The 114,419-nt window shown below is 57.9% G+C and overlaps 3 protein-coding genes across 5 annotated transcripts in view; 2 read left to right on the forward strand and 1 right to left on the reverse strand.

Annotated features, from left to right (window-relative positions):
• Positions 1–13,875, forward strand: part of DCP1B (decapping mRNA 1B) — a 56,253-nt gene extending 42,378 nt beyond the window's left edge. Inside the window, exons 5-10 of one of the 3 annotated variants that reach the window (XM_036865112.1) lie at positions 1,495–1,630; positions 7,034–7,162; positions 8,654–9,346; positions 9,698–9,808; positions 11,340–11,588; positions 13,658–13,875. In XM_036865112.1, coding sequence (XP_036721007.1) covers positions 1,495–1,630; positions 7,034–7,162; positions 8,654–9,346; positions 9,698–9,808; positions 11,340–11,588; positions 13,658–13,738 — 1,399 coding nt within the window. In that variant the 3' untranslated portion in view covers positions 13,739–13,875. The remainder of the gene's footprint in view (positions 1–1,494; positions 1,631–7,033; positions 7,163–8,653; positions 9,347–9,697; positions 9,809–11,339; positions 11,589–13,657) is intronic. The other 2 variants (XM_036865113.1, XM_036865114.1) reach the window with 2 other exon arrangements.
• Positions 13,876–28,776: 14,901 nt separating this feature from the next.
• On the forward strand, positions 28,777–113,960 carry CACNA2D4 (calcium voltage-gated channel auxiliary subunit alpha2delta 4). Its single transcript, XM_036865812.1, has 41 exons — positions 28,777–28,958; positions 29,045–29,098; positions 29,206–29,232; positions 29,458–29,613; positions 33,550–33,631; positions 34,921–35,037; positions 37,959–38,018; positions 38,611–38,773; positions 38,986–39,117; positions 43,021–43,081; positions 43,696–43,846; positions 44,625–44,699; positions 44,963–45,052; positions 45,128–45,241; positions 45,568–45,646; positions 47,019–47,152; positions 48,263–48,325; positions 49,090–49,170; positions 49,862–49,936; positions 53,271–53,357; positions 53,851–53,922; positions 63,451–63,512; positions 64,579–64,646; positions 66,498–66,543; positions 66,617–66,714; positions 68,185–68,278; positions 76,567–76,662; positions 78,596–78,723; positions 81,955–82,035; positions 103,468–103,529; positions 103,902–103,946; positions 104,137–104,199; positions 107,801–107,871; positions 108,261–108,336; positions 108,759–108,811; positions 109,078–109,133; positions 109,470–109,490; positions 110,307–110,424; positions 111,704–111,816; positions 112,128–112,210; positions 112,921–113,960. The coding sequence occupies exons 1-41, from the start codon at positions 28,777–28,779 to the stop codon at positions 113,023–113,025; spliced, it is 3,594 nt and encodes a 1,197-aa protein (XP_036721707.1). The 3' UTR covers positions 113,026–113,960.
• Positions 84,788–98,610, reverse strand: LRTM2 (leucine rich repeats and transmembrane domains 2). The gene is made up of 5 exons (XM_036867211.1): positions 98,229–98,610; positions 92,633–92,839; positions 92,035–92,168; positions 89,251–89,841; positions 84,788–86,874 (listed from the first exon to the last, which is right to left on the reverse strand). The coding sequence occupies exons 2-5, from the start codon at positions 92,812–92,814 to the stop codon at positions 86,420–86,422; spliced, it is 1,362 nt and encodes a 453-aa protein (XP_036723106.1). The 5' UTR covers positions 92,815–92,839; positions 98,229–98,610; the 3' UTR covers positions 84,788–86,419.
• Positions 113,961–114,419: the final 459 nt, after the last annotated feature.

The following is a 114,419-nucleotide window of genomic DNA, read 5'->3' on the forward strand; positions in this document are numbered from 1 at the left end:
CTGTGATTCACCCCAGTCTGCACCGGGGGAAACTGAAATGACTGTCTGCCTGCCCCGCTCTTGCCCCCCTGAGGACCCTGAGAGGAGGCCCGGGTCAGTGTGCTCTCTCCTCTGGGATCCATCAACCCGTCTCACCGGTTCTTGAGCCCCAGGCCTGCTCACTGGGAGGCAGTTATTTCCCTGCGCTTATGCAGATGGTTTAGAGCCTCAGAGGGAAATGAGTTTCCTGCACGTGCTGGATCTGACCCAGGACTGGCCTCGGCCGAACACAGGGTCTGGCCGCCATCAGCGCAGATTCGACAGAGCAGCTCCCTCTGCAAAAGAACCATTTTTCAATTTTAAATCCCGGGTCAAGGAAATGGCTAAAAAGTGACCCCAAAATATGGAATGTGGGGAGTACTTTTTTATAAGTAAGATTGATTTCTGAAAAGCCTAGCTTGTGAGAGCCAATTTCAGGTAACCGGCTCAAGCTGCAGGTGGTGATTAAGTGTGTTCAAACTGGTATTTACCACCATAACAGCGAGTTCCTAGAACACCCATGTTATTGTAAACTGTGCAATGGATGATAATAGCAGGATTTCATGCAGATTAAAAAACACCCTGTTGCCCAGCCAAGAGGCCGCGTAAAGACTGTCAGATTCCCCGGTGATTCCTTCACCGCTGGGGCTGGGACCTGATCGCTGGTGAGCAACAAGCCGCCGATGTGTGTGGGTTCCCTGCCTGTCCTCACTTAGAACTGAACGTCTCACTGAGTCCTCAGGTCTCCTTCCCCGTAAACTTCGCGGCAATTATGAAGGCGCGTGAGCTGCGGTCAGAGCCCACGCGGGGAGCAGTATTCCTCTCAGCCTCGCTGTAGCACGGAGGAGCGATCTGGCCTCCCTTCTGTGTTGTTTTCAGGAAAACAGAAGGCGCTGCTCACTGCTCTGTTTTCGTACCCCTCTCCTGGGGTGGAATCTTCGCTCTGTTTCTAAACCACAGGATTCGAGGGGCTGGAATCAGTCGCGCTTTGACTTCAAGGCCCTTTGGAACCAGGGGCAGACGCCCGATTTGCCATGCGGTTTGCCCAGGGTTTGAGAACCCTAAATTGGGTTTCCTCAGCGACACATGAGTCCTTTCTACTGCTCTCAGTGAGGAGTTGGCACACTTTTTCTGAGAAAGACCAGTGGTGGATACTTTCGGCCTTGCAAGGCTAACCGGTCTCCATCCCAGCTGCTCAGCCCTGCCCTGGCTGTGTGACAGCTGCCACAGGCCATGCATCATTAACTTTCTGTACAAAACAGCCCCGGGCGGGGGTGGCCCGCCCCACTCTAGAGGTGTACGTGTGGTCAGTGTACTCAGGACCTCAACTCCCATTTTTCTTCTTTCGGTTCCAGCAGTCTTATGTCTAACATGATTATAACAAGATAAAAACAACTGGGTGAGAACTGGATAGTTTCAAAAACCGGTTGTGTTGAATTGGCTTTTCTGGTGTGGATTTCCCTTCTGATTTTCTAGCCTCGCTCAGTACGAGCAGTTGAAAGCCCGCCGTGGAGCGGTAGTGGGAGCGTCCCCCGTGAGCCTCAGCTCGGGAGAGGGCAAGGAGGCAGACATCTTGCGCATGCTCTCCAAGGCCAAGGACGAATACACAAAGGTGAGTCCTGTCTCCCTGTGATGCACGCTTGCTTAAGTTCCACGGTGGGGACCTGCGCACTGAGACGGACTTGGTGCCGTTCCTTCCGTCAGACAGAAGTGCAGGAGAAATGCGATCTTTATTGGCTTTTAGTAGGCTGAAGACTGTTTGCTTTTAAGTGGATTCAAAGGCAGCCCGAGAAATCAGTAACCTTCGTATATACAAATAGTCTCCAATAAGAAGACCCCATTGACAGTAGCAACAAATTAATATAAAATTCTTTGGGATAAAATTAACAAGAAATGAGCACAACCTGTGTGGAATAATCATGGCTATCCTTGGTGGTACTAGGGCACTAGCAGTAGGAAGGACGTCCAACCCCCTTCCTCTGAAAATTGGCGGTCGGTGGAAAGAATTTAGCATTTATCCTGCCTGGCCAGGGGCACCGGATAATCCAGGTTGATGCGGGAAAGGCCTTCTCCACCACAGAGCTCCAGCTGTTAAATGTGGACGGAATGACAGAGCCTAAAGCCCTGGTGGAGTAACTGAGTCAGGCACAGATCATCAGTAATATTAGTGCTGTGAGAAAGGCGGACGGAAACCTGACCACGGGCGGGTCGGGCGGCCGCGCACAGTGGCTGAACGTCAAGTACGCGGCACGCCTGGAAGTGTTCCTGCCAGAAGAGCTGATCCTGAACCTAAGTCTTGAGCACTAACAGCAAATGACAGGGGAGGGGAACAGGGCAGGTAGAAAACAAGGTAAGTGACGCCAGGAAGCAGTCAGAAGGGCCGTGTGCGGCGTGGGTTCCTCGGGGACAGCCTGCCAGGCTTCTGCACGTGCCTTGGAGGCGGGGCCAGAGGCTGCACTACTGGAGACAGACACCCCCGCGGGCGTCTCTGTGCGAGTCCCGCAGGTGGTCAGCGCTGCCCGCCCAAGGGCTTGTTGAACGAATGTGAACAAAGCGCGGTTTCACCCGCCCGCCCTGTCACGGCCCCGACCCAGTTGCTTTCTCCCCAGCTTCGGCCAGTAACAGCGAGCTCTGGATCCGCTTTTTATTTTATTTGATTCTTCAACAGCCGTGAAAAAATGTCCCAGTGACTTAATTATACTTTACTAATTGTACTATGTCAGGCACAGTGAACATTCACCTTAAAGGCGCCATTTTTGCCCTCGAGGAACTTAGGTTCTGTGACGACGGCATAACAGTGGCCAGTATAGATAAGAAATGCAAACGCTGAAGAAAAATTATTTTCTTTCTTCTCCCTCCCTCCTCCCAACACACAGACACATACGCAAACACACATACTGTATTGTTTCTATTTTATGATGTTTTGACTTGTTAAAAGTCTGGCTGGGGAGAGACTGTCCCTCCCCAACCAGCCAATTCTTGGAGATACCAGAGGCCTAGCCAGGAGGGTGCCTGTGACCGGGAGACCCAGCCCTGTCTGCTCGCCTACCCCGGGGCGAGAGTCCTCCGCCCCCGTCGTATCAGGGCCACTCCTGTCATCTGGAGCCCCTGAAATGATTCAAACACGCCAGTCCTAAAGTGCAGAGGCCCCGGCAAAGGCTGCAGCCTCAGCTCTGCCCTCACTCCTGCTTCCTGCCCGCCCGTCACAAGGCACCCCCTGCAGCAGGGGGCCCTGCGGGGCTGCGGAGCCTCTGTCTCCAGGCCCGGGGGTGGGAGCGGGAGATGCAGTGCTCCCTGAGCCTCTGAACGCAGAGCTCACGCGCACTCAGAAGCTCCGGTGCCCGGTCCTGGGGACTGGCCACGCAGAGCTCACGCACACTCAGCAGCTCCGGTGCCCGGTCCTGGGGACTGGCCACGCAGAGCTCACGCACACTCGGAAGCACCGGTGCCCGGTCCTGGGGACTGGCCTCAGGCCATCACTTTGTACTGTACCCACAACTTGCAGTGTTTCCCTGTTTTGTTTGCCCTTCAGAATCTACATCTCCTTCGAGGCCCAGGAAGAATGCCACTTCTTACATGGAGTTTTCCCAGATCTCTTCATTCAAATTGATTGTCCCTTCCACTGCACTCACCAGTGTGTTACTCTTTAGAATGTATTTTGTTCTTCCTCATTTGTTACACTCACGGAGGCCTCTCCCGCTGCGCATAAACTTGTTGAGGTCGGAACAACGTTCTATCCGGTTGTGACAGTGTTGACATGAAGGGAAGACAGAGGTCTAATCAGTGTGCAGACTCTGCTTTTCTATAAATTCAAATACATGTCATATGCGTAATGTTCATCGCTCCAACTGTGCGATAAATAACAGAAGCAGCTCTTCCTTCTGCCATCACAGGCCAGGTGCCGTCACATCCCGTCCAGAAGGGCCTGCACGGTCCTGTGGCCCCTGGTCCACATCCTGCTCGCTTTCTCACCGCCCAGAGGGTAAGCCCCGGGCCCCTCCGAGCGCCCTGCCACGCGGTCTCGGGTGACCCTTCCCGCCTCGCTGCTTCGTGCTCCCGCTGCCCCTGCGGGCGTTGGGGGCTCCTCCCAAACACAGTGCCAGTGTTGCTTCCTGAGAGTGCCTTCCCGCCTCTCCGAGGCTGGCTCTCTCCTCCCGTACTTACCTGGCAACAGGTGACGTCTCTGAAGGCTTACTTCCCGTGTTCCTTGTCCCTCGTGTGGTTTCTGATCTGCCCACCGGGTGTGTTTGCCCCTGAGGGGTCCCCTTGTGTGAGGAAGCCCTGCTTTATCCTTGCCTTACGCTGTGTCATCTGCTCTCCCAACACATACGGACACGCCAGACGATGTGGGGATCAGGAGTGGACCGGGCCCCAGGTGCAGGAAAGGGACATGGAAACACAGTCTTTCCTCAGGATTCTTGCTGCGAGGAAGTGGATTTCCTGTTACCGGAGGTTTCCAAGAAGAGACAGAATGATGAATACCAGGCACGTTACAGAAGAACTTCACTGCTCTGGATGCTTATTAACCGAATGACCTCTGAGGGCCTCTCCAACTCTAAACCTCGTAAATGTGTGAAAATCCCAAAAAGTAAGAGGAGCAAACATTTTGAGCTGGAGGAAGATGATATCGATAAAGTGAAGCCTGGTGACACCAGACACGACTTTTTACGCAAAGTTAATAAAGTAATTTAAAAACCTTGTTTTGGCCGATATTTTATGTTTTCTCCCCGAAGAAACAACTTTCCGTGAATGTGCTGTGAAGCAGCAGTGCTGTGACTCTGAGCTGCCTCCTCGCGGTTAGGCGCGGGGCTGGGGTGCCGGTGAGTGGGGGAAGCAGCCGGGCCAGAGCGGCCTTGGGCCGCGGGGCTACGTGCTGAGCCTTCAGAAGTGGACTGTTTTGAAGAATACGTTTACACATGTGTAACTGAATCACTTTGCTGTACACCTAAAGCTAACACAACGTTGCAAGTCAACGATACTGCAAAAAGGAAAAGAAAAGAGAAGAATAAGTGGACTGTTTCATATTTAAGACTATTTCGTGTTTTGTGGCCTAAGGCAAGAATGAATAGTTGTCCTCTAGCTATGGCTCTGACTTATTTATGAAATTAAAGAAATTACTGTGTCTTTTGATGTTCACTGAGAAAATTCAAGGGTACAAGAAAGAAAATAAAACTACCCATAATCCTACCACTCAAAGATGTCTACTTTTAGCACTTCTAGTGTACTTTCCCCCACACTCTTCTCCCCTCGTGGACACATGTGTTTGTGTGATAAAACGGGCTCATGTGACATTGTTGTTAAGGCCTTGGGTACTCTGTCAAGAATCCACTATACTTTCTCCAACTCTGCATGTTTTTCCAAGTAGTTTAAAGTGTTTGGGTCGAGAGAGGCATAGAAAGTTAAACAAGTGGAAAACGAGCTGCAGACCGTCGAGATCAGTGGTGTTTCGTTCTGGGCACTTTTTACATGACAGTGAAGCCTCATTGGTAGGTCGCCCGTCCTAGTGACACAGAAAGCAGCTTCTGGCCATTTTCCTCGGAGGGAGCTGTCTGCGGCCCACATGTGTGGGTACACAGTGAAGCAGTTTGCAACCCAGGGTCCCTGCGCACAGACAGGGCCACTCGCGGAAGTGAGCCGAGCGGCCACTTTCTCTGCGCGGCCAGCCGGCGGTAAAGGCTTTTCACGCCAACATTTTGTCAGTGACTGTATGAGGCTACACTCTTGTCTTGCGTTGGTGATCCACATCTTAGAACCCAGGCCAGTGGGTCCTGCAGCCATCATTCGCCTAAGAAGAATTAGAAATGACATTTGGACTTCCCTGGTGGTGAAGTGGTTGGGAATCCGCCTGCCAATGCAGGGGACACAGGTTTGATCCCTGGTCTGGGAAGATCCCACACACACACAAAAAAACCAACAAAAAAAGAAATGACATTTTATGACTCATAAAGTGATTTCACGTGCCATTCAATACTAGTGCCAAATATACAAATTATTGGCAGAAAATAATTAGTCCTTTGTGCAGTTAACTTTATAAACCTAAGTGAGCGTGGTGGTAATCGGCCCCAGGCCCCTACATCCTTGAGTAGAAAATACAGCTAATAGCCATAAAGCACACTGGGAACCGTGGGACCCCAGGGACAAGGTTGTATTCGCAGCCACTCCACCTCCGTATGGTGAGGTGTGTCCTGGCCCGAGGGCGCAACTCTGCAGCTGAAACTAACAGTGCCGCGGGGTCCACAGTGCAGAAGTCCGCGTTTCACAGTGAGTTTTATTTGGTGTTTCAACAAGGGAAACCCAGACATCACTGCTGTGCCCTCTCTGTTACGAATCCTACTGTGTGAGTGATCGCATGGTTGGTTAGACTAATGTGTGATAATGACTCAGGGTTTGAAACGATGAGGCTTGTCTCTCGTCTCTTTCTCTGTGAAATTCTAATTTGTAGCGAGCGGCTCCGAGCACTGGGATTTGAATTACTCTGTTTGTGCAAAAAGCCATTTGTTAAATAAAGATGACGTTAGTAATTTTTAAATCAGCGGTTTGGGTCAGCTTGACTTTTTGGTTTGTCGACTACAAAGGGCTGGTCGCTGTGAGGACGCAGTGCTGCAGCCTGCAGTCAACTGCCAGCCGCGCGCAGAACCCTCCCGCGGCCCAGACACGGCACCGAGGGGGCGCTTCCTCCACCGTCTATCCCGGAAGGGCAGGCGGGAGGCTGTGGCTGCTTCCCGGCGACCCGCGGCCTTTCAGGCATCCGGGCGTCTCAGGGCCTCCAGGTCCTGCAGGCCGACCTAATACTTTAGGGCACGGAATTGCACAAACTAAGAAAAATTCGACCTGAATTTGACTTATACTCAAACGTAGCTCATATCAGAGGAGAGTAAGGGATTTTCCTTTGTACATGGAGATCTATTTTTTTTTAAGTACCAACTAGATAAAATAAAGAGCAAGAAGATGCGTTCCTTTTTAAAAGATTAAAGCTTCTTTAACACCAAAAATGAGGTTCTTCTTTCCATTTCAGTGTAAAGCCTGTCCTGAGCCCAAACAGATCAGCAGCTCGTCCGCCATCTACGACAACCCCAATCTCATCAAGCCGATTCCGGTGAAGCCCAGTGGGAGCCGGCAGCAGCGCGGCCCGCAGCCCAGCCAGGTGCACAGCCCTCTGCGCTCCGCCGGGGCCTCTGGGGGGCTCCTGAGGGACCTTGGCCCGGAGCACGGTCAAGGCGGGGCCGATGCTCTGCAGGTGCCCTAAGGTCAATCCAGGAAAGAGAGATTTCAAAGTAGAGGTTTTGTCATTATTAATAATTTACTCTTCCTAGAAGGGGGTTGCAGTTTTTCCTTTTGGCATTTCCCTCACTCTGTGCTAATCCCTTGTGGACTTGAACTCCTTAGAGGATAACGTATTCTAAAAAGACAGCAACCTAATATCATGTCAGAGCTGACGGGACCGTTGCATGTCGGGCTGTATTCTTCCGAGGTGGAAAGCTGGTGTGCCACGGCCCCTGAGGGAGCCACAGCCCACGCGCCCCCGTGGTGCCAGGTCCGGGGCCAGGCGCTGTGTGTGTATATGGGATTCCTGGTCTGAGGACTGGTGTCAAACCCCCCTTTAGACCCCATGGCTTGTCATTGTTTTTGCATCTAAGATATAAGCATGACAGCAGTTTCTGTATGAGCATATATATTTTTCAGAAGAGTCCAGCATTAGCAAAATTGCTAACCTGCAAGTCCCATCACTGAGTGTAGCTGCTTCCGGTTCTTATGGTTATTCCTCACTAAAGGTTTTTTTTAAAGGGAATTGGTTTAAATCAATTTCAAAAAAATGAACATGGAGACCAAAACCATAAAGAGTGGCTAATGCAAGTCTTATATTGAATTTTGTAAAAAAAATAAGTCTTTTCTAATTATCTTTTAGCTTTTATTATAAGTTTGCTTTTCATGGACATTTTTTATTTTAAGAGAGAAACCGGAATATGTTGACTTTAGGAGAATCTCATGTTTTCTTAGCCCAGCAAGAGAGAAAGCAGCAGGGAGACGCCAGGTGACACAGGGCGGGAAGGAAGCGGGTTGGTTACCAGCCACGGCGGCGCAGGGGGGGCAGGGATTGGGGTGTTACGCATCTGACGGGTTGTTATCGCTACTGTTACGTAGTTGGAAGGATCAAGTTAGACTAAGTGACTTAGGTTTCTTTCAGCCCTCAATTTCTATAGTTCTGTGGATACTACCAGGAATTCTGAAAACCTCACATTTCTGTGTATCCTCAGTGTCTTCCTGTACTTTGCAGGGATAGATGGGCTTCCTGTTGAAGAGATCATTTGCCTTTTAGTGTCTGTAGCTTTGTGCCACAGTGGTCCCCAGCCTGTGAACCCCAGGCCCAGCAAGGATCATGTGCCTGTTCATCAATCAGCAGATACTGATCGTATAACAGCCGTCTTGGGGGTGGGAGGGAGAAGGCTGTGAACATTTTTGACATTAAAAAGGAGGTCCCAAATGTGTAGAGTTTGTTGTCACTAAGCTTCTTCATCCTTTCTAATTGACTCTTTGTAAATAGAAGAAATCATCGGGTAGGTAAGTTATGTCTCACTGCCCCCCATATAACCCAATTACATGTGGCCCCATTTTCAGACGTGGTTATTTGTTCCAGACCTTAGACCCTGAACCCCAACACCTGTCCTTGACGGCTCTCTTCGGGAAGCAGGACAAAGCTACGTGTCAGGAAGCCGCGGGGCCTCCAAAGACCCTCCACCAGCAGCAGCAAGAGAAGCTTCCGATTCGACAGGGGGTCGTCCGCTCCCTGTCCTACGAGGAACCCCGCAGACGCTCGCCCCCGGTCGACAAGCAGCTCTGTCCCGCCATTCAGAAGCTCCTGGTGGGGAGCGCAGACCTGCAGCCGCTGGCAGAGCTGCCCGAGAGCTGGCCCTGCAGAGACGCCGCCCGGCCAGGGTCTCCCCGCGGCCCCGAGGTCTCCCGCCGCGCCCACGGTGCCCCCAGGACTCAGAAGGCGCCGGACCAGCTCCAGAGCGTCCCCGGGGCGCCGGCACCAGCCGCCTCGGCCGCCACCCTCCCGCCGCAGACGCCGGGGCCCCGGGCACTGCCGAGGCCAGCGCCCCCCGGCCCTGGGCCCGGCCGTCAGCCCCCGGGGCCCAGCGAGGTCTCCCCGCGGGAGCTGCTGTGGAAGCTGCAGGCGGTGCAGCAGGAGCAGCAGTTGCCGGCGCCCGGCCGCCCCGCCCTGGCGGCCAAGTTCCCCGCGGCCACCCCGCGCGCCCGAGCACGGAACCCCCTGGAGTCCTGGACGGACCAGACCCCCAGCGCGGAGCAGCAGGCCCCCCTCCTGCAGGTAGGCGCTGCCGACCAGGAGGTGCTGCCGGGGCACGGCGTCGGCGGGACGCTCCCGTGCAGGCCGCGGGCCTCAGCCCCGTCTGCGCGTCGCGTCCCCGCCTTCGCCGCCTGCCTGGAAGGGGATCTGGCCTTGGCCCAGCAGTCTGGGAGCTCCTCCCTTCAGAGAGGCTTCATTCGTACAGTTAAGCCTTCATGCGACGAGGTTTGACGTGGCCGTGGGAAAAACCCAAACCTTTGACCTCGGAAACCTGGGGTCTGAAATCATTTGAAAGCATTCCGGGGATGCCAGACACCTGACCTCGTCTGGTTATTTCGGTCCACGGTAAATTATTGTGTGTTCATTATCCAGGCCGTGCTTACAAGCACTGAGTGCGTACCCCGCCCCTGCTGCACGTGGTACGTGGAGGTGAGGAGCTGGGTGCCCTGTCCCTGCGGACGCCGCAGCCCGTGGGCGCTTGAGGTCAGCAGAAAAGCAGTTCACTGACCCCGGAAGGTGCAGCCTCCTTGTCTGTCTGAGCGGGTGTAGCTTAATGAGGGTCAGGAGAGGTAGAAGGCTCTCTCCCTGCCCGCGACATACACACTGGTGGCCAGAGAGGGGAAATGTTGTAATTCTTAGAAATGTTCTGCCCTCCCAGGGAAGATGGTTCTCTATAGTCACTAATAACTTAGAACAGTGAGAAAACCGAAAGCTTTTCCATTTTTTCACTGCCTGTGGGTAACATCTGGAGATCAGATGGATTTTTTTTTTTCCATTTGGATTGGTACAAATTCACTGAAAATGCATTGGGTTTAAAAATTAGGAAGTTCTCCCTATTGATGACGTTGGTCCTTCTGTCGTGTTTTGGCAAGTAGCTTACGACAGTGCCTCAGAAATCTCTCACTTTTTGGAACAAAGACCATCGGTGTGGAGCACAGTCTTCGTGTATGTAAGACTGTGGGTCAGAGTGTTCTTGCCTGGTACTGATGAAAATCTCAGGTCTGAGTTCCTGCTGCCCTGGAGACACGGCTGTTCCCTGCCCTCGTCCTCACTTCACTGTCACATTGCCCCCCTCCTTCTGCTTTTTCCCCTGCGGATCTAGATTAGACCCTAGGAAGTCGGGGCTTATCGTTGCCCATCCCCCTCTGCAGGCAGGTCCCCTTCCAGTGCTCGCGGGGTGCGGGGCCGCGGTGCTCTTCTGACTGCCCGCGAAGCCACCACTCCTCGCGACGGCGCACAGGGACAGTTAAGCAGACCACCCGCCCTCCTCCAGGCTACTTGGTGCCCAAGACGACGCCCAGGGAGCTTCTGAAACCGCGTCTGGCCCTGTGCCTGGTCTCATGAGCCCCTGGGCCTCAGGAGGCTAACAGTAGCACCCTTCCCTCTCACCTGAGCTGGGGACAAGTGAGAGGTGGCTGTAAGTGTCAGGTGGGTCAGCTGTCGCCTGCACAACTGGAAACACTATTGGGACCCCTGGTTTTAAACCTGGTGGCCAAGACAGGCGGACAGACCCGCCCAGACGGACGGCCACCTGCACGTCTGCAGGAGTGGCCCCAGGGCTGCCCCCGAGACCCGAGCACAGAGAGTCAAGAGGTGGGGTGGACGGTGACCCCGCCGCCTGCCCGCCCCGCCGCACCAGGCGAGGGGGCAGGCAGTGGCCGGTGGGTCCCTCACGGTGGAAGCTCGGGGCTGCAGCCGGGCAGGGACGCAGACGGACAGCCCCGGCCGAAAGGCTGGGGTCCTGGCCTGTGTCCCCAGGCGATGACAGGAAGCCGGAGAAAGGAGGTGCTGCTCAGAGCGCGAGCTTTGCCTGCCATGGGGACCATAGTCAGGACAGCAGGCGCCGGCCGCCGGTGCCCTGGAGGGAGGAGCGGGCAGATGGAGGCTGGCCTCCCGTCGCCCGCAGCCATGGACGGTTAACACTGAACCCGCTGTGTCCTCCGCGCCCTCTGCACCCGCCCCGTGCGCGAGCCGCCCTCACCCGCCCGCCCGTTGGCCCGTTTCCCACCCGCAGGTCCTCTCGCCCCGGCGCGCCCCACCCGCCGCAGGCCTATCTCCGCTCATGTCGCCACTGGTGTTCGCGCAGCCCCCCTGGGCCCCGCCGCCAGAGAGGGGCAGCGGGCTCTTGCCCCCGGGAAGCCAGGACCCAGCGGCCACCCCCAGCGGCCCCCTCCTGCCCCTGCGGACGCCGGAGCCCCCCAGGACGCCGGGCAGTGCCCTGACCAAGCCGCAGCTCCAGGAGGCCCTGCTGCACCTCGTCCAGGTAGGAGGGCGCCGCCTCCCTCCTCATCGGCCTTTGCCAGCGGCCTGCTGCCCCGCTGGTGCCTGTGCCCGCTTCCCGCTCCCCAAGGGTGAGAGGGCGCTGCAGCAGCTCACCCCGAGACCAGCGCTTCTGCGTGCGTCTCAGAGACCCAGCGTGGCTCTGGGCGTTGTGATTTGGAGGGCTAAGTCCTCAAGTGCCACCCGGCAGAAGAGGCGGAGGTGAAGCCGCCCCTGGGAGGGTCCCCGGTCTGTGGGGCCGTCGGGAGCCAGAGGGGAGTGGGGGGAGGGCTGCCCTGAGCCCGCGGCAGCGTCCAGGCCGTTCCTCGGGGAGGATGCAGCTGGGGCGGCAGGAGTGGCCGTGACGACCGTGGCGTGTTTTATAGATGACCTTGAGACCTGCCAGTGAGGAGAGGCTGGGATGGCTTCCTCGGGCGCCTGTGAAGTAATCAGGGCGGTGACGCTCGTACAGAGCTCTGGGCCGGGCACGGTGTTAGAGAGCAGGACGCCGAGGCTGAGGGCCCGGCCTGAGGTCGCCTGCCAGTCAATAGCAGAGCCGGGGCCGCGGCCCTCCCCACTGCGCGACGGGCCGGGAGGTGGCAGAGCCCACCGCTAACGCGAGGCGGGCCCTGCAAAGTGCAGGGCGCTCACCCAGGCGGACCGCAGCCTCCGCCGCTCACGTACCGAGGTACCTTCCTCGCAGACAGTCCGTAAGGTTTTTGTGGTACTTTGCTTGAGCGTCAGGCGACCTTGAGAGCGGCCGGCACTTTTGCTCTGTCTCATCCTACTCAAACAGACAGTAGTCGCCGTTGGTAAGAATGTTTTTTTGAAGGTAACAGATTTTAGAGAGAAGGAAAGGAATGGGGCCAGAAATCAGCATCTGAGTGTGAAAGCAGAGTAGCAATCTGCCAAAGACGGACGAGAAATGACCGCCCCTTACTAATTCATAAATAAGGGTGTTTTCCACCTTTTCTAGAAGCCATTCATGAGAAGTTCGTGAGGACTTAGGTAGGACATCTGTAAGCTCCTTTTCTGTGAGCAATAAACAAAAACCTTGAATGTAAAAGTTCCACATTTTTTTCTGGCTTATTCCATTTAGTAACACTGTTCCAAAGATCCCAGTGCAGTAATGGGGAGCCCTAAAGTCTGGAGCAGCCCCTGGGCCTCGCTCCTTAGAGACCATGTGTCCGTTCCCTCCACCCGGCCTGCGTTTCACGTTCCCCGTGCTCTAGACGGCGTCTTCCCCGTGAGCTGCTGGGAGTCACTCAGGCATTCAGCTTTGCTCTCTGCCTGCTGTTAGGACACAGGCTCGTGCTCGGAGACTTTGCAGGAAAGCCAGGGTAGCCTGGTTCCAGGCCGAGCGGGAGTGTGAAACGCGGGTGAATCGCCAGAGCGATAAAGGACGGGGCGGGAGGGAGCCGTCTCCAACATCAGAAACAGAGAAAACCACCGATGGGACCGTGGCTCCCTCGGCCCCGAGAGTGGCAGGAGGGGCCCAGAGCCCGCAGTCTCACCGCTGCCGGCTTGCCAAGGCCAGAGCTTTCCGTAGCTAACGGGGGTGGTGCAGGGGGGTGGAGATGCACTGGCTCTGGCAGGGTACCAGCCAAGCACATTGCCAGTGAAGTCTTAACGCCCAACAACGAAGGCACCCCTTGTGGGCGACTCGGGGGCCTCTCAGAGCCACCAGTGACCTCCCAGCCAGGCTCAGAGGACTGAGCTGGGTTATGTCCTCCCCGTGCAGCCTCCCGGGGGCCCCAGGTCTCTCCACACAGGAGGCCAGGCTTCTCAGGAGCCGGCCCGCTCCGTGCTGCCCCGAGGCTGGTGCCCGCCTGAGCTGCAGGCCACGAGCACCTGCTGTGTCCCAGGCTGGCCACCGAGGACCGGCAGCTGACCCTTCTGGCCTGGCCTGCAGCCCCACTGACTGTTCAGCTTAAAAACTAGCCGCTGTGAGCACGCGCAGGTGGAGGGGAGCATCCTAGGATCAGGTGCCCGTTCAGCCCCAAGACACAGAAAGCCTCTCGTTTCTGCCAACCAAATCACATCCCCCTGGGGCTTTTGATTTTTGTTTTCCAGAATGACGACAACTTCTTAAATATAATCTACGAAGCTTATCTCTTCAGCGTGACACAAGCGGCCATGAAAAAGACTCTGTGAAAGCAAAACATTTTAAGACTGATCTCCAAGGCCCTCCGGCTCAAGGTTCTTTCATGTCAAATGTTGTTTCCCTAAATGTTTCTGCCTTTTTTAAAAAGTATGTATCATATGAAGTAAAATGCTTCAGGCTTTTTTCAGTCGCGCAGTTTTTTCATTACATTCTTCAGTGCACCTGGTACCAAGAATTGAGTGGGTAGGAAAAGTCCTTTGCTCATATCACATGGTAAACACCCAGCTGAAATGATTTTTTCTTACATGTACTGGGCCATTTCTAGATGAGTTGCCTCTCTGTGGGAAGGGCTGTTCTGGGAATGCGGTTTCTTTCTTATTAGCAGTCCCGGTTATTTCTGGAACTCGGAGAACGCGCCGACCGCCAGGTGGCAGTGTCAGCCCGTGACCACTGACGCGCCCCGCCAGCCTCTTCCAGACAAAGTAAACCTTTCCTTTGTAAACATCCGTTGGGCCTTCGAAGGGAAATGATCTCTAAAGATATTTATCGCCAGTCTCCAGGGGGGAGTTGTTTAGGGGTCCACAAATGGCCCAGATTTCCAGCAACACCGCGTCTGTCCGCTCCTTCCGGCAGAAGCCTGCCTGCTTCCAAAGGAACGTTTCATCATTTTCAGCAAAACGTGCTGAGAGGAAGGTCACAGAAGATTCTGAGGCCGGTCCTTAGCCTCTGTGGGGAGGCAGTGGAGTGCGGGCACGACAGCAAGGATTCTTGAGGTCGTGGAGCGGACTGACGACTCGTGTTCACAGAGACGAGGGCCTGCTCTCCCCCCAGCCCGCCCCCCGCTTGAGTCGGCCCCGGAATTGGTCCCTGCTGCGCACTGGAGATAAAGTGAGCTTTGTGTTTCTATAGCCCTGTTTATTCTTGGACCATAAAAAGATCTCTAGAGGCCCACACAGGAGCCGGGCCTTGTTCTCCTTTCAGGGGTCACAAAGGAGGCGGGGCAGGAGGTTTCCTCACAGCTTCTGATGCCCAGACCTGAACTGGAAGCTCAGACCTGGGGTAGGCGCGTAACCAGGCGAGGGCGGGCGGGGAGCGCCTCCCCTCCGCCCGCCCGCAGAAGAGCGCCTTCCCTTCGAGGAGGGGCCCACCCTGCCGGCCGCCCTGAGGCCAGGGTGCGGGGCTGCTGTTCCCTCCTGAGTCAGGAAGGGACGCTTCCCTCTGCTTCTCCGTCTCCTACAGCGCCTAACACCCTGACAGACCACAGAATCCCCGAAGCTCGTCATCGCGTGTGCAGCGTTTCAGGGCTCTTACAGGGAGTGTGGGGCAAGGGGAGACACACGGCCCCGTTGCCCCGCATCGGTGACGCTCACCTCGGCGGCACACACTCAAACCGGAGCAAAATCCACCGTCTCCCAGACCGCGGGCGACCTTTAAAACCCGCGGGCACGTCTTTGATCTGAATTACACGTTGAGGGTGGCTTCTCCAGCTGGGGAGAAATGAATCCCACTGAAAATTCTTCTCATATATTTGTGGTAGCAAGTGGCTAATTTCTGAAATATGTATTTCTTTACTTGATTGTTATATAAATAAAATAGAAATCTCAGTTGCAGCACCTACTGTGAAAAGGGGGCCGTGCACTGTGGCTGGAGGGGCCCCCCCGTGCCCGGTGTGGTCAGACCCACACCGCAGGCTTCACTGGGCCTTTCTAGGTCAGCACCACAGTGGTCTGTTTTGAAAACAAATGCTCCATCCTTTACTGGAATCAACCACTTTGAAAGTGACAGGCCCGGTTTGTTCAGACCAAAGACTGAGCCCCCTTTCAAAGGGCTCAGAGATGAAGAGCTGATTTCCTCTGTGTGGGAAGCAGGTGGGAGCTGCTTTGTCCAACGACCTTTCTCTGGAGGGTCCGGGAAATGGATTGCAGTGTTATCTAAGCACCCAGGACTAGATCTCACATGTAAACTCACTTTGCTTTTTCCCACCTCACCCCAAATTCTGAGACCGTCCTGGACGCCCTCCTCCGGCAGCAGCTTGAAGCCAATTGAACTCCAAGGGCAAGGAAGCCTGAGATGGGTCCCTGGGCAGTGCTATCCCGGGCACTGGAGTTCAACCCTGGAGAAGTGACCCAAGTCGGTTCTGCCTGGTGCAGGGACAGAACACGGGGCCTTGGTCAGGCGGACTTGCCCTCACGTCCTGGACGAGGCACCCCGTCTGAGATGCTGTTCTTTCATCTGTAAACGAAAGCAGCGCGCAGCTCTCGGGTCCTCACAGGGATTAGATGGGAGCCATGTAGGGAAATGGCTCCTCGGGCTGAGAGGCTCCGGCTCCATCCTGCCCGACGGGGCTCCCGCTGGGGCGAGGCCCGCGGCGGCCGGAGCGCCCTCGCCTGCCGCCCACAGGACATCGCTGCACCCTCTTCTCCCTCACTCCTTTATGGATGATGGGGGACAGTGCCCCTCACCCCTTCCCTCCAAGGGAGGCACCCTGAGCTCCTCAAGACACACACGTCAGTCCGAGTAACCCAGGGCCTTGCCCTCCGCCGGAGGAGGAGGTGCTGTCAGGCCCTGCAGTCCTGGACGGTCCCTGCAGAGACACGCGCTCTCATCTCCCCATTCAGAGGGTGAGAACCCTCGTCAGCACCCTCAGGAACCTCCCGATCCCCAAGCCTGCGACTCCCACCCACCCTTTCCCCAGGCGGCTGGCGGAGACTCCAGGCTGGGTGCCGCGTCGCTTGCATCTCAGACACTGGTCACGGCCCGCGGGTCCTGGCCCAGGACAGGCAGGAGTGTGGTCTCTTCTCCTGAAGGGGACGTGCACGTCGGAGGACACACGTCCTGCAGAGGAAGTTCCAGCCGCTGACCAGCCCCAGCCAGAGGACACATCAGCAGACACCGTGAAGACCGTTGTCCCTGGTGTGTGGCCCCAGGGACGGGAGCTGTCACGTCAGGTCCAGGCCTCTGAATGCCAGGCTGCACGTGTCCAGCAGGATGTCACCCAGACGCAGGCGGGAGAGGAGCCTAGGACTGACCCCCGCCCCCGCCCCGGGTACAGCGTCGGGCACGACGTCTCCACAGCCCAGCTGCTCGCTCCCACCAACAAAAGAGCCACCTGCCTTTCCACCTGCTGCTCCGTTCAGACCCGTGCCTCCTCCTCTCTTTTCAAAGAAATCAGGTGCTTCCAGGCTTTGGAGCTTGGAGCCGTCTTTGAGGTCACACGTGTCGTCTGCAGCCGGCAGGCGGGAGCAGCTCTGCATCGTGGAAAGTTGCCGGCTACAGGTGGGTGCATCTCCCCGGCATGTCGCTGGATGCTTGGTTTTCACGTGTCAACAGCATGAGCTGTTAGTAACCGCGCCGGCCAGAGGCCCGGATGCGGGCAGCCTGGGCCCACGGGAAGGGCGGTCCCCACCTGCGTCGCCGCCCGAGTCCCCGTGTACCCAAGCCAGACGGCCACGCAGGAGGCCCCGGCTCGGCCGTGCAGCGAACACCGGTCTGGACTCGGCCTGAAGGGAGTCGGGCTGTGGGCGAGCGGCACATCGGGTCGGGAGGCCGAGCTCGGGGCCTGGCTCCGGGGCTCATGTTTCGTGTGGAACATAAGCCAGGCCCCAGCCACGGCCTCCTTGTCATCGAAGGGTTTGAACTGAACGTGGCCTCTTTCAGCCCTGACAGCCAGCTTGCTTTGTCCTTTTAGGTCCTTCCTTTCTGGTTAAGATGTAAGTTCAGGGAAGGCCACCACCAAAGCCGGCCAGGGTGCTGCAGGGTGTGAAATGGCCACCGCTTCCTCTGCCTCCGCGCCCAGGACAGGGGTCTTCGAAGGACACCGAGTGGCTTTGCCGTCTGTGTTGCCTCCGCGGGGTCACTGGGCAAGTGGCGTGCCTTTCCTGAGCCTCCCTCAGGGAGCCAGTGTCCCAATGGCCACGTCACTGTTGTGGGCCGGGCTGGCCACGTGGCCCCCGCCTGCTTCCCCCAAACCCCTTGGAGCTGAGCTGCAACCCAGGCTGTGACCTTGGCCAGAGGCGCCGATGGTAGAGGAGTGTGAAGATGAAGATCCAACCGTGATTTTACTGCTGCAGACACAGGCCCGGGGCGGAGTCCCGACCTGGCCCCGTGCACCTCGTCGTTCTCCGTGGACCAGGGCCCCAACCTCAGCTCCTCTGCCGCCCCTCCCCCAGCCCCGCACCACGCTCCCCTCCCCCGAGGGCTCAGGCATTAGTCAACCTTCAGAAGTCTGGGTTTATTTATAAAGCTGTTGTTGCTGCTTCCAGCGTCTGAAAGCGTTTTACAGGCATTAATTAAGGAAGGTTCCCAGCAAGCCCAGGAGGGAAGGGAGGGAAGCGGCCCGGGGTTCTCAGAGGACCAGTTTCCCTGCTGGTGCCTCTCCCTGTGTTTCCCTGTAACTTCTCAGTCTCCTCAGGACACGCACACGGGTGCACGCACACGCATGCACACGCGTGTGCATGCACCGGCCCCCTTCACCCGCCCCCTGGCATCCTTCCTAACTGCCTACCTGCCCTGATCGCCCTGCCACGCCTCCCTGACCCGTGCTGCCCCGGGGGGTGCCCCGCAGTCACCCCACACCCCTTCCAAAATCCACCCCTGGGTGTCCCCACCCTTCAACTCAAGCCACCTCCCGCGCAGTGGGGCAATCATCCTTGATCCCCTCCCATTAGGTGGGAGGGTCCAGGACCCAGAGGGAGGGATTCAGACCCTGGTGGCCCGCCTGCACCGGGTTCCTCGGGCCGCAGAGCAAAGCGCCACAGGCTTAAACCACAGAGGTGGATTGTCCTGCGGTCTGGAGGCCAGAAGTCAGACCGCGATGCCGGCAGGGCTGGTTCCTTCTGGGGCCGCGAGGAAGAGCCTGGTCCGCGCCCCTGCTCAGCCGCCGTGGTTTCTGGCCACCGGCGGGGCTCCTCGGTGCTCTGAGGCATCGCACCGGCTCTGCTTCACCCTCACGCGGGACACCTGCCTCTGCCTCCCATGTCCCCTTCGTAAGGACGCCTGTCGTGCGGGATTAGGGCCCTCCCTGCTCCAGCAAGACCCGAGCTCCAGATGAGGTCACGTTCCCAGGTCCTGGGGGTTAGGACTTCAGCATACACATCTGGGGGGACACAGTTCAACCCAAACCACTATGTTCCTGAAACCCCACAAATCAGGGGGCCCTCCCAGACCAAGAGTTGTCACTGGTGGCCTGAGTGACTCACGCAAGAAGTGTTCCTTCTCAGACACCAAGGTGAGCGCTGCTGACTGGTGGCCGGGAGTTCTTAGCTGGGACCTTTATTTTCACGATTTCTCTCTCAGTCCCTGACTTGGGCTAATTAGTCATATGCCTTAGTGTATATAACCCTCCATTATCGGTTTGAACAGAGCGCTTCTCATTCTGGTCGTCTCTTCCTGTGTCTGTCCTGACCCCGAGTCCAGTCCCTTCCTTCCCAACAACCCGCAGCCCTTCTACTGGGCCGACGTGTGCCCTGCTGTTTGCATGTGTGCTTCCAAAGCGTGTGTTGTTCTGTGCATGTGAATGCATTTCATTTGCGTGGAGCTGTCACACGTACACATCCACTGTGCAGACTCTTCAGCGGACGGCTCAGTGAGCCTTACACACACCTGTATGTGCATGTCTGGGCGCGTGTGGTGACCCACGCCAGGCTGAGCTGTAGAACATGTCCTGCCCGGCCTCCACCAAAATCAGCCCCCACAGAGTCCAGGCTTCTGACTCCTGTTATGGTAGATTCCTTTCCCGAATTTCACAGGCATAGGTAACGCAGCCTGCGGTCTCTGTGGCTTTCCCACCCGCCTCCTGCACGCAGCTCTGCCCTCACTTCTTGTCTGAGGCATCGGTCTCAAGAGCCTCTGACCTGCCGGACCTGTGGGTGGGCCTTCGAGGGCATCTGGCCAGGGCTGCCGTGAACATTTCTGTGCACGGCTCCTGGCGCACGTCTGGGCTTGTCCCCGTGGACGGAGGGGTCGCAGGGAAGCAGGCCCCCTGACGGGCTGCAGGTCATGCCCCCCCACCCCCGGTTCCAGCAGGCCTCAGGTTTGGGGACACTTTCTGCCACCACATTCTTGGGGGAGGTGGGCCCGGCCACAGCCAGGAGGGGAGTTGTGATTGGTTCGAGCTGGTTATGGCTGCATGTCCTTCAGGCGTGGGCATAGAGTGCAGTCTGGCCACTGCAGAATGAGGGAGTCTGCTAGGTGATGTCTACAGGGAGGGGTCCTCACGGATGAGAGAAGCACAGGTAAAATCAGTCCCCCTTCTCCTCAAAGATCTTACCACATCTGAGTGCAATGCCTGGAACGGTGGCAGCCATCCTGTGACCATGAGGGGAGCTAGCTTGAGGACAACCCCAAATACTGAGGATTCCAGGGAAAAAAGATGGAGGAAATAGGATCTTTGGTGACACCCTTCAGCTGCTGTGTTAATCAACCCTGGAACCACCTAGACTTCCTATGTGAGATACTGAATTGTCATTATCTAAGTCAGCTGAGTAGAGGTTTTTCTGTTACTTTCAGCCCAAAGCACTAACTGAGACCCACTCCTTTCCCACACCTTTGGCATATTTAGGATGCCCCTCTGACAGCTCCCTGAAGATGCAGGCCAGGAAGAGTCTACTTTCTACTACTAGGACCTGGGGCCCATGGTGTTGGGGGCTCTCGGGCTGCTGTCAGACTTGTCCTCCTTCGCAGGGCACAGAGCCGGGGCGAAGGCTGGGGCACACTGCTCCGGCCCTGGGTACCCACACTCCCCTCAGGTCGGAAGGTTCTCTTGTGTCTGCCTCCTCGGCAGCCTGTGGGCTTCCCCAGGGGTAGGAACCACCGTCATCCTGGTGGCCCTGAGCCCCAGCCCGCTCAGAGCCGGTGCATGGCAGGGGCTCGAGAAACGGCAAAACAGGAAGAGAAAATGAGCAGAGAAATGGGGAGCGGGGAAGCAGGGGGGGAAAGTGAGGAGGGGCCCGGGGACGGCTCACAGGCAAAACTACAGGGAATGTGGCTTCCCCGGGGCACCGGCGGAGGCCCCACGAGGGGAGAGGTCAAGGCTGTGAGCCAGAAGGACAGAGACCAAGGGACCCAGAGGCCAGTGGTCACGGCCAAGTGAGCCTGCCAGCACCTGGTACCAGAGGCCCCTGGTGCCCTCTGCCTCCTGCCCCTGTGCTCTCCCCTCCGCTGCCGGGAAATGAGGGCACGGCTTAGGCTTAGGCGGATGAGCCTCCAGCTGTGCTTCCCTAAACTGCCGTGAGGCACCCCCCCCCACCCGGCGCCAGTAGCTGCCTGTGTTCGCTCACCTCCACCGCTCAAGCCGCGGCTCCGCGCAGCTGCTGACGCGGGCGGAGGGGCTGCACAGACGTCCCCGGGGATGCTGCCGCCGCACACGCTTCTCAGGGGCCGCCCTCCTTCGCGGGCGACGGGGGGGGGGGGGGACAGTGACAGGCTGGGGGGGGCGGGGGCCACAGGCCCGAGGGGCGAGTGGGCGGTGAGGGGCGTCCCTCAAGTGAGGGACAGATCAGACCACAGTCCCTGCACCCACGGAGGTCACACTGCCGCGGAGGAAACGCCGTGAACACGAGACATGGGGAAAATCCCGTACGTGCTGTTTGACGGCAGCCACTAAGGAGAAGGTGCTGGAAGAGGGATGAGAGAGGTCAGGGGCAGGTGATGTTTCAGACCCTACGGCCAGGACGGCGTCATCATTGAAAACGGGGCTCATTACAGTTGAAATGTAATTCACACGCCATAGACTGCACCACGTTAAAGCATAGAGCCTGGCGGGTTCAGTGTGTTCACAAAGCTGTGCACCACCCCTATCGGATTCCAGAACGTTCTCATTATGGAGGGCGAGGTCTTGAGTCAAGATCTCGTGCTGGACGTCTCGTCTTCTCTCGGCCCTGGGAGGCGGGCTGGTGGGCTCTCCTGGGGGTCTTTGGCTCAGCGGCTTTCACGGAGCGGCGGGCGAGAGCGCAGGGCGTTGCCTCCTGCAGCTCCTCCGGTGGGTCACTGTGGGCAGCTGCTCCCCCCGCCCCACTGCGGGCCCACCTCCTTTAGGACAGCTCACTCCGTCCAGGTTCTCAGGCCCGGGGATCGGCTCCCGCTGTTTCCTGCCCAGGAGTCTGCGGTGCCCAGGGTTTCCCTAATACACTGTCCACACCTCTGTAAAGACCCCCTTTATTAAACCCTTCCCAAGTCAACTCAGATGTGCCGTCCCTCCTGCCAGGGCCCGAGCGACCGAGTCCTGATGGGAACAGAGAACAGCGACAGAGGCCAGGCAGAGCCACAGAGGGGACTCAGGCCCCCGGTGGAGCCGCTGTGGGCCCGTAGTGAGCGCAGGCAGCAGGGCATAGGCCAGGGAGGAAGGCAGGTCCAGCTCACGATGGGTCTGGGGCCGCAGTACAAGCTTTGGCTTTTACTCTCGGTAAGGTGGGCAGCTGCTGGGGCTTCTGAGCAGAGTGGCGTGGGCTGACTTTAAAAGGACTCTCGGCGGCTGGGTTTAGAATGGACGGAAGAAGCTCAGAGAGGTTGAGCCCCTCTTCAAGGTCACAAAACTGCTAAGCCAGGTCTGTGAATGTACCAACTACTATAGATTTAGGAGGGAAAGGAGAGCAGCCGGGAAAGAGGGAAGGAAGGGTGAGAGGGAGAGAGGGAGGAGAGAGGGAGAGCAGCAGGGAATGTCGGGGTAACTGGCAGGGGTGGGCAGAGCAGCCAGAAGATGCAGAGGGAAGCCACACCAGGATGCGAGTGTCCCCCAGGGGCTCTCAACCAGAGGATGAGCCAGCGCACATTTGTGTCCTTGCAGTCAGGTGACGTAAAGTGACTGAGATACGCCCACGTGCACTCAGTTAATCAGCAGACAATGAAGTAAATACATCAATTTGTGAAAGCTCTGGTGTATGTTGTTCCCTGCTGTGTGCTGTCATACTAGATGTTGAGGATTAGAGATATAGGCAAACAGAAAGCTGCCTGGGAGGGATCATTCTTCAGAGTCCTAATTCATTAATTGAAATGTCCAATCCTAGGTAAAAATAAAATTTCAAAACTTAAAAAAAAAAAAAAAAAAAGAATGGACGGAAGAGGAAGAGGGGTAAGGGCAGAGTCGGGAGGCCAGCTGTCAGAGGCCCTGCAGGAAACAGGCGGGACACTCATAGTGGGATAACTGGGGAAAAGTTTCTTCTCGAACGTACGACTGGAGAGGGCACGCAGAGTAACCCGGGGCTTAGGAGCAGCTGAGCTGTAACTTCCTTCCAAGTCATGGGAAGGAAGCAGTTACTCCTGGAGTCTAAAGGGGGTGTGATGGTCAATTCCACGTGTCAACCTGACTGGGCCACAGGCACCAAATGTTTGGTCAAACATCATGCTGGCTGTGACCATGAGGGTGTGCTCTGGGTGAGAGGAAGAGTCTATAGTCTATAAATCTATAGACTCGGGACTTCCCTGGGGGTCCAGGAGTTAAAACTCTGCTTTCCCACTGCAGGGGGCACAGGTTCGATCCCTAGCCAGGGAACATGCTGTGCAGTGTGGCAGAAAAAAAAGAAGAATAAATAAATAAATAAATAAATCTATAGACTCAAGGAAAGTGGATTGCCCTCCCTGGTGTGAGTGGGCCACGTCCAATCAGTTGAGGGTCTCAGTGGAACAAAGGCTGACCCCTCCTGCAAGTAAGACAGACTCCTGCCTGACAGCCTTTCAGCTGGCACATCGCTTTTTCCTTCCTTTGGACTTGAATTGAAACATGGCGGCTCTCGGAGGTCTCCAGCTGTCAGGTCTTTGGACCCCAATGACACCACCGCTCTCCGCGTCCCCGGGTGCAGAGCCTGAGGCTTGGTCGGCTCCACAGTCGTGAGAGCGCGTTCCCTGTAATAAGTCTGTTTCCCTCGCTCTACACGTCCACCCGGTTCTGGTTCCCTGTAGAATCCTGACTAGCGCAGGGAGGACGCACGCGAACAGGAGCAGCAGCGCTGGGCCGGCCTGGGCCACCCCGGCTCTCTCCAGGCTCCTGCTGGCTCCCCGCTGGGCTCGGCTGAGTGGTCCGTACAGACGACCCCCGCGGGCGGGGCAGGAGCCTGGACACGAAACCGAAGGCGCGAACGTGCGCAGAGGGCAGGACGCTGCTGTGAGCCAGGGAAGCAGCCGGGCTGGCCGGGGCCCGGGGGGCCTGGGCTGGGCAGCAGCGGGCGGGCTCCGGATGTAGTCACAAGGCAGAGCCGGCACGAGAAAGAGGAGTCACGGCTGGCCCCGAGGGTGGTGCGGGGCAGCCAGAGGACGGGGTTGCCAGTGGCCGAAATAGCCTTCTTTGACTTCTGCAAAGATTTCTTTGGAAGAAAGGACTCAATTGCTAAAGAAAATGTTATGAAACCCCTGATGTGATAGTTGACGTTTTGTCGACACACATCCCTCTATCGCCACCTGGAGCACGGAGGGGAGGGATTCAGTGATCGGGGAAACTGAGCTTGGGTACAAGGCCTCCAGTACAGCTGTGTGTGTTCATAGTTGCTGGATGAAGGAAGGAAAATTGATGTGGAAGGAAGGAAAATTGATGTGGAATGATGGGAACTACTGACCTTTCCTCCTCTGCTGTGGAACTAAGCCTGGAGCCCTTATTCCTTCCATCTGTCTGTCCTTCCATTGCTCAGAGGACATGTGGGTGTTCACCAAGCATTGCAGTGCAAGGGTGTGTGCAGGGGGGTGTGTGTGCAGGGGGTGTGTGCAGGAGGGGTGTGTGCAGGGGTGTGTGTGCAGGAGGGGTGTGTGCAGGGGGGTGTGTGCAGGAGGGGTGTGTGCAGGCAGGTGTGTGTGCAGGAGGGGTGGGTGTGTGCAGGAGGGGTGTGTGCAGGGGTGTGTGTGCAGGAGGGGTGTGTGTGCAGGAGGGGTGTGTGCAGGGGTGTGTGTGTGCAGGAGGGGTGTGTGCAGGGGTGTGTGTGTAGGAGGGGTGTGTGTGCAGGAGGGGTGTGTGCAGGGGGGTGTGTGCAGGAGGGGTGTGTGCAGGCAGGTGTGTGTGCAGGAGGGGTGTGTGCAGGGGTGTGTGTGTGCAGGAGGGGTGTGTGCAGGGGTGTGTGTGCAGGAGGGGTGTGTGCAGGGGTGTGTGTGTGCAGGAGGGGTGTGTGTGTAGGAGGGGTGTGTGTGCAGGGGTGTGTGTGTGCAGGAGGGGGTGTGTGCAGGGGGGTGTGTGCAGGAGGGGTGTGTGCAGGCAGGTGTGTGTGCAGGAGGGGTGTGTGCAGGGGTGTGTGTGTGCAGGAGGGGTGTGTGCAGGGGTGTGTGTGCAGGAGGGGTGTGTGCAGGGGTGTGTGTGTGCAGGAGGGGTGTGTGTGTAGGAGGGGTGTGTGTGCAGGGGTGTGTGTGTGCAGGAGGGGGTGTGTGCAGGGGTGTGTGTGCAGGAGGGCTGTGTGCAGTGGGGTGTGTGCAGGGGAGAGTGTGCGCAGGAGGGGTGTGTGCAGGAGGGGTGTGTGCAGGAGGGGTGTGTGCAGGGGTGTGTGTGTGCAGGAGGGGTGTGTGCAGGAGGGGTGTATGCAGGGGTGTGTGTGTGCAGGAGGGGTGTGTGCAGGGGTGTGTGTGCAGGAGGGGTGTATGCAGGGGTGTGTGTGCAGGGAAGTGTGTGCAGGAGGGGGTGTGTGCAGGGGTGTGTGTGCAGGAGGGCTGTGTGCAGGGGTGTGTGTGCAGGGGAGAGTGTGTGCAGGGGTGTGTGTGCACAGGGAGGGCAGGGCCGGGGGCACACACTTCTCTCCCGCAGCGCAGGCCCGGGAACACCTCACTAGCCAACACTCTCTGGGCAAAGGTGGGAACGTGTCGTCTGTGCGCACAGGAGCTTAGCTTGGGTTACAGACTCTTTTACATCTTTCGTGACCCTGCTCTTCTTCCTTCCTGCCCCCCTGCCTCCCTGTTCTGCCAAACTTGTAAATCACTATTTTCCCATGGATGCGGGGTTGCAGCGGGTGAGGTTTAAGTTTGATTTTGGAGAGAGATAATATAACCACTGCCCAGTCTAGGAACAGCCTGACTTCCCCCAGCGTCCTCTCCCCGTTCCGTTCTCTGCACCCCTAACCCTCCCCGAACCCTCACACCCTCCCCTGCTCCCACCCCACTACCCTCGATGTGGTGGTTTTAAGACAAGTGTGCAAATGTTTTCTGTTCTTCCCATTGAGAGGGGGGAACCCGCATCTGCGCCCTCGGAGCCCAGCCCAACCTGGCTACCAACTGGTAGCCCGTGGAATACACGAGGCGAGGCTCCGTGACTTCCAAGGCAGACCACGAGGCAAAGGGTTCCACCGCGTTCTCTTGGGATCTAACTCTCAGAGCCCAGCCACTGCGCTGTGAGGAAACCCAAGCAGCCCCTGAAGAGGGAAAGTGAGTCTCCCAACCCTTGGCCCCTGCTGAGGTCCCAGCCAACAGCCAGCATCGACCTGCCAGCCGTGTGAGCAAACCATCCTGCAGGTGGATCCTCCAGCGCCCGTTAAGCTGCCCCAGCTGACGCTGCATGGGATAGAGATGAGCCTTTCCTGCTGAGCCTTGCCCAAAATACCCATTTGAGAGCTAAATAGATAATTGCTTTTATTTTTAAGCCACTAAGTATAACTTAGTATGCAGTAATAACTGATATCTCACTGTTTCCTAAAAAGTGTACACAACATAGTATGCCCATGGTTTCCTACTTTTGTTCCTTCTGTTTCTTATATCCTATCTGTTCCTTATAATGACCCCTTCAAGAGGCTCCTATTGGTGAACTCCTATTCATCCTTTAAAGCCCGATTCAAATGTCCCTTTCACTATGAAGCCTTCCCTAAAATTTCTCTCCCTCTTTTTCCCACCATAAGGAGGAAATGATTGTCCCTTCCACTATGACAAATGTGACAAATGCTTCACTTATGCATCACAGCACTCAGCTTGATTTAGCTGAGTGGTGGCTTTGAGACCAGCCTCCATGGATAGACTCTAAGTATGTATATCAAGCTTCATGTCCAGTCTTCCTTCCAACACTGTGTCTCTCATCTCCAGTGCCTGGTGAGGGGCCGACACCAGGAAGATGCCCTAGGAAAGTGGGTTAAATTTATGGGGGTTGGGATGAAAGACTGACCAAGGAAAAGCTGGGATACTCTTCCCCTCATAGCCCTTAAGAATAGAGCCGCATGTAAGTTCCCTCCTCCCTGGCATGAGTGATATGCCTTCCTGGCTGACAGGTGAGGGGTGAGCCCTGAGGTCTGAGGGCCAGAGGGCTCTCTGAGGTTGGTAATGCCCTTAGCTCTTGCTCTGGCCCCACCCTTCATTTTATTCCTGCTAAGAAATCCCTCCTCTGAAGGATTCAGCTCTGAAGTCCTCTGCCCTCCCCACTGTACCCCACAGCCCCTGGGGTTTCACAAGATGCTGCAGCAAGAGGGGCCCAGTAGCTGGAATGGGCCACAGTCGGCAACACATACACAGCAAGATATATTTTAGAGACACTGGAAAGGCATATTTCTCTGCACAGCTGCACCTCGTGCTTTACCCACCACCCTAGTTTCTTTGCAGGAACTCTGAGGGCTTCCCAGCAGGCTGGGTAGACCCAGGCCACCACCATGCCTGTAAAATGAGCCATGTGACATTGACAGAGATTTCTAGCAGCTCCCAGGCTTAGACTGTTAGAGTTGGTCATGGCCGCGGTCAGCAGGTGCTAGAACAGGGAGGGGCCATTCCGGGGGTCACAGCTCCCGTCATGTGGGGATGGTCACCCACAGTAGAGACAGAACACAGATACAGAAGTGGAGAGGAAAGTGAGGATTTATTTAAAATGGAAGAGTCCGGAGGAGGGATAAATTAGGAGTTTGAGATTAACAGGTACCCACTACTAGATATAAAATAGATAAACAACAAGGACCTACTGTATAGCACAGGGAACTATATTCAATACCTTGGAATAACCTATCATGGAAAAGAATCTGAAAAATATATATATGTATATCTATAGCTGAATCACCTTGCTGTACACCAGAAACACTGTAAATCAACTCTACTTCATTTTTTTAATTTAAAAAATTTAAAATCTTTAAATTAAAAAAATGAAAGAGTCACTCCAAATCACAAATTTTAAGAAGTTGATGAATACCACAAAAGTCACAAAGCCTAGAAAAATTACACATTCTTTTTATTTATTAATTGACCAACATGCCTCTATGGTAATTCTTCTAATCTTGGTATGATTCATAATGAAAGATACGCAGAATCCATCTGAAATTCAGCATTCCTGGCAACAATTCAAGTGCCTGTAGAAATCGCTGCCCTGCCGGGCTGAGCCTGGGAACAGACCCCCGCCCACAGCGCTGACGCCCCGCTGGGGACACACAGGAGTTCGTCATGGGAACACTTGCTTCTCCAGGCGTTCCCCTGCGTCGGTGGCAGCCCTGCGTGCCGTTTTGCTGGAACCAGCAGGTTTTGTCAGGACAAGATACACCAGGAAGCCCTCTGACCTGGGGAAGGCGTGGACTGTGGCCTCACGTGGTGCTATCACCAGTTTGGACCCACAGACACAAGAATTTTGATCAAACTCTGTCACGTGTAATTCCCGTCGGAAGAGGAGACAGCGCATGGCATGTTTGTGATTATGGCCATTCAACATCAACCCCTTCCTAACGGGAGAGCCAGGCCCTGATGAGAACCAGGCCCTCTGCTGGCAGCTTTCGTCTTTGGAAGAATCTTCCGTGGATCGGCCTGTGGCCTTTTTTCCGTCCCCTCCCGCGCGCTGCCGGCGGGGCACTGCGGGGCGGTCACGCGGCAGCTGGGTGTCCCGTCACGAGGCCAGCAGCCCCGCAGGCAGGCAGGGAGTGTCCCTGGAGCCGCCCTGCCCTGGATGGCTGCACACAACTGTCCAGGTGGCTACACAAGCCAAACCGTTTCCCCATTGGCTTCCTCTTAGCTGGACCCCCAAGGCCCAGGGCCCCTCCGGCACCACCCGGCAGAGGGGACGTCGGTCGGAGGAGAAGCTGAAATGCAGACGGACGGAGGCCTTGAGCAGCAGGGCTTGCACTGTCTTCCTTTCACGTGCATTAGGTGCTCATTCCATACAAGGGCTGGGGGCAGGGGAGGGGCCTGGAGCTTCCCGGAAAATGGGTCCCCAGATTAGAACCGGGGCAGGTGAGACATGGGGAAGGGGAGGCCACAGGCTGTGGACGTTACCTCTGACCTGGCCGAAGTCAGCGGCCTGGACACAGGAGCCAGCACAGGGCCCCCTCTGTCCCCTAGCCTCCCCGAGCCAACAGGGGTGCTGACACTGACCCCCCAGGATCGTCTGAGGTTTAAGGAGAGCGTTTGTCGCAGCTCCTGGTGAGTCAGAGCGCTGGACACGCATCCAGGGCCAGTGTCACTGCGGAAGGGCGCTCTCCGGGGACGGCTCTGCCTCTTTAACGCAGGAGGCTGTGCTCTGACCCTCGTCGGGTGAGCCAGCCCTGCCTTCTGAAAGCCGGGTAATCCCGCCGAAGTCGCGCCACCGCCCTCCTCCTGCTGTCAGGCGGGGATTAGAGAGGAGGCGGGGGGATTAACCAGCTCATTCCGTCGCACCTTCTCCCACCAGCCGCTCTCCTGGAAGCCAGCTGCTCAGGTAGGGCGGCCCCTCCGCAGGGCAGAGAAGGGACCCCCACACGCACGCCGGGCATCGCAGCCAGGACCCGACTGCAGGCTGGGGAACCCCAGGCTCGCCCCGACCCGGAAGGCAGAAGGCTCGGGGCCGTGCCAGGGATCTGGGCAGACAGAGCTCGGGGTCGGGGGCTGCTCCGTCCTCTCCCCGGCCTGACCGCAGCAGGGGCACCTTGCCCGGACCCCCCAGGGTCCACCCAGATCCCAGCTCCTCCCGCGGCAGGATGCCCTCGCACCAGCGGCCAGAGGCCTGGGCCTCCCTGCGGAAGACGGTGGTCACCCTGTGCCTGCTGTGCAGCACATCCCTGTCCCCCGCGCGGGGGCAGGCCAGGATTCCTCTGGAAACGTAAGCCTCAACAGCACCCGCACCCATAAGCCTTCCCGCCCTCCCCTCCGCAGCCGACCTCAGTCCTCGCCCCCCAGCCTCCAGGCTCTCCCGGGGCTCGGCTGCCCGCTCCCCCTGTCTGGCTGTGAAGACCTTTTCTTCTCTTCCCCAAATCTCTGCCCTATGGGGCCCTACCCTCACCCCCTGCCCAGACACCTGACCGTCCTAGGAGAACCGAACACAGGGGCCCACACTCCTCCTGGGATGGCAGGCAGTGTCCCCAGCACCTGAGGGCGAGGCTCCTTCCAGGGTGATCACACGATGAGGCAGCTGGGGTGGGAGCTGAGTTGCTGGACGTGACCATCTCGGCCCCACAAGGATTCGTTAGGAAACATTCTGAGAGGGTAAAGCGGTCCTAAACCGACCAACAGCTCGCGCAGCCAGGAGCCGGGTGGATGTGCCCGGCGGGGGCCGGGGGGTGTCTCCATTCCCTCTCTACACCTGCCTGCCTCCCTCCAGGCCCCAGTCCTACATCCTGTCACTAAGACCAGCTCCAGGGACGCTCTTGGTCATTCACACTTTGGTATAATTTAACTTAATGTGCGACTCTCCGGGGGTGTCTGGTCTTTAGTCCTTAGTTCTGGCGGTTCCGTTAAAGACAGTTCCGATCCGTGTGGGAGCAGAACATTCTGGACTAAAGGGGCTACCTGCTCATCACACCTGAGCCCAGGAGGACAGTCGGGCTATCGCCAGCCTCGTGTCTCACAGAGGGGGGCCTGCGGCCCCACGAACGCCTGGGGTTTGTGTGGAGCTGAGCTGAGCGCGGGGTTTGAGCGGCTCTGTCCCCATCAAGGGGTCCCACCTCCAGTTGTTACAGGCCTGGTGCTGCCAGGTCTCCACAGAAGACCCTCCAGTCCGCACAGTGAGGTGGGGAACCGTCTCCTGACTCTGCAGTAGAGGAAACGAGCTCAGGGAGGTTAGACGGCCACCCCACGCTCACGCAGCCAGCAAATGGCAGGGCCAGACTTGAACTCGAGTCGGCCTGGCTGGGATCTCACCTCCACACCCACTGCCAGCCTGAACTCTTCATCGTGGGAGGAGGTATTGAGAATAACCTTCAACCCCGGAGCACAGCCCAGCTAATAGCACAGGCAAGCTCCAGGGACAGGCTGAGTGCCGGCTAGAGATGGCCGGAGCCCAGGCCTGCGCAGAGGGGACCGGCCACACTGGGAGCCCGAGCGTCCGCCGAGGGGAGGGCCCACAGCCACGCCCGTGTCTGCACGCGCCCACCACCCTGGAGCCAGACCTCCCCCGGGCTCCTGATCCCTGCCCCCCAGTGAATCCTTCCCAATCTTTCCCCCGCAGAGACCGGCATCTCCCCCACGCCTTCCCCTCCCACTCAGCGCTCAGCCTCCTCTGCCTGCCCGGCTTCTGCCGCCTCCCAAATCTGTCCCCACCAGGATCCCCAAAGATCTCCCCGCCCAACCCAGTACACACGCCTGGCTTCACCTCCTGGCCTGCTCTGGACACCCGGCTCTCCCTTTTTCTTGAGTCTCAACGCTCTCCCGGGTCTGCTCGGGCACCCACATTAACCATTATCTTCCTCTAACGCCCCTTCCCACCCCCCCACCCCCCGTCTGCCCCGGGAGTGCTGCTGCTCCCCCGGGTCTGTCGTCCACTCACAGACCTTCTCGGCCAACACCCCCCCCCTTTGTGAGCCCGTCTGCCTCAGAATCCCAGCTCCCACCCACCAACCAGTAACCCTCAGCCCTGTCTCCACCTGCTAGACCGACAAACCGTTGCCATGGGCTGCTCTTCCTGAACATCACTCAAGCTTTTAAATTCAAGTTTGTGTCTTCCCAGATACAATACGAGGGACTTACCTGGCGGTCCAGTGGTTAAGACTTCACCTTCCAGGGTAGGGGGTATGGGTTCGATCCTGGGTCAGGGAGCTAAGCTTCCACTTGCCTCGCAGCCAAAAAACTGAAACATAAAACAGAAGCAATATTGTAACAAGTTCAACAAAGACTTTAAAAATGGTCCACATCCCCCCCCACCCCCCCGCAAAAAAAAGATGCAATGTGTTGGGCGCCTTCTGGAGCTGGGCAGTTCACAGCTGCCCAACGGCACCCAGTAGCCCTGCCGCAGGGACCTCACCTCCTGCCTCTCCCAAGCTGCACGCCTCACTTCTGCCCTCCCCAACTTGTTCCCCCATCGTCCTGATAGTCTTAATTTTATTCAATTATACCACCATCGGCTCAACCACACAAGCTGGAGACCAGGAAGTCATTTTGCTACCGAGTCCAAGCTCGTACAGCTCGCCACACAACAGGCCAATCAATCGAGAGACAAGTCATTGGGGCATAGAAATAGTGACTCTATTTGGAAATCCAGCAGACCGAGAGGGTGGTGGACCAGTGTCCCAAAGCACCATCTCACCCGGGTTAGAATTCAGGCTTCTTTTATACTAAAAGGGGAGGCAGCGTGTTTGGTTGTTGCCAAATTCTTGGTGCCGGAATCCTTTGTTCTTACAGCTGCCCACATAGGTCAGGTCATGCTGTTCCTATAAACCTCCAACAAGGAAATTCCCTGGTGGTCCAGTGGTTAGGACTTGGTGCTTTCACTGCTGTGGCCTGGGTTCAACCCCCTGGTGGGGGAACTAAGATCCCCCAAGCGGAGCCTCTCAGCCAAAAAGAGAAAAAAAGAAAAACCTCCAACAAGGCAAATGTTACTCTCTCTTCTGCAAGTTTTTATCTCTATATGCATGAGAAGTGTTACACCTTTAAAGGTCAGAGTCTTGAGAATGGGCTGTCCTGTATATTTCAGGCTGTAGGCAACATTCTCAAGTTGTAGCAAAAGCAATAGAATACAACGGTTAAAATAAAAGAAACAGATCCACTGTGGAGTCAGGTTTGTTCATCCCTGTTCCAGTTTTTGACCCCTCCAAGCTCCTCTATCCTCTCCACCTAGAGTTCTCTGCCAAGTCTGTCTGATGGGGGAGACTCTCCCAGACTTCAACACTGAGTCAGAGCCCACCTCTGCCAGGAAGCCTTCCCTCACCACCCCCCCTCCCCCAGCTTCGACGGCGCCCCTTCAAATGTGGATGGCGCCCTCCGTACATGGAGGGGTGTCGCTCTAACTATCGGTTCCACAAAGGCGAGGACTGGGCAGGGCTCATGCCCGTGCACGATGCCCAGCACATAGTAGGGCCCCGGTAATCGTCGGTCGAGTGACCGAACGAACGCTGACCTTGGCGTGACCCCGTGCGGAAACTCCTTTGCTCCATCTGGAGAGGCTGAGGCACAGCCCCGCGTGGCCTCCCCCCCAACCAAGGGCGGGATCTCGGGGCACTTGTGGGGGCGGGTCTCCCCGTGAGGCTGCCTCGTCCTCCCTGCCCGCCGGCCCCGGCCTCTCAGACTCGGCTCAGAGTCTCGGCCTCCCTGCCTCACGCTGCCTGCGCAGGGCAACTGGGGGACGACTGGCCGAGGAGCTGCGGCTGTGTGAGCCCTCGGGGTCCCCCACCCTGCCTGGTCAACCCCGACCTCGTCCCTTCTTCTCCAGCCCTCTGGGGGCGGGGGGTAGGCTTGGCTCCGGGCGGTCAGCCCCTGCCCCCCAGCCAGGGGTGTTGGGATCACAGTGTAGCTGCCAAGCCTGATGGGTCCTCCGGGTCCCTGCCCTGGCCGGGAGGGACCACAGCACCACAGCTGCTGGTGTGTTTTCCTGGGTGTACGTCAGTGTGTGTGGTTGCGTGTGGACCTGTGCGTGTGTGCATCTGTGTATATGTGTGTGTTATGTGTGTCCCTGCATGTTTGTGCGGGCTTGCACACGTGCACCGGTGGGTGTCTCTGCATGTAGACACTTGCTTCCTGTGTGTGTGCGTGTCTGTGTGCATCTCTGCATGTGTCTCGTGTGTGCTCATGCGCGAGTGCACACACCCGTACTCCCACTGTCCTGCAGAGTGAAGCTGTGGGCAGACACCTTCGGCGGGGACCTGTATGACACTGTCACCAAGTACTCGGGCTCCCTCCTGCTGCAGAAGGTCAGTGACCGCCCCCCCTCACCCTGGGGCTCCCAGGGCAGCTGGCGTTAAGCCGTCCTGGTGGAGAAGCAGGATGTCTGAGTGTGAGGGCTCTTGGGGGTCATTTAATCCAATCCCCATTTCAGATAGGGAAACTGGGGCCCAGGGAAGGGAATGATTTGCCCAAGACACAGAGCAAGTCGGGGGGGGCAGTACGGTCGGGTGGCCAAGAGCGTAGTGTCAGCTCAGGGGCCCAGGAAGCCCGGGCCTAGACGGGATCGGGGGAAGAGATGGCGGGGTGAGGAACAAAGGGGAGAAGGAGCAGGGGAAGGCGGGCCGGACACAGGCCTGCTGCCTGGGGGCGGAGACAGCTCGGCGCGAAGACCCTCGGACAGAGAGCCGCCCACCCAGCACTCAACCTGCTGCCACGTCTCCGGGCACTGGAGAGCCACCGGGGCCCGGCGAGTCCAGTCCGGCCCTGCCTGGCCCCTGGGCAGGAGCTGAGCTGCCTGTGCACGGGCTGACAGCCGGCTTCTCACTCGGCTCCCACGAGCTCCCATCCCGCTGGTATCCCGACTCCCAGGCCAGTGCTGAGGACGGCGCTGCCGTCCTGCTGCGAGCCGCTGAGAATCCATATTCACCATCTAATCCCCACTGCAGCTTCAGCACCATTGTCTAAGTGCTGCGGAAAGGGGAGCCTCCGGCTTTGATGGCCGTGCTTGTCCCCTCCCCCAGGCTGGGGGCCGCTGTCCTGACCGCAGGGCCGCAGCAGCAATGCCGGGTCCCCTCGCCACCCCACACCTGCTCCCCCCACCCTGTGGCTGTTCTGGGTAAAAGCTTTGCACGTGACGCATCTTACAGTTTGGGGAACTGCGTAACTCGTGCCCAGGTGGCACTCGGGACACATGGTGAGGGAGTGCCTCCCGGGGGCCCAGATGGCGACTCAGCACCCCTCCTAATGCCCCCAGGCCCACTGGCCGAGAGTCAGGCAGCACCCACCCCTGCAGCGCATGGGGGTCACAGACACCACGAGCCCCACAGCGCCTGAGAGCAGCCCCTGCGCTGGCTGTGTGACCTCGGTCGAGTTCACGACCTCTCTGGGCCTCAGCCTCCCTCTGAAGGATGTGAATCAGAGGACACCTGATAAGCGGCGTCTCTTGTCGGTTGTTGGGGGAGGTTTTACGAGGACGGAGGGCCGTCCTGGCCCCAGTGTGAGTGCACCAGTGGGGAGGGCGGAGGCCGCCGGCAGCCGGGGGTGGACGTCCGGGTACAAGACGACAGGCGTGTGTCTCTCCACGTCCCCTGAACAGAAGTACAAGGACGTGGAGCCCAGTCTGAAGATCAAGGAGGTGGATGGCTTGGAGCTGGTGAGGAAGTTCTCGGAGGACATGGAGACCATGCTCCGCAGGAAAGTGGCAGTCATCCAGGTGCGCAGGCCTGCGGGCTGGGGGTCTGCCCGCCCCGGACACGGAACCCCCTCCCTGAGCCCCCCACACCACCTTCTCCTGCCTCGTAGCCCGTGAGCCACAAGACCCCTGTAAAGGAGGGGGTGGGGGGCAAGGGGAGAGAGGGGAGGGCCGGGCGGGCGCTCTGCCTTAGGGAACAGCGTCCAGGGCTGGAGGGTCAACCCACGGTGTTAAGAAGGACCCTGCGTCGGGACCTCCGGTTCGGTGATGGGACGGAGCAGAGTGAGGGCGTAGGAGTCACGGGCTGAGTGAATGGTAGGGGGCGTGGAGGGTGGGAGCGTAGTGGGGTGAGAGCGGGTGACGTGAACTCCCTCTCTCCTCCCCTTCCCTCCTCTCCTCCAACTCCCCCAGCCTCTCCCCTCCTGCCACACAGACCCCCCTTCGTGGCACCCAAGTGCTGCCCCGATGGGGGCCCAGGGCCCAGGCGTTTCGTCACTGCACATCCACCTGGCTTGGCCTGGTAGAAACGGGACGTGTCACTTCCCTGGCATGAAGTGCTTCCCTGACCCCTGTGGGGACCTGGCTGGTGTAAACCAGCAGGTGCCGCGTGCCAGGAATTGGCCACCCCAGACCAGCGTTATCCCCGAAGGAACTCCTTTTGGGGGTCCAGGAGAACAAGGAGAGAGGAGAGGGGTCCGGGCTGGTGGGCCCGCAGGGGAGGCCAAGGCTGCACAGGGGATGGGCGAGGGTGGCCATGGTGGGGGGACAGGCTGCAGCCCCAGCGGTGTCCGCCCATCTCCCTGCCTCCCCACAGGTTGCCGGGGCCCCCTTTCCCACCTGTGACGATTTGCAGCCTCTTCTCTGCAGGCTTAGGGCAGGGGCTCTTGGCGTCAGGAAGCAATGAGGGATTCCCGGGGACCGCCCACAGCAGGGGAGGCTGACCCCCCGAGAAGCCACACAGCAGTAACACCCGCCTCCTTCAGTCGGCTGGTCTGGGCGGAGTGCAGACACCGGGGCACAGGGATGCCCCCCTTTAGGTGCCGGCCCTCCTGGCGCCAGAGCACACGAGGTCCCGAGACACCTCCAGAGCCCAGGGCGCTGGGCTCCGGCGGCTCCAGGGGCACCGCGTCCTCCCCACGGCCTCAGCATGGAAAACCAACCCAGGGGGCACTTGCTCTGTGGACCTTCTCCAAGCTTGAGGCCCTGCTCCCTGCTGGGGGTGCCCCCAGGGCCACAGCCACGGACCCTCCTATGAGGGTGCCTGTGGGGAAACTGCCTGCAGAGCGGCACTAAAATAATCTTTGCCGCGTGGAATTTCTTCATCACATCTCGGCACTGGGGGTCGGGAGTAGGGAAGCAAGGAGGGCCCTCCCTCCTTGTTGGGGATAACGCTGGTTCTGCCCAGTTTACAGGAGTATAAATAGAGACCCAGAGGGCAGCGGCTCCCCCTGGCAAAGCCAGGATACGAGCTCCGGTCTCCTTTCCCCCACCCCCAGGTTTACTGAGGTATAATTGAGAATCAAAAGTTGTGTATACTAAGATGTACAACCTGATGACCCGATATACACATCCACTGTGAAATAGTCACCCCAAACAAGCCAGCCACCTTATCCATCACTCACAAATGGTAATTGTATTAAGGATACAATGCATTAAGGATAAATGGTATTTTCCTCCCTCCCTTCCTTCTTCCCTCCCTCCCCACCCCTTTCTTTTTGTATGAGAGGTGAGAACACCCAAGAACTACCCTCTTAGCAAAGGTCAAGCACACCCTACAATATTGTCACCTAAGCCACCTTGCTGTACATCAGTTCTCCACAATTCACTCATCTTGCACAACTGAAACTCTGTACCCCTTGACCAGCACCCATTTCACCCTCCCTCAGACCCTGGCAACCACCATTCTACCCTCTGTTTCTAGGAGTTTGACTAGTTTAGATCCACACATAAGTAACTTTATGCAACATTTGCCTTTCTGCATCCAGCTGATTTCACTTGGCCTGATGTCTTCCAGGTTCATCCAGGTTGTCACAAATGGAGGAATTTCCATTTGGAAATAGCCCCAATGTCCACCAACTGATGAATAGATTAACAAAATGTGGGATATCCATAAAATGGAATATTACTCAGAAATAAGAAGAAATGAATACATGTTAAACATGTCTGATACATGTTAAAATATGGATGAACCTTGAAAACATTGTGCCAAGTGAAAGACTCCAGATACAAAAGGTCAAATACTGGCTGATTCCACCTTTTGGCTGCTGAATATGTACAGATTGAATACAGAGAGAGAGAGAGATACACATACACACATTTTAATAGACTTTATTTTTTAAAGCAGTTTCAGGTTGACAGCAAAGTTGTGAAGAAAGTACGGAGAGTTCCCATTTACCCCCCGCCTCCACAAACACAGCCTCCCCAAAGCTATCCACACGCCCACCAGAAGGTGTGTTTGTACAATTAACGAACCTACACTGACACGTCATTGTCACCCAGAGTCCGCAGTCTGCATGAGGGTTCACTCTTGGTGGTGTACGTTCCGGGCGTTTGGACAAGTGTATAACGACGTGTCTCCATCATCAGAGATCATACAGAGTAGTTTCACTGCCCTAAGAAATCCTGTTTGCCGTCTACTCATCCTTCCCTCCCCACAAACCCCTGGCAACCACTGACCTCTGTGCTGTGTCCCTAGCCTCACCTTCCCCACAAAGTCACGTGGCGGGAAGGACTCAGTGTGTCACCTTTCAGCCTGGCTTCCTGTCCCTGTGACGTGCACCTGCCTTCGGGCTACTGTGACTAGTGCCGCTGTGCGCATTCGTGCGCGGGTGCTGGTCCGAGAGTCTGTCCCCAGCTCTCGCGGGTGGACCCCGGGAGTGGACCTTACGGGGCCTCTGGCCTCCTTCCCCCGCTGACTCTCCCCTTCCCGTCCCCGGCCTCAGAATCTGGTCGAGGCTGCTGAGGAGGCCGACCTGAACCACGAATTCAACGAATCCCTGGTGGTGAGTCCTCCCGCTCCCACAGCCCTGGGAGGTACGGTGACTAATGTCCCAACGCCCCGGGGCTGGGGTCACCTGAGGATGGGACATGGGGTGGGAATTGCACAGGCCCGGCTCTATCTTTCAATGTGCACAGGTTTGTACGAAGCTGTAGAGGTTTGATTCTGAACCACCGTGAGAATTTGAGGAGACATTTATGGCTGGCCGGAGGCCAGGCTGCAGGACCCCCATTTTGGTCCCCCAGGAGCCCTCCCCCTCCTGCAAGATCTCGGGGTGCTGGCCAGGCTGCCTCCGTCTGTCCCGCTCTCCCTGAATCTGTGTCCGCCTGTCAGTCTCCAACGCTGGCTGCGTCCACACACGCCCAAGTGGGGACTGAAGCCGTAATCGAGACACTTTACACCAAAACCCAGAAGAATCAACCATCCGATCCAATGTCTGGAGGGATATTTGCCCCGAATCAGTGATCGTGGCCGGAATCCTCCGCCAGTGTGGACACGGCGGTCAGTCTGTCCGATATCCATCACGTGTGACGCTCTCTCTCTCCCCTTCCCCTCCCTGGGCCCCCTGCCCTCCCGTCTCCTCGGTGTCACCCTAGTTTGACTATTACAACTCCGACCTCATCAATGAGAAGGACGCAAGCGGCGCCTACGTGGAGCTGGGGGCCGAGTTCATCCTGGAGGCCAACGCGCACTTCAGTGGCCTGCTGGTGAACACGTCTCTGAGCAGCGTGCAGCTGCCCACCAATGTCTACAACAAAGGTGCCCGCCGGTCCCCAGCCCGCAGCCCCGCCTGGAGCAAACGGGGGGTCCCCGGGGAGGGGGAGGGGGAGTGCGGGTGTGGACAGCAGTCGTGGGTGGCGTCGCTGCAGGCTGTGTGCACACGAGTGTGTGTGCGTGTGTGCACGCGTGTTCAGCAGGGGGAAGACTGATCTCGTTTCCCCTGCACTTCCTCCCATAATCTTACCCTTCAGACCCGGATATTTTGAATGGAATCTACATGTCCGAAGCCTTGAACCCTGTCTTTGTGGAGAACTTCCAGAGAGACCCAACGCTGACCTGGCAGTACTTTGGCAGCTCGACAGGGTTCTTCCGCATCTACCCAGGTGAGGCCGCTGGGAGACATCTCCACGGTCCTCGGGGCTCCGCCTCTGGGAACAAGGCGACGGAGGCACTGGAGATGGACCCTGGTCCAGAAGCACCTCCAACCCCACCTCCATCCCCTTCACAACCTGATAAGCACACTTTCAAGCTGATGAAGGAATGAACAAATGATGCCTCGGTAACCAGCCAATAAATGCCCACCTGGACTCTTGTCCTGTGAGAAGCACGTGGGAGGTGGAAAGGAGGGCAAAGCAAGTCCGATCTTCAGAACGCTGCATCCTCACTGGAGAAAGGGGGCAAAGTCACTCATTCAGCAGCAGGGAAGGAAGTGTCACAGGCTAGCGGCCAACCCAGCAGGCAGCGGGGAAAGCTCCCTTGTCTACCAACGAACAGAAAACAGAAGTCCCTTCCACGGGGCCTCCAAGAGCTCTGCCTTCTTTTATTTCTCATTTAAAATAATTCACCACCGCAGCTCATGCCCACTCTTCTTATTTTAGGCCCCTGTCCAGAAAGCCTTAATATTGCCCTGTTTTCTGAGATAGGAACCGGAAGGTGTTACTGGCCAGGGTTCTTGGCCTTCCCCAGTCAATAGAAATTGATAAGAGGCCAGACAAGAAATTCAGGCAAGGCTTTACTGGAGCCCCTGCTGCTCAGGGAGAGTGAGAACAAACAACACGTTCCCTTGCTCACTCCCTGGGGGGTATAGGGGCGGGGCGAGCTGGTTCCTTATATGGGGTGAGGGTAGGGGTGTGTCCAGGGGTCCGGCTGGAGCGGTGGCTTAGGTGTTTTGCCCACCCCTTTCTGGTGTTGAGTGCAGGGGGCATGCCCAGTACCCTGCTTTTGCTCCCGGCCCTTCAGAAGTGGCAGTTGGGTTTTTTTGGTCTTTTTGTATCATGTTGTCCATAATTTGCCCCAGCTCTGCAGGCACACAGTTATTTTTAGTCCCTCATAGTTTCTTTGTATTCTGTTGCTGGAGGAGATGTCTGTCCAGGTGCAAGCACTGCAGCAACGGGTCCCAGGTGCCAGGTCCCAGCCTGTCTCAAAGGGTCCTGAGGACAGCCATGTGTGTCCCCTGGGCCTCTCTTAGGAGGAGTACGAAGCGACCTCAGGGCTCACCGGTTCCCTCAGTGGTACCTCTTGTCTCTGCCCAAATCCACAACAAGCCATTTGGTTCTTTTTCTGTTCTCTGGAGTCTTGATGAACAAGTTCATCCCTCTTCCATGGAAAGCCCTTCAAATGCTTGAAGACAAGGCCCATGTCCCTCAAGCCTTCCCCAGGGTGGAAATCCCGCCACCTCAGGGCTTCCAGAGCCGTCAGCTTGTGTGCAAACACAAAACTTGCCCATTTTTAAACGAGGTTGTCACTGTTGTTGCTGAGTCGCAGGAGTTCTCTATACATTCTGGATGTTTCCTCCCATTCTATGGGTTCCCTTTGCACTCTGTTGACTGTGTCCTTTGATACACAGAAGTTATTGCCTGTGCTTTCTGGTGTCAGGGTAGTGTTTTAGTTATTGTTTGCTTCTAAATATTTTTTGTATTCCCCTGTGATTTCTTCTTTGATCTTTCAGTTATTTAACAGTGTGCTTTTAAAATTTCCAAATACATAGGGATTTTATATTTATCTTTTTATTATAAATTCCTAGTTCGGTTGCTTTGCAGTCAGAGGACACAGTGTATGTGGTACTGATTATATGAAATTAGCTGGGATTTAGTTGAATAGCCTAGTATGTCATCAAGTTTTGTAAATATTCTATGTGTGCTCGAGCAGAATATGTGTGCTTTAATTGTTGGATGAAAAATTCTGCTTACGTCATTAGATCAGGCTTGTTAATCGCATTGTTTAGATTTTCTACGTCTTTGCTGATTTTATGTCTGCTTGACCCTTATTAGCCCTTATGACACTTTTTATTTTAAGTCTGTTTTGTCTGATATTCATAGAGTGATACCAGTGTGCTCTCAGTTGGTATTTGCCAGAGATATAGATATATATATATTTTACATCCTTTTACTTCCAATCTTCTATGTCATTTTGTTTTAGCCGTATCTCTTGAAAATAGCTTATAGCTTTTTAATTTTTATGCAAACTGACAACCTCTTTTACCGTTTCGCAAGTTAAGCACATTTCCATGTATGATGTTGATATATTCGGACATGCTATTATCTTATTTTTTTAAATTTTTACTCGTCCCTCTAGTTTTATGTTTCCTTTTTTCTTCTTTTTTGTCTTTTTTAAGGATTTATCTTTTTTGATAAATCTCCCCTACCCCCTTACTTCTCTTTTTTCTGTCAGTTTGGAACTTATTCCTCTTTTCCCATTCTTTTAGTAATTAGCCCTGCTATTTTATCAAGCATTTTTAACATGAGATATAACAATTAAAATAATATTTTCACCCTCCTTGCAGTCAAAAAAGGACTTTAGAACTCTCCCACTTGCACCTCCGCCTCCCCACCCTGATTTATTTTCATCGAATGTTTCCCTGTTTTTATCCCCGCAAATTAGATACTCTCACTGTTATTTGATACAAACATCCCTTGTTTGTGTTCCCGGGCGCTCTCTCTAGATTCTGGGAAAGCAAGACCATAGAAATGAACATCACTCCCATAAGACTGCTAGGCGAGCAAAGCTTTTTTATCGAAAGGAGAGCCGGTGCACCCGGGAGGAGGAGGGCAAGGGCTCCAGCTCCCTGCGGACTTCTAGGGAAGGGGTTAAAGGCCGTGTCGGGGAGGGGTGCAGGAGCCTGATCAGCTCGTGCGCAATTCTCGGATTGGTTGCCATCAAAGTGAGGTTTCGAGCCTCATCCGCCTGGTTTCAGCCAGTCTGGGGTCCGTGTGCCTGCGGTCAGCAGTTTTCAGCGGTGGTGTCTGCCTCCTGCAGAAACGACTTAGGAACGTGCGCAGGCCCTTCTCTGTGTCTCTCAGGGAACTGGGGGTTCGGTGACTCTGCTAGGTGGGGGCTTATCGCCCGCTTTGTCCTTTGCAAACCACGTACTGACATCAGTGGAGCAGAGACAGAGCTCATCGCCTACTCCTGTGGGTCTCCGTTCACCGAGCGCTTTGCTTCACGGGGCCTGCGGACCCTCTTGCCCGAGGCCGCCCCTCGGTCCTTTCCCACAATGGCCACGCTCTCGTCTGCCGTCTCAGCAGCGCCCGTCGTCCTGGGAGGACGCACCCCATGGCTCCTGCCTCGGCGGCCTCTCACCCACAGGGGCCCGTTTCTAACGCACGTGGTGGCCTTGGCTTGCGAGGCCCGACTTGGGAAAGCTTCCCTCGAGAGGGCTGACCTCTGTGTCTGCTCGGGGCTGAGGGCACCCCACCCGGGACCACCAAAGCCCTCTTCTAAGGTTTTGGTTCAGAGCCAAGCACTTCCGCCTCAGCTGCCCATCTCGGTTGCTGTACCGGGGGTCCCTGCAGACCCGCCGGGCACCGGGAGGGCCTGACCTTGAGGAGCTTAGTCTCGTAGCCAGATCACCTCCCCCCGCAGCTACCAGGAAGGGCGTGGGCACCAGCAGCGGATCCTGCCTGGAGGCAGGTGGGCTGCAGCTCGGAGCCCTGGCTCGCCCGCTCTGTCCACGCTCTGCTGGGCGGCAATGACGCTAAATACAAGGCACACCCCTGGGCCTCCCCGTCTAGGTTGATGGGAAGTTTAGCCTCACCGATGAGTCCCAGGAACCACATGGCTGGGCGGGGGGGCGGGGTCCTACCTATGAAATGAACCCGACCCTGGATTGGGGCCGCTGGGAGGTGAGTGTCCCTCCAAGAGCCGGCCTCCCTCCGTGCTGCAGCCTCAGTTCACAGGGGCTGACCTACTGCCCTGGGGGTCCTGGCCACGCGGGGTGTCAGCACCCAGCCAGAAGCGCTGGAGCAGCCTCTCCGAGCTAGCGAAAAAAACCAGACTTTCTTTTCCAGGCATCAAATGGACACCTGATGAGAGCGGAGTCATCACCTTCGACTGCCGGAACCGCGGCTGGTAAGCGTCCCCGGGCCGAGGCCTCTGGGGCCCGCAACTTTCTGTAGCCTCGGGTTTTGCCTTGGGTTCTCCTCCAGGGCCTGCCCCGAGCCCACCCCAGGGCCGCAGGTGTGTAGAACTAATCCAGCACAGGAGAAGAAAGGTGTCCTTCTGCATCCCTCTCCGCCCACCCCGTCCCCCTACAGCTGCTCTGCTCCAGCCCTGACCACATCTGTCCTCCCCGCCCCAGACCTCCTCCCAGGGCTCTGAGCTGTCTTCGCACCAACCCTCAGCCAGGCTCTCCCCTCCTTCCTCACCCCCCCTCTGGCAGATCTGTAACCCAGTCTGAGGGGCCATCCAGCTCCCTCCCTTCCCACGGCCAGCACCCCGGGACCAGGGCTGGCCCGAAACAAAGAGGACAAGGGTCACCGTGACCACTTGACCATTCGATGGGCACAGTCCCAACCACTGCACCCGAAGCGGCTTCAGAACGGAGTGGTTCCGGGCCTGAGAAACCCTGGGCGTTGACCTGAACTTTGAGCCAGAGTCTGAATGGAAATCAGGGAGACCCGGTCGGTTGGCGGTTTTGGCTCCGGCTCTCCCACCGTCGGCCTGTCCCTTCCTTTCTGCTAAAGGTACATACAAGCCGCCACGTCCCCGAAGGACATCGTGATCCTGGTGGACACGAGCGGCAGCATGAAGGGGATGCGGATGACCATCGCCAAGCACACGGCCTCCACCATCCTGGACACGCTGGGGGAAAACGACTTCGTGAACGTCATCTCGGTAAACTCGCCTTCCCGTTCCAGGAGACCCGTCCTCTGCCTGCACCAGAATGACCTGTACTTACGGTCACCTGACGCTTCGTGCTCTGAAGGACCCTGTCCCCTGAAGCTGGGGCTCCCCACCCAAGACAGGCTTCCAGGGGTCCACGGTTTCTGAAATTACGTGGGGAACGCGTACGTCCATTTCTCAGAGTTGGTAGATTTACTCAGGTTCTCAGACGAGCCTGGGGTCCAGTCCAGATGTGGGGTTATCTGAGTAGATCCCTAACTCAGCCCCGCCTGTGTGCCCTTGCCGGGCGCCACCGAGGGAAGAGCCTCCTCCATCTGCAGGATGGGTGATCCCAGGGTCCTACTTCCTTCCTCCCCAAATCCAGGCAGGTCGGGAGGAGGGGCCAGCAGCCCCTGGTCCTGCTTTCACAGCAACTCTCCTGAGGGTCGCTCCACCTGCCCCCAAAAGGTGATGAAGCGGGGGGACAAACAGAAGGCAACGGGAGAGGAGAGTTAGGTAACTCCTGGTCTCCGTGAGCCCCAGGGATGGACGGCACCCAGCTGGCCTCCTGGGAAGATGCCAAGGGCCGGGATTTGAGGGAGAATGTTTAGAGTTAAGGCCCTACTGTTCCCTCCCCTCTACTCAGAGAAAATTGCCACAAACCTGGGGTCCCCCAAGATCATATTACACAGGGGCCCGGGTGACCCCACCCCTGGCCCGCCGTGAGTTGCGAGCTCCGTCACGGGGCCCTGACTTTCCAAACTGATCCTGTGTGTTCTGCCCTTTGCAGTACAACGACTACATCCACTACATCGAGCCTTGTTTTAAAGGGATCCTGGTCCAGGCGGATCGGGACAACCGAGAGGTGAGTGTACCTGGCGCTGGGCCAGCACCTCCATCCAGTGGTGAGGGTGGCCTTGCAGCCGGCCACTCACACCCTCTCGGCTTATCCTGGGGGCATGTGAGAAACACCCGCTGCAGGGGTCCAGCCGTGAAAGTAGGGGATGGGTCCTGCAATCTCGTTCTGCTGGGCAAATAGCTCTGCGCAGCCTCTGAAAGTACGACCAAAGGGGAAGGTTCCCTGGTCCATGACCGGCTGACCCGCCCCTGTCCTCTTACCCGGGACAGCACTTCAAACAGCTGGTGGACAAGCTGATGGTCAAAGGCGTGGGGGCCGTGGGCCAAGCCCTCAGTGAGGCCTTCCAGATCCTGCAGCAGGTACGGCAGCTGGCGGAGCAGGGGCGCCGGGGCGGTGAGGGGAGATGGGGAGTCACGGCCACGTCTTCCCCGCAGTTCCAAGAGGCCGGGCAAGGAAGCCTGTGCAACCAGGCCATCATGCTGATCACCGATGGGGCCGTGGAGGAGTACGAGCCAGTGCTGGAGAAATACAACTGGCCGGACCGCAAGGTTCCTCCCTGGGCGGGGGGCCGGGGGCCGGGGGAGCGCCTCCTTCTGCCGTGTCCACGCGCCCCACCCCGTGAGCCCCAGGATGATGTTCCCACATCAGGGTGACCCCAGAGGCCCCGAGCGAGGGCACGGTAGAGACGGAAGACTGCCGGCTGTGAGCCCCGCCGGGCAAGCCTCCATGCCGGGCGGGCATCGCTCCCCGAGCCCTTCCTGACGCAAAGGGGTGAAAGTGCAGAATCCAGAGACCCGGCCCCAGATTCAGACGCAGACACGGTCAGGCCCCTCGCGGCCGGGACCTGCTGAGTCCGCCGTGTCTCGTCCACCAGGTCCGGGTCTTCACTTACCTGATCGGGAAGGAAGTAAGTTTTGCCGACCGCTTGAAGTGGATCGCGTGCAACAACAAAGGTGGGTGACGCCACGTGAGGCAGGGCGTCCGGCGGCCTCAGCTGAGTGCAGGTGGGAGGGCATCCCCGGACCCCGCAGGTGCTGAGCCGGGCCTCCCACAAGGGGCCCAGAGCAAAGGTGCCAGCATCCGCCCCCTTCCCGCTGAGACAAAGCAAGACCCATGTCGACTGCTCCCTGCGGGGCTCTCACCCCCATGACACCTCCCGCAGCGCGCCTGGAGGTGGTGACTCCAGTTCGGCTGTCTCTTCAAATAAGCCTTATCCAAACCGCCACACGGAAAACCATGTAGACATGGGCCCGACCTTTCAATGTCAGTCGTCTCTGATGTCCAGCCTCCGTTCCTGCGGCTGCAGATGAAGCCCGTGTGCTCTGTTTCTGCTCCAGACAAAAGGCAGAGGCCGTCATTTTCTTTAGATTAATGTTTTGTGTGTGGCAGCCCTCGTCTGTCTCTGGCCAGAACCCAAGACCCGGGCCTCGAGGTGCCGACTCGGGCTCCTCGATCCCAGCAGGACGTCCGAGTGCCTGCTGGGGACTGCTGGCGCTCCCGGCCCTAGGGGGTCGACGTGGTCAGGAAGGCCCGGTCCAGTCGGGGCGGCGCACCCTGAGCAGCCGTGACGGGACCATCTGCACCGCGCTGAGGGGCAGAGGGGCACAGGCTGCCCAGGGTGCTGGGCGAGGGGAGAGCCCTCCCGCGTTCGGGGGGTCCAGGCGGGCCTCCTGAAGGACGGGGTTCTAAGGTGAGACAGAAAGAAGTGGTAGGAGTGAGTCAGATGCAGAGAGCGGGGAAGGGTGTTCTGGGCCGACGGAAGAGCATGGTCAAAGGGTCCGAGACAAGAGGCACCCTGGGAATGAAAGCTGTCCCATTCCCCAGAGCTGGCGACAGTGTCCCGTGGGAGGTGACGAGCGGTCACGTGATAAATCATCACAGCCTTGTAAGGCATTTGCTCTTTTAAATACCGCCTCGGCTGCAGCCCCCTCCCCGTAACTGAGGGACGACAGCAGTCAGGGAAACGAGGAGGTGGGGCTCTCAGAAAACAGACCCGGGACAGAGCTGCCTGCAGGCACCCCTGAGGACAGCCCTGCGGGGAGTGAGGAGTGGCCTCGCGCCCTGAGTTGAGGCCCTGCTGCTCCTGGTACAGCGCTGGTGCTTGGGCTGGGGGGACCTCAAGGTTCTCCCAAGTCCAGGCAGGGCCAGGCCTTCATGTCCCCGCAGCACCACTGGCCTCCGGCTGCCCCGGGAGAGGGCAGCCTTGGGAAAAGTGGTGCCTAGCGGCCCAGGGCAGCTCCCAGCCAGGGGCCCGGCCGAGAGCCGTCGGCGGCTGGGGGTGTGCAGGCCCTACATCCACAGCCGTACGCCCCCGCCCCTCCACAGGCTACTACACGCAGATCTCCACGCTGGCGGATGCCCAGGAGAACGTGATGGAATACCTGCACGTGCTCAGCCGGCCCATGGTCATCAACCACGACCATGACATCACCTGGACGGAAGCCTACATGGACAGCAAGGTGGGGCCCCCAGGGAGTGAGCGGTGACTCCTGGGTTGGGAGTGGGGTGGGCAGAGCACTTCCTGGGGAGACACTGGGGGAGCGACATCTTGGCCCGGGAGCCCCGGGAGCAGACGCCCCCCCAGGGCCGCCCCCGTGGACAGAGCCGTCTGCTCCAGACTCATCCCTCCCTTTTCCCATCATCCTCACCTGCTCTGGGAAGAAAGGGGACCAACCAGTGGTTCAGGACACTACAGCTTAACTGGTGGCCTCCCTCGGGGCCCGAGTTTCCAAGAAGACCTCCTGTAGTTCGCCCCCATGCAGGACCAGACATGGAAGGTAGACAGTCAGCTGAGATGTCGGGGAAGGGGACCTTCCTGACACTCCTCAAACCCAACACAGACGCAGACCCCTGCTCCAGCAGCGTCGTAGCAGGCTGGGATTAAGAGAGATCTGGAGATAGTGGCTTCGATAGGAGAGGAGTGTGTTTCCCCCTCACGTAAAAGAAGCCTAGAGGTGGATGACGAGCCCCCTGGCCCCTTCCCGCTGCCCCCTGCCCCCTGCCATCCCTGGGGTCCACGTAGTCCAAGCGGCTAGTGGGGCTCAGGACGACTGCGGCCGAATTCTAGGCTTCAGGTGGAGGAAGGGAGGGGGGCACACCCCACCTTTAAGAGAAATGTCCAGGGGGTCTTACCTGACACTTAATCTGGCATCTCAGTGACCAGAACTTGTCCCCTGTTGACTCCTCAGCCTGTCCTCTTACTGTCTGAGCCTTTGTTTCTGGGCTCATATACAGATGGGCTGGTCCCATGGGTGCACCCTCATCCTTGGCATGGCTGAGACCAGAGGCCTGGGTGAGCGTGCTCAGGGGCTGGGCCGCATACTCGGGGGCTCTGGGACCCGCTCCGGCTTAGGGCTTCATTCGCTAAGTGACGTCAGCCCGGTCCCCTGTCCAGCCTCCCCCCTCCAGCCTTTCCCCCAGCTGTCTTCATGCAGAGAAGGGAAGCCTCCTTGGGGGTTTCTTCCTCCCCTTGGAAGGCGCCCCTGAGTTGTGGTTGAAGTGGTGACTTGGGTCCCCAGTCTGTGGGCACTGCCCTTCGCTCGTCGCCCCTGACGGCTCTCTACCCGCAGGCGCAGAGCCTGGCGCTGCTGACCACCGTGGCCGTGCCTGTCTTCAGCAAGAAGAACGAGACAGTAAGTGGGTGCTCGTGAGCGGCTGCCCAGCTTAGAGCTCCGGCCGCTGCCTGGCGTCCTTAGGCCTGCGGTTCTTGACGCGGCATCAGAGCCGCCTTGGGAGGGCGTAAGTTCAGGTTCCAGGCCCTGTGCCCAAGCAGCCACGTCGGAATCTCTGGGTCGGGAGGGGATGGGGCAGGGTCCGCCCTTCCCGAAGCTGCCCCGTGATTCTGTTCATCCAGCCTGGCGCTGACTCGCTGCTCTGGACTTGGGACCCTGGCTTGGGGATCAGGGCCAGAGGGGTCACCTGCCAGGCTTCCAGCAAGGGCGCACTGAACCTGCCAGCATGGGCAGGCCCTGGCTTGTTCGTAGAGGCTCTGGTGGGGGAATGTGACAGCCGTGCATCCTCCACCTGGCCAGGGAATATCTCCTCGTGGGCCCTGGGTGTTTCAGGGCCCCCCTAGATGAGGGGCCCTTGGGTCCCAGTACTTAAGCCTCTGCTATGAAAGTTCATATTTCATTCAACTTTGTATTTCATTTGAATACTACAACTTAAATATTAATACTGGACATTAATCTTCCCAGTGGCTGAGATTACTCCTGGGGCCTCTTCTAGTAGGTTCTAGATTTTTATTCCAGGGAGCTCTGCCTAAAATCTAACTGCAGAGCAAAGACTACCTTAGGTCCAAGTGGCTTCCTCTTCCGGCTCTGGAAAGGCTGTGGGTTCAGTTTGGCCTCGTGCATGGGAAGCCTGGTCCCCCCCTGAAGCTGGCATTTCCTTCCAGCGATCCCACGGCATCCTCCTGGGTGTGGTGGGCTCTGATGTGGCCCTGAGAGAGCTGATGAAGCTGGCGCCCCAGTACAAGGTGAGCCTGGATCAAGCCCCCAGGTAGGGTCACAGGCCCCCCGGGAGCCACCCCGCCAGGCTCTGGAGGCTCCCTGCAGGCAGTGCAGCCAAGCCCACAGCTGGGACGGGGCCTGCGGCCCCCCCTCACCACCGCCCCGATGTCACAGCCCCGGCCTATTCCCCCTCCCCAGATACCCCACCCCCCGGACATCATCCCCCCATCCTGCCCCCCACATCCCCCTCCCAGACACCCCACCTCCAGACATCCCATCCTGCCCCCCACATCCCACCCCCGGACATCCCACCCTTAGAGACGTTTGGGCACAGAGCAGGGGAACCAAAACTTGGGCCCCTGGGACGCTTGGTCACAGCAGCTGTGACGTGCTCTGTGGCCTTCGGCACCTCTGTCCCGTCCTGGTCCTCCTGCCGGCCACGTAGCGCCATCCGGGGAGGAGCGAGGTTGGGTAATCAAAGCCCCAGAGCAGTGGCGGGAAGGACGCAGGTGGTGACGTGCGTTGTTATGGTCACTGCCAACTGTAGCATCTGGCGCAGAATTCAGAGTGAGCGGCTGGAAGCTGCCCAGCTCGTTCACACTCGCGGCCGAGAAACGGGGCTGAGAGGCGGTCTTCCCGCCCGTGGCCCCGCCCCCTGCCCGGCCCCCGTCCTCCTGCACAAATACCCTCTGACCCCCTCCATCCCTGTCTTCCTAGCTCGGGGTGCACGGCTATGCCTTTTTGAACACCAACAATGGCTACATGCTCTCGCATCCTGACCTTCGACCCCTGGTAGGTACCGATCCTATTGCCTTGGGGGTCTTAACTGTATGCGATTTGGGGGTAGTTCATAAAGACAGTTAAAACAATGAACACGCATTCAGCTCCATTTAAGAACCCGATGGACTACAAGAAAAAAATTGTCATGGTCCCTGTTTTCACACTGTTTATGATCTAGCAGGAGAGACAAGGCAGAAATACACGAACTGGTAGCAGCCAGTCTCCAGGGAGCCTGTCATGAGTGTGCAGTGTCCCTGGAGGACCCGTCCCCTTCCCCGCTGTCACCCCCTCAGTCGTCCCACGCTCCGTCTTGGAGTCTGACCGTGTGTCCCCAGATCGCCAGGGGCCACCCGAAGGGTGTGAGTGCCGAGTTAACGCTACAAATGGCAGGAGGCGTCTCCCAAGAGGTGGGGAGAGAGCTGAGGCTGCCCTGAGGTGGTCTCCCTGAGGATGTGTTCCCGAGGGCTCCTGCCCCCTTCCAGCTCCCTCCATCCCAAGGCGGGGGCTCATGGCATTTTCACCTGCGTCAGGTGAGCTGCCGAGGCCAGGAGAGAAAGCAGCAGCCTTTTATCTAAGGTTCTGCCTCCCCGGCCGGGGGGCTCCCCGAGGCCTCCATCCGTGGCAGTAGTGGCCACACCTCCCAGTGTGGCTGTTGGGAAGCGGGGAGGGGAGTTGGGGTCCCAGCGGCGTCGCGACCCTTCCCTCCACCAGTCTCCTCTGGAGTCAAGGTTGGCACTGAGGACAGCAGCACTGAGGGCGCCTTTCCGAGCGCTCACCTGCCCAGGTGCCATGGAGAGACCAGCCTAAGCCACACTGCCGTCCGTTCGGGTCAGACAGACGCTGAGTGACCAAAGGCACTGATTGAGCTATTTAAGGGAACGCCAGGGGTTCGGAGTTGAGAGAGATCAAGGAACACTGGAGGCCACTCCTTCTTCCCAGTTCGGACTCTGCTGAGCAAGCATCTGAACCCATAATGGGTCACTGACCTATACCAGCGGGTCCGGGGTGGGGCAGCCCCAGGGCCAAGAAAATGACTCATTAGGGAAAGAACAAAAATGTTGACCCTGGAGGTGACTTTTAGAATTAAGGGCCACCGGTCCGAAACCTGTCTGTCAGCATCTATGTACTGTGGATGAATGAATATAAGGTCTCAAGCAACCAACGCGTACTGTGGGCCCATCGCACACCTGACCTAATCATGCTCCGAGAACGCTATCAACAGACATTTATGGTCCAGTTAAGGAAACAGACACAAATGAAACGATTAGAGAGCTACACCACGCAGAACATTATCCCATACAGCAAAGCCGACGCAATGGGATTCCTGCGGAGAGAGCGATCCGTTCATGACAGGGGTCGGGGAGAATGATAGTTGAGTTTAAAAAAGAAAAATAATAGAGGACACGCCTAGTAATAAATTACAAGAGGGGCCAGAGCCATACTTTTGGCCTGAAATCTTTCCATGTCAGTGCCCAAAATATGAGTAATGGAAGCGGAATTATGGTTTTCCTATGAGGGGCCCAGGATGACCTTTCAGGTATCCTCAGGGATTAGGAGATGGCAATGAACCAGGAGGGTCACTTCTTACTCAAAAGCAGCACAGCCCATGAACAGGAGGGCAGGGCAGGGCAGGGCTGTTTGTCATGAGAATAGACTTTCAACAGGCCAAGAATGGGAACATCATTCGAGCACAGGCAAGAAACTGGAGACACTTTCTTGAGAAAAGAGGAAACTTGCTGAAGCAAAATACACAGTGATGGGGGACTTCAGCCATTCAAGCATCTGTGAGGGGCCTCGTCCTGCTAAATAGAGACCCTCTGCTTAATTCCTAATGACCCTGATGATAAACTATCCTCTTTCCTTTTTTGATCTATCACCAAATTAAACCTGGGGAATGCTGCACACCTAACAGCAGATGACTTGACGATATCTCTCTTGGTGTCAGAGAGAGAGAAGTCAGGGCCAGAAGATGATAATAACACTCAAAGAATGTTGATGAATGGTCCTGTCAAGCTGGATGCAGGGCTTTATTGGGCTCTGCGGAATCTGTCTGTCCTTGGCTCTGTCTTTCTCAAAAATTCTATCAACAAGGACTTCCCTGGTGGCACAGTGGTTAAGAATCCGCCTGCCAGTGCAGGGGACACGGGTTCGATCCCTGGCCCAGGAAGATTCCACATGCCACAGAGGAACTAAGCCCGTGCACCACAACTACTGAGCCTGTGCTCTAGAGCCCGCGAGCCACAACTACTGAGCCCACATGCCACAACTACTGAAGCCCGCGTGCCTAGAGCCCGTGCTCCGCAACAAGAGAAACCACCGCAATGAGAAGCCTGTGCACCACAACAAAGAGTAGTTCCCGCTCACCGCAACTAGAGAAAGCCCGCGCACAGCAACAAAGACCCAACATAGCCAAAAATTTTTTAATAAATAAATAAATAAATAAATAAACTGCACACAAAAAAATTCTATCAACAAGATGAAAACACAGAAGGAGATGCCACGAGGTCTGGAAGGTATGGCTAATACATGAAGGGAGAAAATTAGCTTTCAGAAAATATTATTCTAAAACAATGGGCTGGAACAAAGAAGATGAAATATATTAGGAATGCATGGAAAATTGTGCAAAATACTCGATGCTGAAGCATAAGATGGAAAAGCTGTGATTTAACAGTGCATCATGAGGAAGGTCAAGGGAATCTAATGGGCTGAAAACTCGGTTTGACCTGTCGGGCGAGGTAGCCGTCCTGGATCAACAGAATCAGAGGCAGCGGTCAGAGCCGTACGATATTCTGGTCTGCACGGGTCACACCCCACCCCACACTGGTCAGACCCCATCTGAAATAGCGATTGTCCCAGGCACTCTGCTTCGAGAGTGACATTGACAAAACAGAAGACAATCAGAGGAAGCTGAGGCATCTGCAAACTGGGAATGTTTAGCTTGGGGAGGTGACGTCTTAGCCGTGACGAGCATTCCCGAAAACCCTCAGGGTTGTCGGGTGGAAGCTCTCTGTGTAGCTCCAGGGAGAGGCCTAGGACCCACGGGTAAAGTCACAAGGAGGCAGATTTCAGCTCTGCATGAGGAAGAGCTTTCTAACAACGAGAGTCCAAAACTAGGACAAGCGTACTCACAATGGGAGCTCCTTGGTGTGTGAGATGCTCTCCCCGAGGCCGGGAGACCATCTGACTCAGATGTGGGCAAGGGCCGCTCTGCCTTGCGGGGAACGTGGCCCGGACGACCACGAGGAATCGCTGAGGTTCTCTGGGTTATGACTGCACCAGACAGGCTTTCTGGAAGGGCTGGGGCTTGTGTTAACCTCCTGTCTCTCCCCCTGACTGGCCCACTCAGTACAGAGAGGGGAAGAAACTGAAGCCCAAGCCCAACTACAACAGCGTGGACCTCTCGGAAGCAGAGTGGGAGGACCGGGCCGGCACCGTGAGTGGGCGGCCGGGAGGGGGTTGGCTGGCTGGACGGCGGGTCCCGGGGCCACAGGCGCTGAGCTCAGCCCGCTCCCTCAGCCCAAAGCAGAAGCAGTGCCTCTAACGGGCAGCCCTCCCACCGTCCACAGAGAGAGCAATCTGTTCCTCTGGGGCTGAAGGAGCACACGTCTGTGAGCCACAGAGTCTGGGTGTGAGGGCGTTGTAGGCTGGCCTGGGTGTGGGAAAGCTTGTGTCTCAGGGCTCGGCCACTGTGTTCCCTCGCCCATCAGCCCACTGGGAGCATCCTCTGAGTGAACTCCAGAATTCCAGCTAAAGGGAACCTGGCAGCAGGTCTGTATTCCCACCTGTACCCTGCTTGCAGGAGAAAGCGGAAAACGCTTGTCCCCAGGGGCCACCTCCAAGCCAGCGCTCGTTGCCTTCGTGATCCAGTGTGAGCCGAGATTCTATCATCTGTGCTATTACTAATTCTATTCTCTTTCCCCCTGAAGCTGAGAACAGCCATGATCAACAGGGAGACAGGGTCTCTCTCCATGGACGTGAAGGTTCCGCTGGACAGAGGGGTAAGGCGCTCGAGGGAAAGACTGGGGTCTGCTCCCAGGAAGCGGCGTCATGGTTAACTGGGGTTGGCGGTGGTGACCAAGGACCTGGCTGAATTCGAGCTAAAGCCTTGAGAGCTTGCTGGAGCCTGGAGGGCCCTCGTGGGGGGCCCGGCCCAGCGGGCATCGGCCCCACGGAGCACCGGCCGGGGAGCTACCGCTCTCCAGGGCCTGGTTCCCGGGGCCGCAGAGCAAGGCAGCAGCCAGCCCAGCCCTTCGCAAGTCTTCCTTCTGCCCTACGCCGCCTGCCATCTGGCCCTTTTGTCGTTTATGGTGGAAAGGGGGAAAGTGACAGTTAATCTTGCCAATTGTTAGCAGCTCTTGTAAAACATGTTATATGGGAAGAGGTTGAAAAGAATTGCTACTCCGTAGAGCGATTTCCACCCATGGCAACCACAGATAATCAAGACGGGTCCCCACAGCTACGCCATTCCTGTCCCCACAGACCCGCGCATCGCTTACAAAAGACCACTTTGTCTTCTCGTTGAAAAGGTCCCACTGCGTTTGCACTGATGCTGCTTTGTCCCTTGACATATTTGCAAATGTCACCTCCTCCCTCGCGGCCACCCCCGCATCCCCCTCCCGCTGCCCATCGGCCTCTGCGGAGAGAACGCGGGCATTGGTCGGCAACAGTTAGACCCAAGTTCCTCCACAAACACGGACCTCCGTGGAAGCCTAACAGGAAAGCGCTGGGAAGGAAAGCAACTCTGCGTTCCTCTTAGATGCATGCGCTGGTTTTCCCTGGGACGCGTCTCATTTCTGTGGCATCTGCCTGCTGTTTATGAGCTCCAGGCTGAGAGGGGCCTCCCTCGGGCAGGCTGGGCAACACCCCTGATGTCCCACCAGGCCCAGCAGGTCCTTCTCTTGATCTGAAACGGCAGAGGTTTCTTCCACGCGCCTCCACCCTTATGCCAACCGGACTCCTGCTCACGGGCACCAGGGAGCTTCCACCCACCCGGCGCTGCCAGAGCACATCAGGTGGGACCTGCTTCCAGGCTACAATGTGAGTTCCACGCACAGGGCGAGGTCTCACTCAGACCAGCGCAGGAAGGGCTGTGGTTCGTCCTCCATTCTTTGCTCCCAGCGCCGTGTCCTCATGTGGCCTTCACGCTTCTCAAAGCCACCGAGGGATGGTCCTAACTGGATCCAGGCAGTCTGAACGTCTCCTGAAACTGCTGTCTATCCCTTCAAAATGTGTTCATTGCTGTTAATAGACCGTCCAGGTCAAATTTGCAATTTGACAAAGGCTTCCTGGCACGAGGTGCTCTGACATGAAGAAATAGGGTGCTGCTGACCGTGGTCATGACCGTGGTGGACAGTTTCCCAGCACATCGTGTTCACGCCTTACCTCTACTACAACGAATCATGATGACGATGCCAGCTCACATTTATTAGAAGCTGGACTAAGCACTTCAGAAGCCTTCACTCACTTCCCACACCCTGTGATGTACGTCCTGTCCTATCCCCATTTTACCGATGAGGAAATTCAGAAAGAAAAACTTGCCCAGGGTGACGTAGACCAGCGGTCCCCAGCTTTTTTACACCAGGGACCGGTTTCGTGGAAGACAATTTTTCCACGGATCGGGGCGGGAGGAGGATGGTTCAGGCGGTAATGCGAGCTGTGGGGAGCGAGGGGTACTGCAGATGAAGCTTCGCTCACTCGCCCGCCTGCCACTCACCTCCTGCTGTGCAGCCCGGTTTCTAACAGGCCATGGACTGGTACTGGTCCACGACGCAGGGGCTGGGGACCCCTGACGTAGACGATCAATCTCCAAGCCTGCGTGTTTGGGTCTGATTCTGACCACACACTCCCGACCACGGCTGTGCAAGGCCTTCCTGTAGGACAGGCCCTGACTTCTTCACTCAGTCTCCAGACTTAAAGATTTCCCGAGTCTCTTTAGAGATGCCTTTCTGTCCCATCTTTAGATTCACTGTCTTCTCCTCTCCCTCCACCCATTACATCATACTCAGCCCTCTTTAATCAGTCGTTCCTCTCTTTACTCTCATGCCCGGAAGCTACTGTGCCTGCCCGTGTAGGCGGGACACTTTGCTGGTACGAAGGACGCCGTGGTGGAATCCAGCCTCTCACTGCCCTGGTGATGGTGCCCCTCCCTCAGCTCAGCCTATGTCTACCTTATGGGGTCCTCAGCAGAAACACCCTTCAGGTCTAGGCCCAGGGAGGCTCTCTTAGAGCATTGTGGGAATATCCGTTATCATTCAAGCCATTCTCCTGGCAGGCCAGAACCTGCTTGGTCATTTTCTCCAGGGGATTTTGCATGCGTCCTTATTTCCCAGGGATTAATTCAGACCTTTCTCCATCTCCCCTAAACTCCAGACAGGCAACTACGGTGGTGCCGCTGAGGACAGTGGTAGCACCCCAGCATGATCAGAGCAGGACTCACAGACTCAAAAACCTGCGGGGCCAGATAAGCCGAGTTCAGGAATGCAAATGAGAGAAGCAGACAAGCCTCAGTGCTGGGGAGCCTGGGAGCCACGGCAGGCTGCAGAGTGTGGGCCCCTCGGAAGGATTCGGCTAGGAATCCATGCTGTTGAATGTGTGCAACTAACTCCAAAACTGTTAGAAACACAATCTGGCCCGGTGTCTAGGGTCTCCAACTTGGGAGGAGCTCACCTGGCCTGCAGGCCTCCTGTCTGCTGCTTTGACAGTAGGCTGTTTGCCGCGAAATGTGGGCCAGTGGCAGGTGCCATGATTTCTAGGCCATCAGCAGCATCCTCATCAGATACCCTGGGACACGTTTAAAAGAACAAACCAGAAAAGCAAAGTATCCTAGGGACCCTTTTGCTCATTCTCATGCTGTTTTGACAGTTTGGAGCAAATAATTAGCAGTGGGGGAGGGAGAGAGGCAGGCAGACGTAGTGGCTTTACCAGCCTTTGGGTTGTTCCAAGGACCCTGCTCACTCAGGCGCGTGTGTCCACACACCTGCCAGCAGCTGGCAAGGCGCTGAGGGCAGCTTCACCCCCACGTTCCTCCACTGCTTTCTAACCCCTGTGCGCTGGCTTCAGGGAGATGGGGTTAAAGTGCTCTGGGGCCCCCCCGCCTCACACTCACACACACACACACACACACACACACACTCTCTCTCTCTTTTTTCCAGCAAAGGGAGGCAGTCTATTAAAGGAGGAGATCGTCAGACACCTCTTTACTCCCAAACCTCTCCAGCTCTCTTCCTGTTAACAGGATTCAGGAACCACCACCCCCCTTCTCGCTTCCTTTTGCTTCATCCTTAAAAGATATCTCCAAGCTCGGATTCTAGCCATAAGTGAGTAGCTTGCATTAGACTAACCTTCCCATGGATAATTATAAATCTGGACAAAATATTAAGAAAAACACAAACATTCACAGACACTTGAAAGTGACCCAAAGCAGGCAGAAACAGAGATAAAGAGGCTTCAACCCTTGAATCAAGAGAAGTACACTGGGTGAGATGTACGCTTATATGGCTCTTTCCCCAAAGGGCATACCCCAGTCTATTAGGAATGGAACAGCTAGAATTCAAGCAGAAATCTGTTGTTATCATCTTGAAGTGTCAGAGAACAGAATTTGGGCTCCCAGAGTGTCAGAAAATGAGGGGAGGTACCCCAGAAATGAGGGATTCACAGGTGGGCTGGCCCTAACATATGTATGCAAGTTCCTCCCAAATTCCTGGCTGACCTTGAAGCTACACATCTCCAGGGAGACTCTAGGCAACAGCTGGAGAGCTGAAAGTCAGAGCAGGGACTTCACTGCTTCCTGTGGTCGTGGGGAAAATTTGGAGTCACACCAGGGTGGAGAGGCTCAGTAAACACCTTGGAACTTTCTTTGAAAGCACAGAAGAACTACACCTTGGGAGTAAAGACTATGTCCCAAGGCCAAGGGACTCACCCGAGACCTAAAGACAAAGTTGAAACAGACCCACTCTAACGAAAATGTCATCAAGTCTCTGCAAGATCAAGGTGGTCATCCATCATTTATCTGCTGAGTAAAACAGAAATCAACACTCCCTGGAGGAAGACAGTATCTACAACCTATTCTCCACAATAGCCAGTAGACAGAAGTTATCAGACACATGAAGAAACAAGATGATGTTTCCTTTCTTAGCAAAGAGTTAAGAGAAAAAGCAGTCTTATATGTGATCCATAGATGACCCAGCTATTGAAATTAGAAGAAGGACTTTCAAGCAGATATGATAAATATGCACAAGGAATTACAGGAAAAGATGGTCATCATGAGTGAACAGATGGAGAATCTCAGCAGAGAAATGTTTAGGATTTAATCAAAGAAGCAGAACCACTACAAGTGATATGAATATAGGGTTTTATTGTAGGGGGTAGACCTAATGAAATGGGGGGAGCTGGTAAAAATGTCTACAGAAGGCAGGTGTCTCTGCCTCTAGTCATGAGCTTGAAGTCATCGTAGGTTGGCAGCGCCAGCGATTGGGAAAGAAAACTGGATGAGATGTGGGGGAAAGCGAGAACAAACTGGAACCCATGAGGAAGAACAGGAACCCATGAGGACAAACTAAAACCAGCCTCTGTCTCTGTCTCCAGCCACAAGGACGTGCGACCTGCAGAAGGAGCTCGTGCCCTTCACCTGGGCCTGCACGCTCACTGGCTCAGATCTCAGAGAGGCTGAAGGAGGAGGCCCAGTGGCAGCTGCCCGTCCCAAGAAGGGAAGCCAGCAGAGCAGAGTGAGCTGCCGCAGGGCCCGATGTGCCGTGCCCACCTCCAGCGTGTAACACGGCCGCGGCTTTGCTCTCCCTTACGAGTCTCACGCAGACTCCTCATCTGGCCAGCCCTAATTTGGAACCATACAGGGAAGTGAGTCTGCAAAAAATGTAATTCCAGCTTAGCTGATTTGACACAGTGTAAAACCAGCACAAGAACCAAGTGGAAATTCTAAAACTGAAGAGTACAACATCTGAAAGGAAGTTTCTACAGGGTGGAATTAACAGCAGATTGGAGGGGAAAAGGACGGTGAATGTGAAGACAGATAGAAATTATCCAATGTAAAGAACAGAAAGAAAAGTTTTTTAAAAATTATTCCTCAGTTACCTGTGGGGTAATATCAAGTGGTCTAACATATGTCCTTAGAGTCCCAGAAGGAAGGAGAAGGGATGGAACAGAAAAAAGTATTTGAAAAACTAATGCCCCAAATGTCCTGGGTTTAGTGAAAAACGTCAACCAATAGATGCAAGATTCTCAGCAAAACCAAGCAGAATTAAAAAAAAAAATCCACACCTAAACACAACATAGTCTATCTGCTGTGAATCAAAGATAAGGGAAAATCTTTTTTTTTTAAATAAATTTATCTATTTATGTATTTATTTTTGGCTGCGTTGTGTCTTCGTTGCTGCGTGCGGGATTTTCTCTAGTTGCGGCGAGCGGGAGCTGCTCTTCGTTGCAGTGCAAGGGCTTCTCACTGTGGTGGCTTCTCTCATTACGGAGCACGGGCTCTAGGTGCGAGGGCTTCAGTAGTTGTGACACGCGGGCTCTAGAGCACAGGCTCAGTAGTTGTGGCACACGGGCTTAGTTGCTACGTGACATGTGGGATCTTCCCGGGCCAGGGCTCGAACCCGTGTCCCTTGCATTGACAGGCGGATTCCTAACCACTGTGCCACCAGGGAAGTCCTGGGAAAATCTTTTTTAAAAGCTAGGGGAAAACAATAGTAAGAATGATGGCTGACTTCTCATCAAAAACAATAACGTATGTTTTTAAATACCAAAAGAAAAAACTGTCAACCCAAATTTCCATATATAGAGGAAATAGCCTTCCAAAAAGAGGTGAAATAAAGACAGATAAAAGATACTCTTTTCAGATAAAAGAGATCAGAGTTCATCACTAGGAGAAATGCTTAAGGAATTCTTCAGGCAGAAGAAAAATGACACAGATGGAAACTCAGATCAACACAAGGAAATGAACAGCATTGGAAATGGTAAATACGTGGGTGAAGTTAGAACTTCATTCATTTCTTAACTTCTCAAAAAGACAACTGACTATTTAAAGCAAAAATGTTGACATTGTATTGTAGGGTTTGTAACTTGTAAGATACATGGCAACAACCGCACACAGCGGAGTTACCCCTTACATGAACAGATTAAAGGAAAACACCACATGGTCATCCCAATTGATACTGAAAGAGCATCTGACAAAATTTAACTGGGAACAGAAGGAAACTTCCTCAATCTGATAAAAGCCATCTGTGAAAAAGCTCACTTTTAATGATGAAAGATTGAACACTTTCTCCCTAAGGCTGTGAACAAGGTAAGGGTATCTGGTTTCACCACTTCTGTTAACACTGCACTGGACTTTCCAGGACCTATCTTTGCAATAAGGCAAAGAAACAAAATAAAAGGCACAAAAATCAGAAAGGAAGAAGTAAAACTCTCTTCGTTCACAGTAAGATGATTGTTTACATAGAAAATCCCAAGAACCTGCAAAACAACTGCTGGAACTAACATATAATTGAGCAAGTTCACAGAATACAAAGTCAATATTATAAAAATCAACTGTATTTTTATATATAGGAGCAAACATTTGGAAAATGAAATTATTTTTAAGTTCCAACTTCAATAGCATCAAACAATATAAAATACTTAGGAATCAATTTAACAAAGACATATACAACCTCTACACTGAAAATGACATAACACTGCAGAAAACATGTCAAAGAAAAAAATTAAATAAATAGAAAGATATAACCATGTGTATGGGTTGTAAGATCAATACTTCTAAGATGTCCATTCTCCCCAAATTGATCTATAGATCCAACACAATCCCAATAAAAAGTTGAACAGACTTCTTCTAGACATAGAAGACGGTGATTCTAAAATTTATATGAACATGCAAAGGACCTAAAATGGTCAAAACTGTCTTGAAAAAAAGAACAAATTTGGATGATTCACACTACCTGATTTCAAAATTTACTACAAAACTGCAGTAACCAAGCAGAATGGTATTGACATACGAATAGACAGATGGATTGATGGAATAAACTCCAGAAATAAACTCACATGTCATCAGTAGATTTTCAGTAAAGACACTTTGGCAAATCAATGGAGAAAGGAAAATCTTTTCAACAAATGGTGCTGGAACAACTGAATAAATGTATGAAAAAAATAAACGTTGAGACACACTCACACTGTACACAAAAATATTTGAGATGTACCATAGCTCTCAATGTAAATGCTAAAACTGTAAGCCTCCTACAAGAAAATGTAACTGAAAAGTCTTCACCACCTGAGGTTATGCAAAGATTTCTTAGAACACCAAAAGCACTAAACCTTAAATAACATTTGATAAATTGAACTTCATCGAAAGGCACAATTAAGAAAATGAAAAAGCAAGGCACAGACTGTGTCCAGACTGTAAAGAACTTCTCCAAATCATCAACAAAAAGACTAACAACCCAACAAAAATGGGCAAAATACTTGAGCAGACATTTCACGAATGAAGGAACAGACATGACCCACAAGCCCACAGAAAGATGCTCAGCAACTTTAGTCATCAGGAAGATGCAAATTAAAACTACTTTCATACCCTCTATCATGGCTAAAATTTAAAAGACTGGGAACACCAAATTCTGGCAAAGATGTGCAGAAACTGGAACTCGTACATTGCTAGTGAAAGTACAATAAAATAACTTTAGGAAATTGGCAGTGTTTTATAAAGGCAAACATCATTCACCATATGACCCAGCAATTCCATTCCTGGTATTTACCAAGAGAAATGAAAACACATGTGCACAAGAAGAACGTTCACAGCAGCTTTATTCATAATAGCCCCAAACTGGAAACACCACAGATGACCACCCAGGGGGGAACATAGAAGCAAACCGTGGTGTGTCCACACTGGAGTACTTACTACTTGGCAGAGGGAAGGAACACACTGCTGACACGCTCAGCAGCACGGATGGGTCTTAAGGACATTACCGACACAAAAGGATATGTGACGCGAAAACAGGGACACCTAACTTGCTGGGATGGAGCTCAGAACAGAGCGCGCCCATGGAAGGTGCGGGGATTGAAACCGAAGGAAGCAAAGAGATTGCAGGGGAGGCAAACATTCTGTATCTCCACCACGGAGGTAATTACATGGCTGTGTACATTTATCAGACTAATGGAATGACACACTTAGATGTGTGCATTTCACCTTTTTCTTCCATTAAAAAAAAAAGAGAGAGAGGATGGAAACAATTTTTAAATGCTCTCCAGTTCCAGACTCAAGCCAGCCCCACTTGGAGCCCATTTCCGCCCTCGCTGGGCCCCAGCTGCCCCATAGCTCCCAGGGCCTCCCCCAACTGCCAGAAGGTCTGCCTGAAGCAGCGGGGGCAGGGGGGCGTCATGGAGGAGGAGGCCCGTGCTGGGAACTGATCTTTTGGGTTTGGTCCGCAGCTGGTTTCCTATAGAAGCAAAACTTTTTTGTCACCTTCTCCCGCCATGTCCCCTGCAACATCTCACTCCAGTTTCCAACATGGAAGTAAAAAAGCCAGAAAGAGGTGAAGGGAATAAGAACAGCTCCCGAGCCCAGTACAGTGTGTAGCTTTCCCGGAAGCATCCGCTGTGTCTGCGGACGGCACAGCCGCAGGGCTTCGGAGCCCGGCGTGAGCCCTGCTCTTCCCATACCGGCCCGCTAGAAACACCCTCACCACCTACCTCCCAGTGGCCTGTGCAGGGGATGCTCTCGTTACTCCTGACTTACAAGCAAGAACTGCGATGCCCGGGTGAAGCCGCTTACCCAGGCGCACACAGCCTGTGAGTGGCCGGCTTGGCTTAGACCAGGTCTGTCTGATGCCCTTGCCCGTCCTTAGCCACTGTGCCCACCTCCCCATGCCCTGACTTGTGCAAGTTCAACTAAACCTAAAAATGGCAGCTTTGAAAGGAAAGAGCAGCTGTCAAGGGCACCGTGGCCTGAGGGGTCTGGACTCCAGAGCCGGGGCGGCTGTAGGGGGGGCGTGCAGGTGGCTCGTACAGGTGTGCGCTCCAGCCGGCAGCCTTCTCTGGTCCCACCTGAACCACAGGCGCTGCCCAGCGCAGGGACTACCAGCCACCCAGGCTCTCTAGGAAACTTCTACTCCTGAGTCGCACATGTGGTGGCTTGTGGCCCCGTATGGGACAACGCAGGTCTGGACTGTGGTCCTGCAGTCAGACACACCCCCAGGGGCTGAAGCATGCTGGTGGGAGGGGCTCTGCCTGTGGCGTCACTGAGAGGAGATGTGAGGGGGCGGGGCTGGGTAAGAAGTGGTGGAGGAGCACCAGGCGTCAGGTGGGAAGGGAGGAAGGGGATGGTCGGGAAGGAGGAGGATGGTCAGGAGGGAGGGGAGGGAAGGGAAGGAGGGGCATGGGAGGGAGGGGGGGAGGGAGGGAGGGAAGGGGTGGGAGGGAAGGGAGGGAGGGGCATGGGAGGGAGGGAGGGGGTGGGAGGGGGAGGGAGGGAGGGGAGGGGTGGTTGGCGCTCCCTCCCCAGCAAGCACCTTTCCTGGTGCCTCTTCCAGAAGCGAGTTCTTTTCCTGACCAACGACTACTTCTTCACGGACATCAGTGACACGCCTTTCAGGTGAGGGGCCGGGTCTTGTTTGCAGGGGAGGGATGGGTGCAACATGAAAGCCAACAGCTCAGGTGGGACTTTCAGGTCTGGGGCTGGATTTACTTATAGGTAGTTGGCAATTTTGTGGTAACAGAAAAAGACTCAGGTCTGCATTCTGAGGTCTACACCTGCTTTGCCAGTGCAGCCCGGTATGCAGTATAGCCTGGTGTGCAGGGCCTGGAGCTAAACTGCCTGGGTTGGAATCCCAGTTCCACCACTCACAGGCTGTGTGACCTTAGTTAAGTTTCTTAACCTCTGTGCTTTAGGCTCCTCATCTGTAAAATAGGGGTAATAATAGCTGTCTTTTGGCAGTGCTGGGTGGATTAAATGACATGATCTACCTAGAGATTTAAAGCAATGCAAACATAAGCAATTGTAAGATGAAAGATGGGATTTGAAGATCTCTCAGGTTCCCTCCCACCACATAAATATTCACTCTAGTATCATACAGTTTAGGGAACAAATGGGGCTTCTCTCTGAATTACCCATTTCTCAGTGAAGGGCGGTTCCCAGCCCTGACTGCGCCTGGAGCACCTGTGGGTCCTTGTAACATTGCCAGCGTCCAGGCCCTCCTTCTTACCTTACTGGGAATTCCTGGGGTGGGCCGGGCACTCGTACCCTGTAAAGCCCCCCGACCCAAGTGGTTCAGGTATCCAGCCAAGGTTCAGAAGCGATGCTCTTCCCGACGAAGGCATGGTGGGATTCTCCAGGCAGGAAGGGCCTCCCGACTGTGGGACGTGTGGGACACACAGACCCCTCCCCATCCCTGGGGGCCCCGATAGGTCCAGGGTGAATCTGCCAAAATGAGAGTGGAGGGGGCCCTTGTCCTGTCGTGTCAGGGTCCTTCCCAGGAAAGAGGCTGAGGACAAAACAGAAGTGCTGCCGGGGTTTTGGAGAGGACGCCGAGGGCCAGGGCGGGAGGGGGCTGGCTGTGCGCTCTGTCGTGGGCGTGGGAGGCTCGGAAGGTCAGAGGACGAGGCTGGGCGGGGCCGGGCACCAGCTGGTGGTGAGCCGGCGTCCTTCACTCTGCCGACAGCTTGGGAGTGGTGCTGACCCGCGGCCACGGCGAATACGTCCTCCTGGGGAACACGTCTGTGGAAGAAGGTGGGTTGCCGGCGCCCAGGACTGGCGGACAGTTCGGAGGAAAACTGGCTTCTCCGGGAACACGGGGCTGGGCCATCCCGGCAGGGGCTCTGCAGGCAGGGCTACGTGGCCAGAGGGGCCTGGCATCCCAGGTTCCAGGGCCCGCGATCTGCTGGACAGTCGCCACAACCCGCGGCGTCTAAGACCTGCCAGACAGGTGGTCAGATTCCGGGCGGCCTTGCTGGACGGGGCGGGCCACGGGGCGGGGGTTACCTGTCAGACCATGCAGAGGGAAAGAAGAGGCCTGGGAGGGTGAGTGGGCAAATCCGTAGCCGTTCGCTGGGGCTGCCCCCAAAAACCGGCCGGCTTCTCTGTTCTGGGAGCCCTGCTCCGCCCAGCGCCTCCGGGGCAGGGTCCCTCCTGCCCCTCCCGGCTCCCACAGGCCCTGGGCTTGCGGCTGCCGCTCTCCCATCTCTGCCTCGGTCATCACACAGATCCTCCCTTCGTGCGTCTCAATTTTCCCTTCTTATCAGGACACCAGTGACCTCATCTTAACTTGGTTACATCTGCCACGATCCTATTTCCAGATAAGGTCACGTCCACAGGGACTGGGGTTGACACTTCACACATCTTTGGGGGACACAATTCCACCCATAACAGGGAGCCTGTGGGATGTGAAGGGGGATGGGGGGAGGGGCGCTGCAGGAGGATGGGAGAGAGGCCCTCCACCCCGACCCGCCCTGACTTGCAGCTTCCCCGGGCGCCCTGGGAGAACAAAACCCATGTGGGCCCTGGGACGTGTCAGGAGGTCCTTGGACGAAGCGGCCACAGCCCTTGAACCTCACATTCTGTCTGTCCTTCCATTTCCGACCCTTGAATCATCGCATCCCCCCGTCTTTCCCCTCCATCCTGCTCACTCACACTCCCCTGGAAACCACACCCGCAGGTCTTCCTTGCTCTGACCTTCCCCAGAGGGATCTTTCTATAAATCCAAACTGGACAGTGCTGCGCTAAAGACCTTCCGTGACCCCCGGCCCCTTTTCGTCTCTCCTCGCCCGAAGCTTCAGGGTCTGCCCTGGGCTGTGCTGCCCCACCCTCTGACCCCAGCCCACCCAGACGCATCCGTGGGTCACTTTGCCGGGAGCTGTCCCAGGAGGAGCGTCCCCCAGGCTCCTCTCACGGCTCGTGTCCATGACGCCAGGACACTGTCCTTCCCTGTCTCCCACTGTCCCCCCAACAACCAAACCCCCTGGGCCGCCTCCTTCCTTCCTCTTCCTCTCTTCCCCTTCCCCGACGTGCCCAGCTGTCACCACTGCAGGACAGAGGGTACGTCCCTTACCCTCTCCGTGGTGAGACCCACCAGGCGTCCAGGGGCTTCCGGTGGGGAAGGCCGTCCGCCTGTGTCTGTCTGTCCAGCACCATGTTCAGTGACTCCACAGAGGCCCTCGACATGTCCATCATCCTTTCCTTCAATTAACAGACCTTAACTGAGCACCAGCTTATCTTTGAGCGCCAGTGGGCGCACAGGAGGGCATTCGTCCATTCAGTCGGTCGACAAACACGTGCTGAGCACGCCGCCACAGACACGCAGGGCCCCGGGGCTCGGCTGGGTACAGTGAAGCCAGGGAAGCCGAAGCCTCCTTGAGGGCGATCCCATCGGGCGGGTACAGGAGGCAGTGGGAAGGAAGGCGTTTCAGAAGCAACATGACAGTGACAACGGCAGGATCTGTGCTGACCCCGCTATCCTGTGGGTTGAGATTCCGCTCTGCCTGAGAACAAGGCAGGACACGGCCTGGCCCTTCCCCGACGCTGCTTCTAGAGCACTCGGTACGCAAACTCTGGGCAGTGGATGAGCGTGGACTTTGCTTTCAGGCCTGCACGACCTGCTTCACCCGGACCTGAGCCTGGCCAGCGACTGGTGAGGACGGGGGCTCGGGGCGGGGGAACCGAGCAGGCTGTGGGCTCTGGGTAACGGGCTCCGTGGGTTCCAGGATCTACTGCGTCACGGACATCGACCCCGAGCACCGCAAGCTCAGCCAGCTGGAGGCCGTGGTCCGCTTCCTGACCGGGCAGGACCCAGCCCTGGAGTGTGAGTGCCTCTCCGGCCCCGAAGCTCGGGACTCTGTGGGGACAGTGGGCTGGGCGGCGGGCGGGGCGGTGGGAAGAGGGGCCCCATTTGCAGACCTCACGATGGCTTAGGGAGAGCAGGGAGTCCCCGAAGGAGAGGACAGAGCCAGCCTCACCGGGGCCACGCCGGTGACTGAGAGCGCTGGGACCTGCAGGGGCACAGGTGTCCCCACGGCAGGGAGCGGGGTCTCTTAAGCGTCTGTCACCCAGGCACCGTTAAGGCTCCCACAGTGAAGGATGCTGGCCTGCCCATCAGGTCCGTCCCCGCCCCCAGCCAGGAGCTGACGCTCTGCTCCCTCAAGTCCTGTCTCTTGGACGCTGTGTCTGTTGAGTGTTTCCTAAGCCGGGTTCCCAGGTGACCCCAAGTCCCTGCACTAATGCAGCTGGGGAGTCACAGGGCCACCCTCCACGTGGTTCCTCTTCTTCCTCTTTGGAAGGAGGCACGGGTCATCCTGTCCCATCAGTGTCCCACCCGGGAGAAGACCCCACGTCCCGTGCCAGCCTGACAAGGCCTCATTCATTCATTCATTCATTCATTCCACCCACAAGTCTGTGCCGGGCCTGGGGGTGCAGAGGGGCAGTGAAGCTACCAATGACCCACAGGCCAGGCCCTCGTGCTCACGAGGCCTGTGCTCTAGGGGAAAAGACAGGGAACCGGGAAGCGGCACATGTGTCGATGCAGGGGTGTAAGGCCGTGAGTAGGTGCCATAGGGGGAGAGGGGGCTGCTGTAACCGTGGTCGGGGGCCCCTCGTCAGGAGGCGTCCCTGCAGCTGAGGACAGAAAGGAGCCACCGAGTGGATCTCCTCGGGGGTCATGAAAACGTTGCGCTGTGGAGGTGAGGGCTGCCCGTCTCTGTGCAAGTGTAAATGCCCAGACTGCACGCTATCGGTCGGTCGGGTGTGTGCTGTGTGGATTTCACCGCAGTGAACGTAAAGAATCGTGTTAGAGAGGCGGAGGGTAAAGAAAGGGCCGTCCACGCAAGTAGGGGGCGGGATCATCCGGACCAGGGTGTGCGCAGGCCCCAGGCAGGTTTAGGCGCTCGGGGAGGCGTGGCCACGACGGAGCCCAATGGCGAGGGGAGGGGGGGGAGGGGGGAGGGGGGAGGGGAAGGGGGGGGGAGGGGGGAGGGGAGGGGGGGGGGGAGGGGAGGGGAGGGGGAGGAGGGGAGGGGGAGGGGGAGGGGGGGAGGGGAGGGCGGCTGGCGGGTGGGCCTCCTGATTTCATGGAGCTCAGGAGCTGGAAAGGCCTGGCGGTCCCTTGGTTCTGCCCACACGATGGAGGCTGAGGACGCGGCCTCCTGGCCCCCTGAGCCGACCTCCTCCAGCTCGAAGCACGTCTCGTGCCTGAAGTTCAGGGCCCCTGGGTGGGGGTGAGCTGAGCTCCCGACCACCACGGGGGGAGTAAGAGGGTGGTCTCTGTATTTTGCCCCAGGCGACGAGGAACTGTTGCAGGAGCTGCTGTTTGACGCGGTGGTGACGGCCCCCATGGAGGCACACTGGACCGCACTGTCCCTCAACACCTCCGAGTACGTGCGGGTGGGGCTGCGGGTCCCGCCCCTGGGGTCCCTGGGCTGAGGCAGGGCCTCCCGCTGTGTCCTTTGTCCTGAGAGGAGGATGGGAAGGTGTGGGAGTGACGGCCCTGGGACAGCAGGGACTTGGCAAAGCTTCCACGAGGGCCCTGCTGCTGCCGCCTCCCCTCCCATTAGCCAAAGGGCCCGGAGGGAGCGGCTCAAGCCGACTGGGGCCTCGTTTCCAGCAGGGGAGGTCGGCGCCCCGTGCAGTACAAACGTGAGTCCTAGCCCCGTGGGTTTCCTCTCTCCCTCTGCTCTCCTTCACCTGGGGCTCTGGTGCTTAGCAGGAAGGTAGAAAGAAGAGATGAATGGACGTGAGTGTGTGAGCGCATGTGTGCATGTGAGTGCCAGGAGGGTGTAAGGTACTAATGAGGGGAAGGACGCAGGGGCCACACCTGTTCCTGAACAGTGAGAGTCAACTTCGACATCAGGACGACATCAGACCTCTCCTAGTGCTGTCCTCGTGAAAACACTGACAGAATCTTATAGGAACAAACACCTGTTTAAAAAGCAAGATGCAGGGCTTCCCGGGTGGCGCAGTTGTTGGGAATCTGCCTGCCAATGCAGGGGACACGGGTTCGAGCCCTGGTCTGGGAGGATCCCACATGCCACGGAGCAGCTGGGCCCGTGAGCCACAACTACTGAGCCTGCGTGTCTGGAGCCTGTGCTCCGCAACAAGAGAGGCCGCGATGGTGAGAGGCCCGCGCACTGCGATGAAGAGTGGCCCCCGCTTGCCGCAACTAGAGAAAGCCCTGGCACAGAAACGAAGACCCAGCACAGCCATAAATAAATAAATAAATAAATTTAAAATGCATTAAAAAAAAAATTTAAAAAAAAAAAAAAAAAAAAAAAGCAAGATGCAGAACAGTGCCTGGTGGTACGCTACCATTTCTGTTAAAGGGGGAAAAACGTAATATAGGGGAGTGTGTATGTATAAAATATCTATGGAAGGCTATATAGGGAACAGTTCTCACTGGTTGCTTCTGGTTAGAAGAATGGGTAACTGAAACAGGGATGGAGGGACACTTTTCACTATATAACTTTTTGATACCAATTTGAGCCATGTGACTGTATTATCTATTCAAAATTAAATAAAACTAAAGAATGAAGAAGAATACAGAGGGCCAGGCACTGTTCCAAGTACTTAGTGTACATTAAGCCTTTTGATCCTCACAACAACCCTACAATATAGGTCCTATCATTATCCCCACTTTTCAGACGAGGAAACCAAGGCAGAAGAGATAAGTAACTTGCCCAAGGTCATCTGCCTCATAAGTGGCCGAGCTGGAGTCAAAACCAGGTAGCCTGTTTCCAGGGTCCAGACTCTTGGCCCCTGTACTGTCCTGCCTTCTACAGTGGGGGCTGGCTCACTAGGTTTGGAGAGAAGACACAATCTTTATCTTTCCAAGTTCAGAAATTAGCTGAGTTTTTAATGTTGGGAAACATTGAGAACACATATTCTTGACCAGGGAAAGAATATTTCAGGAAAGATGACCTGGGGTCATCAAAACAGCACGGTACCGGCAGAAAAACAGAGACACAGATCAATGGAACAGAATTGAGAGCAGAGAAATAAACCCACACGTATGTGGACAACTGCTGTTTGACAAAGGAGCAAAGAATATACACTGGAGAAAGGATAGTCTCTTTAACAAATGGTGTCAGGAAAACTGGACAGCCATAGGCAAAAGGAAAGAAAAGAAACTAGACCACTGTCTCACACCATACACAAAAATCAGCCTAAATGGATTAAAGACTTTAATGTAAGACCTGAAATCATAAAACTCCTAGAAGAAAACATAGGCAGTATGAAGTTCATTTGGAAGAACAGGCTAGAATAGCCAGGAATCCCTGGTGGCGCAGTGGTTGAGAATCTGCCTGCCAATGCAGGGGACACAGGTTCGAGCCCTGGTCTGGGAAGATCCCACATGCCGCGGAGCAACTGGGCCCGTGAGCCACAATTACTGAGCCTGCGCGTCTGGAGCCTGTGCTCCGCAACAAGAGAGGCCGCGATAGTGAGAGGTCCGTGCACCGCGATGAAGAGTGGCCCCTGCTCGCCGCAACTAGAGAAAGCCCTCGCACAGAAACGAAGACCCAGCACAGCCAAAAATAATAAAATAAATAAATTAAAAAAAAAAAAAAGAATAGCCAGGAAAACGCTGAAAAAGAAAGGCAACGAAGGAAGGCTGGTCCCACAAGATAGTAAAACGTTGCAGAACCTCTGCAATTTATAAAGTGTGGTTTTGACACAGGAATAGACAGGCAGACCAAGGGAATGGAAAAGAAAATCCACAAATTCATCTAAATGCATGTGGAAATTTAGTGTATGACAAGGGCATCGTGTCAGACCAGGGAGGGAAAGATGGACTACGTAATACTAACTGGTTTGAGAGCCATCTGCAGAGCAATAACGCTGTATTCTTTCCTCACACCGTATACCTGGATAAAGTCCAAATGACTCAGAGATTTAAATGTAGAAAATGAAACCATAGAAGCGCTAGAAGAAAACATGAGCCAGTTGCTCTACAATCTAGGAGTGGGGAAAGTTTTCCCAACGATGGCTCAGAATTCAGAAGCAATAAGGGAATGACTGATAAATTTAACAACATAAAATGTTTATTTGGCAAAAAAAAAACACAAACAAACATGAGCAAGGTGAAAAGAGAAATGACAAACTGGAAAAATGTTGGCAACTTAAAAAAACAAAGAAAAAGTGACTGTCCCTGTATTATATATTCGTGATAGATAACTTCAACAATAGAGAAGTGAAAGACCAACCACCAACCACTTACGGGGAAAATGACCAAGAGACAGTTCGGAGACTTCATGCAGCTAGTCCTCAGTTGTATGAAAAAGTGCTCAATCCAGCTCATAATAAAAGGATTGCAAATTGAAGGTGGACTGAGGTTGTACTTGTCATTTAGACTGACAACCATTTACGTTTGTTGACGGGCATTGTTACGAGACTGTGGGGAATCAGACACTCTTGTGCGCTGTTGGTGGGAATGCAAAATGTTTCAAAGCCTGTGGAGGGGAATCTGACAGTATCTACCAAAGTAACATACGCATTTACACTCTGGCCAACGATCCTGCTCCTGGGAATGAATCCCAAAGACATACACGTGAGCTATTCGTTACAGCACTGTTTGTAACAGTAAAAGATTGGAAATAACCTAAATGTCCATCAGTAGGAGCCTAGTTAAATAAACCCTGGTGGATCCACCTAATGGAATACTATGTAGCCTTGAAAATTGAGAACTATATATATTGCCATGGAAGGTCTCAGCAATGGAGAAAATTGTGTATAATAATACCCTGCTGTTTATCTAAAAGAGAAAATGCAAATATATCTTCATTGTTACTTACACCGTATATAAACATATATATGTATATACATATATATCTACATATTTTAATGGAAAAATAACCAAGCAAACAAAAAAGGTTACTTGTAGGAAGAGTGAAGGAACAGAGGGATGGAGACAGAAACAGACTTCTGAATATGGCTTATTTTGCATATTTGACTTTGGAACCATGTAAATGCTTTATATCATTATAAAACTAAATTTTAAGAAATAAGCTCTAAAAATCTGAAAGCAAATGAAACAAATAAACCTGGCTGTGTATCAAGCTCGTGCAATAACCACACATCGGGGACTTCTTTCAAGGGACTTGGAAACACAGAACTATAAACACTAAACAAATAAAATCTTAAAAACTGTGTTCAATAACCACATTTCTAGAAACTATATTTATTGGCACTGTTATTCTCAAACTACATGGATAGACAGAGCACATAGTATTGTTAATGTCATTAGGAACAAGATTTTCAACAAACGAGAAAAGAGGTGCAAATTTTTTAAATCAAAGGAAGTTTAGATGGGACCCTAAATATGAGCTGGAAATATCAATGAACTCATGTATTTTCCCTGAAAGAAACAAAGAGGGGATCCTCATCCACTGAAAGGACCAACCTCAGTGAGCACCCCAGACCCAGCTTGTGGACTTCCAATGTCCACTTTAAGAAGTTCTCACTAGAATGAGTCAGTGATCCCTGGAGAAGTGTCTGATTCCAGGTCAGGGGCAGGGGGTGGACAGAATGAGCTGGGGGCACCTTGTCACCCCAGAAGCAAGTCACCAAAGACTAAGGAGGTTTTGCCAACAGGACGTCAGAGACGCACTGAAGGGGCTCTCACCGGCCAGACGAGGGGCAGTCAGAGCAGGACCACTGGTAACAACTGCAGTGGGTGAGCACACATTAAACGTGCTAAAATCCTGTGTGCAAAGTAATACTGAAGGAACAATCTTCTTGGTCATCTTTGGAAGATGTTAGGATACCAGTTCATACTTGTACAAACTGGTGAAGAAACAGAGACACAATTCTTTATCCTGCCTCTTCTTACAAATTATGCCTCAGGATAAACAGATATTGAGAAGTTTTTTTTAGTCAAGTATAAATAGAATAAAGAAGAAACCAAGGGGGCTTCCCTGGTGGCACACTGGTTAAGAATCCGCCTGCCAATGCAAGGGACACAGGTTCGAGCCCTGGTCCAGGAAGATCCCACATGCCGTGGAGCAGCTAAGCCCATGCACCACAACTACTGAGCTTGTGCTCTACAGCCCGCAAGCCACAACTACTGAGACCGCAAGCCACAACTACTGAGCCCACGTGCCACAACTACTGAAGCCCATGTTCCTAGAGCCCGTGCTCCGCAGCAGGAGAAGCCACCGCAATGAGAAGCCTGCGCACCGCAGTGAAGAGTAGACCCCATTTGCCGCAACTAAAGAAAGCCCGCGCACAGCAACAAAGACCCAACGCAGCCAAAAATAAAAATAAATTAATTAAATTTACAAAATAATCTAGTGGAGGGTCTGGGGGTGCTGTAGATGACAGAGGATTGGCAAGGATGGTAATTGTTGAAGCCAGGTTGTGGGTGCAGGGTTCTCATTAGCTATTCTCTCTACTTTTGAACAGAGAACTGCATAGGGAAGCTTGTCAGAGATGCACAGGGGCATAGGTTCCACCCCCAGAGACTCTGATCTCTACACCACCAGAGGGGGGCAGCCCCATCCACACCCCACACCCTTTCCTCAGTGATTTTCCAGACTGTGGACCAGGCGTTCCGATCCAGCTCCAGGTACTGTCAGTTGACAGTGCACCGTGCAGCCTCCAACACAGAGTCGTTAGGCGACCCCAGCAGCCGCAACATCTGAGCCTCGAGGAAGAAATACTTCCCCTTGGCAATGCTTTGGATATTGCCTACCTTATACACTCACTAAAAAACACCGATCTAGACACTGAGAGAAATCGGGTAATAGCCTGCAATGAATTGGGCTGGAGTAAGAATATGAAAAAAGTTAGAAGTGATGAAATAAAAGCCATATATAATAAGCCCACAGCTACTGGTGAAATGGTGAAAAGTTGAAAGTTTTTTCTCTAAGGTCAGGAACAAGACAAGGATGCCCACTTTCACCACTTCTATTCAACCTAATAGTGGAAGTCCTAGCCATAGCAGTCAGGCGAGAGAAAGAAATAAAAGACATCCAAATTAGAAAGGAAGAAGCAAAACTAACTCTATTTGCAGATGACATGATACTATAAATAGAAAACCCTAAGGACTCCACACAAAAAAACTATTAGAACTAATAAACAAATTCAGTAAAATTGTAAGATACAATTTCAATTTCAATATACAAAAATCAGCTGTGTTTCTGTACACTAATAACAAATTATCAGAAAGAGAAATTAAGAAAACAATCCCATTTACAATCGCATCAAAATAATAAAATAATTAGGGATAAATTTAACCTAGTTGAAAGATTTATACACTGGAAACTATAAGACATTGATAAAAGAAATTGAACGTCCATGGGTTGAAATAATTAATATTGTTAAGACAGCCATACTACCCAAAGCCATCTACAGATTCAGTGCAACTTCTATCAAAATCCCAATGGCATTTTTTTACAGAAATAGAAAAACCAATCCTAAAATTTGTATGGAACCACAAAAGACCCTGAATAGCCAAAACAATCTTGAGAAAAAGAACAAAGCTGTAGGTGTCATGTGCCTTGATTTCAAACTATATTGCAAAGCTACAGTAATCAAAACAGTATGTTATTGGAAAAACAAAAACATAGATCAATGGAACAGAATAGTCAGAAATAAACCCAGGCAGATATGGTCAATTAATTACAGCAAAGGAATCAAGAATATACAATGGGGAAAGGATAGTTTATGCAATAAATGGTGTTGGGGAAACTGGACAGCCACATGCAAAAGGATGTATTTGCAAATCATATATCTGACGGGGTTAATATCCACTATATATAAAAGAACTCACACAACTCATTAGCAACAAAACAATCTGATTTTTTTTTAAGGGCAGAGGAACTGAATAGACATTTTTCCAAAGAAGATCTACAAATGGCCAATAGGGACATGAAAAGGTGCTAAACATCACTAATCATCAAAGAAATGCAAGTCAAAACCACAGTGAGGAACCTCCTTGGCGGCGCAGTGGTTAAGAATCTGCCTGCCAATGCAGGGGACATGGGTTCGAGCCCTGGTCTGGGAAGATCCCACATGGCCACGGAGCAACTAAGCCTGTGTACCACAACTACTGAACCTGCACTCTAGAGCCCGTGAGCCACAACTACTGAGCCCACATGCCACAACTACTGAAGCCCACGTGCCTAGAGCCCATGCTCCACAACAAGAGAAGCCACGGCAAGGAAAAGCCCATGCACCACAACAAAGAGTAGCCCCTGCTCGCCACAACTAGAGAAAGCCTGTGTGCAGCAACGAAGACCCAACACAGCCAAAAATAAATAAAAAACAAAAACAAAAACCACCGTGAGATGTCACCTTATACCTGTTGGAATGACTATTATCAAAAAGACAAGCAATGACAAGTGTTGGCGAGGATGTGGAGAAAGGGGAACACTTGTGCACTGTTGGTGGGAACATAAACTGATTTTGACACTATGGAAAACAGTATGGAGGTTCCTCAAAAAATTAAAAATAGAACTATCACAGGACCCAGCAATCCCACTTCTGGGTGTTTATCCAAAGAAAACAAAAGCAGACTATTGAAGAGATATCTGCACTCTCCTGTTCACTGCAGCCTTATTCACAGTAGCCAAGACATGGAACAACCCAAGTGTCCACTGATGGATGAATGGATAAAGAAGGTGTGGTGTGTATATTCAATGGAATATTACTCAGCCTTTAAAGAGAAGAAAATCCTGCCATTTGCAACAACATGGATGAACCTAGAGGGCATTATGTTAAGTGAAATAAGTCAGACAGAAAAAGCTGAATACTGTGTGGTATCACTTATATGTGGGATCTAAAAAAAAAAGTGTAACTCATAGAAACATGAAGTAGAAAAATGGTTTCTGGGGCTGGTGGTGGGATACATGGGGAGAGGGTGGTGAAGGGCACGGACTTCCAGCTGTAAAATGAGTAAGGCCTGAGGGTGGTGATTCTAGTTGGAACACTAGATTGTGTCACTGAGATTAGCTAAGGGAGTAGAACTTAAATGTTCACATGCACGCGCTGTGTGCACACACGTGTACCCGCAATGGAGGGAATCCTCTCACAATGTGTACCTATATCAAATCACCATAATGTACGCTTCAACTATCTTACAGTTTTATGTCCGTTATACCTCAGTAAGGTTGAAATTTCAAAAAAGGTGACTGTCCCGGGTGGGTCATGGTCCTCACGGGGCCGTGCCGGGACGTGAGAAGGATCAGCGCCCTCCAGCCCGCGGGCTCTCCCAAGGCTTGTTGGCAAAGGCGTGAGGTCTGCCCAGATGCCTCTCGGTGGATGTGGACAGTCTGCTCCTTCCCCATCTCAGGAATAAGGCAAACATTTGAAAAGGGCTTCACATGGCGAGGTACTAAGTGTGTGCTGGTCACAAGGAGTTACTTTCCTTAGGTCCCGGGACAAAATCTCTCTTCCTGGGTTCCTTCTGTCTTCCAGAGCTAACTCCCCGCAAAGCTGCGTGCACGCAGAGGGGCAGAGGCCCAGGGGACCCCCGAACGAGGGCAGGTGCAGCCCAGGGATGCTCACAGCGGACGGCCAGCGTGCGGCATCCCCCCGAGAGACCAACCCACCCGCCCCCACCCACCCCAGTCGGAGGGCCCGGCGCTGGGCGAGGCCTGCGGGTCCTCCCGGTGCCCCCATCCCTCCTCCCCGGGCCCGCGGTGACGACTTCTGCTCTGTCTGCCCGCAGTGAGTCCGAGCATGTGGTGGACATGGCCTTCCTGGGCACCCGGGCCGGCCTCCTCAGAAGCAGCCTGTTCGTGGGCTCCGAGAAGGTCTCTGACAAGTGAGTCCTGCCAGAGGCCAGGGAGCGGGGTCCCTGGGGTGCCCCTGTGGTTTGCGGGCAGACCTGTGCTGGACTCCAAGAGTACGGGGGGAGGAAGGGTTCGGGTTTACAGACTGGGACAGCCGGAGAGGCACCCCTTCCAGCCAGGCTTGGTCCCATCCTGGGCTCGTCCCCATTCACTCCCAAGAGGGGAACCAGATGCGGTCTTCCCGCCGGGACAGATCTCTGAGCGATGGGCTGAATCTTCCGGCCGCGCCCGTCCTTTGTCGACAACTTTCCCCTCCCCCAAGCCCGAAATTCTCAGATGCGGGTAATTCTGCCCCCCCACCCTGGAGACAGTTCTGGATGTCACAGCTGGGGAAGGGCAGGGGTTTGCTACTGGCATCCCGTGGGTAGAGGCCAGGGATGCCGCTGCACAGCCCGCAGTGCACCAGACGCCCCACAGCGGTTGCCGGGCCCAGAACATCAGCGGTGCTGAGGCTGAGAAGCCCCGCTCCCAGCAAAGCCACCCGGGCCCAGCCCACCAGGGTGTCCCACATGGCACTGCAGCAAAGGGGGTGCCCGGGGGAGCATGCTGTGGGTAGGGGAGCAAAGCCACCTGCTACTCTGCAGACCATGAGACTCAGGTAGGTGGGCCCGCCGGGCACCTGGGGGGAACAGCCAAGAGGTCTCCTGCGCAGACCTGACCCCAGTGTCCTCGCCTCCTGCCCACCCACGGCCCCAAGAGGGCGCCATCCGGGGGGTCTTCCTCACGGACTCCAGGACAGACCCGCCATTTCCAGGAAGCAGAGGCTTCTAGGAAGAGGCATTAAGTGGCCCTCCCCCTCCCCACTCCCTCCCTGAGAGGTGGAAACCCAGGAAGCATCCTGCCTGGCCAGCCCTTCCTCCGCCGGTTAGAGACACGACAGGTGACCCAGGCGGACCAGATCCCGTGGGAGAACTGCAGACTCGCCCGAAGGCCTCGAGCCACCTGGGAACTTTCCTCCCCAAGCTCACCACCCTCATCCCCTTAAACTTCCTCCCCCAGTAGGAAAAACGCACATCCACGTCTTCCTGTGGCCCAGGCTGGACCGGGGACCACACCGGGCAGTGTGAGGGGAGGGTCTCGGATACCCCTGCACCCTCTCCAAAAGGCTTCCGAGAACGGAGGAGGGAAGTCGGTAGAGACAGACCCTCCTGAGTCATGAACCAGCCCCACGAACGGCCGCGCGTGCGCTGCACACCTCCAGGGGGCTCCCCTTGCCTGGCCCCTGGCGTCGGTGCAGCCCAGGACAATGCAGACAGGCAGGTGGGCTTCTGAGAGCCCTGAGCCAAGCACGCCCAGAATCAAACCTCAGTTGTCCACCTGCAGGTTATCCACAGTCACTCTTTTAACCCCTACCAGATTCTCCCTGCTTCCCTCCCAGTCTGCTCTGGGCCAACACTCCCTTCCGTCGGCGGGCTGAGCCCAGCAGTGCAAAACCATAATTAGCAAGGTAGAGCTGCCCCCCAAAAGAAGACTCTACTGCCTGTGGCAGTAGCTGTTGCAGTAACCATTTGGGGGAATTTATGACCCTCTGTGACTATACAGTTCCCTCCTGCAGACACGCTAATCAGCTTGACAAAGAGAAATTAGGCTGTACCCCAAAGAAATAAACCCCGCAGGCAAGGAGTGTACAGAGAGGTGGAAAGGCTCTTTCATCACACAGGCCCTCCACTCTTCCTACGATGTGCCCTCAGATGCAGCAGCATTCGATTCTGGAAAAGGCAGGAACTGCTGGGGAGCACCCTCTGGGGCAACTCCCATTCAGGGGCGAATCTTTTCTTCTGCAACCCCACCAAGGCAGAGGGGAGTCGCTCCCCTGGCCCAGCCGAGTTGACCTCGTAGGGACGAGGAGATAGGGAAGACCGTGCTCCCGGATCTGGGGCAGGTGCCAGAGCCTTCTCCTTGCAGGAGGTTCCTGACACCGGCGGACGAGGCCAGCACGTTCACCCTGGACCGCTTCCCTCTGTGGTACCGCCAGGCCGCCGAGCAGCCTCCGGGCAGCATGGTCTTCAACCTCTACTCGGCAGAGGGACCAGGTAACCCACACCCCAAGCTCCAGGGCGGGGGGCCAGGGCATCCCTCCTCCCGCCGCGCTTGGGGTGGGAAGCCGCAACGAGATACAGGACCGAACGTCCAGACCTCGGCGTCCGCTCACCCCGCTGGCCTCCAACTGCGCCCTGGGTGGATCATTTCGTTCCCTGGCCGGCTATCAACGACGCAGTTTAAAAGTCCAACCGTAACAAAGGAAAGGGGTTTGACCCGAAAGTCAGGAAGAGCTGGATTCTGGCCCAAATTCCGCATAGGAGGACATTGGGACAGTTGGTCTCTGGAGAGTCTTGTATTTCCAAACATCTGAGTGTTTCTGAGAGTTGCTCAAACCACGAAAGGAACAGACTTTATTCCGTGGGGGGCTGCCGTGCTGTCTGGAACAGACTATATCCCAGGAGGATGGCTGAGCCCTGGCCTGCTCCCCGGCAGCTCCCGGTAATAGCGGGGCGCCTCCCGGCCGCCAGGCCGCTGGGGGCTGCAGGGCGTGAGGTGATGGCTGATGGGGCCCCAGGCACCCAGCCAGCACAGACCTGCTAGTCCCAGGGCCAGGGGGGCTCCACAGCCCTGGAGCCCCCAACTCCCAGCCCGGCCCCCACGCTGAGAAATAACCCGAACAGGAAACGGTAAGTGGCCTTAACAGAGCGCCGAGAAAGCCGCACAACGTTTAAGACACAAAGGACCTTGGAGCTGCAAAGCCTCACCCTCTCAATTCGCACTTGAAGTGACCACGGCCCAGAGAGGGTCCCAGAGTCACGTCTGGGGGTCCTGACCTCAGCACCGTGGGGTGAGGGGGCCTGCAGGTATCCTCGTCGTCCTGGCCGAGCGAGCCAAGGTTGGCGGTGAGGAGGGGAGACGTGGGGAAGAGGGCGGCCGGGAGCCGACTTGGGATGAAGCCGTGTCCTCCCTCCAGGCCGCCCGTCCGCCAATAGCCTCCTGCCACCGCCACCACCAAAACCACCCTCAAGCCGCCCGACGGGAACCTCCCCGAGCTGAGCTGCCGGCTGGGGAGGCCCAGGCCCCGAGGCCCCGCCCGCGGCTGCAGGCAGCACCTGCCTTCCGGGTGCCCTTCCTCTGCATCCTCCGCCCCGCGTGTCGCTGACCTGCTTTACAGAACGCTTCTCCACGTGCCGCTCATCCGGTGTGCGCGCCCTCTTCTTACACAGGGAGAGTCCGGGGTTCAGAGAGCGCTGTGGCTCGCCCGGACCCCACAGCGGGGGGACACCGGGGGTCTCTCCGCACTTCACTGTGTGTAAGGTGCTGCGACCCCAGGGCGCGCCCGCGAGGGGCCCCTTCCCGCACCGGAACCGGCGCCAGAGGCAGCTTCCCCTTCCGGCGCCACCCGGAACAGGAGGGCCCACGGCGTCCCGGGGGGTTCTGGGGTGAGGCCCTGCCCTCCGCCACGGTGACGGGCGCCGTCCTGCCACAGTGTCGCCGGGATGGGCCTGCGGGCTGCCGGGGGCTCTCTGGGGTGGGGGCAGGAGGGTGGTGGGCGGGAGCAGAGAGCGAGATGAGGAGGGGCGGCCGGCGGCCGGGCGGGGGGGGGACCCTGCACGCTCCCATCCTCCCCCAAAGGGAGAAACCGACAGTTTTAATGGAGGGGTTCCCCTGAGGAGGTGGAGGGGCGGCTGCAGGGTGAGGGGAGGGCCCCGCCTGTCCAGGCTGACTGCAGCCCTCCGCCTGGGCCTGGTGGGCGAGCTCTGCCCACGCGGAGCTGCCTTTTGCAGTCGGTGCTGAGAAACCTGCCAGCACAGAACAGAGTCTCGGCGAAGCCCCGGCGGCTCAGGCCTGGTGCCCCTGCATCCACAGCCCTGCTTCCTGGGCCAGCCCCTGGGCCTGCCCCCCTACCACCTGGTAGCCGGCTCATTCACCCGGGTGCCTGGTGACGCAGGCCCTGAGATCCCTGATATCCCCAGAGACCGCGTCATTAGCGCCCCACACCTTCGCTTGGGCGTTTCCTCCGAGCCCGCGGAGCCCACACAACGGGTCTGTCCTGAAAGCAGCTTGCGGCCGGGAACGGTGCGGGGGGTCACCCCATCAGGATCTTCCAGACATTTCTAGAAGCAAGGTGGGGAAGCCAGCTTCTGCGGCTGTTGTGGTCTCTTGTGTCTTCGTCATGGCCAATTCCTAGAGCCAAGGACGACCTTACATCGTGTCAGTTCCTAGAATCAGAGTAATTTCTGATTTCTGTGAGATACTTGGTTCCAGCGAGGTGGGATGGGTAGTCCTGGCAAAACAGCAAATACGAGAAACCGGTGGTGGATTTAAGTTTCACTACGACTGACACTGTAAGAGTCTCACGACCTGTTGGTTTCAAGCAACGTTTGATGTAAAGACATTCTAACAAGCGAGCACGTGGTAGAACTGTGCCCCTTTCTCGGGGTTTTTAGTGATGCACTTGATCCGTAGACAAGAGTGCCTTTTCCAGGGCTGTAAAATCCAGAAGCCGTGGGCATGCACTCGTCCGCGCCCCTCAGAGCCAGAAAGCTCTGTGCTGATGCAGAGCTGAAGCTGTCACCTGCATTCTGTGCCTGGCGGCCTGGCTCTCCTAAGAGGTGGGGAGGTACCTCCAGGCAGGTCCCGGAGCCTGGCTGTGTCCCGGACGTGCAGCGACCAGCCAGGCAGTGGCATGCAGGCCACCAGGATTCACGGGGCACCTCGGACATGTCAGATGCCAGCCAGCCTTCTGTGCCCATCGCAGCCCTGGCGTCTGGCTTCCCGAAGGGGCTGTCATTGTCACCTTGACTCATGTAACTGATGAAGAACAACACAGGGTCAGCCAGCACTGTGTCCGGGAGCACAGCCCGTCCCCTGCTCGAAAGGGCCTCTTGATGCCACGCGAGTCTCCTGGGTGGGGCCCCACAGGGTCCCCGAACTCCAGTGGGGCAGCTGCATGCAGACAGCTTTGGGGCCCTGAGACAGAGCAGGCCCGCAGCGTCAGGGACCCGATGGTGCGGTGCTGTCCAGGCGGCCAGGGGCCACCACACACTGACCTGGCAGCTTCAGAGCTGAATGGAGAGGTGGGCGGCACCCAGCACATCGGAGGCAAGCACGAGGCGCTCCGCAAAGACCGGAGGTGGTGGCAGCAGGCAGCCTCCCGGGCAGCCCCTCGCTCGCTCAGGGAACGTCCTAGCCTGCTGTTTAGTGGGCTTCCCAGCCCACCCCACCACCCCGGCTCCTCCTCAGGCGCGGAGGAAGTGACTGGACAATTTTTCCCCCAGAAAATGCAGGCAAGCCGATGGTGGTGACCGTGAGCACAGCTGTAGCCGTGACCATGGACAACAAGACAGCCATCGCTGCAGGTAGGAGCTGCCCCTGGGCCGTGAGGCCGGGCAGTTGTGAGCCCGAGTCGAGAACGAGGCACAAGTGATGGAGGCGGCCCTGCGCGTGGTTTGCGGGGCCACAGTCTGTATGTTTTCCCAGATGAAATGTGGGGCTAAGGGGAGGCGGAGTCTTCCTGAGCCATTTTGTTTATACAGCTGTGAGGCCTTAGATCTAACAGAATTCATGCAGTAAACTGAAGCCCAGAGAGGTTGAGAGATCTGCTCAAGGTCACACAGGACAGAGACTGCCCAGACCTCCTTCCCACCCTCTTCATGTCGCTTCCGCCTCCACTGCCCACTGAGGGGAGGAGTGGGCTTGTGACTCAGACGCTAAAGTCCGAGCCCGTATGTGAGTCCAGTGTTCCCGTGCACGTTCTCATCCAGCCCTGGGGTGACCTGGTTTGGCTCCATTTTACAGATGAGGAAACTGAGGCCCAGAAATGTTTTTTGCCCAAAGTCCCACAGCTAATAGTTAATGAAGCTAGAATTTAAGCTCAGATTGCCTCTCTTGAAGGCCCAGGATCATGACCCTTTGTTGCAATTGGCCACGGAAGCCATGAGAGTACCCGGGGAGCCTCACGAGCTGCCCCGGCTTTGTAGCTTTTTGGAGCCTAAGAAGGGCCTTGGCACCCCTGCCCACTCGTCTGAGAGCCCTGAGGATCCTGCCCTCGGTCTCCGCGTCTCAGACCCCACCGTGTTCTGAGAAGCTGTGAGGTCCTCACAGCTCTCAGCCATCCTGGGCACTGGGGTCGGGCGCCTGCATTGTGGGGGACCCCGCAGCTGCCAGGGCCAGGCGAGCGGGCCCCTCGTGTCTTCTCCCCCAGGCTGAGTGCCGGGCAAAGGGCAGGGCGGAGCAGCCCGGCAGGCAGGCCGCCCCTTTGTCCGCCCGCCCCAGCAAGGGCACGGCCGTCCACGCTGGGATGCAGGAGGGAGGGAAGGGCTTGGTCTGGTTGCTCGGAGCCTCGTTTGGAAACACGTGTGTCACGGGTCCTGAGCCTGCGCCGCCGGGCACTTTGGGGAGACCCGTGCCTTCCCAGCCACCTTTCTGTTCTTCGCCTGGCCTGCTAATCCCAGACCCTAAAGACTGTCCCGTAGCCCCCGCTCCCTCCATGACGTGGCCTTCTCAGCTCCCGCACACCCGAAAGCCCAGCAAATAGAAGGCACGCGGGGTCAGCCTGCTGGCTGCGCTCCCCTGCACTCTCCAATTATTTGGCATCATTTTTAACTCAGCGCTGCATTAGAGCCAGGAGGGGTTGCCATGGAAACCGTGTCCGGGTGCCTCTGGTTTAACTCACTGCAGACAATCGCTCTGACGCTCGGGGGGCACGGATGGGATAGGACAGGGATGAGGCACTGGAGACCTTTATGCTTCAATTATTTTTTTTCAGTCTCCTTTTGTAATTTCCTCCTCCTAGCCTGTGGCTCCGCCTCCCTGACCCTGGACGGGCTAGCCTGCGTGTGCTGTGCTGGCAGTTCCTTTCCTCGTGTGTTCTGTGACGGACAGGCTGCACGTTCGATGTTTGTGCCCTGGGCTGGGAAGGAGGAAGGGCAGCTAGGGGGACAGCCAAGGGCCAGGCAGATGAATGAGGCGGCGTCATTTAACCTCTAAGCAGGTATTTCTCAACGGTTCACGCAACATTTCTAGGACTCTACTGTTTAGATCAGGACCCACTTTCAAGTCTCTGCGCCCTCCAGGCCCCGCTTGGGAAACATTGCCAAGTGCCATGGTGGTGCCACAACCTGCAAGTGTGTTTCCCCAGCCCAGCGGCCTCTGTGCAGAGGGCCTGCTGTCTGGAGCTGCCTGACGGCTCCTCTCCTCGGAGTTCCGCCTGCGTGCGCACGGCCCAGCCTTCAGACCGCGGGGCGCGCTCAGAACAGTGCATCTGCGCTCTGCCCCCATGGGGCCTGGTCTCCCAGCTCCGCTGTACCAGTCAGGGCCGCAGGAGGGCACCTCTCCCCAGTTACCCCCACCCAGGAAGGGGTCCAGCCGAACTCCTGGAACAGGGACCTGCTGGTTCCCGCCTCCCGGGGATTAGCTCCTGGCTTGCTGGGGTGTCACCCAAGGGAGGGCTGCTGGCTAGAAGAGAATCCCATCTTGGTCTGAAGACTGTGACCCGTGTAGCCCAGGCCCGGCCAGTCAGGCGAGGTGGGGCACGCGGGCCTCAGGTGGGCGAACAGCCGGAGGCCTTGCCGTCCGCTCACTCCTCCCCCGCCCCCGCCCCAGCCCTCCGGTCCATAATTCTGATCCTGCGCCTGCTGAGCCCTGAGGAGGGGTCGTCTGTACGTCAGCCTCAAAAGCACAGGACATTAAACGGGGCTCGTCCTGCAAACCCAGCGACACCCCTCCAAGGCTGGTGAAACCTAGTCCCCTAAACAGCTCTCGGGGAGCCGCCCCTCCCGTCAGGCAGCAGGGTCCCCAGGGCCAAGGCGCGCCTCCTACCCCGTGGCCGTCTGCCCTTGACCGCAGGGCAGCCTCGCTCGGAGCGGGGCTGGGAGCAGGCCCGGGGCTCCGCGCTCCCCCGCTGCCCTTCCAGGGGCGCCCCAAGGCCAGGCCTCGGGCGGGAGCTGCCGTCCTCCTTAGGGGCCTGGGGACACTCTGTGCACCTATCTGGGGAGGTCAGGGGGCAGGAGCCACCGTCCCGGCTCCTGGCTCCTGCGTCCCCTCCCGCCCAAGGAAACCAGGAAGTACATAGGAAAATACAGTCTTTATTGGTCATCTGAAACAACGAACCAGAAATATAATTTTGCCTTTAAAAATCTTCTGTCTTAGGCTGAAGACACCACCACTGACAACGTCCAGCCTTCCCTGACTCCCTTTAGAAAATCCCCAGGTCTGGTGTCGGCTGGCACCCCAAAGAAGGAAGACTGCAGGCCAGCACGGTGGGCAGCCTGCACGTGGCCCCCTCCACCCCTGTCCTGCCTCAGAACCATGTTCTGACGGCCGCCCCCGGGCCACTCCCTAGACTCCTGGCCGTCGCAGAGCCAGAAACCGGCCTGCTGGCACCTGACCCTCCGTAAGCGGCGGGGAGGCTGACGTCCGGCAGAGGGAGGCCCAGGACTCACCGGGATCGCACTCCCCCGGAGGGCAGACCTCGGAAAGGGGGCCGGTGGACCCCACCCTGCACTGCCGCCTCCCACGCCCACCCCCAGCCTCTGTCCCTTTGGGGGGGTTACAGGTAACGAGCAGATGGGCCCCTGGGCCCTTGCTCCGGTTTGGGCCCCAGTCCAGGTGCCACGAGGACTCCGGGAAGCCAGACTGAGCTGACAGAACGCTGGGAAAAGGACCCCATTACTGAGACCTCTGAGCAGAACCGGGGGGTCCTTTCCCTGCTCCCGGGGTCTGTTTGGTATATGCTGGCAGGAGGGTCGCAGAGGATGAGCCAGTCCCCGCCCTGAGGTCACGGGCCCGGAGATGCTGAGGGTGGGGCATGGCAGTGAGAGGTGCAGAGCAGCGGTTCTCGGGCCGCAGGCTGTGGGAGTGGGAGTGGTGCGGGTCCCCCCGGGGCCTGGCAGGGACGTACTTCGGCAGCGCTGAGGGTGAGTCCGGTGGTGCGTGGCCGGGCTCTGGGGAGGCCACGGTCCACACACGCCGCAGCTTCCAGGCCTCTGGGCAGGCGTCCCTGGAAATCCCAGCAGGAGAGGTGTGAGCGGGTTACCATGGTGACGGGCAGTCTCATCCGGCAGCACCACCTTGGCCTCTTGAGAGGATCTGGAAGGAATCCTTGTGCCGTGGGTTTGGGTTTCTCCCCATCCGCTGCAGGAGGTTGCATAAGCAAGCAGGAGGTCGTGTGGCCCGAGGGCTGAGACCACGGGGGACGCCTGGCTCTGCCCCCCGAGGTCCCACGACCTCTGTCCCTACGTGACTGTGTGTGTGATGCCGAGCTTGCGTGAGAATGACCAGTGACCCGGAGCTGGGTGGCTGGTGATGCAGGGACAGATGGCTTTGGCGAGGGCGTGGTGCTGGGTTGCCAAGTGCTGGTCCAGATGGCTGGGCTGGTCTGAGTGCACAGTGGAACCAGCCATTGGGAGCGGGGCCCAACACCTTCCTGGCTTAGCAGAGAGTCGCAGAAACCGGCCCCGCACCCCCAGACGCAGATGAGGTGGGGGCGTCACCGGCTGTGACTGTGCCGGGAGCCGCCGGGGCACGGGGCGCTGGGTCCGGGAGCCTTTGCTCGCACACACGTCTTTTCTGCCCGTGGTCCAGAGCGTTGGTGGTCCAGCGACGAGCGTCAGCGTACTGGTATCTTGCGGACGCTCCGGAGTCCGTGGAGACACGGGCCCGTCTGCTGGCAGGCTGGGAGGAAGGTGGAAAGGGGGCGGGGGAGGCAGGGCTGGCGTGCCCCCCCGGCCCCTCCCCGGGCTCTCAGGCCACAGAGGAGATCTGCTTCTGGTCTTCGTGCTCGCCCTCCGGGTCACCCATCAGGGGCTGGCGCTTCTTGAGCTCCCGATGGTACTTGGCCATGAGGGAGGCGTAGATGCAGCCGTAGGCAGCGGCCACCACCATCATGACGCAGACCACACCGCAGACCACCCCCGCGATGATCACGGTGCCGATGGCCCGCCGCACGCTCACGGGCCGCGGCCTCTGCTTCTGGGGGCAGGCGGTGCTGGGCTCAGGCTCGGGCTCGGGGCCCGGCTTGGGCTTGGGAGGCTCCGGGCTGGCCTTGGTGCAGGGCGGCCCGGGGACCTCCAGCCCGGCTGAGCTCTGCTGGCCGTCCAGCTGGGAGCAGTAGTTGAACATCTCCATGGGGACCGCGCGCATGTCCTTCCCCCTGAGCTCCTTGGGCAGGGTGCAGGTCAGCTGATCCAGGCGCCCCCCTGCATCAGGAGAGAGAAAAGGGGGGCTGAGGCCGGCACGCCCTCCCCCAGCCCCAGGTCCCCACACGAGGCCCGGGAGGCCGAGTTTCCATCCGCAGCACTATCGATCCTGGAGTCACGGCGACAGGAGAGGAAGGGGAGAGGTTAGGGGGACTGGCGTACGGCGCCCAGTGACAGGGAGGCGGGGACACGTGTCACGGCGTTTAACCCGCGCAGAAGCCTCATAAAATGGACAGTGTCCCTGATCCCATTTGATAGAGAAGCAAACATTTCCACCTCTCCTGCTCCCCAGAGTCAAGCTGGCCCCGGGTGCTCAGGAAAGAGGGGCCGGGAGCCCTGCCAGACAGCAGCCCGTGCCTCTCCTAACTGACCTCTCCTCTGACCGCCGTCCGTGACCGCCGGCTCTGTTCTCCCCAGCGACTCCGCCCCCGCGCTCCTCCCGCCCCCGCAAAGGACAGAAGTCAGAGCCTCGGCCCTGCTCCTCCACGCGGGCGGGACCTTGGTTCCTAAGGCTCCTCCTTGGCAGAGGGAGAGGAGGGCCCAGGGACGGCAGTTTTCTCCTTGAGGGCAGCGGTGGCCCCCTCAGCAGCCCGGCCACAGCACCTGTGAGTGCAGGGGCATCTTGGGAGGGCACCCTGAGGACCCCCGAGGGCAGAGGAGGGCGTGCGGGCAGTGCAGGCTCACCCCGCGACCGGGGCAGGGAGGGTGCAGAGCACAGGTGGGGCGAGAGGAGGAGGAGCTGCCCAGACGCCCCCCTTTTGGCCTCTCCCGGCAGCCCGAGATCTAGACGCAGGCGCGGCCCCCACGGAAGCGCCTGGGATCCTGCAGCCCCGTCGCCACAGTCTCCTCACACAATAGACATCAACCTTTCCCGGGTGCGGAGGAAAAGAGCCCAGGTTTTTTGTTTTGGTTTGGTCTGGGTTTTTTTTGGAGGAGTGCATGGCGGGAAATAACTCTACTAGTGAAAAGTTCCTAAGATGTACATTCCCCCTCCGTGCCCTTTAGCTCCCGATGACCGATGACTGTCTGGAGGGGCAAGGACGTCCCCTCCAGATCACACATCACTCTGGCTCTCCAGACCCCTGTCCAAGGCTTACATCCCGTGCACTGTGTCCAGGGCCTTTGCACGGGCGGGGGCTGGGCGTGGAGGTGCAGCCACCTTACCTCCCGGCTCCAAAAACCTGAGGCTGACTCCCTCCAGGCCAGGTCATCTTGTGCGAATCACTTTACTTATTTAATTGCTTATGAGTCTCGATTTTCTTGGCTGTCAGTAAGAATGGCCATCTCAGCTGCAGTTAGGGTTCAAGTAGGTCATGTACATGGTAAGATATTTGGAAACTGGAGACCATGCAAGTGTTATTATTTCTCCTCTCACAAAAACGGGAGAAATTATCACAGTGACTAACATTTCATGGCACTTTATCGTTTGTAAAATGTTTTTAATTAACTAACATGTGATAATATTATGCAAATAATTAAATTGTGGAAACACTATGAAACAAAAGGAGTAAGACTTTGACGAAAGCATTAGCGTTCTTTTCACATCGATTCACTCATTCAGCAAATATCCATGGAGCCCTACTTCATGCTAGACACCAAATTGTGTCTAATTAAACCCAGTTAATATTATGACTTCCACCAGCAAGTGGACGTATAAATGAGTAAGTTTTATTGCGGACTCACTTTACGCTGAGTACTTTTCCAGACGCTTTCCATGCGTTACCTACCTAATCTGCACAGTGATTCTCTGAGATAGATATTGTTGTTTGCCCCATTTCACAGACGAGAGTACAGCCACAGAGAGGTCAATCAACTCTCTCAAGATCACACAGCTAGTAAGTGGCAGAGCCACGAGGCAAACCCAGATCTGGCGCTTTTAGCCAATAGGCTTACTTCTTTGCCCTTGTCCATTTCATTTAATCATTTCGAAGGTCATTCTAGAACTTTCCCGGGTCACCGAAAGGGGGAGCATTTGGCTTCTTAGTAAAAGCTTCGATAACAGAACTTCTAGGGAGAAGGAGTTGAGATCATCATCAAAAAGAAAATGTGAGCGCACTTGTGGCTTTGAACTCTATTCCACCCCCCCGACACTGTGGGTACTTAAGAGGTGGCTGCATTATTCAGAGGAGCGAGGGTGGTTTTATCCCTCCTCCTCCCGGGCCAGGGAAGCCTAGAGGCAGAGGACAATGATACTGTGTGTTTAAGTCCATCCCGAAACCTACAGAAGTGAGAGCAAGTCACAGAGAGTCAGCCTGAGGAGACAGGGCAGAGAAAGGCGGCTGGGAGCGGAGGGGGTGGGAAGGAGGGGGCCCCGGAACCCCTCTGCCCGCCGGTGGCCAGGCTGGGCCCACTCCTCCCGACCTGACCCGTGCTCACCTCGGTAGGAGAACCACTCCAGCCAGTGCTTGAAGTCCCGCAGGTGGCAGTCGCACTCCCAGGGGTTGTCCCCCACCTGCAGCAGCTGCAGGCCGGCCAGGGGCTCGAAGGTCCGCCGGTCCAGGCTCTGCAGGCGGTTGGCGCGCAGGAACAGGGAGCGCAGGGCGGGGAGCCCGTCGAAGAGGCCGGGCGGGAGCCGGGCCAGGCCGTTGAGTGACAGGTCGAGGTGGCGCAGGCGCGGCAGGGGCCGCAGCAGCTCGGGGTCCAGGGCGCGGAGGCTGTTATTGCGCAGCTGCAGCTCCGTCAGGTTGGCCAGCTCCCCGAAGGCGGTGCGCGGCAGCCCGTCCAGGAAGTTGTTGGAGAGGTCCAGCCGCTGCAGGCCCGACAGGCTGGCGAAGGCCCCGCCGGGCAGGAAGCTCAGCCTGTTGTTCAGGAGCAGGAGGGTGCGGGTGGCGGCCGGCAGGTCCGGGGGCAGCGCGGTGAGGCCCCGGCCACTGCAGTCCACCTGCAGGCCGTGGCCGTCACACGTGCAGGGCAAGGGGCAGGCGGGGAGGGCCTCCGCCGTGCACAGGGCAATCCAGCAGGTGAGCCCTGGGGGACAGACGGGGGATGGAAGGACAGCGGGGCGCCAGCTCCCGCCACCTTCCCCTCCCATCCAATTCCCAGCACGCGGCCTTGCACTGATCCCCTCTGGTCCAACCACGAGTGGTGCCTTAGCGCTTGCTGACCACGTAAAAACAGAACTAACCCCCCGCAGCACGTCCGTGTGGACGGACACCGCCGGGCACCCGGGGTCCCCACACGGCGGATCCCCTCGGGAGCCTGCCCCCCACCCTGACACCACAGACGCTGACGCGACAGAGGATATGAGGGTGTCAGAGGAGCCACCCCGTGTTCCTCTCCCAGGGCCGCTGCCATGGAAGGATTCTGTCCAGAGAAAACGGCTCTGCTTCCTTCCCCTCTGCGCCGCCCCCCGCCACCTGGAGCTGCACGGGGCTGACGGCCGTGCATGGGAGGGGCCGCGCTGCACGCACGAAGGGGCACACCGACCCCTGCCACCACTTCCCTGGTCTGCGTGAGTCCCACCTCCAAGGTGGGCCAGCGACTCAGTGTGAGGAGGGAGCCCGGGCCCGCCCAGGACCCACCCCAGAGACCACTGTGGAAATGGCAGAGTGAGACGCCAAGTTCCACGTCCACGTGGAGGACGCTGGGGCGCGAGCCCCGTAAGTTGTGGGCCCGGAGCAAGTCCCACGTCTGTTCTCACTCTACAGCCGCCTTGCCCTTAGCCTGGGCTCCTGTCCCCAATTTCCGCAGGACAGATCTGTTGACAGCATTCCTTTCACGGTCCCATGTTTTGCCCAGTGCCCCTGTGGCAGGGCTGCAGGGGGACGGGTGCTCAGAGAACAGTCCCACAGGCAGCTCGTTCCATGGCCCACCTTTCTAAGAGTGGCTGCAAAGCCCCCAACTGTCCCCAGGGTGTCCCTGGGCAAGGGGAAGGGAGGATCCCACCGGGCCGGGAGGAAAGGCCCCAGCCGAGGAGTGATGGCCGCTTGGCTCCACCTGCAGGGGCAGCAGCTGCCCTGACCAGGGGTCTGGAGGGGACGGTCCTGAGTCTGTGTCTCGTAGGGGTCTGGTGTCTGGTGTCCCAAAGGGCAGACCCTGAAGGAACAGGGTGGGACTGTACCCCCCTTTCCTGGAGGATCAGTGACTCCTGAGAGGCACCTGCCAGGCTGACGCCTGAGCGTCTTTGTTCTCGGGGGGAAATGAGCACAGGCACGGCCATGGACGCCAACTGGAAGCCCTTCCGGCCACCTGAGGTCACCTGCTGGGCCGCTGACCCTCCCGCTCTCTGAGCTGTCTGCGGCCAGGTCAGCCTGTCAGACTGCCCCCGCCGTGCCTTCTGGAAGCCACCTGAATTCCTCAGACCTCACTTTCCCCAGAAAAACATTCAACCCATCCAGCCTCCCTCTCAAAAGGACCAGCATAACTACGGTCACTGTCCCCCCACCTCCAAGAAATTCAGGCTGGCGTAAAAGCTCTAGTGACAAGAAAACAGAGCCCTGTGTTGCGAGGTGTTGAGTGATTCAAAAGGAGGTTGAAAGGGGAGCTGGGTCCCTCGGGATCAGCTGCTCTGCGTGGTGAATAATTCAGGCCGCTTGTGTCTTGGGGCGGCAGCATCACAGGGCTGACCGTGCGAGGGCAGAAGTCAGGCTGAGGGACGTCCCTCGAGACCATTCTTACCTCTTACCCTGTAGCCTTGACCCTTCACCTCGTGAAGAGAATTCCCAGGGCTTCCTTCACCCGACAGCTCACGAGGTTCCCTTGTGGGAAATGGGTGGCCTCGGTTTCCCCATGTGCAGGAGGAGGGGCTGGACCCCCTCCCTAAGGTCCCTTCCAGTGTCACGTCCCCAGAGCCCACTGGTTCCCTCCGTCTCGGAGCTACGGGGGCTGAGCCCTAAGAGAGGCCTCCAGGCCCACCCAGCTGATGGCCGAGCAGGGAGAGGGAGGTTTGCCATTAGAGAAGCAGGACTCGCAGGGGCTGGGCCACTGGGGGCAGGAGCAGACCCACCTGGGGGGGCAGAACTGCCTGTGGAGCCCCTGCTCCCGACCCGCCCTCCACAGAGCTCAGAAGCAGCTCTTCCCCCGGCACCGTGGGCAGGGCTGCGGGGACTGGGCCCTGCTTCCCAGACCCAGGCCATGGACGCCTGTGAAGAGCATCCCCGCATCGCCGCAGCTGGGAAGAGCATCCCTGCATCGCCGCTAAGCCGACCCCCCTCCACTCACAAGAGATGTGCCTCCACAGCGGGGCAAACCAGGTCCTCAGCTCGGGGCCGCTGCCCGGGGCCAGCATGGTGGCTGCAGGCTGTCCGGCCCTGCACCTCGAGGGGGAGAGGAGCCCCTTGTCCGCTCGGTCAGTCCTGAGAGACAGGGAGAGAGCGCTGAGCGGAAGCAGGTGTCAGGCCGGTCCAGCCCGGGGTTAGGCAGGGGGCCCGGTGTCTCTTTACCCTCCGCTCCTGTTCCTCTCGGCTCTGATTCCCTGGGCGGGGGTGGGGGTGGGGGGTGGGAAGAGGAGCCGCCAGGGGGGCCGAGAAGCCAGGAGCCTCAGCCTCCCTCGACAGCGGGGGCGCGTGGAGGGGCGGGCGGGCATCCCAGGAGCCCCGGGGCCGGAGACAGTGCTGAGGCCAGTGCTGGGCGAGGCAGGAGCCGTCCACCCCCGCACCCCTCACCTCCCGCCCAGCCTCTGCCCGCCTCTTTTGTCTCCCTGGATGGTCCCCTAAACGTGTTTGGAGCCACGTGGCCTCCTCTGCCTCCGGGCTTCCCCCAGTCCCAGGTGTGGAAATCATCAGGGCCAGCTGGCTCCCCAGCCCCACTGCACTCTTACCATGGCCCCCGAGGAGGCAGAGACCAGGCCCCGCGCAGGGGCGGCTGTCGGCTCGCGGGTGAGGCCCGGGCCCGGCTCTTGCCACGAGGAAGCCCCCTGCTCGCCCTCCGCCGTCTCCCGGGGGGTGAGCGGCCGTGCTCTGTCTTCCGCCGCCGGCAGGGCAGGTCGGGGATAAACCTCATCAGCTCAGGGGCTCTGCTGTGGCCGCTGCCGTCGGGGGACAGGGGAGGGAGAGGGCGAGGCTGCAGCGCAGAGAGCGGGTCCTCTTCCCGAGGGGCGAGGGGCCTCCCCCTGCCCAGGTGACCTGCCCTGCCCCAGCCCAACGGCACAGGCCCTGTCCCGGTCCCGCTCCCTTCCAGACGCGGCCAGGGCCCCGTCACAGGGGCGGGAAAGGGGGCTGCGGGCCCCCTGCAGCCGGCCCACCGCGAGGGGGCGAACGGACAGCGATGGGCCGGCAGCCTCCCCTGCTTGGTGGCCACGCTGGACCCGGGGGCTCCGGGCTGCAGCCTCTCGCTCCCCTCCCACAGCCGCCTTAATTCTGGGAGCCCGAGGGGCCAGTGGCAGAGCAGAGCGGAGCTGAGGGGTGGGAGGAGCCGCTGGGACCTCAGCATCTGAGCAGGGTCTCCCTCAGGCACCGGGGGCCTCTCCCGTCTCCTCCCCCCTTACCGCTGCCAAGCAGCCTCGTGGCCCCGTGAGCCCAGGAGCGCCGCAGCCCCGGGGGCCCTCAGCTGGGCCCCGGCAAGGGCGCCCGCTCAGGATGGGGGCCCGCCGGGGAGGGGGACCGCTGGGGGGGCCTGTCTGTCGCTCTGGGCTTCACCCCCCACTCAGGGGGCTCGCAGCCTCGCAGGGGCTGCAGAGCGAGTTGCACTGGGCAGATGTGGGGCGAGGCGTGCAGACCCACATGCCTACAGGATGGATCCGGGGCCCTGGGCTGGGGGCGGAGGAGATGCCCAGAGCAGCTGAGCGGTCTTTTCCAGCCACCCTCCCAGGGCCAGGTCCCCCGGGCTCCTGGCTCAGACTCCCAGGTCAGGGAGGGCTCTGGGTTCGAATTCCTGCCGGCCGCTCCCTCGCTGTGTAACTTAAACAAACCACGGAAACCCTCTGGGGCTCGGTTTCCTTATCTCTAAAGGTGATGACCAGAACACACTGTCCTCCGTGAGGGTCAATCTAATCAGGGGAGGAGAGTTAACATTTGCTGAATTCAGGACACATTATCTTACAAGACAGTCTCGGGGACTCCAAGCTTGGACTTGAGCCCCAGGTAGACGTAGGGAGACGTCAGTGCCCTGTGTCCGCGGGGAGGGGCGGCGGCTTACAGCGCGTCTGCGGGACCTCTCTTTCTTGGCCCCCCCAGTCTCACACCTGGGTCTCTTTCTCTGTGCCTGGGCCTGTGCCAGGCCAGCAGCCGTCACATGGCGGTCACCGTGGGCTGCGCTCACACGCAGCCTCCCAGACCTCCATCACGGAGGACGCTGCCCACCCTCTCTGTGGGCCTCGGCCCCGACCCCTGGAATAGTCCCGCACTCCTCTCGCCAGCGAGGACCCGCAGGTCAGCAGCTCACAGCGCCCACACGGTGTCAGGCGGGTCAGCAGCCAGCCAGGCTCAGAGATGGAGACCAGCACGCCCGGTCACACGGCCGGTCAGGGACGGAGGCCCGCTCCCTGGTGATTGTCCCCCAGCAGTGGCCCCTGGGGGGAGACACGTGTGTGCGCTGAGCGGGGTGCACACACGGGCTCCCAGCACAGCATGTGATGCAGACCACCCCCCCAGAGAGCGTGCAGCCAGGCACGTGCTGACACACACACGCACATGGGTGCACTCACGCACACGCTGGCAGCCCTCCAGCATCCTCAGATGCTTTCACTCCCGCAGCTCCTGCGTGCCCCCGGCAGACAGATGCACGGGGGGACCTCCAGCCTAGAAGCAGGGTCTAGAGAAGCCCCCCGAGGGCCGCCCCCAACCCAGGACCCTTTCCACACTCAGACCCACGCCCTGGGATCTCTGGAGAAACGTGACGAGAACAAGGCCCCCCAGGTCCATGGGGATGTAGCCTGTGCTCCCTGGGGACCACAGAAGCACCCCTCAGGCGCTGTGGGGTCCAGCACCCTGTCCTCCAGCCCATCTCCAACCCAGCACCCCTTCCGGCCCCCAGAAGCATCTACCTCGTCAGGAAAGGGGTGACCTACATTAGGATGCTAGGAGCACAGCAGCTCAGGCAGGCGTGGCCACTGCGGAATAAATTCACACCGTCTGGGAGGGAAGTCCCCACCCAGGTGGGAGAACGACGGGCCACGGAAACGAGTGAGGTGGCCGTCTCGGGGCTCCAAGCCCCACAGCCTGTGGGCATTTCTGTCCCAGTGCCAGGGACAGGGACACAGAGAGGAGGGTGGACCCAGCGGGGTCCCCAGCCTCCTTCATTGGGCTCTGCTGAGAGAATCAGGGTAGAGGATGGGGCTGAGGAGCTGCAGGCCGCGGGACCCCGCCCCCAGAATAGCAGCAAGGGCTCTGTGCCCCAGCCCAAGCGTGGTCCACAGACTATCGGCACCCGCCTCGCCAGGATCTTCCTAGACCCAGCGCAGGCCGACTGGGTCGGGATCTGCCTCTTAGCAAGATCTCAGGCCATTCACGTACCTGGTCACGTTTGAGAAGCACTGGGCTAGGTCACTTCTCTCCCAGCAGGGCAGACCCGGCACCTCCCTGGAGGCCCCGGCAGGGGATGGCCGGGGCCCGGGCAGCGGGGGCCGGCGGTGATGGGGGATGCTGACGGTAACAGCTCCTGCAGGAGGGCTCCGCATGGGGAGAAACCATGCCCGCAGGGAAGCACCTGTGTACGGGCTCTCTGGGGTTAGAAGCGCTGTTAACACCGTTTTGCGGATGGGGACACTGAGGCTCTGGTCATGTAGTAACTTGCCTCCGGGCAGGCGGTGGAAGAGTGCAGCCTCGGGCCCAAGCGGCCCGGCGACAGAGCCACCAGCCAGCGGCCTCACAAGCCTGGAGGCCGGCTCTGCCTGACCCGCCTGCGCGGAGGCTCCTGGAGCCGGAGCAGGGAGAGGGCTGCACCCTCTGGTTTGTGCCGCCCTTCACGGCCCACCGGCCCTTCCTCGCCCTTCCGCTGCCTCTCTGCGCCCGACGCGGGTGCTCTCATCAAGCCGGGTCGCCCCCTCCCCGCCAGCCTTCTTCCCGGGGGCGTCACAGATGCAGTGGGGAGAGGGAGGCAGGGGTCTTGCTGGGGAGTGGGGGGCGCGCTGAGGTGAGGAGGTGGGAGTGGCAGCAGGAGCAGAAGGGCCCACGGGCTCCTGCGGAGTCGCATGAGGTGCGGCAGCTCCCAGAGACTGGGGTGGGGGTGGCGGGGACGGCTTCCCTGCCCCACGGGAGGAGCAGCCTGCCTCGCTCCCACCCCCGCAGACGCCCAGGTTAGGGTGGGAGCCCTGACCCCTCTGTGCTTCTGCCCCCCACTCCTCCTCCGGGCAGGGTTGGCTCAGTCTCCAGCCAGAAACCTCCAGCAAACCCACGCGGGCCTGGTGTCCACGCCCTTCCTCTGGTGCTGCGTGGTCACGTCCGTCCCCCCAAGTCAGTGTCCAAGCCGCACAGCCATCAGCGCCCACTGTGCCTTGACCTGGGGCTCCTGCCCCCTGGGACGTCTTGCTGGTCTGCCGTGTCCCCCCTCCCCAGGGACCTCCCTTTGGCCAAGGTTCCCCAACCCGGGACAAGGCCTCTGTGCCCCTTCACTGTGCAGACAGGTGAAGGTCACGGGCTAGCGAGAGGCAGGGCCGGGACGGAGGCCACGCCTGGGGCTTCAAGGGCAGCATCTTCCCGCCCACCCAGCCGGACTGAGAGGCACCCGGACAGCGGACAGGGGGACAGCGGGCGGACAGGGGGACAGCGGGCGGACAGGGGGACAGCGGGCGCCCACGCTGAGCCCTGGGGTGCTGTCCAGGCTGCGCGCCCCACCTGCAGCCGCCGGTCTGGCCTTCCGGGCCCTTCCCACCTCTTCCCTGCCTGGCATCCCCGTAACACACGCGGCTCAGGCAGCGCGGAAGCTGGTTTTTTTAAATCTCTAAATTTGTACTTGGAACAGACAAACCCCCTGGTGCATTTTTAAACGCGTGCCCCGTGCTCATGCCCGCCTTCCTGCAGCCTCGTTTCCTTGTCATCCTTCCTTGTCAGACATTCCCAATCCCAACCAGACCCTCTGGGAAGCGGAACAGAAAAGCCCCCATCACCCCTCGCAGGAGCTGCTCTTGGGCCCGCGGGCCTGGCTCGGGAGGTGGACCCGGGCAGGCAGGGTGGAGAGGCCTGATCTGTGTAGGAGGAGGGGGGAGGCCTCCCCAGGCACCCCAGCCCTAAAACACCCCCCTCCCCGTGCCCCTCAGCTTTGGGGGCTGGAAATGGGAGCAGGGTTTGCTTGTCCCAGGCGCAGCTTCCAGCCAAACCCCAAAGGAACCAGATCGGTTGCTGAAGAAGCTCCCCGTCCTCCTCCTGCCCCCCCCCAGCTGGCTTCCCTGGTCTCCCTCTCTTGGCAAAGCTGGATGGAGCCTGTGCCGGTGTGGAGGGGGACACGGCCGCGGGTCCCCTCCCGGCTGCGCTCCCCGGCCCATCTCCAAACGCTCAGCCCGCCCCCCGGCCCTGTAGTTAGCTAAGCTGCCGGGTGTCAATCTGAGCCAGACCAGGCAATGCCCCAGGCGGCTTGACAGCCAGGTGCCAGTGTCCCCACCAGCCACCCCAGACAGGCGGACAGCAGCTCAGGGAGAGGACAAAGGGCCCTGAGAGTGAGCGGGGAGGCTGGGACTCCCGGTCAGACGGCCTCTATCCTGCGTTGTCCTGCCCCGGCCACGTACCACCCACCCCAAGCTGAGTCCACCCCGCCCCCCAAGGCCGCCTGAGCTCTTCGTAGGTAGAGAGGGTGTGCAGCTGGGGGACCCCAGCCCCACCGGGCCTGGGCGGGCTGGGGGCAGAGCTGGAGCCTTGAGGAAGGGCCGGAGGAAGGGCTCCGAGGCTCCGGCCACGCCCCCCATACGAGCCGGGGACTCAGGTCCAGCTGGGGGGGCCCTCTGCACCCCTGTCCAAGGACAGCTGCCTAGAGGCCAGCGCCCCTCGCTGAGGGCGTCCTGTAGAGGCCGGTCAGCACCCCTGGTCCCTCCCCACGCTTCGGCGCCAGCCCTCCAGCCTGCCACCACACAGACGTCCTCTGTGCCGGCCCTGTCACCAGCGCCCCCTTTCCCCTGGCACCCAAGTCCCTGGGGCTGGCTGCCGAGCCGGGCATGCAGGCGGCACAGGGCTCCTGGCTGGCGCCCCCCATGCTGCAGGGACCGGTTTCTATGCCACCGGGCCCGTCATCTGGCACTGGCAATGCCTCCTCCCCCTCCTTCCCCCGCAGAATCCCACCTCCTGTCCCCAGCACTGGGAGGTCAGAGTTCCCTGTGTCCTTTGGCTGCCCAGGGGTCCGGTCCTGAGCATTGCCCCAGCCCCAGCCACTGCCGCCAGGCAGGCGGCAAAGCAGCTCTCCGTGCAGGCAAGGAACCCAGCGGAGATGAGCTCGGGCCCCAAGCCTGGCCCCTGCACCCCCCGCGCCCCTGCCCAGCGCACGGCACTCACCTTCCGCACCCCAGCGAGCGCCCTGAATCAAGTGGTCTGAGCTGTCCAGTGAGCCCCTCCTGGGATTCCTGGAGAAAGGAGACAGCGAGCGCAGCGGCACCAGCCTGATCCCCCAGCAGGACCTGGCACGCAGAGCCCCGGCGGGAGGAACGCCTGAGGCCGTCTCCCACGGCGGGCAGCCGGGTCAATAACACACCGAGGAGGAGAGGGAGGGACGCGGGAGCCGTGGAGAGGGGCAGGCGGGGAGGGGGAGCGCGTGTGCGGAGCAGAGAGCAGCGAGTGACAGCGGGGGAATATCCGTGATGACAGCGACAGGCGCGCACACGGGAAGGCGGGCCCACGGAAGGCGGGCACACGGGCGCACACACACCGGAGGCGCTCAGCCCTGAAACGCTCCCGTTTCAGGGGGAGACGCGGCCGTGAACTCCAGCGGGAGGAGGACTGTTTACCAGGCCCCTCTGTTTTCCCTCCCCACCTCCACAGGCTCTCCCTGCCCCGGCTGCCGCCCCCTCTGGCTTTGTCCCCCCTCCCCTTACCTTTGGGGACACAGGGGCAGGACCCAGGGGACAAAGGCCCCAGGCGGCTGGGTCTGAATCCTGTTCGGAGGTGGGGGCGGTGTCTCCCACCCTGCCTGCAGGAAGGGAAAGCTGATCCGGGTCTCTGTCAAGGGGCGGCTTATTCCAGAGGGGGTAGCGAGGGGTGCACGGGGGCCCATCTGCCTGGTGGTCCTTCGGAAAGGGGCCCCAGGCCACACAGCCGGTGGCACGCGGTCACGCAGAGGTCACTGAGCCTCGTGACCCCAGACCGGGGCTATTTGGGGAGGGAAATGCAGGCGGGCTGGGCCGGGGCCTGGGGTCAGGCTGTCTGGAGCAACCTGGGGTGAGCCCTGAGGAAGGGGCCAAACCCAGCCCCGCCTCCCTGGCCTGGGCTTCTGCTCCATCTCGGCTGGATGGGAAGAGACTGGTATCAAGAACTCAGAGACGTCTTTACCAGCCAATCAGGACAAAGGAGTTGGAGAAATTGATATTCCAAGGGAAGGCAAGTGTTGATCCAAAGGAAAGGAAGCCAGGGACCAAGTCAGGGGAGGAGCCGCTGGGCAGAGCTGGACACGTGGCATGTTTCTGGCGTCCCTTTTCCATTTTGCCTGCTTTCTGGGGGGTCCACTGTCAGCCCTGGGTGCGGGTTGAGAGACCCCCTTGACTCAGGATGCCCCCACACCCTCTTCTGTCTGCTCCGCCGTTCGACACAGCAGGGATTCCCTGTCTCCCACCCCACGCCCATGTCACACGCACCTCACCTGCCCCCAAACACGCTTCCTGTCCCCCAGCTGCAGGAGAGTGTGTCCTTCCTGGAGTCTGGGACCCTCTCCTCACCCACGGGGTCCATCCCGCTCCTTGAAAACTCAACCAGAACTCACGTCCTGGTGCACCGTCCCAGGCTAGTGCCCGCGGGACCTTCTCCTCTGACCCGTATCACAGAGGACGCGTGGCAGCTTTCTGTGGGTGGTTCATCCCCTTCCCTACACTGGGGGCCCTCCCGGAAGAGGGGTCCACCTCGCCAGGCTGAGCGAGGAATGAGCCGGAGGAAAGAGCGCAGCCGGGTGTCAGGGCCCAGAGTCTGGGCTGTGCTGCTCACTGACCAGCCGTCAGCTGCCTGTTAGCCCCACAGCCCGGGGCTGCCCTGCAGTGAGCAGGAGGGGTGCAGGTCTCCGGGGTCCCTGGGCACCGGCTCCCCAGCTGGTACCTAAAAGGTGGGCCCCCGCTGACTCCGCAGCCCTCGTACAGGTCAGCACAGCCTGCAGCTGGGTTTCAAGGACCAAGTGGATGGGAGGGCGAGGGGGAAGATGGAGTTTCTGGCCCCCCGGGGCATGACCCCCCCCCACCCCAGGGAGGGTTTGTATGCATGCAGCACAGCTGTTCTGTTTTGCCATCTGTGATGACAAAGCAGCAAGGAGGTGACAGCCAGGACGCAGAGCAAAGAGGTGCATCTTGATAAGCCGTCTGCGCCTGTGGCCTTATTGAGGCTCTTTGTCTGCCAGCCAAGCGGCTCGGGTCTTAAAGAAAAGCTGCTTTGCAGGAAGGCAGGCAGAGGGAAGGCGGGACTCGGCCCGGGATGGGCGACAGGCCGGGCTGGGGCAGGAGGAAGGGGGTCCAATCGCTCCTCCTCCATCAGATTGCGGTAGGTCCCCCTGGGGACCGAGGTCGGGCTCTAACACAAGGACCCGCCAAGCACAGGCCTGGAGGGGTAAGCAGCCTGGAAGGATGGAGGCCTCGCCTGCCCTCGGGCCGGGCCTGGCTCTCTCCTCACCATGCGCTCTGCCCTGTCTGCAAAGCCCAGCACCCAGGGCTATTCTCTGCTGCACACAGCAGGCTTCCAGGAGCTACCGGGGGCAGGGTGGCCAGCCTGGGGTCCACTGGAGCGAGGGAACGGGGGCCGAGGGCCGCCCTGGAGTCTCTCAGGAGAAGGCTGGGCTCTCGCGGTGTCTGGGGTGGAAAAGCACGATTTGGGGTGTGAGGCAGGCGTTGAACAGAAGGATCTGAAACAATTCGAGCCCCGAGGTAAAGCCGTCAGGCGTGGCAGAGCACGGCTAACAGTTCTCCCTGGAGGAGGTTCTTCTTGTGTCTCACCTGAATTCCCCGTCTCTTTGTGGGTTCCCTTCTGGGTCCTCGAGGGCACCAGAGCCCAGCTAGATCGCAAGCATCTATAGAAGGGCGGGGCCCCACGTGGATGAAGGAGTTCAGCAAGGTGCCCACACCGGAGGTAAGGGGAAGGCTTGCAGAACTGGCTTCCCAGCCAAGCGGCTGACTCAGTGGAATTCACAAGCATTTACTTATTTAGCTCGAAAAATATTAATTGAGCCCCAATGCATGCTAGGTGCTATCCTAGGTGCTAGGTATTGGAACTCAACCCCCCACCCTCCCGCCTGCTCTTAGCCCCCATTCTAATGGGGCAAGACAGACTATAAATGAGAATAAAGTAAATAAGTCATGCATCTTAGAAAACAGAAAGGGTGATGAGATAGAGGGTGAACGGCCGGCCGCAGGGAGGACTGCGTTATCTGGGAAGTCAGGACGCCGCCCCAGGAGATGCTGTTTGGGCCGAGATCCAGCCATGAGAAGGAGCCTCCTCCTAAAGTTCTAGGGAAGAGCATTCCCAGGGGAAGAAGGCAGCTGGTGCAAATGCCCTGGGGTGGGAACAGGCTTGGCCTGTTTGAGGGAGAAAGGGATTTGGGCTGAAGTCAGAGGTAGGGCGGCAGGGCCAGCTCCCTTGGGGGCTTGGACACCAAATTACAAAGGAATTTCAATTTTGTTCTAAGCGCAGCGGGAAGGCCTTGGAAGGTTTTGAGCAAGTGAGAGACGTGATTTGATCTTCAGGAAGGTCACTCTCGTGCTTCTGTGGGGAGCGACCCGCTCAGGGGTCTGTGGCATTAATCCAAGTGGCTCTGGGGGGTAGCAGTAGGGGTGGAGAGAGTGGGCAGTTGTGTGACGTTTCGGAACAAAGGCGGCAGCACTTGGGTGGGACGCGGGAAAATGATAACAATTAGGTAGAAGGTGTGTCCCCATGTGGGGAGGTTTGGGGAGGAAAAGCCAGAGTTAGGTCTTGAACTTGTGAAGTTTGAGATGCCTACTGGTGACCCAAGGGGACTGGCACCAGGCAGGTGGAAGCCCTAAATCCTAGGAGCGGGGCTTGCCTAGGAGGAGCCCGTGGGCCCACTGAGATGGAGCCTGGTTCCGGGGAACAGGCTTGAGGTCTCACTCCTCCCATCTCTACCCACAAGCCTCAAAATCCTGCTTCATTAGAGAAGCACTAACCCTGCTCTCTCAAGACTCCCTGTGGTGGAATCACAGAATTTCTCCCAGCTCAGAGATGCCGGGACTCCAGGAGACTTGGCAGTGAGACATCAAGAGGCCGAGTCTGGCTCGAGAAAGAGTCTGAGAGCTTTGACGCAGAGGCCAAGGTCGGGATAAATAAGCGTTCCTAAATCCCAGAGGTTCGAACATCCTAAGCTTTCACGTGACTCCCCTCTGACAACTGTTAGGCGGTTCCACTCTTTCATGCAGCCTTTTTCTACAGGTGAGAGAAATCTGTCTAAAGTGAACATCAAGGGTGGTCCTAACAGGAAGAACGAGGGGCCTCCCGCAGCCTTAGAGAGAAACGGGGGAGGGGAGCACGCCTCCCCTGCAGCTCAGGTGCTGCACCTGGGTCTGTCCTCTTTGTCATGAACCGAGATGTGGGCCTACCCGTCCCCTTCCGGCCCACGCCTTTTACCCGCCCCCCCGGGCCTTGCAGCAACGAAGAAGCCCCCGACTGTGATGGAAAGTCTCTCCAGTGAGCCGTCACTGGGGTGACTGCAGAATGTCTCGTGAACACGGCATAGTGCTGGAAGCCCGAGCCATCCCCACGTCACAGGCAAGGGGACCAGGCCCTGAGCGGGGAGCTTGCCCAGGCCTGTCAGCCCCCTCCCGACGGGGGCTCAAGTCAGGCCAGAGGAGAGAGGTGAGGTGCCTTAGAGACACCGGGCGCGTGGGTCCCGCTTCTGTGTTCAGGGGCCAGGCGGCTCGGGCGAGGCTTCCCCAGCCGCGAAGCCCCAGCGATAGCAGAGCCGGCCTGCTGTGTGGACACGAGCTCAGGACGCAGGGTGCCTGGCACTCAGCACACTTTCTATATTCTTGTCTCTGATGGTAGGAGGCCAGCCTCGTTTCTTTGTTCTTTTTCTTTCACTATAACCTGCCTTTCTTTCTATTCTCTGGCCCCAGATTTCTCTTGGCATCTGGGCACTGGCTTGCGTTCTCCAAGCGTTTGGGGACCAGAGAGGCGTGGCGGCCCTTGTGAGCGGCGGCATCAAAGCCTGGTTTTCTGGGGCTGGGAGCCTCCTGCAGGCCTGGGCGACACGGTCTCGACTTGCGAGGAAGGAGCCTTCTTACAGATCGGGGTGGGGGGCCGGAGCGGAGCAGGTGGAGGGGCTGTAACTACCCACAGAGGCCCTGAAATCCAGCCTCGGTCTCTGCGGGAAAGGGGAGAGCGGCCTTCCCAGGGCGCCTGCCTTGAGCTCCAGGGATGGAGAGACAGAGCCACCGGTGCCCCCCACCAGGAAGCTAGTCTGCAGGCTGCCTAGTGGCCCCCCACCCCCTGCTGATGGGCCTCCTCCCTCTGACTCAGATCTGACGTCTTCTCTTGCCATCCCCCCCAACCCCGTCCCCAAACACCCCCATGGCCTTGCCTTCCCCGCTCCCGCCAGCCGTGGGCGTGCAGATGAGGATGGAGTTCCTGCAGCGTACGTTCTGGGCGGCCACCCGGCAGGTGGGTGCCAGGGGTCGGCGGGGGGGTGGACGCTCAGGGTGAGGACCCCCGACCTGTGCACCTGGCTGCTGTCACCAGCAAGACCCTGCCTGCATCTCAGCGCCCGGACCCCCAGCAAACACTCCCCGCGCATACACGCAAGGCACACACGCCAGGCACGCGCCACGGGCGCACCACACAAGCACACACACACGTCACACCGTGCACATACCCCTTGAGTTCACACCACATTCACCAAACGGGTACAGGACACACCCCTGCACAACATCACAGGTGTGCTGTGGACTCCATCCCCACACGGATGCATCACACACACGCGCACACATCACACACACACACGTGCACAGCTCATGGTTCCCCTCTTCCCTCCAGTGCGGCGCTGCGGAGGGTCCGTGCCCGGAGAGCTGCCAGGACAGTGTGAGCTCCCCACGGGGGGAACACGGTGGGAGAGGGAAGCAGCCCCCAACCCGCGTCCTCCCGATGGGCCAGCCCCTCCTTCCCTGCAGCCCGGGCTCCACACAGAGGGCCTCCATATGCGGTCGGGTGGGCAGGGACCAGGGGTCAGCAGCAGGGCCTGGCCTTGACCTCCTTCTGGGCTTCTTCCCAGGACCTGGACTGCTTCGTCATCGACAACAACGGATTCATCCTGATCTCGGAGAGGCCCCAGGAGGTAAGGCACGCGGGAGGCCCAGCGGCCTCGATGGTTGGAGAAAGCCCAGAAGCAATCCCGGCCCAGGGCCAACTAGAGGAAAAGGTCTGATGAAAACGGAGTCTCTTCCTAGAACCACAGCCAGCTCCGCAAGACCCCAAAATCCAGACTTCTCAACTCAGACGCCCAGAGGAAATCTTACGTCTCTGGTCTTCTCCCACGATTGTTGGTAGGGAGTTGTCCACATGATGAGGCCCCGGCTTTTCTGTCTGCAGCCTTGCCCTGGGGGGCCTCCCCCAGAGTCCTACACCCCGTCCTGCTGCCCACCCCCTACCCCCCTCTGCCTCTCCCCTCTCCCATCAGGCCGTTCAGGCGGCTGTAACAAAACCCCCAGACTGGGTAGCTTACAAACCACAGTTCTGGGGGCAGGAGGTGCGAGGCCAGGGTGCCAGGGGCCGGGGTGGGCCCCGTCCAGGTTGCGGGGTTCTCACTGTGCCCCCTCCTGGCGCGAGGGACAGGGAGGCCTCTGGGGTCTCTTTTCTAAGGGCACCAACCCCACTGTGAGGGCTCTGCCCTGGGGGGTATGTTTCAGCATGTGAATCTGGGGGACACACAGGCCACGGCGCCCACCCTTCTATCTCCTTGGGGCCGGGTCCAGGCCTTCCCGCTTCGTGCACGCTTCCCGTCTGGACCTCCCTTGTGGGAAATTCTGTCCTAACCCCCCAACCTGGCTTTGCTGCGAAGGGGAGTGAGGGGTGACACTCCCCATCACACGGCATGGTGGCGCACCCAGGAACCCCACGTGCCCAGAACGGCCGAGGAGAAGGTATAGCCACAACCTTGTCTTTGCTGAGCCCCAAGTTGTTTATTTAGCCAGGAATTACACCTGAACCAACCCTGAACACATTCACCTAAAGTGATGCCTTGAAATGAGCCAGAAGCATCAAGGGGCCTCCAGCCTAGGGGACACAGTGCGTGGTCCAGCGGGAGCTTTTCCGCTAATCAGACGTGTGGTTGGGTGGCCTGGGCCCACCTCCCCCTGTTGGAATAAGGGCCTGGGCTGCGTGATTTCTCAGGTCTGGGTGCCCGGGTGCCGGCAGAGCCGCGGGGAGCGAGCCGATCTATGACAGCAAAGTTACTCAGATTTCTATTTCTCTCAGTACTTGTCTACTCAGTGTATTTACCCTTATTTTCTCAGCCATTACATTATCTTATCACCCCGTGTGTAGTTTTAAAAGCCGCCTCACGTCCTTTGTAAAACAGAGGGCGTAAATGAAATCTAATTTTCATCACAGGGTTGGGACCTTCCAGGGGCCTCCACACAGCCCCCTCTCCCCCCAACCCCAACCAGGCCCCATCAGGGGTGGGACGTCCCTCCATCATCTCTGGTGACATTATTAGGCTCATTTTATACCCGAGGGACAAACTGAGGCTCTGCCAGTTTAGGTTATTAACCCGAAAGCTCATGGCTGCAGAAAAGCCAAACTTTGAACCTAGAGATACAAGTAGAGAGCCGTGACTTGGGGGAGGTTCTAGAAAAGCCCTCCTGGGAGGGAGACCAGGCTGGGGGAGCAGTGGCTTTGATGGGACCGAGAATTTGTAGGGCGGGGCCGGTGTCCTCGCTGGGCTCCCGGGGGTCATCCTCCCGCCGAGCCCCTGCCCCAGGTCACCTGCTGCCGCTCAGGGCAGAGTTCTCGCACCTGCTGGCTCAGCAGAGTCTTAGGAATTAGGACCCAGACGCCTGCGTCAGTCTCCAGGGCTGGTGCCGGGGCTCTGGGGGCGGCGGTCTCCGCCCCCTGGACGGCTCTGACCCCAGACCTGGGCTGTGAAGCTCTGAGAGGGCTCGAGGGGTAACACAGCGTGTGCGGGCAGCCCTGTGTCAGGAGTCACGACGCCTGTGCCCGGTGGACACTGGAGACTAGAGTGCGGCTTGGCCTGAAGGTCCACGGAGGACGGAGCTGGAAGCCGGGCGCTGACTGTCCAGCCATCCAGCCATTTCTGCTTTTTTTAAACTCATTCACTCCACAGCCCTGCAGCACTTACCTGTTGCTCTGTAGCAAATCACCCCCAGCGGGAGGGCTTACACCCCAAGACCCACGATCTCCCAGCCTCTGTGGTGAGGAGCCCGGTGTGCTCGGCGGGCGGCCCAGGCTCGGGGTCTCCACGAGGCATCAGCGGGGCCTGACCTGCGAAGGGCCAGCCTCCGCGCCAGATCCCGCTGCCCCGGGGGCCTCCTGGGGGGCGGCTCGCCCCACCAAAGCGCAAGGCTGAGGAGAGCCAGCGAGTGTCAGCTGCATGAGGCCACGGTCCCCTGGGACCGGCTCTCGGAAGGGACAGCGCCACTTGGACCATGTTCCGTTCACCAGAAGCAGGCCGCTGGGTCCAGCCTACACGCAGGGGAAGGGTACAGAGCCGTGAGGCCCAGGAGGCCGGGCGACTGTGACCCGTCCAGACTCTCCCACCACAGACTCCTACCCGCTCCCCAGACACACCCAAGAGCCTCAAGGGCCCGTGACCTGGCCCCTCCCCCCTCATTAGCCCCTCCCCCTTTCATCCCTGGGCCTCAGTTCGGTACGGGGACCAGTAGCCTCTGGGGGCTTGATAGAAATGCAAGTTCTCAGGCCCCACCCCAGACCAAGCGAATCAGAAACTGGGGGTGGGCGACCACCTGCACTGCAAGCTCCCCCCACCCCCCCGCATGTAATGAGGTCCGAGGACCACTGCCCGGGCCGCAGCGCCGGCTGCTGGTGGTCTGGATGCACCTTGCCGCCTGGGCGCCCGTGCCAGAAGGCCCAGGTGACACTCCCTGTCCTGCCAGGCCCATCCCGGGGCCCAGGGAGGGAGGCCTGTTGCTTCCATGGTGCCAGCGGGGGCTGCCCTCCTGAAGAAGAGGTGGGTGCTCTCTGCCAGGGCAGCCTGTCCTGGAGGTCACGTTGAACGGGGGACACCTTTCTCCAGGGTCCAGGAGCTTGTCTTACTCTCAGGAAACTCCCCTTCCAGAATCAGGGGTCTGGACAGTGGGGATATCGGTGAATAAGCCTGGAGTCAAGACAGACTGGGGGAATAAGCCTGGAGTCAAGACAGACGGGGCGGGGGGGGGGGGGGGGACAGGCCCGTGGGGAGGGAGCCAGCCTCACCGGGAGCCTCGGTTCCACCCGGATCAGGAGTCTCAGGTCACTCAGCCTCACCCTGGTCGCTTCACTCACTCTGCCCTTCAGCAGATGCGCAAACAGTCACCATGGCCTCTGGGGATCCGCCCGCCAGGATCTCGCTGTCTGGTAACACAGACACACACACATGCACGCACATGCATGTGCATAAAACACACACGACAAATCAAGTTTCACCTTCCTGCACGCGATTCACCCGGAAGTGTTCAAAGAATTCTGCACCTTTAAAAAAACAAATCTGATTGCAACGCCTAGACTGATTTCACCCCAACTTAGAATTTAAAAGCACTGAGAGGCGTGGCTGGAGCCGGCCCAGGAGAGGGGGCCCGTGGAGTGGAGCCACAGGCACCACGATGCGAGGGCATCTGGAGGGGAAACCCAAACACAGGTAAAGCCTGGCGCTCGGAGCAATGTCCTCACCCATCCTGCTGTCCCCCCTCCTCCCCTCACAGATGGGACGATTCCTGGGGGAGGTGGACGGCGCCCTCATGACCCAGCTGCTCAGCATGGGGGTCTTCAGCCAGTAAGTAGGGCAGGCGCCACACACCCCCCCCCCCCCGAATACACACTGAGGAGGGGGGATCGGATGCTAAATGGACCAGACAGATTTCAGAAACCCACAGTGAGCCCCACAGGGCTCCAAAAGCAGCCTTTCTGAAGCCCGGAACTTGATGGGGGCGGGGAGGGCGGGGAGCGGGGAGAGAGGCTGAGGTCATGTGACCCTTAGCAGGAAAACCAGATTTGCTGTTCGTTGTCTTTGAAGCAGCGCAAGAACAGAAATGTCATTTTCTGACCTGCCGATCACGCACTGCCCCGGATCTGGGTGACCAAAAACCTGGCTGCAAACTCCCCCAGGGCGGGGGTGGGGCAGGGGATGGGGTCCAGACTGCCATGCCCTGCTTCTGGTTTCAGAGTGACCATGTACGACTACCAGGCCATGTGCAAACCTCCGACCCACCACCACAGCGCCTCCCAGCCCCTGGTCAGCGTGAGTGTCACCCCATACCCCGCCCCCGCCGGACGCCAGCCTGTCCCTTTCTCTCCAGGGCCCCAGGGCCACTCTCAGTCCTCTCCCAGTGCCCCCGGAACACAGCCCGCTCCCCCGCACCAGGGTCTTATCTGGGCGTCCTCAGGGCGATTGCTCTGGCAGAGGAACAGGTTGCAGCCCCTTTCTTGCCTGGTTCCCACCTTCACCCCCAGTGCCGTCCACACATCATCAGGGACCCCAGAGATGCCACCCAGTGTGATGACGGGCATCGTCCGCCCTACAGTAGGAATTTCCCAGAAAACGCAGCTTTCCGCTGCTTCCGCTGCCGGGAAGGGGTGGAGGAGAGCCCAGGGTGTGGTCTCTGATGGCGCAGAGCAAGGGGGCCCTGGGGCTCACTCACAGTGTGTTCGCTCTCCTCCCAGCCCATCTCTGCCCTCCTGACTGCTACCAGGTGGCTGGTGAACGAGCTCTTGCTGTGAGTGAGGGGCTGGGGGGCTTCGTGCAGGGGTGGTTTATGAGGGAGCCCTTTGAGGGGAGCTGCCGAGGTCCCCACAACCCCAAAGGAGGAGGGTGAGGTCCCCAGGTGGAACCGGCCAGGCCTGTATGGGACGCCCCTCCTACATGCCGCTGCCACCAGGAGCCTCCAGCAGGGACAAGGGTGTCCTGGGGGCGAGGCGCAGACAGCTTGGGGGCCCACTGGAGAGGGCAAGCAGGTCTCTGAGATTCACCTGTGCCTGACAGGCTCCTGCTGGAGTGGAGCACCTGGGGCTCCTGGCGTGGGGACAGCGGGGCCGAGGGTGAGTGTCGTTCCAGCCTCCACCTGGAAACCGTCCCCTCAGGGGGAGGGGCAGGGGGGCTCCGGAGAGTCCACCGCTCACATCCATCCTGTCGGCTTCTCTCATCACCTTCCCTCACCCCTGTGTGACGTCACACCATCCCGGGGCACCACCGATCCACGTGACATCATCCATCCCATGTGACGTCATTCACCCCGTGTGACATCATCCATCTCGTGTGACATCATCCATCCCGTGTGATGTCATTCATCCCGTGTGACATCACGCCCACACCATGTGACATCAACACCTGTGTGACATCATCACCACCCCATGCCGTGCGCGGGTCCTGGGCAGCCAAGGCCGTCTTCCATCACTGTAAGTAGGGCAGCCAAGGAGTTGGGTGCTGGGCTGGGCGCTGTCCTGGAGAGCTCTCTCCATCTGGACCCCCTGACTCCGAAGGCCCCTCCCTACTTGCAGCCCTGCTCCTTCGGGGTGTGGGTGTAGCCCAGAGCTCATCCCACACAGGTGCAGCCCTGCCCCGGGGAAACGGAGCCCCCCAGCCCTCTCCTGGGCTGAGAGCGCTTACAGCGCCAGGAGGAAATCTGTGTGGTCCCGAGGCCGTAGCCCCTCGCGGGCGAGCGGGGTCTGCTCCCCCAGGGGTGGACGTGGGCCCTCCGGGGCGGCTGCCAGGCCTTTGCCCTGTGTTTGCTGAGTCCTTTCTAAACTGACTCTAGTGACCACACAGGCCCCACTGAGGAGCCCGGGAGGCTGGGCGCGGGGCCCCCGCCTGGCCCTCCCAAGTAGCCACGGGGGCAGGGGGCGGGGGCGGACCCAGGGCTTGTCCAGGAGCTGCCCGTGCAGGGCGCCCGCTGGGCCCCCCGCAGGGAGGGAGGGGGGAGAGGACGAAGGGCTGCCGTCTCCCAGGCCCCCCCCCAGCCCCTGCCCTCCTCTCAGCCCCTGGACGTCACTGCTGACGGTGAGGAGAGAGACGGGTATCCCCAGGGTCCCCGAGTGTGTCACCCACACGCGGCCACTCCCCTCCCCCGGCCCCAAGTCCTGACCGGGGAGCCACCTGCCAGTGGACGGACGTCTCACTCCTGGCGCGGTGACCGCACTGCCCGGGGCGTCAAAGCCCATCCCCGCAGCTGTGGCCGAGGCGCCCGAGTCCACGCCCTTTCCGTGTCCCCGCAGCCCACAAGCACAAGAAGCAGGACGTGCTGCAGCCCTGCGACACCACCTACCCCGTGTTCGTGCACCAGACGGCCATCCGGGGGGCCGACGGCGTCGTGGAGTGCGGGGGCTGCCAGAAGTGAGCAGGGCTGAGTGGGACGGGGGAGGGATCCCCGCGGGCGAGGCTCAGCGGAGGGACCACAGGCCGGGCGCCCAGGGCGCCAAGTGCGGGGCTGGCCGGGGACGGGAGAGGCCCCAGGATGCTTCTGGGAGTGGCTGGGGTACCTGGCACTTCCGTCTCTGGGTCCCACTCCCAAGGGGAGGTGGCTGGTCCCCCAGCTCCGCCAGGCCCTGACCCAGGGAGGAAGGGAGGCCTGGCTGAAAGTTCTGTCCCGCTGACTCTCAGCTGGACCCCGGGCCGCCCCACCCCCAGGAGGTTCTGTCCTGACCCCGAGGCTATGGTCTTCCCTAGGCTGTGCCCCTGGCCAGCGTGCCACTCCCCCAGGGCTTCCTGGGATGTCCCTGAGACCCAGGCCTCAAGCAAACTACCTTCTAGTGTGGTGCCTCAGACTTTGGCATCAGAGTCAGGCCCATCTCGTGCGGGCGTGTGCTGGAGGGAGGGATTCTACCCTCACCGCAGCCAGTTTCTCGGGAATATTGTTATTTGTACACTTGTCTCAGAGGCTGGCAGTCTAGATACACGAACAGTGCGGGTAAAGCGAAGTCCTCAGAGTAGACGGACTTGATTTAAGAGGAGCTGTGTGACCTCGGGCGCATTACTTAACCCTCTTCTGGCTTCAGTTTTCCCACCTGCAAAACAGGGATAATACCAACCTCATACGGCGCGGTGAAGGTTAAATATATACGTGTGCCTGTGTGCACGTGTGTATGTATGCATGTGCGTGTACACGCGTGTGTGCACGTGCATGTAGGAAGTCCTCCACCCCATAGCAGACGCCGGGCAGTGGCTGTCGCCAACGCACTGGCCGAGCGAGGGACCACGACCGGCTTGCACCTGCTCTCCCTCCCCTCCAGGCGGCGTGTGGGACTGTGGGACCGCCTCACGGCCAAGCGCGAGCACTGCATCCCCGCCCGGAGCAGAGGCGGCCCTGCAGCCCTGTTTGCTTGGGACAGTCCTGACGTGCTGTCCCCGTGTGTGTCAACAGCAGCTCCTGTCCCCTCCCCCGCCGATGTTTGGGCTTCCTCACTTCCAATCTGCTAGGAAAGGAGCAGAGCAGCTGCAAAGGCTCGTGGGGAAAATAAGCCAGGCAGCCCATCGGTTGCTGGGATGGTTCCCGGGCTGCCCCCCCGGGCTGACCTGGCCCCGAGTCCTCACACCCGTCTCCAAAAGAGCCTCCCCTACAAGCCCAGGGTCCAGCTGCCGCAGGAATCTCCACAAGCCAACTTTTCTGCCACAGGACATTTGTGATGCAACAGATTCCCACCAGCAACCTTCTCCTCCTGGTGACGGACCCCGCCTGTGACTGCAGCATCTTCCCGCCAGTCCTGCAGGAGGCTACGGAAGTCAAATATATCCTCCCGACCCTCCAGCGCGTACGGGCGAGGGAGGGGTGGCGGGTAGGACATGACACTGAGGGGCTCAGACTTTGAGAGGGAGGGGCCAGCCTCCCTTTTGCCATCAACACCTCCCCTCCCCTCCCCCAAGAGCATCGCTACCTGTTCTCCCACCCTCCCCGGGGCCCCGGTGCTGCTCCTGACCCCGGAAGCCGCTTCCAAGGCAGCTGGTCCCACCAGAGGTAAGTTCTTCCAGAGCTCGGTCCCCAGAGTCTCCAGAATTAGCTCCGTCGGCAGCTGTGTTCACCTTAACAGTGAATTCTGCACATAACGCCACAGTCAAGTGTGACAAGATGCGCTCCCGGAAGCTCCGCCGGCGACCGGATGCCTGCCACGCCTTCCATCCAGAGGTAGGGGCTGGGGGGGGCCCCATCCCCAAACCCTCAGCCCTGAGCTTGTGCCCTTCAGATGTGAGAGCGTCTGGACACGTGGATGCAGCTGTGAGGGCACCTCTGTGGATGACTGGAATCACCCACACGTGTGCATTCACGCTGGGCCCCGTGTCATTCAGATACTAAGTCAGCGGGACGGACCCAGGGGCGTTTTACAAGGAGAGCCGCATCTCCCAGGGTCGGGGCCCTCCGTGCGTTATAACACAGCCTCTCCACACGGCCCTCACTGCACTCAGCTCCACGTGGTCCAAGCAAGTAGGAGGAAACCGTTAGGCACATAATACCGCTGGTGACCGGCCCTGTGCACCCACCACGTAGCTGGGCTCCTTGTACATGGGGCCGTCCTTGCTGGGCGTGGCTGCCTCCACACCCAAGATGCTCCCGGGGTCCAGGGCTTCTCTGAAGTCCTTCTAAGAGGATGAGCCCACAGCCCCTCCAAGGCTGGGGCCAGCGAGAAGGCTCGAGTCCAGCTCTGGGCCTGAGTGAGCAGCCTCTGCCTTCCCCTAGAAGGCAGGGGTCTAAGAAAGGGGGCAGTGTTCCCTCCGCTTGCTGGAACCTCCCTCTCTCCCCAGCCCCTTGGCCCCTATTAGTCCCAGCGATCCCTCTCCAGACTCCCGGCCTCCTCTGCCTGGGGCGGTCGCCCCATCGTGAGTGCTCTGGGTTCACAGGAGAACGCCCAGGACTGTGGCGGCGCCTCGGACACCTCAGCCTCGCTGCCCCTGCTCCTGCTGCCCCTGGGTGCCTGGGTACTGCTGCCCCGGCTGCTGCGGTGACACCTGCTCCGGCCGGCCGGTTTTGACAAGGTGACCCTTCCAGAGACATTGTAAAGAGTCAGCAGCTGAAGTGGGGTCCAGCGCTCTACAGTTGGGTTCTCACCCAGGTCCAGGCTCATCCAGTCTTGGGCTGATGGTCCCCCCTCCTGAGATTGCTGGACGGAACCAGAAATCACTCCCAGAGACCTTCCGGGCGCCTGGTATCATCCACCCCGCGTCTCAATGGGCGGCCTCCCTCCCCTCCTACCTTCTCTTTGGAGTCCAGCGTGAACTCAATTTGGACCAAGACAAAAGAGTTTTGTTCCCTCTATTCCCCAGAAGTCCAGACCCAGCCAAAGCAAGGGGCAGCTCTTTCTAATGAATCTGGTTGGTCTTCAGTAGAATCCAAGGACTTAAATGTACTGAGAAAGAGGAGAGGAATGAGGGCCACAGCAGAAAGGGGAGGAGGGCAGGAACGGGCCCCACGGGAAACACCACTTCCCCAGGGTGAGATGCCTGATGGGCGATCAGCTCAGTCTCCCAGCTGCAGCTCAAAAAATGTGTGTGTGTGTGTGTGTGTGTGCGCGAGAGAGAGACAGAGACAGAGAGACAGAGAGACAGAGGGAGACAGAGAAAAGGCAGGGTCCTTTACATGAACAGGGCCACGCATGATGTCCACAAACTGTTGCTATTAAAAATTTTTTTCTAAAAACGTCTTTGCAAAGCCCTAACTTAGTGTTTGCATCTTTCTAAGAAAAAGCCAGTAGGATGAGCTATACAGCTGCTGCCTCGGAAGAGGATGTGAATTCAGGGGAGGTGGCAGGAACAGCTGCAGCCAAGCAGAGGGGTCCCAGGAAAAAGAGGGGTCTTCACGGTGGCGTGGCCAGGGAGCTCCTGAGAGCTCCAGGCCCCTAGGAGGTCCAGGTCCCAGGCTGGTCTTTTTCTGGCCACTGATCTACAAGAGAGACTACCTGACTCTGTCCCTGGGGTTGGAACTTTGGGGAACACTGCAATTTGCAAAGCGGAATCCAGTGGGAAGGGAGATGCATCTGGGTACCCCTCCCTCAGGGTCTTGGTGCCGGGGCTTCCTCCCCCGTAGACCCGGCTCCCCAGGGACCACAGTCCCCACTGTGGGAGCAACACTAAAGGCGGAACAGTGTAGAAACTCTGGGGTGGCCTCCCATCTCTGAGCTTAACCGGCCTCCCAGGAGGAGGTCCAGCCCAGCCCCATGACGGGCAAGGACCATGCGCGCCGGGCCTCTGGGGACCCCTCCCAGCCCCCCACACTCACACGTGCAAGCTTCCCACCAGCAAACAGCCCCGCCAACTCCTTCAAACACATGACGTTCATGAAGCGCCTTCCACGCGAGGACACGTTACTCTCACTGCTGTCACATTCCCCGTATCTACCTGTG

The sequence above is a fragment of the Balaenoptera musculus genome, chromosome 10, assembly GCF_009873245.2.
Source record: "Balaenoptera musculus isolate JJ_BM4_2016_0621 chromosome 10, mBalMus1.pri.v3, whole genome shotgun sequence".
In the NCBI taxonomy this organism is placed as follows: Eukaryota; Metazoa; Chordata; class Mammalia; order Artiodactyla; family Balaenopteridae; genus Balaenoptera; species Balaenoptera musculus.

What these genes read in the sequence shown, in the direction of transcription:
- LRTM2 (XM_036867211.1), bottom strand. Translation starts at nt 92,814, where the DNA reads ATGAGGTTTATCCCCGACCTGCCCTGCCGGCGGCGGAAGACAGAGCAC. An exon ending in CTGCCTCCTCGGGGGCCATG is followed by an intron (nt 92,169 to 92,632) that starts GTAAGAGTGCAG and finishes CCTGTCTCTCAG; the next exon opens with GACTGACCGAGCGGACAAGG. An exon ending in GGAGTGGTTCTCCTACCGAG is followed by an intron (nt 86,875 to 89,250) that starts GTGAGCACGGGT and finishes CTCCTGATGCAG; the next exon opens with GGGGGCGCCTGGATCAGCTG.
- CACNA2D4 (XM_036865812.1), top strand. Translation starts at nt 28,777, where the DNA reads ATGGGGAAGGGGAGGCCACAGGCTGTGGACGTTACCTCTGACCTGGCC. An exon ending in GCCAGGATTCCTCTGGAAAC is followed by an intron (nt 29,614 to 33,549) that starts GTAAGCCTCAAC and finishes ACTGTCCTGCAG; the next exon opens with AGTGAAGCTGTGGGCAGACA. An exon ending in ACAACTGGCCGGACCGCAAG is followed by an intron (nt 45,242 to 45,567) that starts GTTCCTCCCTGG and finishes CTCGTCCACCAG; the next exon opens with GTCCGGGTCTTCACTTACCT.